Genomic DNA, 142,920 nt, shown 5'->3' with positions numbered 1-142,920 from the left:
ATCAAAGTTACCCAGCTTGGGCATTGAACAGAGAGCCCCACCCAGGAACCAAGACCCACTGGCCGCCTCCTTCCTCCACCCCTGCTGAACCCCACAGTTCTTTATCTAACCCATGGGGGCTGGAGCAAGCCACAGGCAGCGGCTGCTCATCCTTTCGTCTTCAGCCATAAAGAGACAACAGGATGGAAAAATAATTAAAAAATAAGACTGGAGGTTGCGGAGGGGGGTGCATTGGTAGGGGAGAGTGGGAGGCTGGGGAAGCGATTTCCAGAGAAGAGAGGGATGGAGGGTCGGAGTGGCTGGCGTTGAGATAACCAACAGATGCGATTCTTCAGATAAGCGTAGCAATTTAGATAAATCTCAGGCTTTGGAGCGGGTTGCCTGCGTCCCCTCTCCTCTGTCTGCCTTTTTTCAATTTTATCTCGGAGCCAAGGCAGGGGGAGGGGGAGGGCAGGGAACTCTGAGGGGTGAGGAGATGGGAGCTAGGGGGGCAGCGAGGGGGGCCAACTTCATCTTCGGGGACTTTGGCTTTTCTTTTTAATGTGTTTTTCCCAGAAGGTGGGAAATGCCAACACACACTCGGAGACCTAGAAGGCGGCCTATGTTTTTTAAAAAGCGGCGGACAAAAATCAAAATATTTGAAAATGTATTTCATGGTAATTATGTCATATTTCATGGGCTGGTGCCACTACTGAAAGAGAGGCTGAATGCCTTAATTTGTATAGAAATTGTAATCATTTGTTCATTTCAAGGTTAAAATTGCATTTTTTAATTTAAATTGTATCCTGCATGATAGTCTATTATCTAGTAAAATTGTCTCCATGTCTGAATGCCTTATATGCAGCTGCAATGCTTGTTACAAATCCACTTATATTCATAAAAGCAGGTGGACATCTCAGGAAATGGAAGCCGTTGTGTGTGCGTGAGTGTGGATGTGTGTGCGTGCGTGTGGATGCGTGTGGATGCCGTAGCGCCTCTCGCCCATCTCACTTCTGCCCCTTCCTGCCCCACCCCCCAACCTACGACTCTCATGTCAGCATTTCCAGATCTGCTTAACAAAGGATAATTAGTTGGAATAAATGAGGGAGCTACACAATGTGGAGGAACAAGCCCGGGACTGAGTCAGGGGGCCGGGCAGGGCTCTCTCTCCACCTAACTTTGCACCTCTGAGCAGGTTGCAGCCTTGATCCCCACTCTGGGCCTCAGTTTCCCCATCTGTAAAATCGGAAGCTTGACTTCCCCCGAGTGAAGTTTCTGTGCTCACATGGCAGCAGGCTGGTTAAGAGTCTGGTTGCCTTTGCCTGATTGTCTTTGTCACTAGCAAGCTGTGTGATCTGACACAAATTCTTTAACCTCTCTGAAACTCAGTTTCCTTATCTTTAAAATGGGGTAGAAACAAAATCTACTTCATCTGGTTGTTATCAACAAACGATGGCCGGTGGACCAAATCCGTCCATCACTTGTCTACACAGCCTGCCGGCTTAGAATGGCTTCTGCATTTTTTAATGGTTGAAAAATAAATCAAAAACAGAACAATATATTGTGACATAAGATTATATAGATTCAAATTTTTGTCTATAAATAAAGTTTTACTGAAACACGGACACGCTCCTGGGTTTATATATGGCTGCTGCCACCCTTTATCAGATTGAGTAGTTGAGACAAAGCCCACATGGCCTGCAAAGGCTAAAATATTTACTGTTGGACCTTTATAGGAAAAGTTTGCCAACCCTTGAAATAGCATAGGTAAAGTGCTCAGCCCAGTGTCTGGGATGTCAGAAGCATCAATTCTTGGTAGCAGTTACTACAGGGTGAGAGATTTAAGGAAGTTTGGGTGTCAGGAAGAAAATCAATCAGCCAGTATGTACACAATAGTTACCAACAGTTTACCATCTGACTTATAGACACAGAATTTCTCTTTGGGGCCAAAACCAGAACTGGGGCCTTGTTTTTTTTTTTTTTTTCTTTTTGCGGTATGCGGGCCTCTCACTGTCGTGGCCCCTCCCGTTGCGGAGCACAGGCTCCGGACGCGCAAGCCCAGCGGCCACGGCTCATGGGCCCAGCCGCTCCGCGGCATATGGGATCCCCCCAGACCGGGGCACGAACCCGTATCCCCCGCATCGGCAGGCGGACTCTCAACCACCGCGCCACCAGGGAGGCCCCTGGGGCCTTGTTTTTTCAGAGGAATTTTACCCAGAGTTACCAAAAAAAACCAAAAAAATTATATAGCATTTAAAATAAAAAACGGAAGTGTCAGAAGGGGCTCTGGACCAGAAGTTAGATGCTCTTTTCCATCCACCTACTCTGGGCCTTAATTTTCCATGTAACATGGATCCCTTCTAGCAAAGGTACAACTTCAAGTGCCCCATGCCATATGTAAAGGGTTAACATGTTCCTGGGCATATAGTAGCTGCCCAGATGGTTAATTTCTTGCTCTCCTTTCACTGGGACATATTCCTTGGTCATTGGAGGACCCTGTTTAGAAGCACCTACTCCCATCTTTTAACCCAGCTCCTTCCCTCCCTCCCTCCTTCCCTCCCACTTTCCCTTTTTTTTCCTCCCTCCTTCCCTTCCTTCTTTCCTTCCTTCCATCCTTCATCCAACAATTTCCAAGCATCTCTATGTCCCAGGCACTGTCTTGGAGGAGACTATATGTGGTTCCTCTTAATTCCAGGCTCCCTTTGGCAAAGGAGAAAGACACCTGCACTCAAACCCAAGCTGAGTGTCCTTTGGTGAGTGACTTTGTCTCTGAGCCTTGTTTCCCCAACCAGAAAATGGAACTAATAATTTCCCTCTCCCTCACAGGATTATGGGGGAGAATTCAAGGAGATGGTGTGTGTCAAAATGCCTTGTCAACTGTAAAGAGTCATGCAATTGCTATTTAAGGATTTCCCTTTTCTAGGACTCAGGTTGGGGATGACTTGCCCAAGGCCACACAGCTAAAAAGTAACCTAGATGGGTTTTTCATCAATGCTTCAGTTATGGACTGAACGTTTTTGTGTCCCCCCAAATTCATATGCTGGAGTCCTAACTCCCAATGTGAAGGTATTTGGAGATGGGGTCTTTGGATAATTAGGGTTCGATGAGGTCATGAGGGTGGGGCCCCATGATGGGATTAGTGCCCTTCTAAGTAGAGCAAGAGACCAGAGCTCCAAGTGCACAGGGGACAGGCTATGTCAACACACAGTGAGGAGGCAGCCGTCTGCAAGCCAGCAAGAGAGTCCTCACCAGAACCTGACCATGCTGGCACCCTGACCTCAGGCTCCCAACTTTCGGAACTGCGTGCAAGTAAATGTCTATTGCTAAAGCCCCAGTCTATAGTAATTTGTTATAACAGTCTGAGCAAACGAAGCCACCACCCAACACACTTCCTCCTTGGACATTAATTTATGAAGGGAAGAGAATGCCATCCTTCTGTTTGTAGCCTGGGGGAATTTCAGGTAGGAGAGAATTAGGGTTAGAGTTCCAGGGTCTCAGTTTCCCCATTGATTGTCAATATTGGCTGTGTGACAGAATCAACTGGGGAGCAAAACAAAAGAAAATCGTAATAATAGCAGCAGCAGCAGCAGTAATAATAATGATGCCTGAGCTTCATTCCCAGAGGTTCTGATTTAATGGGTCCAGGGGGCGCCTAGACATTGGTATGTTCTATCGCCCTGCCCCACTCACTCATCCCTCTGTGATCCATGCAGAATAGTTGTTGGGTGGAGGCCCTTCCCCAAGCAGCAGCCGTCTGAATATGTGATGATCCTCATACTCTCTCATTGGCCCAGGGGAAGTGAACAGGTGCTGGGGTGGTGGGACCTGTTCGCATGGCAAGTCCATCCATGCCTCATACACATCCGGAATTCTTGTAGGGCTCCCAGTGTGCCTCTCTCTCTGTGCCAACTCCTGATAGTCGGAGAATGTTGAAATGATTCCACCAGAGTGGATCCTGGGGCTGGAGGGCTGGGGCCTCAAGCCTGCCTGCCTGGCTGGCTGGGGAGCATCTGCATCGTTGAAGAGGGGCTAATAGTGGACTGATGGGCAGTGGCGAGGAGTTTGCAGATGGGGCGCATTCTTGGCAATCTTACAAGCATGTTTAAGCATTAATGATGGTATTTACCAATTACTGCTAGCCTAGAATCTTCTAGAGGCCTTGCTTACGTCATCTCACTGAGGACCTACTACGTGCCAGTGTGTTGCCTCATCCCCTCCCTCTCCTCTTGGCTTCCAGCACCATCCTCCCCTGCTTGTCCTCTTGTCCCCAGCTTCTCCTTCACTGATTCTTTCCCTGAATTCTTCTTCTTCTTTTTTTTTTTTTTTTTTTGAACTCTAAAGGCTGGAGTAACTGCAGCCCAGTCCTTGGCTCTCTTTTCTTTTCTTTTCTACCTCACTCACTCCCTAAGTGGTCTCAGTCAAACTTTAATACCAACCAAACTTCCAAAGTCACCCATGGAGCACCATCCTCTCCTCCAGATACAGGATTGTCAGGCGGTGTTTTCTCCACCTGGGAATTCTGGGCTCTAGCGTGGCTGAACAGGCCTGTTGAATCTCTACTCCCTAATTTATTAAAATAAAAACCAAACTCGTTGCCAGAGTCTACAAGGCCTCCCATTACCTGGCCCCAGCCCATTTCACCTGATCGGCGGACTGAACAAATGAATGAATGAACTTTTTGGGAAGGGCCTGGACTGAGATTTAAGACATGGACTCATGCTCTGGTTACTCTGGAACTTTGGACAACCACCCTTGTCCTCTTTGGGCCTTTACTTTTAATATTTGTTGGAATAAATTCTCCTATGGAGTAGGTATTGTTACATCCATTTTATAGATGGAAAAAATCATCTTGGAGGGGTTAAGTCCCATGTCAAGGTCACCCAGTGGTAACTGAGAGGGCTAGGATTTGAACACAGGTCCATCTGGTTCCAAAGCCCACGCACAATGTTCACCATGCTTCTGCTCTGATTGCACCTCCCATCACAGACCCCTCCCCTGGTCTCCAGGTTGGGACCAGAGACACATACAGCTGCTAATGGAACTTCTCCTCTCCCTCCCTTCCGGCTGGGAGCTGGGGCCCCTCATTCTGCATCATCCTCCATCCTCCAGGACCTGGCCACTCCCAGACCAGCTGCACAAGCGTGGAGAAGATACTTAATAAGCCACAGCGTACCGACTGAAAACGGACACGTAGCCCCATCCATCTGCCTTCTGGAAAGAACCAGATCAACTGTTACTCTGTCTGGTAAAGATGGAAAAATTCCATTAATTTAGTGAGTCTGGACACAGTGTGGAATGACTGAAGTCTCAGTCTCCCAGCCTCTGTGTGATGGAGTTAACCCCCTCCTGATCTCCTCTAATCCTGAATTTCTCAACTTTGGCACTATTGACATTTGGGTTAGATAATTCTTTGCTGCAGGGGCTGTTCTGTGCATTGTAGGAGGTTTAGCAGCCTCCCCGGTCTCCACTCACTAGATGCCAGTAGCAGGCCACTCATCCAACTGTGGCAACTAAAATGATCTCCAGGCTGCTAAACGCCTCCTGGGCAGACACAAATTGCCCCTGGTTGAGAATCACTAATCCTAAGCATAGCCTTATCTGTTCTATCTTACAGGATGATAACCATTATCCTAAATGGTTATTTTCCATGCATCAGGCTTCTAATGCTTAATAGCTCATGTTGAGCACCTACTAAGTGCTAGGCATAGACAAACTCAATCCTCACAGCAGCCCTTTGGAATGGGTATTATTATTATCCCATTTCACAGATGACGAGACAGGCACAGAGAAATTAGGTGAGTCATTTGACCTCTGTTCCTGCAGACCACCCGCTTCAGCTAGGCTGTCTGCTGGGCATGTGCCCATATTCATGTTCTCGTTCACGCCTTGCAACTTTGCAAGTCACGGTGTCATGATGCTCAGATTCCGAGGAAGAAACTGAAGCTCATGTGGTGTCCATGAGCTCACCAAGTGTCCCATAGCCATTGCGATGGACAGAGCCAGGTCTGAACCCAAACTTTATGGTAAAGCCCATTATCTTCCCACCTCTCCCGGCTGCCTTTTAGAGACTTGTAGATATATTTTCAGCTTGATGGGCCCTTAGATATCATTCACTTACTCAACAAATATTTATTGATGCCCATTCCATGCCAGGTCCTGTGGTTAAGAATGTGGGCTCTTCCTCATCTATTAGAGACACTTGTTGAAATATCTAAGGATAAGATGAGGTGGTATCTGGGATTTGCTCCAAAGTATGGATGTGAAGGGGAAGTGGGCGAGGGAACAGATGAAATGAGCTTGGTGGTGAGCTGGTAATTATTGAAGCCGGGTGATGGCTACATCTTTCCTCTTGTAGAATTTCCCATCATACAATGCGTTTAGAGGTGAGGATACTGATTCCTTGTCTGGGTTCAAATCCCAGCTTCACTACCTCTGGTATGATCTTGGGTAATTTTCTCTGCCTCTCTAGACCTCAGTTTCCTCATCTGCAAAGTGAAGGGATAATAATTTGTAGCTTGCAAGGTTGTTGTGAGGATTGAATGAGATAATACCGAGTATATGCGATAGTTCCTGAACAGAGCAAGGACCTGGCTGAGAGCAGGGCTCCTCGGGGGTCATAGCAGCTTGTCTTTCTTCACTGCAAGGACCTCAGTGTCTGCAAGGGGATGGGGAGACCCAGCTTCATCACAGAACTCCTCCTAGCAGTATCCTTGGTCCACCTCAAGTCCTGGTCAAGAGCGAAGCTCTACACCCTATGGTGGCCCTGGAGGGACTCTAACCCCAAGTTGCCCACAGAGCTAGGTGAGGACAAAACTCCTAATCCCCATGAAGGACTATGAGTCCATGCAAGTCCCCTCTTGGCCTCAGCTGTGACAAAGCCTCATCTGGAATTCCTAATGGCCAAACTGCCAGCAAGATCCTTGCAGAAGCCACAGTTGAAAGGCCGCTCCTGCCCATTCAGCCCTCTCCCCTCACTCCCTCTGTTCTCCTGGTGGGAGAGCCCCTTTCCTTCATCATCAGCTGTCTGTGCAGGTTGAATTATTTCGATGTTCTCAGCCTCTCAGGAGTTGGCACAGGGTGTTGGGAGCTCTCCAGGAATCCTGGCCGGTTACAGGGCATGGATGGACTGACTCCATGAGAACTGTTTCCCTATCAGTGCCCATCTACTTCCCCTGGGTTGATGGGAAAGGATGGGGATCATCTCATGCTCAGAAGGTTGCCGCCTGGGGAAGGGCCTCCACCCAACAAATATCCCACGGGTGACCCTACATCTCCCAGACTGCCTTACAGCAGTGAGTTGGAGCCATGCGGCCAATTCCAGGAGAGGAGACGATGGGTAGCTTCTGGGCTGAGGCAATTAAGAGCCAGTGTGCCTCAGTCCCACTTCCCTTCTCAGCTACAGTGACCTGGGGGCCCATGCATTCCAAATGGTGTAGGAACACGAAGGAGAAAACAAACCTTTATTGTGTAGGGCCACCAACCTATGAGGATTGTCTGCCTCTGCACAGAGCCATGTCTCTCCTGGCAGATATAACAGGGGTCGACTAAAGGATCAGCCCCACCTCCATTGTCTGGAGACTGCAGGTAAGCCACGTGGGCAGTCGGCCTCGGCTTCCCCAAAAAAACTCGGCACAGCAAGGCTTAGGTGAGCTTCCCTGGTTGGCAATAGCCTGTGTGCACAGGTATTGTCATACCTATTTTCCAGAAGGAAGTAACATGATCTGTGACTCCACAGGGCAAGAAGCTCTGTGTTTGGAGCCCTCCTGGATTCTGTCCGAGCATCTCTTTTCTAGGCTGTTTTTTTTTTTTTTTTTTTTTTTTTTTGCGGTATGCGGACCTCTCACTGTTGTGGCCTCTCCCGTTGTGGATCACAGGCTCCGGATGCGCAGGCCCAGCGGCCATGGCTCACGGGCCCAGCCGCTCCGCGGCACATGGGATCCTCCCAGACCGGGGCACGAACCCGTATCCCCTGCATCGGCAGGCGGACTCTCAACCACTGCGCCACCAGGGAGGCCCCTTCTAGGCTGTTTTTAATCTGCATCTTTGAGCTCTCCTAAACCCTAATCGTGGGTGGAACCACTTTCAATGAGTTCTGTGAGTCTTCCAGCAAATTATGGAACCTAAGCATGGTCTTGACCCCCAAAGTCTGAAAAGAGTGAGAGTCAAAAGCAAGGGTGACCTTGTGGACTTTACCCCTAACTTCACAGTGTCTGTTCTTCTGTCATGGAGGAACTATAGTTGGATGTGACACTGTGTGAATGGACTTGGTGTGCTCTGGAGATGGGATTCATGGGCCAACCTGTCCTCCTGGGACAAAATCACCAAGGTGGAAAATGGCCATGAGATCCCCCTAGGACAGCCTTGGGCTATCCAGCCGTGCTTGATGGCCTCACAGTTCCACTGCTGGGTGCTAGGCCAGGTCTGCAAGCGGGCTGGTGCTGCGATGTTCATTTAGCACTGTCTGTGGAGTTGTGGGGTGTGTGGAGCTGGAGCCCACCCGGGCGTGCACCCCTCAGGGGTTGGAGGGGTAACATCTGATGGAATGCTACATAGCACACAGAGCTGATGCTCCAGCACAATCACGTGGACGAAGTTCAGTGTCCCCTGAGGACGGAAGAAACAGAAGACAATCCACAGCACAAAGATATTTATGTAAATTCATAACGCACACAAAGCTATTTTTCAAAAATCTGTTTAAGGATGTACATTCAACATCGAGGGCGCTAATGGATGAAGAAAATGATAAAATAAGACAATGAAAAGTAACATCTGATTGGAGATTATAGAACAACTATAAACCATAGTTTATAAAATTACTCCTGCAACTTTGTGGCTTATTTGTCTTGGCCTCTTTGGGGGTCTTTGCATTGCACTGCCCTCTTTCTTTCTTTTTTTTTTTTTTTTGCGGTACGTGGGCCTCTCACTGTTCTGGCCTCTCCCGTTGCGGAGCACAGGCTCTGGACGCGCAGGCTCAGCGGCCATGGGTCACGGGCCCAGCCGCTCCGCGGCATGTGGGATCCTCCCAGACCGGGGCACGAACCCGCGTCCCCTGCATCAGCAGGCAGACTCTCAACCACTGTGCCACCAGGGAAACCCTGTCCCCCTTTCTTGACTTTCATTTCAAGCACGCATGGCAGCCAGCATGGATTTCAATGAAGTTCCTATGTCTTATGTTTCCTTGGTTTCCCACCTGCCTTCAGCACCCCATGAGCCTAGATACACTCTTGGGTAGACCTCAGGCCTCCTCCCAGAGAGTCAGGGGGTCTCAGTCCTGATTGCAACTCAGAATCACTTGGGACACTTCGAAAATTACCCACACCACCCCACCACAATGTTGATGTAATTGGCTGGGGTGGGGTCTGGTATTGGCCCTTTAAATGGCCTCCAGGTTGCATCCAGGGATGGGAACCACTCATCCCCGGGCTTCTCTCGGTCAGAGCCCCACTCACTGCCAGTGAAGTTTACTATGTGTCTCTTCCCAACTTCCCAACTGTTTCTGAACCACCTTGAACAGGACCTGCCATAGACCAGCCTCTCAAGAAGATGTTTCTTTGAGATGAACTGTTTTTAAGTTGTTCAAACAGATGGGACACATATGTCCTTATTCAGTTCAGCCTGGCAATGCAGTCATAATTTTTTTCAGCCACCCCAGATTCAGCTTCTAATTCCCACTTGGATCCTGGTCCTCTTTCTTACAGAGAAAGAAATGTCTTCTCTTTTGTTTTAAAAGTTTTAAACAGCTGGAATCCACTGCCTTGTCAGTCCAGTGCTTCACTGGGAGGCCATGGGTTTGAAGTGGTAAACCCAGTGGTTCAGGGCAGGCTCTGGGATCATTTGGGCCTGGGCTTCACTCTGCTCCACCACTCCCTAGGGGTGAGACCCAGAGCAGCACCCCAACCTCTCATCATAAAACGGGCTGCCTCAAGAATGAAGAGCGATAGTATATAAAGAATGCTTAGTGCAGTATCTAGCACATATGAATTTGTCATTAGCACAATCCATAAAAGTACTGAGTCACTATGTTGTACACCTGAAACTAATACAATATTTTATTTTTTATTTTTTATTTTTTGTGGTACGTGGGCCTCTCACTGTTGTGGCCTCTCCCGTTGCAGAGCACAGGCTCCGCGACGACACGCAGGCTCAGCGGCCATGGCTCATGGGCCCAGCTGCTCCACGGCATGTGGGATCTTCCCGGACCGGGGCACGAACCCGCGTCCCCTGCATCGGCAGGCGGACTCTCAACCACTGCGCCACCAGGGAAGCCCCTAATACAATATTTTAAATCAACTATACTTCAATTTAAAAAAAGCTATATAAGCCCCCAACCCCCCAAAAAGCATCATTAAAAAACCACTATTTTTAGCAGCTTTTTTGGTGATGTTAGGTACTTCCAAGCATTAAAACTGCCTGCAGAATTTGGGGTCCAAGAAGGCACAGAAGCCTGGGGTCCATGGGCAGAAAGTTTATGGACCAGTGGCCACAGGGACCCCATTCACCTGCAGGTGGAAAGCTCTAAAACCTTGTCTTTCTGGACATAGGACCAGGAAAAAATGTTCCTGTGAGCCACAGAGTATGAGAGAAATCTCTAATTTTTTTCTTATTGTTTTAAAAAACTATGCCCTGAGGCCAACCCTTGCAGAGGAGCTGCACCACCATGAGGGCAGTGGTGGCAAGTGGATGCCTAAGAGTAGGGAAAACCTACCCCTCTGGACAGAGAAACCAGGCAAAGGGACCTCATGTTGTGAAGAGTGCGGAAAAATCCTAGGGTTGTATTATTTTAAAATCTTTTGTGCTGTCTCCCTGAAGGTGGGTGAAGTCACATGCAACTCTGTGACATCATGGGAGGCTAAAACACTGAGAGAACCCTGTTTTTCTGGTTGGAAGGACCAGAAAAGGGGACCCCTGGGAGTCAGAATATATGGCAGAAATCTCCAAGAGGAGAGAAATGGGGACGGGGAAAACCTAATTCTGCATGTGAACTGACACAAGCACCTGTTTAGGCTGCGTGTGCATGGAACATAGATGAAAACACAAAACAACATGAAAACACAAAACAACAAGGACCTACTGTATAGCACAAGGAACTATATTCAATATCTTGTAATAACTTATAATGGAAAAGAATCTGAAAAAGAATATACCTATATCTAGATAGATAGATAGATACTTATAGATATATCTGAATCACTTTTCTGTACACCTGAAACTAACACAACTTGTAAATTAACAATACTTCAATTAAAAAATGGTTAAAATAACCTACAAAAAGGTATGCTTTTCAATTTGTTCAAATCTTATTCTGTCTTCCAGTAAGACTTCAGTTTTCTTCACATAACTTCTGTGGCTTTCTTTTAAAAGTTATTCCTAAATCATTTAATAATTTTTTCATTATTGTGAATGGAATATGTGTTCCTACTTCTGCTTTTAGGCAATCACTGCTTAGAATAAAGAAAATCTATTGTCTGTTGTATAGTTATCTTATATGTAGCCACCTTAGCAAATTTTTTTAAGTCTAGTTGATTTTTTATTAGACTCTTTGACTTTTTAGATTTTTCTATCAGCAGCCAAAATACAGTTTTATGTTCAATTTTCTCATCTTTATAGTAAGTCTTTTCTTAGTGCTTTCATTAGCATTTGCTTAATAATAAAACGATAGTTCTGACCTAAAAAAACCACAAAATATAGCAAAGACTTTGAAGACTGAGGATGATATAAATCACTATTCAAGATCCAGACCAACCCCTGAATGGCACGTGAATAGGGCAGACCCAAGCAACATAGCAAAGGCTTTGAGCACTGGAGTGAGATTGAAACCACCATTCATAGAAGACAAGACAGACATTGAGATCTGAATTTAAATGGGTTGATTGTCTGCTAAATTAAAACAGCAAAACAAACAAACAAACAAAAACCCCTATTCTCCAGAGGATTTTTAACAGGATCCAGAGACTCAGAATGTAATATTCAAAAAGTTCAAAATTACTTGACATATCAAGAATCAGAAAACTCTAAACCAGTTCTCAAGGGAAAAGACAAGAGATGCTAACTTCTAGATGACCCAGATATTGGAATTATTGAAGACTTTATATTTATTATCAAACCTCATGAGGTAAAGTAAACATTCTTGAAATAAAGGGAAAGGTACAATAGAAATTCTAAACAGAGAAATAGAAAATACAAAAAACAACCAAATGGAAATTTTATAAAATACAATATCAGAAAAAAATTTAAAAAGTCACTGAGTGAATTTAATAGCAGAATAAAGATAACAGAGAAAACAGTCATTGAAGTTGGGAACAGATCAATAGAAATTATCTAATCCAAAGAGCAGAGGAAAATATTTTAAAAAATTAACAGAGCCTCAAAGACCTGTGGGACTATAAGAAAAGTTCTAATATCTATCATTGGAATCCCTGAATGTGAGGAGTAAGAGATAATAGGAAAAATATGAAATAAAATATAATGGCTGAAAATTTCCCAAACTTAAGTGAAAAACATTCATTTACAGGTTCAAGAGGTTAGTGGGTCCCAAAGAGGATAAGCCCAAAGAAAACCATGCCCAAATACAACCTAATCAAACTTCTGCAAATAAAGATAAAGAAAAGTCATTAAAGCAGTCATAGAAAAACTACATGTTATGTAAAAGAGAACAGCATTTTAAGGAACTGTGAATGTTCCATCAGAAAGCATAGAGACCAGAAGACATTGAGACAACATCTTTACAGAAAGAAAATAACCATCAACCCAGGATTCTATATCTAGCAAAAATATCCTTCAGATGTGAAAATGAATTGAAGATATTAGATGAAGGAAAACTAAGAGAATTCTTAACCAGCAGATATGAGCTAAAAGAAAGACTAAAGGAAGTCCTGGCTGAAGGAAACTGATATAAGAGGGGAACTTGGAACTTCAGAAATAAAGGAAGAGCAGCAGACATGGTAGATATCTGGGTAAATATAACAGACCATTTTTTTCCTCTTAAGTTCTTTAAAATATATGCTTGTTTTATTTTTATTTTTTTATTTTTTTATTTTTTTTGCGGTACGCTGGCCCCTCACTGTTGTGGCCTCTCCCATTGTGGAGCACAGGCTCCGGACGCGCAGGCTCAGCGGCCATGGCTCACGGGCCTAGCCGCTCCGCGGCATGTGGGATCTTCCCGGACCGGGGCACGAACCCGTGTCCCCTGCATCGGCAGGCGGACTCTCAACCACTGCACCACCAGGGAAGCCCATATGCTTGTTTCAAAAAAGTATTACATTATTTGGGAAGGTTCAATGTATGTACTTGTAACACATACAACTATAATATCAAGGGTTGTAGGCGTCTATGTTTTATAAGAAGTTGTGAAATATTAATGCTAAGTAGACTGTGAAGAAGTTAGGTATGTATATTATAATCCCTAGACCATTCACTAAGAACAAATATAAAGAGATAGAGGGACTTCCCTGGTGGTCCAGTGGTTGGGACTCTGTGCTTCCAATGCTGGGGCGAGGGTTTGATCCTTGGTCAGGGAACTAGGATCCCACATGCTGCACAACACAGCCAAAATATTTTTTAAAAATAATAAAATAAAATGAACATTTTGAACAAACACTTCGATGTGTGGGGAAAGGCCATTTAAAAAAAAGAGAGAGAGCCAAAAAGCCAAGAGATAAACGAAAATGAAACACTAAAATATATTTTAAAAATCCAAAATAAGGCAGGAAGAAAAGAACAGAGAAATTAAAAATGAGGTTACAAGAGGAAAAATAATGAAATAGCAGACCTAAATCCAACTACATCAATCATTACATTAAATGCATTTCAGGAGTTTATTCTTGAGTTGTTATTTATTATATCACACTGTCCTATTTAGGAAGATACCAGGGAGAACCTTCCTTTAGCAAGTTTCTTAGTTCTCATTGACATTGGTGCTTGGGTAACTTACCAGGTTTCCCATGTTCCACTGGCTGTTAGGAAGCTACAGGAACCTCCCCACAATGTTAATAAGCACTCCTACAATAAAAGATTCTGTGGTCACATAAGTCTGTGAAACACAGGGCTAAAGAAATTAAATGCATTTCTTTATTCTGTCTCATTTAATCTTCGTAACTACCTTGGGAGTTGATATCATCATTATGCCAGTTTTATAAATGACAAGAAACCTGAGTCTTCAGAGAAGTTTAGACTACTTGCCCAAGATTAGCTGGTTGTGACATTAGGATGGGAACATAGGATGTCTGACTTCAGAGTCTGCCCTCTTAAAAATGTAGAAAAATTATGTATATGAAGTCCCTGGCACGTAGGAAATGCTTATCCTTATGGCATGGGTAGTTCAAGGGCTGGCCTCAAGCCTGACTTCACAAAAGGAGGAAGTTCTATAGGGTCAGACGGGTGTGACCCAGCCCAAAGAATCAAGGAATCCAGCCGTCCCTACCCCACCACTTACCTAAGTCCTTCTGCTTGGGGATGCTTGTGCCAACACCAGTCTTATCCAGAGCTGCTCCAGGTGGCCCACAAACCTCATACTGATCCCCTAATCCTCAGCCTAATTTCTCCTAGATCCTACTTTCCTCTCTTTGAGCTTTTCTTCAAGAGATACATTTGCAGGGCTGGGGAAGGGGGCTTCACAGACTTCAAATACATGGAGGTAACTGCTTATTGGTCACCTGTGTACCCATGGAAGTAGAGGAGGTAGAACCAAGCCGACAATTTTTTTTTTTTTTTTGCTAAATTTCTTGTATAATGGGTCCCAGTTCTTAACTCCCCTGTGATAGAATTCGACATCCATACCCTTTCTGTGCTTCAAGATGTGTGGAATGGACCTCCCCAGCCCTTGACTTTGGGCTTGCCCATGAAACTTGCCATGGCCAATGGGTTGTTAGTAGATCTGATAAGAAAGAAGCTTGAAGTGGGGCTTGAAACGGGACCCCCACACACACCAACAATGCCCTTAGAACTCTGGTGATCTGTAATCATGGCCCAGTATCTGCCTTCTTCATGGTCCTCTCAGAACAGTTATTGTCAGACTTAGAGGCTGAAGCCCAGCTGCCCATCTGTACTATTTTTCTATTGTTGCATAAAAAATTACTACAAACTTAATGGCTTAAGGCAACTCATTTATTATCTCATAGTTTCTGTAGGTGAGAAATTTGGGCACAGCATAGCTGGGTCCTCTGCTTAAGATCTCACCAGGCTGAAGTCAAGGTGTTGGCAGGGGCTGTGGTCTCATCTGAAGGCTTGATGGGAAAGAATCTGTTTTCAAGCCCATTCAGGGTGTTGGCAGAATTCAGTTCCTTGTGTAGGACTGAAGTCCCCACTTTCTTTTTGGCTGTCAGTCAAGGGTCACTCTCAGCTCCTAGAGGGTGACCTCATATCCTAGCAATGGCTCTCTCATGACATAGCATCTCATTTCTTTAAAGGCAGTAGGAAAACCTCATTCCAGTCTGCTGTGATGGAGTCTTATGTAATGTAGTGTAACCACATGAGTGACTATCCCATCACCTTTGCCAGATAACATAACCATGTCATGATAGTGACCATCTCATCATCTTCACAGATCCCACCCACGGAAGGGGACTATATAGGGCATGTACAACAAGGGGCAGGAGTCTTGGTGGAGAACAGAGAGGTATGCCTACCACACCATCCAAGCCAAAATTAGCCAGACCATGGTCAATCTACCCACAGGTGAAGGTGAGAATGAATGCTTGTTGTAAGCCACTGGATTTTGAGGCAGCTCATTATGCAGCATTATTGTGGCAATGGCTAGCTGATACAATTCTTTTCAAGGAGCATTGCCCTCCTAGTTCATATTTCCATTCTGGGGAGGCAGCTGGCTATGACGGGCAGGACACTGGACCAGAGAGGTCTGGGTTTGAATCTCTGCTCCTCCCCCTCCTGGTTGGGGGCTTTGAGACAGTTACTTCACTTCTGTGGATTCATTTCCTTACCTGAATAGTGGGACCCACAGTGCCTACCTTATCTGGATGTTGGGAGGGTTAACTAGAACAATAGATGAAGATCACCTGGCACAAAGTAGGCGCCATAAATGTTAGTGTCTTATCTCTCTAAAGCTCAGAGCCAACATGCCCCTATTTTCAGAGGATGAATATGATATGGATTCTGGGAGGGGCCGCTGCACTGCTGATACCTGTGCATTGCCTGGGTGTTGTCTCATCACCAGATGAGGGGCTAACCTGCAGGGCTCTTTGACCTTGAAAGGACTCTCCATTTGAGCCAGATTGTAGAAGGCAGCCCTCCCTGGTTTCTGTGGGATAGAGACCCTGGGCATCCACCCTCAGACAAGACCCCAGCTCTTTCTCTCCTGCACTTTAATTTTAAATTATTTTGAAATGTGGCACGGAAGCCTTCTTTTGGAGAGCTCAGTTTCTTCCACTAACAAACAGTGTGAGTTTGGGCAAGTGATCTAAACTTTTTGACACTTGGTTTCTTCCCCAAACATTAAGGGTGAGATCCCCACCTCACAAGGTTTTTATGCTGATGATATGACAAAAATTGTGTGCCTGGGCGCATCACAGAAGCTTCGTAGGCTGTGTACCCATTCCCACAGAGCAGAGACTGTCTATGTCTGTCCTTTTAGTGCTACTCCCTGCCCCTCCCTACTTCCAGGAGAAGAGCACAGAGCAGGTGCTTAAGGAGGTGTTTGCTTTCATTTTCTCATCTTTAGCCTCATTTGAACCTAGTGTAAACGCTCTGTGGCAGGTAGAGGTGGTGGTCCTGAGGGTTGCTTCCAATAGTTCCGCTTCCTACCTCCCAGGCACAGGGTGGACTATGCTTCCCTGCTCCCTTTCAAGTTCATGTGGCCATAGGACTTGCTTCATCAATGGAGGGTGAGCAGAAGTGTCCTGTGTCACTTGGGTGGAAGCTTTAGGAGGCAGAACATGATTCAATACCTCTCTCTTTCCTTCTGGCACCAGTGATAAGTAACACTCAAGATAATGCCCATTCTCTATCAGGCTGACTCATCAGAGTCTTGAACGTGAATATGAACAAGAAAAAAAGTAAACCTTTGGTATTTTAAGCCACCGAGATTTGGGGTCGTTGGTTACTGCCTTCCAACCTGATATAATGGGACAGACTTTATCTCTGTTCAAAGGATGATGGGAAGTGGCTTGCCTACAGTCACACAGAGGGCACCTGGGACCAAGGGCAGGGCTTTACCTGAGAAAGCACATTTGACTCATTCCAGGGGAGAGAGTGGAGGTGACTGGAGGCTTGAACACACTCTCGCTGGTGCCTCTGGGAAGTGACCCTCTGCTCCCTGCCACAGCTGTTTACATGATCAGAGTAAGTCAATGACAGCCTGGGGAGTGGACAGGACAGAGTTCTGGAAGCTGTATTCTTGGGAGGACTAGACATTCTAGACTTAACTTTGTAACAGACAGGATTATACTCAGAAGCCCCAGTCTCTGTTCTGTTTCCCTCCCCATCTCAGTGGCTCCATTTATCTCCTGTCTCAGGAGACTCTTTCCTTCACTAGTAAATTTTCTCGAGGAAAGGCAGTGAAACTCACGCACCATAAGGTGTGCCTGACAAATGAGACCAGGAACAGAGATGGCTATGGCTGTGGCGGTAGCTGACTGATACACTTATCTGATTAATATCCATTCTTCTCTTTTCTCTTAGGTACAGAAACCTGACTTTATTCTGGATAGTAGTGTGCCTGGGCAGAGGACTATGTTTCCCAGCTTTTCTTGGAGTTATAAACAAAGGCTGTTGAGTGGGATCCATAGGAAAGCTCCCTAAGAGGTGGTCAGAGAACTCTCTGGGGGTCCCCAAGGGCAGGTCTGTGTCTGGAGCAACTTGGCATCCTACACTCAGCACTCAGCACATTGTGTTGCTTCCCTAGCACCGGTGATGGACAGCTCCAAGCCACTCTCTGGGTTGCTTCAAGACCAGCCTTTGGCTCAGTTTATTGTCTTGGTAACCTGGAAGATCCTGAGATATCATCTAGCCTGCTTTGTAAAAAGTATACTGAAATAAGGGAAAAAAATTGTCTCAGGACCCACAGAGAGTCATGCAGAGGTCAGGATAGAACTTGACTAGTTCTTGACTCTCTCCCATCTCTTCCTGATTTACTGAATGACAATTGCTTGGTTGGGGTGGTAGGTAGGGAGACAGACCTGGGGTGAAACGTAGTTGGGAGCCCTGGTTCTGACATAAACTGCCTGGATTCCATAGGTGGCTGGTACAGAGCTCATCACACTGCAGGGATTCTATGTGGAGAAGGATGCTTGGCAGCCTTCCGATTGGTCTGAACTTGGGAAGAGAACTTGGCTGGATTGGATGGACTCAGGTCCTTCCTTCCCATCCACCTTACCGATGTTGCATGTACACTTCCTCCCCAAAACTCCTCCACCTCGCTGCTGCCCCATTCAGATTACCCACTGGAATGACACAGGTGCCCTGGTGTAGAGCCAGGGGAACACATGTGGAGTAGATGGTGCTGGTCCTGTCCAGAGGCCCTTTTACTGGGCCAACGCACCTGTCCTCTAACTGATGTGAATGTTGTTGCCAAGGGCTCACTTCCACACCTTTCTCTGGAGAACTGCCCTCAGCCCATAGGAGCCACTTTAACCAGAGGTGCTTAGCCACATGAGCCCTTTACCCACCATCCACATCCCCAGGGACAGCCAGCAGCCAATGAATGACTGACCTGTGCAACAACAGTCCCTTGGTCTTAAGGTGAGACTAACTCCATGCTGCGGTTCACACTCCAGCGCTCCCTGCAGTATCAGGTTGGGGCTAGACGCCAAGTAAGACCTCCTCTTTGCCAGCTCCTTCCCCTGCCCTATCTGGTTTCCTTTACTCCCTTATGGATTCCTCTTGAGGGCTTTCCCTCAATAATTCACCTGCCCAGAATCTCCACATCAGGCCCTGTTTCTAAGGCAACAGGTAAGCTTCTGAGCTCTCTCCCACCTTCTAAATTTTATATACTGGGACATGACCACAGAGGGTTCTAAGTTTAGTGGCAGGAAAATTTGTCCTGGTGAAGAGAACTGAGGTTTCCCCAGAGAGATGCTTGAGAATGGCATCCATTAATCAAATACTGATGAGGCTTTCGCTACGTGTCCAGCATCTGCTTAGCACTGGGGGACCTGGTGGGGCGCAAGAGAAATGCAGTTCTTACTCCTCCACACCCGCTAAACTAGGTCAAAGCTCTTGACCGCCCCCAGCTTCTTTTAAGGGCAGCCGCACCATGACGATCAATTGAGTACACGGAATCTTGGAGATGCTTTTAATTTCTCTTTAATGTATATGTAACAGTTACGCCTGAGTTACAGAGGAAGAGCTTACAAGCAGGTAGTTAAAGCGAATGCCAGTTTCTCTTTCTAGTCTACTACTTCATATAGCTGAATAAATTATGGTGCGATTATATTTAAACACACACGTTTGCGCCCACACACGTCCACGCAGACACACCACTCACACTCTCATGCACACACACTCACTCCCACATGGAGGAAAATGGCTGTGAGTCAAACACGGAAGCAACCAGTTACTAGGAAGAAGGAATGATCTAGAGTGCTATGCAGATAGTTCCCAGGTAGGGGATTGGCCTTGTTAGAGCTGGCAGAGAAAGCATTCGATACACAGGTGTCTCTGAGCATTTCAAGATGGCAGCTGAAGGACCCCCATTTGGCCTTGGTTCGGTGCCTCTGCAGGAGGGGAGAAGATCTGTCGACCTCAAAAAGCATCCAATAGTGAAGGGTGCATTCGGGAGCTTGAGGAGAGTATCAACCTGAGAGAGGCCCCAGAGTGTGTCTTTTTGGGGCCATCACGGAGTTTCCCAAGTCCCAGGATCCAAATCTCAGAATTCTTCACCCCTTCCATCTCAAACAGCATAGAATTTCGGTGGAGTGATCGAAGTCTGGGACCCACGATGTTCTCAAGCCATTGTCAGATTGGAAATCTGACCTTCTCGTTTTTCTTCTGGGCAAACCTCTCTCGATTCTTCTCTCCTTCTCTCATTCCTCTAGCTCTCTTCTCCTTCATGTTCCTCTGGCAAAAAAATGGCAAATGTAAATCAAGGAAAACGTAAAAGTATAAAAGCATAGCTTGGTTCTTACATATCACTTCTTTTTTTTTTTTCCAATAGCAAGAGAGAAATACCAAATGAAAAACAAAGCAATAAAAATGAAAGAACCCAAGAGAGCCCGGAATGTATAATTTGAAACACACGATATGCAGATATATCCCTACAGATGGTCCCTGGCGCTAGCACGACACGCACTGTGGGGGGTTTCATTCCTTTTTTAGTGTGTGTGTGTATATATATATATATATATATATATATATATATATATATATATATATATATATAAAGTCAACTTCCTATAAACGAACAGCACATCACCACATTTCCAACTAATGTACAATGAGTTCAGAAGAGGGGCCCCCATAGGTAGGACCAACAGCTACTTGTGATAAGTTGGGGGAAATATCTTTTATTTTGCTATGGAATCTATTTACAGGGATGGATGGGGATTGTTTCCGGGCTGGCCTAGCCACTGGGATTCCAGCCTTCTTCCTCAGCCTGTGGTCAACCCTCAAGAGTTTGAGGCCTTGTAACTCTCATCCAATATCATCTTTCTGGTGAAGTTGCAAGCTGCCACACAAGACTGAATTTTATAGACTGAGTTGGATAGACACATTAATGCACTGGGTTTTAGGAAAACCTGTCAGGGTCAGGGTCTCTTTCTGAGGAGCGTGGAGCCCCTGGGGGAATAAGACCCATTTTCTACCAAGATGGTGGCTTGGGAGAACTCCAGAGACGGTGGACGTAATGAGAAATCATTTGGTTTATTCCCATTTCGCCATGGGGGGCAGATACTTGTCATTGGTCCTAGCGCTGGAATGTCACTTCCTGGGGGTGGGGCCGGGTGGCTTTGATGTCACCTGCCTGAGATCCCTGCTCCGGGGTAACCTAAGGAGGCTCAAAGGATTTCGGAGACAGGCCTCCAGGGGGAAAGATTGACCATTTAAGGAATGTGGATGAAGATTGTGGTTGATCTTAAGGAAGAACCGCTTCCTGGCTGTGACAGCTACAAAAGCATGGACCGGGTCACCAAAACACAATACGCCCTTCCTTTTTGTCCAGAGCATGAAGAACCCAAAGTCTCCTGCCGTGGACGCTCCCACTGAAACCTTGGATGAACTTGATGGGCCACACATGTCTGGGTGTCCACGGCCACCAAAGAGTCTGTTCGTCCCCAATTAATAATAGGTTCCTCAAAACCAGAGATACAAGCCACCTTGGTCATGGTCCAGGACAGGCTTGATATTACTGAGTCTGAAGATGAGAAGCAGGTGAGCATTTGTCACAGAGGTGATGTCCATGCAGGAAAGTGTCCTAGTATCTTGCCAACCCAGCTCCCCAGTAGGGAGGAACTCAGGTTGATTCTCAAAGCAGCAGCCCTTTCCTCTGGGAGTGTCTTGTTGGCTGAGGGCAAGAGGAATGGGTTGAGCAAAGAGGTGGCCTCAGGTGCCCAGGTAGGGCCAAGCAATTTGGTCCGGTCTTCATGGATTCAGTGCTGTGTCTCCCACCTCAAGTGCCTTTGACCCAGCAACACTTGATACAGGTGATCTAAGTGTAGATTATAATGATGGCGATGGAGAAGATGAATATAATTTTGCTCAACAGGTGAAGATGGTGAAAAGTTCAAGGGAGGCCACAGCCAGGGGCTGGAACCATTCCCCAAAGGTCTCAACTTGTAAAGAGAGGGGAGCTTGGGAGAGCAACTGGAGTGGCCAAGGAAGGCAACTTTGCCCTCTTCTCCAGAACCTTTGGTGTCCCCCTCTGCCCAGGGGTGGTGGCTCAAAGATTGGCCACATCTCTGCACCCAGCTGTGCTGGAGCAGAAGACAGAGGCATCTTGGCTGAGAATGTGTCAACACTGAAAGATGCACCTCTGGGTGGGATAGGGACATGCCTCCCCCCAATGCCAAGGAGAATCTGTGGTCTTGTCTGTGGGGCAGCCAGTCCCTGATGATCCAAGAACCCTCCTCCAGAGCTCCAAGGGAAGCTCTCTGCACCCCCAGCAGCTTAAAGGGATTCCCGGACCGATGGAGGCCCAATTCCTAGAGGGTAGGGCATGCAGGGGATAGGCCTGGGTCTCTGAGGGAGGCTCTGTGAGAAATCGAAGCTCCATGGGCTGTGGACTTGGAGGCATAGAGCCGAAGCCTATGGCAACAAAGGTTTGCCGCCCACAAGCAGAGGGACCCCAGTTACAGAAACCCCTTCTGAGCCTGCCTGTTCACTTATGTGTCCTCAAGACTTGATCCCCTCCCCCTGCCATCTGATTCAGTGAATGAGAAAACTGGAGGTTCTGTGGGCTTTCCAGGCCCTAAGTGGGGTGGGCAAAGTTGGAACTGGGGCTTCCGTCTAAGAACCCAAAGCTGCTTCCGGATGCCTGGCTTGGGTCCTGGTACCCTGGGCTGGCCCACTGCCGACAAGCCCCACCCACATGGCCCCGCCCCCTGGCTAAGCCTGTTCCTGGTGGTCCCAGTCCCCCTGCCTGGGCTAGATTCCACCCTCCACCCAGCAGAGGTGTGTGGAGAGGGTCCTGAAGTCTTCAGAATTCCTGGGTGATTCCCTGGGAATGCCCCAGGGCTAGGGTCCTCCCTTCTGCTGAAGTCCCAGTGTTCAGAGCAGGAATGGCTGCGGTTCTGGCCCTGAGCCAGAGACCCACCCGGGAGGGCCGGCTCCCAGCGCTCCCAGCACTCCCAGCCAAGAGCGGCCCTGTGAGCTCCACCTCCTCCTCTGGCCAGGGGACCAACTGGAGTTGGGTCCAAAGGGCTCCAGGACGTCATCCCAGACACCATCTTCCTTTGGGTGCTCAAGGTACTCTATTCAGGGTGAGCTGTGATCTCTGTGTCTGAAATGGCACAGAGGCCACGACAGGATTTGGCTGGGGGAAGACTGCAGGCTGACCAGAGACCCTCCTGGGGGGACAGTGAGGGGGTGGACTCCAAGGGGGTCCCTCGAGGTCCCTAATCACAGGCAAATGGTGGATGGGCTGTTCGTCTCCAGAGCGCTGGCCATGAGTAGGGAATGGGCTCCTTTCCTGGCCTCCTGGGACCCCAGGGCGATGAAGGGACTGAGGCTGGGAGGCTCAGGGATCAGTAAGGGTTAGGCTGGGACTTGGGCTGGGGCAAGTCGCCCCAGGGGCCCTAGTAGGCCTGGCCAGTTTCCACAGGCAGGAGTCCCAGCACAGCCGAGTGCTCCCCGAGCTTCATGCGACGCTGTGTGGAGAGGCTCACGTTTTTGGCCAGGTAATCAACAGCAGCTGGAAAAAAAAAAAGATAAACTCCTAGAAATTGAGGTTCTTTTTGCCTATTATGCAATCTGCCCCACATCCATTCACCCATCCATCCATCCATCCATATATCCATCTATCCATCCATTTATTCATTCATTAAATTATCCATCCATTCTTCTGTCCATCTATCCATCTCTTCTTCCATCCATCCAATCATATATTTATCCATCTATGCATTGTCCATCCATTTATCCATTCATCAGTTTTTCCATCCACTCCTTGTCTATCCATCTGTTCATCCATACATCCACCCATCCACCCATCCAACCATCTATTTCTTCATGAAGCTCTTTCTCTCACTTCCTCTCCAATCATTCAGCACATATTTGCTTAACACATTATTTACCCAGCTCTTTCATGGATTCTGTAGGGAAGTACAGAGGGTATCACATTGTTTAGTGTCTCCACCTATCCCTGCTCTGAGGGACATCCAGTGAGTCCCATGGCATCCAGGTAGTAATGAGGGCAAGGTCCTTCTGCCTTTTTTGGACCCTAAGCCCAGCTCATGGATGAGGCAAAGCAAGACCTCGTACTCAAAAATCAGAGGAGATTTTGCCGGGGAGCTGAGGGGTCCACGCAGGAGGAGGAGCTAGGAGCCTGTAATGCAGGGAGTTGAGACCTTCAGCCTTGTCATTTCTGGTCACCCAGAGGAGAGGGATGAGAGCCTGAGGGTGTGTACTTGCGTGTGGTGAAGCATGGGAACAAGAATCTCCGGGATGTAGTAATGGGCACGAACAATACTTGTACATGTACGCGTGCACCGATGTGGGTGAGTGGTGTGCACCTGCATGTGTAAAAAACAGTGGGAACACCTGTGCATGTACAGGTAACTGCACAGGTGAGCTCTACCTAAGCCAGGTCCATGTGTCCGGGTGAGTGCGTGTGTGTGCAGGTATGCCTACGTGTGTTCTGTCTTGACTGTCCTAATTGTGCCTGCCTGGGGCTGCAGCAGAAATCATCCTTGACCAAATGACTTGACTGGCATGTGACCAAGGCCTCTTGAAAGGCACAGAGATGCCACTTCCCAAACCAGACTCTGTGGCTGTGGTCAATCCAACCCCCTGGACCCCTCGGATCCAGAGGCGAGAGGAAGATGGAGAGGGGACTACGGTAGGAATCACGAGGCCTGGCCCAACACCCTCTCTGTCACTTGCCCCCTGAGGGGCCCTGTAACACTCTACATGTCTCCCCAAAGTTGGGGGCTCCTGCCTAGGATGGGCGGGTAGAGCCAGGAGGTGATGGGCATGGCTGGAGGGCAACAGGGGAGGTGAGATGGGCTGTATCAATAACTGAGCTCCAGTGGGACTGCCCTGGCGGTCCAGTGGTTAAGACTCCACGCTTCCACTGCAGGGGGCTCAGGTTCAATCCCTGGCTGGGGAACTAAGACCCCGCATGCCACCCGGCATGGCCAAAAAAAAAAAAAAAAATTCTAAAAAATAATTGAGCTCCAGGAGGCTGTATTGCCTAGGGGCTCAAATGACCTACATGCAAACTCCGCTCCTGTCAACTCTCAGTGTGTGATTTGCGGCGTACCAACTCACCTTTCCAAGCCTCAGTTTCCTTGGAAGATAATAATAGCACCTAGGCTGAAGGGTAATTGGGATTAAATGAGATAATGTATATAAGGTGGTTAGCTAGCACTGTGCCTGGCACATAGTGAGTTGGATAGATGTGGGCTCCTGGGATTGGGGCTTAGTAAGCAGACATGCCCTTTGATGGTGGCTAGAAGGAAAGGAACAGTGAACGGGGCAATTCAGAGGCCCAGTTACCTCCTGCTCACGTGGCTTTGGGCAAATCACTTTGCCTCTCCAGCCCTGTTTCCTTGTCTGTAAAATGGGGAGAACAAATTCCAGCCTCCTCAAGGGCTGTTACGAGAATCAAATGAGATAATGGGCTTTAAGATGCCAGGCACCGAGGGCTCAGGGCATGGCCTCCTAGATTCCTAAAGGATGTGCAAGAGCCCTGGGGTCTCTCTGGAGTGTCAGGACCCTGTGCCCCTCAGCTTTCCAGGCTCTAAGGACTGAATTGGGCCCCTTGGGTGCTGCCCCTGAGGTCATTCAGCCTCCAGGCTCCCAGCAGGTAGGACAGAGTAGTGGTGGCCTGCCTTGGATCTGGCCCTTACTCTGGGTGAGGGTGGAAAAATCTCCCATCTCTGGCCTCAGGGGGACCCGGCAGCTGTGGCCACACCATCTCAGCTACTTGGAGCCAGTTTCATCTGGGCTCCAGGTCCTGCCCACGAGGAGGCCTCACTGTCAGGGTGATGATAGGAAGGGGAAGGGGGGAAGCTAACGTTTCCCCAGAGCTGGCTCTCTGCCAGTCCTGTTTTAAGCACTTTACGTGCATCATCTCATTTAAAATTCTCACAACAACTCTGTGAGGCTGGTATTATTATTATCAGCCCCATTTTGCATATGACAAAACTGAGGCCCTGCCCTGAGAGACTGCATAACTTGAAAGATCCCAGGGCTCCTAAATTATGGAATCATAATTCAAATGCAGGCAGTCTGATGCCAGCTGCTAATCAGCCCCCACCAACCCCACCCAGCAGCCTCCTACAGCATCACCCTGGCTCGTGTACAGCACTTCAGAGTGTACGGAGCACTCTATACCCCAGAGCCTGCAATGGCCCCATTTTCTACTTCAGGAAATGTAAGTGACTTGTCTAAGGGCACAGCTCTTCCTGCAGGTGGGGCAGAAAGGTCTGGCTTTGAATAACAGTGATGGATGGGAACCACTAGGTACTAGGCGGACAAAATCTCATCTGAGTCTTTCAACAGTCCCATGCTTTAGATACGGTTGTTCCCATTTTACAAACATGGAAACCAAGGCTCAGAAAGATGGTTGGCCCGGAGGCACGCGCACGGCACATGAGCTGGAGGAGCCTGAACGTGTCCTGCCTGTGCCTCTGGCCACTCTGTCTCTTCCTCTTTAGCCTCTCCCTGTCACCAGCCACGGCCCTGCGCACAGTAGGTGCTTGTTGGCAAGATGAGCAAGGAAACACCAAGCCAAAATTAACTACGACCCAGCCTACTTCGAGGGCACCCGTCTTCCCGCAGAGTCTGCCTCTCCCTGGGGTCAGGCCGGGGTCCGGCGAGGGGCAGGGCTGTGACATTTCTCATTATGGCCTCTGTCAATGGCCCTTCCTGTCCTTCTGTCTCTCTGCGTCTCCCCTCCTTTGCCTCGCGCCTGAGCCTGGGCTCTAAATGTCTCAAATTAGATTAATCGGGAGTTGGCAGCAGAGGTGGCAGTGATGCCAACCAGTAAACAAATCTCAGCCATCAGCGTCTCGTCAGCCCGCGGCCCCAGAGGAGGACCCTTCTAGACACAAATTCTTATTAGACTTGTCAGATCTATTAAAATTCTTTTCACACTTCTGCGTTCTATCAGCCCCATCATTAGTACGGCCCTGGCTTCTGGGAACACCAGGGCCGTATTAATCTGCCATGTGCCCTGTCCCTGCCCCCCTGCCCCCACCCCCTTTAGGGACGGGGAGAGACGGATGGATGGACGATGGCAGGGAGCAGGAAAGGAAGGTGTGAAGGTGTCCCTGGGAAGATGAGAGGCCCGGGAAGAGGAGGTGGACTTTGCTGCTTAAGAGTTTGGCCCACGTGACTCCAGGCACACCTGAAAGTGATGCTTTCCGTGGCTAAAGGTGTGGCCGTGTGCACGTCGATACGTACCACCGGGTGATCTCAGGCAGCCAATCTCTCTGGGATCCCATTTCCTCATCTGCCCAATGGGAATAATCCTGCACCCTGCACAGGGTGGCCGTCAGGATGGAATGCCAGACCCATAGTAGATGCTCAAGAAACCATCATTTCTCCTTTCTTTATACACATATATCTTGTATAGTTCTACCTTGAAGTTATGTATAGACACACATTAGTGAATACCCACAGAGAAATAAATCTCTGTCCATGCATAGGTGCATGTGAAGTTGTGCACATAAATCCACACCCAGGTGGGTCAAGGTGTGCATCATTACTCAGGATCTTATACAGGTTTGTGGTTTGGCCCAAAGAGAACTAGGTTTGATGTTAGATGACCTGGAGTCGTTCATTCACTTTCTGTGTGACCTTGGGGAAAGTTCCTAGTCTCTCTGAGCCATAGCTTTTGCATCTGTAACCTGAGGGCAAATAACCTGGGATTTTTGAGGATTACACGAAATGAGGAACATGCATTTCGCCCAGTGCCCAGTGGGCTAACCTCATGCATGGGACGGATGTGAGAAGATGACAGGTGGCCCTGGGCATACACAGCATGGATTGGAACATGAGGCTCTCGCACATGGGCTGTGGGAGCCCAGTCATAGGTGGGTTCGGCCACCCATGAACATGGGGCAGTGGTCAGTGGGAACACCGTGTGTCCCTGGGCTGTACCAGGATGTCAAAGGTGAGGGGGATGGTACCAGGGGAAAACATCAAGACGATGGAGTCTAACCCCTGGGCCCCCATTTCACAGATGGCAAAACTGAGGCTCAGAGAGGCAGGTGACTTGCCCACACCGTGGTGGTGGAGGGGCAGACTCTCCCTCAGGCCCCTCCCAGCCTGCCCCTGGAGCCTCTGTGGGGTGGGTGGAGGGGTATGGGGTCTGAGTTGGGAGGGCAGGAGAAGGTGGCCCAGGAGGCGCTCTGAGCTACCCTGGAGGAGCCAGGGGAGCAAGGGTGGAGCTAGAGGGGGAGTGAGTGGGAGGAGGGGGAGCCGGAGGGAGGAGGGATGAGGGAGGATGGGGGGGTGAGTGGGAGGGTGAGTGGGGACAGGGGAGGAAATCACTGGCCAGCTTTTCCCCAGCAAAGGGGAACAAAACTCCTTTCTCGCCTCCTGGGCCCTTTTCCTTTTGATCCCCCCTCCTTCGCGGCCCCCGTGCTGACTTTGGGGTTAATTTTATTTCCGAGTTGGGCAGGCGCCCCTGGAGTGGGGCACAGGGCTCCGGGTGTGACTAACGCCTGCCCCAGGCCAGGGCTGCCGCCGCCGCCGCCACTGGAGCTGCTCTAAACTCTTTATCAAGAGCATGTGTGTCCTGCTCCGTGCCCGGGAACACGGGCTGGGGCAGGGGGTCACCCTGGCCCCTCTGGAAACACTCCCGTGCACATGTAGGCACCCTGCTCTCAGATATACAGGCACACGTGTGTTCTATGACCCCATGCACACACATTCACACAGACACAGTTATACACACAGACAGCATCATGTGTTCACACCCAGATGCACAACTGGACACCAGTGCACACAGCCACACCTATGCACACACTCAAGCAGACCCACACCCGTATGTACACTCTGCACACACACATACTCCCCAATACACACACTTACACACTCCAGCGTATGTACATGCTGAACACACATGTACATACTGAACACACATGTAGGTACTGCCACACATATTCATATACTTACACACACTGCTACACACATGCACACATATTTGTTATACATTCCACATAGTGATGTAGGTCAAACACAGGCACCTACATAGACACTGAGCCACATGTACACACTTCAACACACGTGCATATGTGTTGTAGCCACATATACTCACATGACCAAATGTGTGCAGGAGTGTTCACATACAAACCCACATGCAACCACATGCACACGATATGCTCATTTATACTTACACACGTGTGTCATACACACATATATCCACATGTGCTATTCACGTATATACATATAAACATACTCACCTGTAGGCAAGATGTGTGCACTTACACGTGCATGCTGAAACACCCCCCCCCACACACACACACAAACTGTAAGGTATCCATGACATATGTATTCGCACTCGCCCAGATACATGTATGTGAACATGCACATATACAGGGAAGGGGCTGCGAACACGGCTGGGAGGCGGAGGCCGGCACAGCTGGCCCTCATTTAGCCATGGAGGCCAAGGCTGCGTGAGGAGGGGTGGGTGGGTGTGGGTTTAGGAAGCAGAGGTCAGCGGGGCCGGGTCAGGGCTACACTGAGGGCAGAGAAGCCCAGAGAAGCCCTGGGGCTGGAAGGTCACACCCTCTTGTCACATGCCCTTCTGATTGGTTTGACACCAGCAGGTGATGCCTTTGCCGGGGGCGGGGCAGCCTGTGACCTCGGCTCCCGGGCTGCCTTGACCGGCCCTGCTGCTGCCCCGTCCTTCCGTCCATCCCCATCCAGCTGGAGGCTGTGGCCCAGCCTGCCTTTTGCAGCCTTTGGTCTGAGGGTCTGCCGTCTCTGCCTCCAGGCCAGGTGCCAAGGGTGTGGCAGCTGGGATGGGCACCTGAGACCAGCTCACGGTTTGGGGAAACCAAGGCTGAGGATGGGGGCAGGGGAGAGAACTCAAAGATACTGCTTTGCCCTATAGCGGGGGTGGGGCGGGGAGAAAGGGGCAGGATCTCTCACTCCGCTTGTCTGACACGGCCGCCACCAGCACACGTGGCTCTCGGAGCACTTGAAACGTGCCTGGGGCAACCGGAGAACTGAATGTTACCTTTTGATTTCATTTCATCCAACTTAAATTTAAAAACTGAAATTCACTTTAATTTAGTGGTTGGGAAACTTTTCAGTATATTTGGAACAACTTGGGTGTGTAAATCTACCTCCTCAGTTGTAAATTTGATGCAACTTAAATGCAGATCAAGTATTTCCAATGAAAACAGCATCTGAATGAAAATAGGCTGGATTTCAAAGACAGTGTATGAAAAAAGGAATGTAAAAAAAACCTTATTACTAATTTTGTACGGATTACACATCAAAATGATCACCTCTTGGATATACTGGGTTACATAAAAAATGTTAGTAAAAATCATTCCACTTGTAAAATGTGGCTACTAGGGAATTTTAATGACACTGGTGTTTCGTATTATGTTCCTATGGGGCAGCGCGGCTCTAAGGCAGTAGTAGCGTCTCAGCATCATCTTAGGACAGCCGTTCCGCCTTCTTGGAGCTCAATTTCCTCACCTATGAAATGGGCACCAGCACCCCAACACCACCTTGCTGTTCTCTACAAATAAGCGGGAGGTCCTTGGAGGCGGGCAGGGCAGGGAGAGGGAGGGGGACGCCCAGGGCGCCAGGCACTCACTCTGGCCATACTGGCCGTACTGGTAGCCAGCCACGGGGTCCACGCTGTAGCCGGGGGTGCTGTAGGTGGGCGGGCAGTAGGACTGGGAGGTGGGCAGGCTGTCTCCCGGCTTGATGGAGTCAGCCCGCTGGCTGCAGCTGGCCGAGATGGAGGTGGCAGAGTCCAGGCCGCCGTGCAGCGGAGAGATGGAGAAGTCGGCCTGGGGCTGCGGTGGCACCGCACTGGGGTTGCTCAGAATGCTCATCACCTGCGGGGGAGAGACCGTCAGTGCTGGCGCCACGGCAGGCGTGGGGGGCTCGGAGGAAGGACCTGGCAGACGCACGTGTGAGCAGGGGAGATGCCAGGCTGGCCTTGGACAGGCCTTTGCTGGAGTTGCTCCCTTGAGGTCCCTGCAGCCTTGAGATCCTCCATTTACCTGGCTTGCTTGCCTTTGTGAGTAAGATGGTTAGCGGTTTCTCTGGTCAAGTCCTGGCCCATGGAGCCTCCTTCCACTGAGAGCTTTTGGGGGCAGGGCAGGCGTAGTTCCCCTCGCTATTCCTGGGCCTGGCTCTGAGGGGCACCTTATTTCTGTCTGCTGAATGAATGAATGCATACGTGCATAAACGAATGACTGACTGAATGAATGAACCAGCTAATTATGTCTCTCCCATCAGACTGGGATGCCGCCATCTTCCAACACAAAGGTTAAAGAAAGACTCTGGATCTGTCCAGCTTTACTCCCCCATCCTGCGCTAGGCCTACTATGCGCTTGACTTTGAGCTTCGGCCCCTACATGGCCAACGCTTTCAAATAGCACTGATTCTGGAAGCTCCCGGATGTGTGACCATCACCCCCTTCCTGCTTGGCCTGGTTTAGCAAACAGGAACTCACCATCAGGGCTGGCAACCCCAGCTGACAGGGTGAGGCTTGTCTCTAGAAACTCAGCTTAAAAACCTGGTGTCGGTTCATTGGTGTGTTCACTTATTCATTCAACAAACATGCATTGAGGATGACTATGGCTCTAGGCCTCAGGCCGGGCCCTGGGACTTCAGAGGACGAAGAGCCATGGTCCCCGACCTGGACCGGAGGAGTCTCTGGGTCTGGTCGGGGTGGCAATTAGCAACAGATCATCAGGATACAGAGTGATGAGGGGCATCGTAGAGGCAGCAGAGGGGGCTGTGGAAGCCCAGAGGAGAGCACCCAGGCATCCTGGTGACCCAGCTACTGGAGAGAGAGTGGGAAAGGCGGAGCAGGCAGCAGGTGCAGGCAGGGTGAGGTGCAGGTGGGGTGTCCTGGTCAATCCAGGAGAGATGAGGGGGAGGGGGATAGAGAGGCAGCCCTTGTGGACCTAACCTGCAGGGCCCGGGACCCTGATGACCTCCTGGTAATGCCACCCTTTATGGGGAGGGAGGGCCGGGATGGTCAGTCTTGCTGATAATCTGCTCAGCACGGAGCTGAAGGGCCACGCTGCAATCCATGCTGGGCACACGGTGTGCTCCCTGATGTCCCCCCCCACCCACCCCCCTGGGGAGAAAGCAGGCTTTGGGCATTGGAGCAATGATCTTTTTGCCAACTAGACACCTTGTGAAAATTTTCACCTTCCCATTTTTGACCCATCCCTGCCACAGGCATGAGGCATGGGCGGGGTGGAGGGCATGGATGTGGAATCCTCAGGCCAGGGGCAGACACTTAGCTCCTCCACTTACTGGCTGTGCAGCTGCCAGGGGTCCCTTAACCCCTGTGACCGCCCCCATCCTTAGAGTGTGGCCGGGAGGTTGAGACAGGCTCTGTGTGTGGAAAGTGCTCAGGTATCAGCAGCCCCAGATCCTCTAATCCTCCTCTTCCCCTTCTCCTTACCTTTCCCTCCTCTTAGCAACAGACTCGTGTGACTCTCCCGGTGCAGAGGCCTGCAGAGAGGTGTGGGGTGGAGCCATAAGGCCAATTTCTCGGATGGAGAAACTGAGGCCTGCGAAGGGCTGTGGTTTCCCCAGATCTCACAGCAGGTCTGCCAGGGAGCAGTCCAGGCCTGGCCCCACTCCCCTGATAATGGCAAGTCTGACTGTCCAAGATGGGTTTTAACCACGGTAGGGGCTCTCACTCCAGATGTTTGTTCCCTGGCAGCTGTTGGTGGGGGTGTGCAGTGGGGTCCCTCACCCCTGAGGGGCCTGGTTCCTCCGGAATGCCAAGAGCACAGCCTCCCCCTGACTCTTCCCACAATGTACCCAGAACGTTCCCCTCAGCCCTGGGGGTCACCCCTCCTCTGGCCTTTCTTTCTCCACCCTCTCCCAGAGCCAAAGTCAAGGGCACCAGGCCTGCTGGGGCTGGACTTTGTCTCCACTGCAGCTGGTGGGGTTTAGGTGGGACTTCATGGGGTGTCAACCCAGTGAGATGGCAAAGACACACGGGGGTGGGTCTGGGAGAAGGAGACACCTGGGCTAGTTTGGGTGTTTTTAGGGAGCTGAATTCTCCCAAACTCACTCTTTGTTGAACATACTTCTGAGGCCTCTCTCATGGCAGGGTCTACCCAGGGGTGCTGGGGTGCTGGTGAGAGGGACCCGGTGAAGGGGGTGGTGTGTGAGGACGTCTGACACCGCTGAGCTGGGTTTGTTGCTCTCTGACTGTTGAGATGGGGTCCTGGGTCTGAGGAATTTGCTGGTGTGTGTGTTTGGTGGGCCTGGCGGGGGCGGGGTGGGTGCGTGGGTGGGCACGGTACTCAGGAATCTCACACTGCCCTGGGGTTAGGAGACCCGATTTTTTTCCAGGTTGCCTGTCAGGTTCCCAATCTAGAACTCACCTTCCATCTAAATTAAGAAAATCACCATCATCTCATTCCCTACCCCGTATAAACACTAACCATGGTCTTCCTTTCAAGGAGGCCTGGGCCCGAGGGATAAACTTAGAGGCTCAGGGAAAACACACAGGCCCCCATGTCTCTTCCTTCAAAACAATTGTGGGGCTGGGGAGACTCTTGTGAGGGTTTGTCAGCTCTGGTGAGACCCCAGTTTAATCCTTATCTCCTGCACAGCACCCAGATGCCACGCCCAGGAAGGATGGGATGGAGGGGACAAAGCGGGCGTGGTTAGGGAGAGGAGATGGGTGCTTTGGGGGATGGGCTGGGAGCTGTGCATAGACCCAGTACTCATCCTGCAAGGCAGAGCCCCATAGACAATCGCCACCAAATCTGACGATATGGCTTGAATTATCCGTGGCTCCTCATACCTCCCAGATAAACAGGGCAAAGGCTTCTTGTGACTGGACCTCTACCTGCCTGTCCCAACTCCTCCCACCCATTCCTACCTTGCACTTTATGGCCCAGCTATCCCAAACCATATAGTGTTTCCTGAAGACATCCTTCATTCATTCACTTATTCATTGATCAAACGTTTCACAGACTGCTACTATGTGCCAGGCTAGAGATAGGGCTGGACTCTGATCTCTTTGAGGGCAGGATGGAACTGTGTTTCATCCATCATCGCAGCCTCAGTGCCTACATTGTACCTGCTACATACGATAAGCTCAGAAAATCCTATTGAATTCATGCATATTCACTTAGCAAATATTTATTGAGCACCTAGTATGTGCCAGACACTAAGCCAGGCACTGAGATACAGTAATGAACAGTAGCAGCTCCACGACCTCCTGGAGCTGCCAGTCGAGTGAAGGAGGCTGACAACAAATAAATGAACAAATAATATAATTTATGATACCGATAAAGGCTATGGAAGAAAAATAGAGTATGTGGAGTAGTCAGGCAAGACCTCCCCAGAGAGGTGAGATTCAGCAAGACCAAAAAGAACCAGCCAAGGGAAGACAGAGCAGAGAGTTTTCCAGGCAGAAGAGTCAGCAAGTGCAAAGGCCCTGAGGTTGGAACACGTCTAGCAGGTTTGAAACATAGCAAGAAGGTCAACGATAAGACTGAAGATCCTCGGAGCTGCAAGACTTCCTGGAATGCTTTGTCAGAAGGAGCTCATGTGGTGCCCAGTGGATTGGGGGGCTTGGACCCTGGGTCATTAACAGATAGCTCAGAATCAGCTCAGGCCCAGGGAGCTCTCTCTGTAATGGGATTTGTTCAATGGGATTTGCCCTGGAACACCAAATCAAATCCACATCTGGGATAGGTGTGAATGGGGGACGTGCAGCATCTGCCTGCTCTCTTCCAGAGTGCCTGGAGGCCTGGGGATCAAAGAGCTTCCCTTGCATCCAACCCCTGTCCCAGGGCATGACCACTTCCAAGCTGATGGGATTGGACCCATCTAAAGAGAGGTGGGAGAGGGGAGCACTGAATGACTTCTCCAGCAAATGGGCTATATTACCCCCATTCTGCAGATGGGGAAATCGAAGCACAGGAACGTGAAAAGGAGTGCCTGAGATCACACCGCCAGTAAGTGGCAGAGCTGGGATTTGAACCCGTGTCTCCTTGACCCCTAGCTGTGTTCCTTCCCCACAGCAAGCTGTGCTGGAGAGCACGAGAGAGAGAGGCCCTCGGCAACCCCACTGCACAGAGCCCCGCAGGCCTACGTGGCCCTCACCGGCCTGTGGCTGGCCCAAGGGCCCCCGGGAGTCCCTCTTTGCCCGCGGAAGCAGGAAGCGTTTGCCCAGAGTTAGGGGCCCAGCCGAGGTCTGGGGCCTGCAAACTTTTGAACTTGAGGAAGTCCTGGTCTGATGCGGTAATCCACCCCCCTCAAGTATGCTAAGGCCTCTTCCCCGGTGGGTTTTACTTTTTTCCCCGGTGACCTTGCTTTCACTAATGTATTACTTCTTGGTACGTTACCGTTACTAACTCAAAATCAATACCGACCTCCACATCTGTAAGGTTTTATCTGAAGGCAAATCTCTGGGCTGTCTGTCAGGCTGAGTGACAGCCATCCCTTCCTCTCCCCCTCTACCCGCCATGCCCCCCCACCCAAGCCCCTTCCTCTCCCTCTGCTCTAAATCAGTCCCAGCCTCCACCAGACTAAATCAATAAGGGGCCGGCCTCACCCCGCCACCTTCTGCCGCCGGAGGAGAGGCTTCTAGGTTTTGGGGGGTGGGGGCTGTGGGAGCCAAGCACCAGCCCCCCTTCCACATCCTCTGCTCACCGCCCCCTCCCCCGGGACGTGCCGGCGCTCCCCTACTTTAAAAGAAGGGGATGGGAAAAATGTAATTAATTCCCTCCGTTCCTGAGCTGGCCCCGAGGGCCTGGGACAGAGGAGGCTGAGCTGTGCGATCTGCACTCTCTGTGATAACCGAACGTGGCTTTGGGAGCAAGGCTGCAATTAGAAGGGGTGATCACCGTCATCGGGGCTCCATGGCCAGGTTCAGGGTGGGTGAGTGGGCCCATGGCAGGATGCAGAGGGGGGAGGGAGGGGCAGGGGCCGAGACTGGTGAGGTCAGGACGGTGGACCTGGAGATGAGACTGGGGTTAGAATGAGGCCAAGGACCACGGGACCAGCGACCAGGCAGCAGGTGGGGAGCCCCGCCTCTGCAATGCCAGAAGGGGACCCTGAGGCCTCAGAGGGACAGCGGTTTCACCAAAGACACTCGGCCAGTGAGTGCTCTGAGGGGCTTCCCTGCAGCACTGGGGGCCGGGATATCTGCATGAGCATCCATGCTCTGCTGCTGACTAGCTGTGACCCTGGGCAATTTCTTTAACCTTCTGGACCTCAGTTTTCTCATCTGTATAATGGGAATGAGAGTAATTGTAGCTACCTATAGGGTTATTGGAAGGATTAAATGAGTAAATGCTCATAGGATGCTTACGCAGTGCTGGGCATGTTATTTGTTCTCGGTAAATGTAAGCTCTCCCCCTCCCCTTCCTCTCCCCCCACCTTCCACCTGGATTAGATGGGACATGGCTTGAGACAAGGCAGACCCAGGGACCTCCTCCCTGTCAGGGACCCTGTCTTTTCTATCTCTTCTCCCCCGTGGGGCCTGGCACACAGTGGGTGCTTTCTGAAGGGAGCATCACTCTGCCTGCACTCTGGAAAGGGAGCAAGGCGTGTGTCATGTGGACACGTCATACCCCTCCGGGGGATGGTCTGGGGAGGCCCAGTTCATGGCTTGCCTTGGTCCCCAGGGCCCCTGAATGCGCTTATTGGTAGAGAGTGGCGAATCTATGAAGTCTCCAGCTGAGAACTAGCGAGGCCCAGAATTCACACCCCTGCACAACACACACACCGCACAGAGCAGCCCACACTGCACCTCCACAGGGACACACACCTGCATCCCAGAAGGTGAGACAACTCAAAACACCTCTTCTCCGGATCACCACATGGCTTTTCATCAAAACTCCAATAAACTGTCATGATAAACTTCACGCACGCCGACCTACCCTTCTTAAACTCATCAACGCGCTTTTGTGCACACACCTGCACGTAGGCACATCTAAATACACACATGAAAGCTGGGAGGCACCTTGGATATTGGCACATCTTCAGAGATGGGGAAACGGAGGCTCAAAAAGGGGCAATGGTTTGCACTCGGGCAGAGTTGTCCCCCCAAACTAGCAGCAGCGTAGCCAGTTCTGGGGCTCACGATGGCTACCCCTCCTGCCGGCAGGCTCCGGTTTGGCCCCAAAATGACCGGCTGGCTTGGCACACTAAGCGCTTTGATCTCCAAGCCTCAGGTCTGATTGCAACCCTGCCTGGTCCACCCGCTTACTAACTCATCCCCCTGACTTCCACAAGAGCTGAGAGGGGCATGTCTGGGGGGCAGCCTGTCCCCATTGTCAGGGAGAGAAGGTAAGGGCACAGCTTGCCAGGAATGGAACACAATTTCCGTCTGCATTACATGAAATATGTCTCTTTGGACCACAGACTGTCCCAGGCTGAGGATGAGCCGGGGAAGCCCAGCTCATGACTTGCCCTGGTCTCTCAGGGTCTGGGGTCCGAAGTCCATCTCTGTGTCCAGATAAACCCCATAAGGGCAGGCTAAGAGCTGGGGAGAAGGCACAGGGTGGCTCCCTAGGGTTTGTCTGCTCGGAGACTGCTTCTCCATGTTGGTTGCCCAGTTCAATCACCTGGAGAGTCTTTTAAAATGTTGATGCCAGGACCCCACCCCTTAGAGCTGCTGATTAGTTGGTCTGAGGGTCTGGGAATCGAGATTTTTTAAAGCTCATTCCTCCAGTGATTCTAGTATGCTGCCAACTATGAGAACCACTTCTCTCAGATCATCACTATTATTGCTACACACACAATATGACTACACCTCCATACCCATGTGGGTGAAATCACGGGCATGCACACAGAATACACACAGACACTCATACCGGGATAAGCACAGCATATACAGACAAGCCAACATGGACACACAAAGAATGAGACACGTGAACAACTGTCCGCCCCTACGCCATCCACACACTTCACAGATGCACACGGGCAAACAGACCTACACACGCCGCACACCGCAGACACACATCACACAAACGCACACCTGCCCATCCCGCCGCCTGTTCCCAGCTCCATGCTGGGATCAGTGCAAGCGAGAAATCACCCACCCAGATAGCCGCCCACCACTGCTGCTCCCCCTCTCTCGCGCTCAATTCTCCGCTAAGAGGATCTGGGCCCCCTCCCCTCTCCCTGCCTCCTGTGGACAGCGGTAATGGGCTTCGGGTGCTGACTTTGAGCATCCAAACAAGATTTCCCTCGGGCCTCCCTGTCGCTGCCTCCCACTTCGCCTTCCATCTTTCTGCTTGTGGCCCTTGCCTGCCACACCCTCCACCAGCCACATCTCACACAGCAGCCCCCCGCCAACCAGGAGAGCTGGTGCCCAAGCAAGCATCCCTCCCCTGCCCGACCCCAACCCCAGCCCCCTGAGTCCTGTTCCCCTCACGCTTGTCCCCACCCAGTCTTCCAGGAAGATCATTCTCTTGCATGAGCACAGCACCTTACAGTTTCCAAAGCCATCTCCCTTTAAGCCTCAGATGAAGCGCTGTTACCCCATTTCTCAGATGAAGAAACTGAGGCTTAGGAGGGGCTCACCCAGAATCACCTTGGGGATGAGTGGCAGCACTGGGGCAAGAACCCTTGACCCCTGACTTTTAGTCCAGTACTCTTGCCCTGCACTGGCTGTGGTCTTCACTTACCATATGTGGCTCTGGGTCATTCTTAACCCTGTGTATGTGTGTGTGTGTGTGTGTGTGTGTGTGTATTATACGGGAGCATATGGGGGATATTGCATGTGTGAGACTAGTGTGGGTGTGTACTCATGCAGGTGCACATGAAAGCATTGTGTGTATGTATATTTGAATTTTGTATGTGTGTTTGTGAGTCTGTGTGTGCCTGTGTGTCTTGTACGTGCACACATGTACACGAGAGTACGTGTGCAGGTGTGAGTTTTGTATGTGTGCTCCTGAGTTCGCGTGAGAGTATTGTGTGTGCATGTGTGTGAGTATCATTAGTGATTCTCATGTGTGAGTGTTGTTAATGGGTACAGCACGTATGTCTGGGCATATGTCCAGTCTGCCCCTCTAGCTGACCTCACCAAGGGCACACACTGGGGCCTGGGGACCTCAGAAGCTCAGAGGGCACTCGGGAACCAGCTGGTCACTGACTGTCATCTCTGGCCAGGAGGGCCCTCCCCACCCCCAGAGTCCACCAGCTTCTCTCCTCCCTCCACCTGGGAGTTCCACAGACCGGACCCGAAAAGACTCAGGAGTCAGGCTCTGTTTGATTGGAGAGGAAAGCAGGGAGGATAATTTCTGCAGAGGAAGGATTCAGCCAAGACTGTGGTAAGAACCTCCTGGTGTGTGAAAGGAGACACTCTGAGAGACGAAGCCAAAAAAGGGCATCACTGAGAGAAAACTTTCAGCCCTGCTGTGGTCCCCCTTTCTGCCCTGGGCACAGACTGACCTTGACCTTGGATTTGACCAAGAGCTGCTAGAGGCACATGTGCTGTCCCTGTGCCCATCACACAGTAGATGTCTAACAAATATTTATTGAGTGAGTGAATCCGTGAATGAATGAATTTACTTATCTTTTATCCCCAGCACAGGGCCTGGTACAGAGTTGGGTGGATGAAAATAAACGGAAGGTCCGTCCTCTCCCCTCAACTCAGTGGGTTTCAGAGCCCCCTCCTCACCCCAGGGGTCCTTGCCGGCTTAGCTAAAGGCTGTTTCGAAAATGGGGGGATGCACAGAATGACTTCCCACTCATTGTCCAAGAAGCTAAGATTCTCTCTCTCTCTCTCTCACACACACACACAAATTTCCAGTGTTTGGTCTACAAGATGTCAACCTCCAAATATGTGGAAACATCTAGAAGCACCTAGAAACACTGGTGGGGCGGGGGCTGACTTTGGCTTCTCCCTCCCTAGGCGGATCCTGGGTTGGCCCAAGTGTGAAGGGGTCTGTGCCAGGATGGGTCCAAGGGCTCCTGGTCCCTGGCGGGTGCTGGAGCTGATGGGGTGCGGTGGGATTCAGAGACCATTTCTGATGGCGTGATAATGGCGGATGGGGATTAGCGCAACTCCGCTCAGAGCGGCGGTGGGGTTGGAGAAGGAAGGGGCCGATCGCCGGGAAAGATATGACTATTTAAAGATAATGATTGCATAAATTTAATTAGCACACTTTCACGCGGCAAATGGCCGTTTTGTAATTAATGTATCTGGCCTTACTAAGCATGAAAGATCCCATCTCCTCCCCCTCCCCTCCAGCTCCCCCTCCTCTGCGGCCCTAATGAAAGACAGAGAGCAAGTGACAGAAACAGTTTGTCAGCGGCTCCAGGTGTCAGGGGCCTAATTGGCTGAGCTGAAGGGAGGAGGGGGAGCCGGGAGGGCTGAGAGGGGGAGGGGGGGCCTCCTTGACTTTGGCCGGGCCCAGGTTGGGAGAGGAGGAGGGGGACAGGGTGGCCTGGGCTCTCGGGCCCCCTGGCGTGGTGGGAGTGCTCCCCCTCGGTAATTACCAGAGACGAGGACGCAGATTGGCCATGGCAGGGAGTGAGTGGTGGCAGGGAGGCCTCGTTAGTACCTGGGCAGACAAGCTGGCACGTATCACAACGCGTTAGGGACTCACGGCCATGATGGCTCAGGCCCTGCTGGTCCTCTCCAAGGAGCAAAGTCCCTTAAGTGAAAAGAACGAGTGAACAAAGGAACAAACCTCAGTGTCCTCTTGTATGAAACAGCCCCTGGTTATCAAGAGGCTCACAAGGAAACCTGATCATAGCCTTCCATAATTAAGCACCTACTACGTGCCAAGCACCTACTATGGGCGGGCGGCACTGCCATTCACTCCTCACCACAGCTGTCAGAACAATGTGGATTTTCATCTGTCTAGAATTGGAATGCGTTTCACCATCCATAGCACCTTGCTACGGCTGTGGAAGCAATGACACTAGCTGTGTGCAAAGGTTTTGTTGAGGTCTTCTGAGAAGATCAAGGAAGGGCCAGCATCAAATCATCTCAGGTTCAGTGAAATATGGGTATTGGCTGTTCCATGTTACAGATCAGGAAACTGAGGCTCAGGGGAGCTAGAAAAACTCACCCAAGTCTGTACAGTCAGGAAGTGGTGGACTGGGGTTTGAACTCAGAAGGTGTAACTCCAAAGTCGATTCTCTTTCCAGCATCTATCTCCGGGATCCCACTGCAGGGCCAGCCCGGCACCTTTCCTACATGCATAGTACCACCCCCTGAAGGCTGCCTAAGGTGCTTGCCGGGCCCCAGAGGGAAGTCTCTTTGTTAGGTGGGTATAGCAGTCAATTGCAGTAACGGCCCCCAAAGTTAGAGCTGCCTGGTTTTCTTGTAGGGTGAGCTGGTAATGGGCTCGAGAGGGTCCCAGCCGCCATGCCTGACCCTTATGCCGTGGCCGCCTTGGTGGCTGTGTCCTCTCCCACCTCTCTGACAATGACCCTCCACCAGCTTCACCAGCTGCCCTCTGCCAGCCTCAGCCGCCAGCCCCTGCCCCAGCCAGCCCAGCCCCTGCCCGGTTTTCTTGGAGGAAGGCAGGGCAGGGAGGCCTTGAGCCAGCCTCGGCCGGGTGGAGCAGGGCCCAGCCAGCCCTTTCCCAGACCAAATTCAATTTCGAAGTTTAATGAGTTTGCGGAGGAGCCGGGTGAGCTCACTGACGCCACTCCTTGCCGGCTGGGTGGTTCCGGCCCGGCCACCGAGCGAGCAGCGGCCCGGGCTGGGAGAGCCCTGGGCTCCATCGAGAGTGGCGGGGGCACTGAGTGAGTGAAAAATGTCAGAGCAAATTGCTCTTGACAGCGTTAATATCTGCACCTCATAGCAATAATTACATGTAAATAAATAGCAAAATCACACTCAGCTGGAGGCAGCTTGGCGCAGACAGACGCTGCTAAGGACCAGCTGGGGACCTGGGATGCTCCGCTCCATCCTTTTCTTTCCTTCTTAGGGTCTCTGCTCCCCCCTCACCCTCAACCAGATTCTTGCTGCAGCACAGAGCAGGGACCTCCAGATCCCGGCCACCCGTAGTAGAAATGGAGGGGGAAAAGAAAACATGTGGGTCCCCCCTCCGTGTTCTCATCCAGCCTAGAGGAACAGCTGGACCAAGCATCCTCCCAGCCGCTTTCTCTCCTCTTCCCCTGAGCATATTATTCCGTCTCCGGGTCTCTATAGAGAGAGGCCTCTGAAATCCACATCTCTGCCCTGAGCTCTCTCCTGGGCAGCCCCCTGGCCTTGACCTCCATACATCTACCCTGATCCAATCCTCCTCCTGCACTCCCTGTATCTGTCTACTATTACATCAGCCTCTTGGTCACCCAAACTCCACACGTCCAGTCATCTTTGCCTCTCCCTCAGTCTCAACATCCATGATGTTGCACGGCGTCATGTACCAAGTCACAAGAGAACACGCCACAACTTCCTGGAGTGTCGACTTGCCCTGATGCTAATTAATTTTATTGTGATTGTCAACAAATATAGCTCCACAGGGGCAAAGCATGCAGAATGAGCCTGCATTTTAAAGCTAATACATAAAAATCTGTTACAACCCACCTCCAGGGCCTTGGGGGAACACACTTTGGACTTTGGAGAGAACTTTGAGAAGCCCAGTGTGCAACCAGAGTTGCCTCTTGCTGCCATGTTTGGAGGCTTCTGGGTTTGGTTTTGTTCTTTTGTCTGTAAAAGCAAGGACCACGTCTCATCCATGTCTGGGTTCACAATACTTAGCAAAAAGCCTTCGGAGGTATTTGAGGGAGGAAAGAAAAGAAACAGAAGGGAAGCAAAAGTCTAGGAGGAAGGGGCGCAGGGAAGACAAAGGCATCAGAAGGTAGGAGATAGGGAGGAAGCTGTCGCCCGGGGAGTTGACACTCTCCAAATGAGCCCAGGGATGACAGGTAGCTGGATTGAACTCGGGGTTCCACTCTCTCCTCCCCAGAGGGACCCTGTTCTCCGGGGACCCAGCCTCCCTCCCACATCCTGCTTGCCCCTGTAGGGAGTTCCCAAGAGTTAGGGCTCCCCTGCCTGGGGAAAAGGAGCTCAGAGGGCCGGCCCTCCAGCTACTTCACCGCCCTGCCTGCCTCGCCTGCACAGGGAAGGCAACGCAGGCTCCATTCTTTGCGAAACAAATATCTTCTCCGGAGCAGCCCCTGCATCCCACACCATCTTGTTTAGCTCACCGACTAATCCACTTATCGAGGATAAAGCGCCTGTGAATCCCCATTTGATAAAGGCAGCCACAAAATTAGCAGAAACGTGCCCACGGCTCCGATGTACCGAACAACAAGAGTCTGGGGACGGTCACGGAGAGATGCTGTCTTCTTTGCAGGCCCCAGGCTGGGAGAGATGCGGGAGGGGACAGCAGCTTTCTGCTGGTGCTGCGGGCTGGGAAGGCGACGCCCTGGGTTACTTGAGAAGGGGGTTGGGCAAGGTGGGGTAGGAACCAGAATGGAGTGCCCACCCCATCCTCTACCGCATGCACCCCAATGCAGCCGGTTTCCCAGCTCCCAATACAAGCCAACTCCATGACCCTGTGCCGACTGCACTTCCAAAGGTAACCATCTGTAACCCCAGCTAACAGGCTTCGGTGCTCGCTCCGTGCCAAGCAGGGTCCTAAGCATTTCCCGTGTTAACCTATTTTCTCCTCACAACGGCCCTGTGAAACAGGTACTGCCGTCATCCACATTTTATAGATGAAGACACTGAGGCCCAGAGAGGTCAAGTCATTTGCTCAAGATCACACAGCTGGTAACCACCCATCCCAACTGGAGAGTTATTATCTAAAGCTCTCCCATTCGACCATGACCAATTTGTACTCAACCTGCATCTCCAACGGTGGTCCCCAGCTCCGACAGAAGTCCCCAGGACCACCTGGCAGTACCCCCAACGACCCATGGTCCCCTCCCCTGCCACTATGTATAAGAGCCTTCAAATAGCTGAAGACTGTATGCCCCCTACATGGTTTGATGACTGTTTAATTCACCTCCCGGGGTCACTGTCAGAGCCAAAGTTGTTCTTCTATGCCCTATGTCCACCTTTAGTGCTTCGGTTATCAGGGCTGTAGGGTCCTCCCAGCAGGCTCCCAGAGGTCTCTCTGTTTTGTCCCAAGGGGTTTCGGGCCCTTTGCTGACACAGCCTCCTAACCATGGCTGTAGGATTATGAATATCACACAGATGAGAAAACAGGGACTTGGATGAAAACCCAGCTCATCTGAGTTTATCTGGCTCCTCTGAGGGTGGCTTTGAGGAAGGGTCAAGGAAGAGGGAAAAGCAGGAGGGGATTCTGGAAGGTTCGGTCCCTAGGCTGCCCACACACCCACCAGCTCTGGCTTGGGGAAGAGGGGCAGATCCCAGGCCTTGGGGGTGGGGACATTAATCACAGGGGAGCCCCTGTCAGGGTGGCATCTGGAACTAAAGGGAAACACTCATCAAAAGGCCAAGACTTTTCACCCTGGGCTCTGGGGGCTTGGAGACCAACCACTGCCACACCAGGAGGCCAGGGCTGGGAGGAGGGCATCTGGGGTTCAGGCCTGGGCTTGAGAAAAGGTCCCTGCCATGGACACCTGGACCGTAGGGGAGAGAAGGAGCATGGAGAGGAGCTGGGCTCTGGCAGGTTCCCATGTCCCACTGGTCCTTGGCAGGAACCCAAGGTAAAGTTCCTCCCCTCCCCAAGGCCACACAGCTAGGAGGAGGTGGGGCTGGCATTCAAACCTGAGTCTGACTGCAGAGCTGGGTATGTGTCTCCCTCAAGCCTGCTGCACCTCCCCTCCTCCAGCTTTGGGGTCCTCCCTCCTGTCTCGGCTCCCTGTCCCCCTCCCATTTCTGTGAGTTCATCTCCCTCCAACTGTGCCTCTGACTCTCCATCGCTGCCGTCACCCCGGCCTCTCCGTTTCTGCCTTTTGCTTCCTGTCCCAGTCCCTGTCTGCACACTCTCTCTGGGTTGCTCCGTCTCCTTTTCTTTCTCTGTCTTTCTCCCCATTTCTGGCTCTTGGCCTCTGGGTGTCTCTCTGTCTCTTCTCTCGTCCTGCCTCTTTCTCTCTGCCTCCACCGCTCCTCCATCCCTCCCTCTCCCTGACCATTCTGCATATCTGTCTGGACTGACCTCCCTTCTCTCCACCAGCGTCTCACACCCTGATTCTCTCTATGGGACTGTGGGTCTGTCTGTCCACTTTCATGCCCCTCTGCCCTCCACTCCTACATACCTCCAACAGGGCGCGCCTCCCAAATCAGCCCTGGAGCCTAGTGTGCCAGAATCGAGGCCACTCGGCCGGGAGGCCAGGCCAGCACCCTGGTCCAGCTGGTTGTCAGCCCAGCACTGGACTGCAGGCTGGAGGAACCCTCAGCTGACCTCCTTTGCTCCACTGCTTCTTCCTCTGAGGGCTTTCGGCGGCTTCCCTCCAAGGCCCCTTCCTTTCCCCTTCCTCTGCTGCCCAGGGTGGTCCACTCTGAGTCACTCAAGGAGCTTATGGGGCACCTGAGAGCTGGGACGGCATACCGAGGTCATTTTAGCCAGTGCTTCTCAAGCTTTCCTCAACATGGGAATCCCCTGGGAGCTTGTTCAAGTGCAGACCAGACCCGGAGAGGCAAGGGCTCTGTTCTGGCAGCCCGGGACAGAGGACAGAATTTAATCTCTGGCACTGGGCAGACCTGGGTTTTGGATTCCAACATTGTCCCTTGCTGCTGACCTTGAGCTTTGCCCCTCTGACAATTCCAGGCCCTCAGGGCTCAGTGAGGACCAAATAGCTAATGGGAGCAAAGGCACATCGTGGACTCCTCTGGTTCTGAACAAATCGGGGATTTGTTGTAATTATTACGAACACTAAAGGTGCTAGAGAAGTAACTCCATTTCTTTGGGAGCCAAAGCAGGGTGGGACCCCAGTTGGGACAGCCGCTTCCTCCAGAGGCCTAGAGAGGGAGATTGGAGTTGGCTGGGGTGGGAGTCAGCATCCAGGGGGCTCAGGGAAGGATGCCTGGGCAATTAGGAGTGGTGGGGGGCATCATCTGTGATAGGGAAGGGAAGGCAGCCCCTGGGGGAGGCTCAGGAACATCAGCCCCCAGGCATCATGTCTCAATTTCAGCCTGGACCATTCCCTTTGTGCAAGGGCTTGCCAGGGCTCTCGTGGGACCTTAATCTTCCGATGCCGCAGGTCACACCCCGGTCTGGCAAGAGGGTCTCCCGCATGCTGAGCCTCCATGCTCTCTGCTGGCCCCCAACAAATGAGCAGGATGGAGGGATAGGAGCCAGGCAGGGATGGGACTCCCTCTCCTTGCCTGGTGCTCCATCCTTGGAAAGGTTGCCCAGGGCTTGGTGTCGAAGCAGGGATTGCCCGTGCCACTTGGAGCAGAGGCAGAGATGACTGTAAATGCTGTCCACCGACCCTCTGGAGGGATCCAGCCATTGCCACACCCACCGTGCCCGCGGAAAAGCCTGGCTAATCCCTGAGTCTTTCTAGGCAGTGAGAAGTGTGGAGGGCTACCGCAGGTGTCTCTATTATAAAAGGAGGCAGTGAGTGAACTACTTCAAGGGAGCCTCCCAGCCCGGAGATTGCTGGAGAGGGGTCTCAGTTCAATTCAAACAGCCCTGCCCCTGAGTCACTTCCTAAAGAAAGGGGGTTGAGGGTCAAGGTGCTGATGCGATGTTGACAAGGTGAAGGCTCGCTAATCTGGTGCCTTGGATGTGCCAGACCTCACACCAGCGGCCTCGGATGGTGCCTTCTTTAAAATATAGATTCCCTCTCTCCCACAGCAGAGCTACTGTACTGACCTATCAGGGTGGAACCTGGGTATTTCGATTTTTAACAGGCCTTCCAGATCATTCTGATGCACAGCTTTGGGAACCACTGACTCTAACTGAATCCCCTACCATTCTAAGAACCCACTCTGCAATAGTCTTGACAAAACCAGATCCTGCCTGCACCCCCAGAGATGGGGATTCTGCCTCCCCATGACCTCTGGTCCCTGCTGTCACCCGGATCATGCTGGCCCTCTCTCTGTCCCAAACAGATAGCACCCTGGGGCTTTAGGCTGGGGTTGGAAAGGTTCCCTTTTGCTCTCTCTTTACATAATCTGACCTCTTGTCATCTCCTGAACCTCCAAGGTAGACCCCAGCTTGCCAAGCAAGGTGGTGGGAAAGCCAAGGTGGACCTCCAGCTGGTCAGTCCAGTCCAGCCTAGCCTGGCATCCCCGAGAAACATATTTCTCTTGTCAGGTGGGTGCGGGGGCCACAGATACTTCCCTACCTCCCCACACCCTCTTGTCTGGGGCATCCCCTCCTCTCTGGAGGCTTCTGGCGCCTGGTTTCCTTGCTTTCTTTTGCCAAACTAACTGGAAGGTCTTTGAAGGCAGGGACCTTGGGGCTGGGCATACGATGGATGCTGCGTCCAATGCCGGCCCACCGCTGTTTATCAGACCCCTACTATGAGCCAGGCTTTGTGCTGGGGCCACGCGCCCCCAGTAAAGCCTGGTTCTTGCTTTAGGGGGAGAGAGCAGTACCCAGAAAGTTAGAATTCAGAGGCCAAACTGCTACCCTGGGAAGGAGTGCGGCCACCCAGACTGGAGAACGGGAAGCTTCTCAGAGGAAGTGAAGAGGGTTTGGCTAAGGGATGAGAAGGGAGGGTGAGAACATCCCAGCAAGTGCATCCTTGGCTAAGAGGAGCGACTGAATAGAGGATGGGAATGAGGGAGGAAGCCCGCACTGGAGGCGCTACCAAGCAAGGAAGTGCCTGTCTGCGGAGCGCACTCGCTCCCCTGGCCCTCGGCCACCGGCCACCAGCCACCGTGCGCGCGTCCGGCCAGCGGAGGCAGAACCCGCAACCGCAAGCCCCGCGCGCCGGGCCCGGCGTTTGGGGCGGCGGCCAGGCTCGCTGCTGCTCCCCGATCTCAGGCCCGGGACGCAGGAATTAAGCAGGCCGCCGAGCCCGAGCGCGTCCTTATCTCGGGGAGACAGTTGTTGGGAATCACTCTGACTGAGTGGTTTTGTCTCCCCGCATTTTCCACTGTCAGGCGGCCTCGGGCCATGGATCAAAGGCGCGCGGCGGCGGCGGTGGAGGCGGCGGAGCGCGGGGAGGGGCAGCCGCGCGGATCCGGCCCGATCCCCCCACCTCGGCGCCCCCGCCCCGACCCGGGTCGGCCGGGCCCGGAACCGCGCCCAGTCCCTGCCTGGAGCCCACCATCAGCGGGCTGGAGAGGAGAGAAGGGGAGAAGAGGGAAGACAGAACGGGAGGGGGCGGGGAGGGGCTGGACAGGGAGAAAGAAGAGGTGTTTGCGGGAGAAGCCGGGAGACGAATGAGAGAGATTAGGGGGAAGAGAGTGGGGGAGGGGACTGGATTTGAGAGAAGGAAGGATGGAGCAAAAGAGGGTCGGATGCAGATGGGGCTAAAAGGGGAAAAGGAGCCGGAGAGCTGGGGATTGGGGGGAGGAAACGGGAAAAGGAGAGAACAAGGAAGCGGAAGAAAATCAGTGCAGAAAAGAAAGCAGCGGTTAATTTCCCATCAGCTGGGCCCAAGAGAAAGTTCTGGGCTGAGGGAGGGCACATGGAGAGGAGACTGGCTGGAGGAGGACGGGGGAGGGCGGTCTGGCCGCGCAGGGCTTGAGGTGGAGACTGTCCTCCCTCCAAAGAAAAGGAAAGGGAAGCAGAGAGTGGTGGTGACTGGCCGAATTACCCCACAGGAGCTGGGATGGCACTCAGGCCTGACCTTCCAAAGGTCGCTCGCGATGCCTGGGGTACACTAGCCCAAGTCTCGGATACTCCCAGAAGCCCCAGGAGGGGAGCATCCTCTGCCTGTTTCCTCCGCATCAGCCCCAACCCCACAGCAGAACTCCCAGGGGCAGCTCGAGAAATACCTGTCCCAAGCCCTTGAAGGTGTTGGAGAAATGTTCCCAGCTGGGGCGAGGGCCAGCAGAGAGAAGGGACTGGTGGGAGGGTCCGGAGAGAGGGGGGAGCCCTGGGGCTGAGGCTGGGGCAGGGCAGGAGGGTAGACAGGGAGGCAGGAAGGAGCAGGGGAACTCAAAGGTGCTGAGAAGAATTAGTTGGGGGCCTGGCCCTGCACCAGCTCACTGTGTGGCCTTGGGGGCCCCCATCTGCAAACAGCTACCCGGCATTGTGCCAGATGCCAACCTGCTCTGCAGCTATCAGCACGCTTACTCCTCAGACTGGTTCTGTGAGGTGGGAACTATTTATTAGCCCCACCTTACAGAGGGGGAAACTGAGGCAGAGAAGAACCTGTTTGGAAGCACCCAGCTAGGAAGTGACAGTCCTGGGGATTGGGCACAGGCCCAGGGATTCCAGAGCTGGTATCCTGATGCCTCTCCTCTCCTGCCTCTTAGGGCACTGGGAATAGCCGAGATCAAAGAGTTTGGGGCCCTCAAAGATCTCACCAGCGAGTGGAAACAGACCATTTTTGTGACATGTACTGGCTAAGAGCATGGTCACTGGGGCCAGGCAGTCTGAGTTCAAGTCCAGGCCCTGAGACTTATTAGTTCCTGACCTTGGACAAATTGTTTAAACTGCATGGTGCCACTGTCCACCACCTCATTTGTAAGACAGAAATAATTCCAGGCCCTCCCCTTCCAAAGGAGATGTTATGAAGATTAAATGGAATAGTCCATATAACGGGCTGAGCACAGCACCTGGCCTGTGGTGTAAGGGCTCAAAAAATTGAACCATTATTATTATTACTTAATATTTGTCTAGCAATACAGGTGCTTTTAATATACTGATAAAATGTGATAAATGCACAAGGAAAGCACAACTAACCCAGCATAAGGGGGCGCAGGAAGGCTTCCTGGAAGGGACCAGGTCTTTAAAAGTAAGTAAGAGTGAGTCTGAGATGATGACAGGATGGTGGAGGAGACCCAGGCCGAGGGAGCAGCAGGTGCCAAGGCTTGGAGGCAGGGGACAGTATGGCCCTCTGAGGACCCTCAAAGTCACCCCTGCCTCTCTTATCCGGGTACGTGCCTGGCCTCCCAGGTCCGGCTGCCCTGCCATCCCAGAGGCCTCCCTCCTGCTGGGGACCCCAGGGACGGGCCTCAGCAGTTCTGAGTCTGCCTGCTGTATTAAATGCTAATCTCTCTCATTTTCTTCCCCTCTATCTGCCGGGACTGTCTCGTTCAGAGCCCCCAGCCCCGTGCTAATCAGAAAGAAGGACAAATCCGCTATTTGCATTCTTTCCCACCAAGCCAGGCAGGTCTGGTTGGCTAAAGCCCCAGCCTGTTGGGAAGCTCACCAGGCCCAGGCTGGGGCCTCAGGAGGGTGGAGAGGAAGGCTGGCCCCCACCCAGAGACCTAGAGGCTGTGACTCACGTGCTCATACAAAGAACCCACGGGAATCATGGACTCTGATCAGGAAGGTTCCTGACTAGAAGTTGGCCTCTCACTTTCATTGCACCGATAGGGAAACTCAGGCCCAGAGTGGAGAGGCATCTACCAAGGTCGCACAGTGCGTTAGAAGCAAAGTTTGGAGGAAACTCAGATCACCTGACTTTCCAGCCAGTGACCAGGCCTGGCCTGGGCTGAGCCGTACCTCCAGTCCCAGAAAAGAATGGCTAATTCAATTTTTCCCTTTTCCATTATGGTTTATTACAGGATATAATGTAGTTCCCTGTGCTCTACAGTAGGACCGTGTTGTTTATCCATTCTATATATAATAGTTTGTATCTGCTAATCCCAAACTCCCAGTCCATCTCTCCTCCCTCTCCTCGCCCCTGATTTCTAATTAGGGCAGGGAGAAGCAAAGAGGGAAAAACTGTCACTTATGAAGCTCTTTCTCTATGCCAGGCATAGTTTTAGGTATTTCACATGAATAGTCTCATTTATTTCTCAAAATCTTACAGGGTGACCAGTATTGGCCCCATCTTCCAGATGAGGAAACTGAGGCTCAGAGAGCTCATGTAACTTGCCTGGGGTCACATAGCAAGTAAGTATAGAAGACCTGGGATCCAAAACCTGGTCTGTATGATCCTTTCACTCAGCCCAGGATGTATCTGAATTAGACACTGTTTTAGCATTTGCCATATTATTTGCTGCTGTCCAGTCTGCACCAACCTCTTACCCCTTCCCTTATTTTCCCCTGAGCAAATGCTACCTTGCCCTTTGAGACTCCTCCTCCAGGAAGCCTTCTTTGACAATGCCCTCCCTTTTCCCAACTCCTCTGCTCTTCCTATCCTGTCTGACCAGAAATCCCTCTGAACTGTCAATCACTGATTCTCTCATTGCTCTTTGGTGGTGAGCGGGGGTAGTACTGTCTCCCCTAAAACATACTTGGTAAGCGCAGAGACAGCCAGGTGTTATTTCTTTTTTGCACCTTTCTATACATTGTGTTAATAGCAGGGGCTAGACAAATGACTTTGAAGGCAATTGAACATACTAACATTCAAACTAACTGATCAGCTGCCTCAAAAATCTCTTGGGTACGGACCACAGCTGTGTGTAGTTGAGCCTACAATACTCCTGGGGGTTCACCAACACTTGCTGGAGGCCTACTATGGGCCAGACACTGAGTTCTGTGTGTCCCTAGAATGAATCACCATGCACAGAGTACCAGGCCTCGCCTGTGGTCCTACTGAAGACCTCGGTCCCTGACATCAAGTGGTGCGTGGAAACATCTAGGTCTCCTCTTTCCCACTTGTTTATACCAGGCCTTACTCTGCTCACGGGGAGGGGCAGAGGTCAGCTCCTGCCCACGTCTTCTCAAGGTATAGGGTCTTGATTGCTATAGATGTATCAGTAGTGGACAAAAAAGAGGCCCAGAGCATCCCTTGAGGGCAGCCCTCAATCCACAGCCCTTGTCCAGACTCAGGGAGATGAGCTCAAAATGCCGTCTTCCCAGAATCCCACTCAGTCCTCTAAGGAGAAAAAGCCAGGGTTGCCCTCAATGGTAAAAAGACCCCAAAGTTGGGGACTTCTCTCGTGGTCCAGTAGTTAAGACTTCTCCTTCCAATGCAGAGGGTGCAGGTTCGATCCTTGGTTGGGGAGCTAAGACCCCGCATGCCTTGGGGCCAAAAAACCAAAACATGAAAAGCAGAAGCAATACTGAAATAAATTCAATAAAGACTTTAAAAATGGTCCACATCAAAAAATCTTAAGAAAAAAAAAAGACCCCGAAGTCACCCAGAAGCCAGGCAATAAGCCAGGCCCCCCCATTCCTAGCAGGGCCTGCCCATAGGCATGACCCGCCTCCATCACCAGTATTCTGGAAAGTTCCTGATCCCGGTCTCGTCTTTCTGTCCACCACCCCCTCAGTCCCCTTCACCCAGGAAAAAGGGGTGAGAAAGGCAGAGACATAAACACGAGTCTGTTTTCACAGGAGACAAGGCTCTGCCCAGGCCTCTCCCTGTGGGCTGGAGCTGGGCCTCTGATTGATGTGAGCAGGTGGCTTTGTTTGGCCAGCCGCCAGGGGGGAAATAACTCAGCTTTTCCCACTGAGGTAGGTTAACCATGGACAAAGGAAGAGCTGGATATGAGAGCAGGGTCTTGGCAGGTCTGTCCGCCCAGGGGCTGGAAAGACTGAGGACGCCTGGGACCCCATGGCTGATTCTCTGAGTCTGTAGCTCATCCTCATCCTGGGGTGGGCCTGGCCGGGAGTTATGGGGAAGGGGCACTGGGTGTGTGTGGAGGCCTGATGAGGTAAGTGGACGCTCCTCACGGCCTCCAACTGGTACCCTGATCAGGGCTGTGACTCAGGCTGGCAGATGTGGCTGGTTGATGTGGGGGAGGTCTGGGAGCTGGGCCGTTACTGGTGCAGTGAAAGCCAGTCCGGGAGGGCAGATACTACAAAAGGGCATTTGGCTTCAAGTCCAAGAAACTCTGGCCGCAGGTTCTTGGTCCTTTCCACGAGCTGACCCCTGACCCCACAGCATCACCAGTGGTCACCATGAGCCATGGGTAGGTGGGTGAGGTGATGCAGTTAGCTTTCCCCTAATCCTGGGAAAAACCAGCGTCAGAGCCTGTCCTTCCAGCTGGAGCCGGTCACTCCTTCCATCCCAGCTCATCTTTCCCCGGGACCTGAGGGCGGAGGGAGGAAGGTGGCCTTTCCTGTGCTTTCTGCAGAGAGGGGTGCTACCTGCGCCCTGTCATCCTCTCTTCCCAAGACTGGAAAGCAACTCAGGCATCTTCCAGGTGGGAAGGAAAGGGGGAAAGAGATAGAAGACATGAGCTGGCAGTAAAACAGAGTTGGGAGGCCAGTGCACAGACGGGGGAGGGTGGGTGGAGAATTTCTTAGGCACCTACTATGTGCCAGGCACTGTACTCAAATCTCCCTTAGTCCTCACAGCACCCCCTGAGAGGTAGGGATTATCACTCCCTTTTGCAGATGAGGAAAAGGAAGCCCAGAGAGGTTAGGCAAGCTGCCCCGGGGCCACACAGCAACTTAGATAGTGGCAGAACCAGAACTCCAACTCAGGGCTGCTGTTGGCAGAGGCCAGGCGGTTTCTCTTGCCCCAGGCTTCCCAGGAGAGACTTCCCGGGAAAGGACGAGCCTGGAAGAGACCCTGAGAAGGCGAAGGGAAGGAAGCTGGAGGCAAAGGGGCCGCTGGGAAGGGAGGAAAAGGAAGGGCTGGGCGGGGCCCAGAGGCGCGCTCACTCGGCTAGGGTTAAAGCCTCATGTTCCTACAACCCGCTAAGCCGGAGAAATGAATTCTGATCCTTCCAAAACCCAACCTTGGAAAATGTGTGAGAGAAGGGTCTCCTTTCAGGGGAGCAGGAAATCCTCCACACCTCCTCCCGACGCCCCAGTAATGCCAGGATGTCCCCAATCTGCTTTGAGGAATGGAGAGATTAAGAATAATAAAAAAATTGCAATAAAATATGTGTGAAGGAGGGGGTAATTGTGGACAAACGCAGCATTCAAATTCATTTTTCAGCTCTTTTACACACCATTTCAATCTTATTTTCTGCTTGTTAATGAGATCTTGTTGCCTGGGCGAGGCAAAACCTTCCAATATCAGGACGTAATTGCACATAATTTTCTCTCCTACCAGTGATTTGCATCAGTTTTTAAAAAATTCTGGGCTATTTAACACCCCACGATCCCCCTCCCCGTCTTCTTGCCGACAAATCTCTTACGCCCTCCTCCTTTCCTGTCCCTGGTCCAGCAAGACTCATTTTAAATGCTTATTATAAACGCAGTGTCGCCACTAAAGGGAAAAAAAAAAAACACGCAGAGGAAGTGAGGGAAGAAAAAGGCAAAGGGAGTTTCCAGTGGCCGCCGCGTGAAGGGCCCTGGCTCAGTTCCCCAGCACGAGGGGTTTCTCGATCTTATCCCGCTGAGGGTGATGAGAAGGTGAGGTGCGTGGGTCAGGCACATCTGCCTCAGAATCGCATCGCCACCACTCACCTGCTCTGTGGCCTTCAGCAAGTTACCTAACCTCTCTGAGCCTGTCTTCCCAACTTCTGTGGGGCCAGAGTAACTTCACAGAAGCAAAGTGCTGACAGGGGATGTGGCATCCCATAGGTGATCAGCTGATGGGGTGTCTTTCCTTTCTGGACTGGCTCTCCTGGAGGCCTCAAAGGATGCCAGGAGGGCGGTGGTGGGACTCTACCATGGAGAGGCATTCTGGAGACCCCATTCATAAAGAATTGAAAAGCCCTGAGCTTTATTCCTACTGGTCTAGGGAGGAAGGGGAAGCTTGACTTTTAAAGGTGTAGACCATGAACCTGACCATGCCATTAACTGCCACTGTGGCCTCAGACCTCAGTTTCCCCATATGGACCACAGGACCAATCTTATGGGGCAGATACCAGAGAACAGCATAGTGGGCTCTGGAGCCAGACCATCTGAGTCCTAGCTTTGCCACTTTCCAGAACCTACCACGGGGCCTGGCATGTGGTAGGGCTTAATTAATATTTGTTAGATGGGCGGATGGATGGATGACCCTGGACAAATCCATTTCCTCACCTGTAAACCAAGGTCACAAGGTAACCGCCAAGACTGGCTGAGTGAAAGCTGGTATGACATTTAGCCCATTCATGGCTGGCCCACGGTAAGCGTTCATTCTACGTAAGCCGTCACTGTAACTATTATAAGAGGGAAAGGACAACGAGGCTTGGTGTACTGTGATCACGGCCGTGTGATTCACTTCACACTTAGAGAATATCTTTCATTAATTCCACAGGGAGGAAATTGTAAATATGTAAATCCCTTTACAGGTTCCTCCATGTTAAGCTCCAGAGCGGAACAAAGGGGACGATGCGCAAGGGACATCATGAAGAGGCAAGAGGAGGGGTGGTGGCAGGAGAGAAACGCCCCCTTCCCATGAAGCAGCGGCAGGAGTGGTGGGTGAGGTGTCTGGAGCCCTGGATGCGGGTCCCAGCTCAGCTGCTAACCTGACAGTGTGATCTGGGCAATTTTCTCCCCCTCTGGGCCTCAGTTTCCACTGCCAACTCTGATAGTCCGCATCTAAGAAAGCCTGGGGGAGAAGGCAGCTCCAGCTTCGGGCTGCCCCTGGGAACACATCTGCACAGGCCCCGTAGAAGACCCCAGCACAGGGCAGCCTGCCTGTGGCCTTCAGCTCAAATGACCCCGGAAACAGCAGAACCTTGCTCCTGATGCTTTGCTTGGGAGCTTTGACTGGTCAGTGCTGCAGCTATGAATGGCCTCCGTGGCCTGTCTCCCCCATCACACTGGGAACTCTTCAAGACAGGGCTGTGCTTCCACCAACAGACTGGGGCGTCTAAGGACAAGGAGTTTCCTGAGGACAGAGTCGTGTCCCTCCTCTCAGACTGAGAGCTCCTCAGGTTGGGGACTGTGTCTCCCCCATCAGACCGGGGAACCTCTAAGGACCTGAGTGTCCCCTTTCTATCTCTGCCCACTGCCCTTAAAATTGTGCCCTGCTCGTGATTCCTACACGTGGGCTGGTATGAACTGATCCACCTGCAGGAATCAGGTCACTCGAAGTGATGTCACAGAAGGGTCCTTTTGTCCTAAGCTGTCCTGAGCTGGTTTCTAAGAGTTGTTTCCAAGCAAAGCCAGGGCCGTCCATGTGCTCAGTCCCTAATCCTACCAGGCTGGGTTCTGGGGGTGGCCGAGGGCCTGGGCCCCGAGGGAACCAAGCCTCAAGGTCATCTAAGCCTCTCATATGACTCAGCTCTGCCTGTTGGCCCCTAACCTGAGTTAGGCCTCAGTGTTCTCATCCATGACATGGGCTGAAGGACCTTTCCCTTCCACCGAGCAGGAGGGACTGGCTTCCGAGATGATTTCTCCTCGCCGCCAGCCAGTCTCTCAAAAAGAGAGCATGTGTGGGCATTTCTGAGAGGCAGGAGGGCAGTGTGAGTGGGTAAAATCTCAGGTTCTGGAAACGAAGGGTGAACCCAGGCTTTGACGCTCAAGTAGATTAGTATATAGGAAACACTGAGAACAGCGTCAGAACGTCGCAGAGGCTCAGAAAGTTTAGCTGTCCTCATCCACGTTGTTATTAAACATGCTGCATGCCTTGCTGCTTTATTACGTTTATTGTCTGTCTGTCCTGTTACGCTGCCAGTTCCACTAGAGCGGGACCTTCATCCCTGTGTTCGCTGATTTATCCCAAGTGCCGAGAACAGTGCCTGGCTCATAGCCGGCACTCCATAACTCCATAACTATGTGTTGTATTAGAGCCAGAGGACAGGCCCAGAGCTGAGATGAGTAAGTGGCTTTTCTGTGAGATTCTGCTGGGCAGACTCTCCGTGGAGGCTCTGAGGCTTGGAAGCACCCACTTCCCAGGCTGGGTCTGAGGCCAGGACCCGGGTCAACCCGCGGGGAGGAGGCAGGTCCTCTCCAGGCAGCGGCAAGCCGGTCGGTGAGACAAGCAGGTGCTCAGCAGAGCCCCAGCTGGGTCCCCGACTGCATCCCCTCGGGCTTCTCTAAGAACAAGGGCCGAGGCTATCTGGGCGACCATGGACCTGCGATCCTGGATGAGGGAGGGGTATGCCGGCCCCACAGCCCAAGTGGGGCCCATCCTCCCCCTGTTGCCCAGGTGAGCTATGGAGAAACCCCTCCTGCTGGAAAGACAGACATGGTAATGGACCTCTCTTGGTGGAGAACCCGCACGACCCCCAAGACCACAGAGATTGCTGACCATGTGTAACTGGCCTGTCAGATGGGGGAGGGAGTACAGGGAAATGCCAGGGACTTCTGCATAAGACCCTAAACACCCCCTCGCTGGCCCCTTCCTTCAGGAAGTGTTTGTAGCCTAACCCAGAGGTTCACACACACAGAAGCACACACAGCCTGACCCTGCCCTCATGTCCGCCCTGCACGCAGCCCTCTCCCTGCCCTCCAGCAGCTGTTCACCTCCTGGTCCCCTCGGCCCCTGTCAGACCCTCCATCCGTCTTCACACCTTTGGTGGGAACCTCCCGATGGGTCTCCGAAGTTCACGCAACCCGTCACGCCCCGCACAGCCTCTCTGCCCTGAGGAATGGGGCGGAAGCCTTGAGGGTCTCTCAGAGGAGGGGTGAGGGTCCAGCTCAAGTGGGGAAAAGGTGGGGTTTGGTCTGGCTGCTCATGGTAGTGGGTCAGGCTCTCTTCCTTCTTCTGCTTCCCTCCCTGAGGTTCAATTCTGGGCTCAGACAGTGCGTGGAGCATCCTCTCTTTAATACCATAGCTGAACCATGCTCCAGAAGCCAGGGGCCCCTTAATTTGCTAGTTTCTCCTCTGTCTTGTGACAGAGGTGCTGCTCTGGGGATAAACCTCAGCCCACATGGAGATGGGCGTACACGGAAGAGCCGTGGTCAGGGAGACAGGTGCCCTGGACTCTCAGGCCTGGCCCAGCCGACGTGTCCTAGCCCTCCACCTGTAAAGTGAGCTGGAGGGCCCGCTTGATGTCAACACCCCTCTTCAGATTTCCCCCAATTTGTTTTGTACCATAAGGCCAGGCCTGGACCACATTCTCGAGTGTGGACACTGTGGGTCTCTGCAGCCATCCTTACCCAGCCAGCTCTGGATCCTGTCATGTCTCAACCTGGCTCTGGAAGGTTAGCTTGGCCAGTTAGTCCTCAGCACTAATGAGATGGAGGTGGTGGCCTTGAACTCCAGAGAGGCCAATTAGGTGCTACCGGAAAAACATTCTCATCTACAGGCTGCATCACCCTCACAATGTGGGGCCCACGAGGACTTGCTGCTTTACCCCTGCGAGCTCTGCCTTCAGCTGCTTGCATTCACCGGGCATTCAACTCTGCACTGGACCTGGCCTAAGTGCTTTACCTAGGTCATCTCATTCAATCCTCAGCAACCCTATGAGGTAGGGGCTAACATCATCCCATTTCACGGATGAGAAAACTGGGGTGTAGAGAGGGAAAGAGATCTTACCCATAAGTAAATGATGGAACTGAAATACAATTAGTCCTCAACGACACACATTAATTGAGGCAAATGGGAATGACCCCCAAACATGTAGAAATTTAACATTTGGGGGAATATTTTAGACCAACGGTAGCCAGTTTTTTCTATAAGGGCCAGATAGTAAATGTTTTAGGCTTTACAGGCCATGTGATCTCTTTTGAAACTATTCAACTCTGCTGTTGTAGCACAAAGGCAGCCGTAAATAAATACGTAATGAACGGACATGGCTGTGTTCCAATAAAACTTTACTTACAAAAACAGGTAGCTGGGTGGAAGTAGCCTGGGGGGATGTAGCTGACCTTCTCTTTGGTCCTTTTCTTTAGGTAACACATTTCTCATACTAACTATATTGTCCTGGCAATGACGGGGCGGGGGTGGGTGGGGGCGGTGGGGGCGGGTTGCGGGGGGGGTGTGAGAGAGCTAATGTTTATTTGGCCCCTATTCTGTGCCAGGCTCTGTGCTAAGTGCTTTGACCTGTTAGCACGTTGAATGCAGAGAACACCCCTCTTAGGAGGTTAGCAGCTCTCTGTTTAATTACTCTTTTGTTTAATGGGAGATAAACTAAGGCTCAAAGATGCTTACTAGCCTAACACCCTGAGCAGTGGAGCTGGGATTTAAACCCCCTCCAAGCCTCACCTTTTCTACCACGTTACAGCTGTTCAGAGAAGTTTGCATCCCATGTGTTCTCACCACAGACGTGACACAGGTGTCTCACAAACTGGGAGGCAAGGTAAAATGAGACTTGGATTCAATTCTTTCCCCCACGGATATCTGAGAGCCTGTTATAGCGACACAAATGAGCTCAGCAGTTCTTCCAATTTACTAGGATTTCGAGCATCACTGAGTCCTGTTCCCCAAACCCACCAATAACCACATCAGCCTCAGCCTTGTCTTTCTGGTTTCATCTAAAGATGGTCCCACCACTTCTAATAGCACCACCAGGCAATGAGTGACTTAACCAGCAACCAATCACATGTGAGTAAATCGAGTTCCAAGACCCAATGAGAGTAGAGTTCCCGGGCTAGAACCATCCCTCCCCTCCCCACCCATTGCCACAGTTCTCTCCACCAGTAGTACGTGGTCCCTCCTTTCACTCATTGGTCACTCCTAGTGACCAAGGTGGGAGATGGAGCCCAGGATGGAATCCAGGAAAGACTCCCGATTCTAGAACAAAGTCCCAGCCAGTCAGCATCCCATAGGAAATGGTGCAAGGCTTCCATCAACGCGCTGAAAATGCCTGACTTTTATGGACTGAACAGCCATGAGGGGGGTGATGGGCCCGTTTAATAAGCTCTGGGTGGTGAGAAATATGGAAACCTTTTCTCTGCATCTGCCCGCTGGGTCACCCAGGTCTGTGGCTTGAAGAAGATAAACCCAGGGTGAAGGGTCACAGAATAGTGACAAGTGAAGGTGGAAGGAGCATCCCCGCCTCCCACTTAAACTCTCTCAAGGTGTCCAACAGCCATTCCTCCCCAAGGGAGAGTCAGCCTGTGTCCCCCAGAGCCCTCGCTGGCTGGACTGGCGATCATCTGGTGATGGGACCTTGGGCAGGGGGCGGGGACACCTACCTGAGGAGACAGGCCATTGCTGACAGGGTTCATGTGGTTGGAGGGCGCTGCCGGATTCATGAAGCTCTCAGAGTAGCTGGTGAAGCTGTGGCGAGCTCCGTAAGCAGAGCTGGTGTCCGCGGCTGCAGCGGCCGCAGCCAGGCCCCCCTGGTGCATGGTGGACGGCGGGAGGGGCTGGGGCCGGTGCACGGTGCTGCCCCCATCTGTGGAGAGACCCAGGAGAGGGCCTGAGCAAGTGGCCTCACCCCAGAGGGCGAGGGAGGGCAAGTACTTCCTGTTTGGAAGGCAAGACCTGAGCCTCCTCCTTCTCCCAGCCTCCGTCCATCGGATGGAGAGGGGAGGGGACCACCTTCTCTTGCTACTTGGGATGGGACGACTGGCTTCTGGGCAGGACACTACGGACTGACAAGTCTTGACTGACAACCTCTAGGCACCTACTATGTGCTGGCCTTGTTCTCAGTGGTTGGCACATAGTAGGTGCTCAATAAACGTTATCTGGACTGAAAGTCAGATCTCCTTGAGGCCTGTGTCAATCTGACCAGGCCTGTCCCGATAGCACTTTGTGAGTGCCGACCACTCACCAGGTGCTTTTACAAATAGTGTCTAAGGGTATGAAGCAACAGTGATTCCCATTTTACAGATGAAGAAACTAAGGCTCAGTGGGCTCAGGGCCCTTGTGCAAGGTGACAAGGCTAGTGAGTTGGGGGGTCAGAGTTTGAACTGCTGTTCTGTTCCTAGCTGCTGGGCTGCTCTTCATCTCTGTCACAGCCCCTCCACGTAGCCTTCCGGCAGATGGGACCATCACCATTGGCAACAGTTCAATTTCTCATCCAAAATCACAGGGAGGCCTCTCCTCAGCTTCTAGAACTCTAGCCTGCCAGTCCTTTAAGAGGAGGCCACAGGGCTCCATGAGGCAGAAGTCAAGTAGCAGGATTCTTAATGTGTGCTGGGGGCGGAGGGTGGGAAGGGGAGGGCAGACTGGGGGCCGGGAGCCAGGGAGGGAGGGGAGTTACTCTTCTCTGCCCACCATCATCTCTTCTGCATTTTAATAAGACCCAGGAGATGCATGTGACTTTACAGTTTGAGAAGCTCTGTTCTAAACGTGTGCACGGAGGCGACCTTGTTTATCTTCACCTGGATGCAGAGCCAAGTAGTTCAAGGGCAGGACCCCATCTCTTTTGTCTTACTAGTCTGTCCACATGAAAGCAGACAAACAGCCATTAAAAAGAAACCAAATACCCTCTTATTGTTTCTTTGTTAAGGAAGGAAGGAGTGGGTGGGGGTGGAGGGGAATGAAAAGGTGTGGCTGAGATGCCAGGATGGGCCTGAGCACTCACCTTGGGAGATGGTGGTGGTGGGGTAGGTGGAGTCTGGCAGCTGGTAGGGGGGCAGCGTGGGCATGCCGGTGGGCGGGAAGCCTCCTGGCAGAAGGTGGTTGAATGCTGCCAGCTGGTTGGCTCCTGCCTGTTTACGCCAGCGGGCACGGCGGTTACTGAACCAGACCTGGGGGATGGAGAGCGGAGCATGGAGAGCGCTCAGCTTGGCTCCTGGCAGGGAGCTGAGGCACAGCTATACCCTCCATCCAGCCAGCATCCTCTTCCGTGGGAGGAGATCCCCACCGCCCTGCAACTCGGAACAGTTTGCAAAGTGATTTCACAGGTACAGTCCCATTCTGTCCTCCCGACCGCCCAGTGAGGAGGTCATTATCATGATCCCCATTTTACAGATGAGCAAACTGAGACCCAGAGAGAGTGGGGGACTTGTCCACGTGACAGGGTGGGTCGGGGAGGCACAGCCAGGTCTGAGTGATTCTCAGTCCAGTGCTCTTTCCCTGCAGCTGCTCCTGCCCCCAACGATGTATGACCACCCTTGTTCATACACATGCTCACTCCTCACCTTCTCCAGGAAGCCCCCAAGGAGGAGAGGCCACATATCTGGAACCCACCTGAATTGAGACCCACCTGCCACACTCAGATGTGAAAGCTAGTTCTTTGTCCGGAGCCTGAGGCCCTGCTTGGCTTTCGCTGCATGAGCCCCCTTGATTAGGAAAGCCCACCTTCCACAGACACAGGGATTGATTAAACACCAGTGGGAAGACAACCTAACATCTTTGAGTTTCCCTTTCCTCCAAGATCTGTGCTAGCTCTTCGTACGTCTGTCCATACATAGACCCATGAGGCCTGCCCTCCTAGTCCCATTTACAGAAGGGGAAACTGAGGCTCAAAGAGGTCAAATCACTTGCCCAAGGCCACACCACTAGTCTGTAATAGATGTGAGGTTCAAACTTCAATCAGTCTGACTTCCTAGAACCTTCTTGTCTGGATTTGCAGCAAATTCCCTGGGACAAGCCAGAGAAATATTAATATAAGAATGAGTGTGCAAAACAGGGCTGCTGTGAGAGAATGCTTCTCCACCTCTGGACTTTGCACATGATGTTCCCTCCAACCTAAACACTCTTCCAGGACTGGCTCCTTGGCCTGTGGGGCTCAGCAGAAATGCCTCCCCCCCTGCTCCTATGGGGAATCCCTGCCTCAAAAGTAAGTCCAGGCAGGTCCCCATCCCCTTCTATCAGGAGGCCTCCAGCTGTGAGCTGCCTCATACAAATAATTATTATCTTTATCTGTTTCTTTGTTTCCCCTTCAGGCCCTAAGCCTCACAGGCAGAGGCCAAGAATTACTGGCCCATGGCTCACAGCTCTATAGGAATACTTGTTGAATGAATGAATGAATGAACGAACAAACAAATGAACAGTGGAAGGCAGAGATGGCTCTGGTGTGCCTTTGCTGGTGCTTGGCCACAAGGCTCAGTGGGGAGTCCCCCCCTGGTGGGTGAAGACATGGATCCCCTGGCATGGATCACTTACTTAAGACACCCAAACCTCTGGACGATGTCTGCTGACCTGAGGGCAGTCTCAGCAGGGATGGAGGGGTGTTAATGGCCCCTGGTATCGGTTGTCCTTTCTCTCAGGGGAGAAACGGTGTTCAGCTTACCAAGCTGGCTGAACACAGCAGCTGGCTCTTACCCATGAAGGATTCACAGAAAAAGGAGACATGGCGGCCAAATCAAGATCAAAAACTGGCTCCCAAATAAAATGAAGGTCCTGGCTTTTCCCCACCTCCTCAAGGCAGCGAGGGCTTCCCCAGGGGCGTCCTGGGTGGGACGGATGCCTGCCAGTCCCACTGAGGCAGTGTTACCTGCTCCCTGCTTCAGAGGGAGGGTGTGGGGAACGGCTTTGTTTTAAATCAGCATTTCCCAAAGGGTGGGGCTCCTACACTCCCGAGGTGGAGAGACATCCCCAAAGGTGAGTGACACAGATGATAAATAACCCTGAACCACTCCCATCTCTTCTGGGCCTGGGGCGTGTGGAAGAGAAAGTCTCAGCTTGGCACTCAGCCTCCTTCGTGCCTTCCTAACACTTGCCAATCTCCCTGTTTAAAGCACAGAGAGGACGCCCTGGCAGGTGATGTTTTCCAGCAGAACTTTCCCATGTTGTCTTGTTTTCCCTTGTGTGAGTGTTTCCAGTTGCCTTCCTTTTTATGATGAGAGTGATATGCATGTTTATTTTAAAATACACTGATTTTATTTTTAAAAGTAAATGACAATACAGATAATATGCAAATGTGGCCAAAATCCTGAAGATGGTCAGAGAAAGACTTAAGTTTGGGACACCGTGCTCTAGTTTTGCTGCATGCAGCTGTTTCTTCGGCATGGGTCATCTGTTCCTCAAACAAAGAGGACTCAACCAAGTTGGAAGCGTTCTCCCCCTTTCCCTTCCTTTCCCTCCTCCTTCCCATCTCAAACTGTTCCTGGGACTCCACTCTGTGTCAAGCAGGACAGTGAGGATAGAAGGTGAGCAGGACACAGTCCCAGCCCTCAAGCTGCCCTTGGCCTGGGCACACGACAGATAAGTCAAAGGACAGCTGCTCTCTGGTGCAGTCAGCTCAGATGAGGTGGCATGCAAGGTGCTATAAGGAGGTCTGAGGAGGGGTTTCCAACTCCTCTCAGCATCCAGGAGGACTTCCTGGAGGAGAGGACACGTCTTTCACTTTTTTTTCCTCTCCTCGCTTCTTCCTCACTGTCCTGTCTCCCCAGGGCTGCCTCCACCACAGCAGACATCTCCATCCTCACAAAGTGTGACATGATGGTTAAGAGCAGGGACTCTGGAGCTCAACTGCCTGGCTTTGAACCCTGCCTCTGACTCCTAGCTAAGACGGGCAAATCCCGTTATTCCTCTGGGCCTCACTTTCTTTGTTGCTAATAACCACCTACCTTCTTGGTGGTTCTGGACCTCAAAGGAGTTAACACAGGCAAAGCGTTTACTTAGAACAGCATCTACAACTCTTATTCTGCTGGAAAGCATCCAATGGCTGAGCTGGAAAGGCTCTTAGACAGTAATGTACTGCAAGCTTCCTATTTACGTATGGGGAAATGGAGGCTCCAAGAGGGACAGTGGTGGCCCCAGTGTCCCACCCAGAATCCCTGCTCAGGGTTGAGTTCTTTAAAAGTAGAGGCTGCATTTTATCATTTACTTTTGGTCCTTCCCTCAACACCTAGCCCTGGTAGCAGGACACTGTAGGAAGCATCAGTTTACCGAGTTGAACATTTCACCTGGCCCTTCTTTCAATGTAGCACCGAGGAAAAGAACACGATGGACAGACTTGGGCTTGGGTCCCAGGACAGTCACTTATTACGTGTGTCTTTAGGAAGTTGCTTCTCTTAGTGAAATCTCAGGTTTCTCACCTACGAAATGGAGAGACTAATCGTCCCCACCTCCTAGGATTACAGTGAGAATGATGAAGATAACGCATGTAGGGCGCTGAGCATTGTGCCTGGCACCTAGAAATGCATCATAAATGTCACCTAGTGTAATGAAAAGATCTGGCGTAAGTTATTACTTAGCCAGTCCCTCTAGTGCCTCCAAAATGGAATTCTGTTCAGAATGCGCCCAGCCCACCCCCAAGCAAATAGCAGGGTTCTGATCTGGGGCCATATGTAAAGAGTTGCACACAGCCCTGGTCTCTTGGTGCTGGTCATCTGAAGGATGAGATGTTTTCATAGGCAGTTGTGGGAGACACCTGGGGTGGCCTCGGGACCTGTCAGACCTGCAGCCTCTGTTTCTAGAAGAAACACACAGGCTCAGGGATCTTGGAGCTCAGGACTAAATAGATTTGTTTACCTGCAAGGAAGATGTACGCAAAGGTTGGCTTTGGGACCCCAGTTGTTTAGAAATGAAGATTCTTCCAGGGAAAGGAGTCATTGTTCCCTAGGCATGCGTCCTCCCGCCTCACGCCCCTTTCCTACCCTTCATGGTGGTTGGGCTTTCTGCGGGCTGAGATGGGGCGTCTCCACCAGCCATCGGGGGTACCATATAACACCATATAATGCCCTGCAGGCTTCACAAGGAGGCTCCCGACCCTCTGCTGGGGAGCAGGGCTGGAAGGGAGGCAGAGGGGGTGACACACTTGACTGATAGAACCCCGCCTGACATATATTTACCTGCTTCCTTGCTTATTTGGACATCAGCCCCATGACAGCAGGGATTTCTTGTCTGCTGAGTCCCCTGTGCTTAGAACAGTGTCTGGCACATAGTAGGTACCCAATATGACTGCCAGATGAATGAACCTGGAGTTTCAAGGGTGGCCAGAATTGAAACCACTAAGAATAGGTGGAGTTTAATAATAATGGCCCCTACTCAGGGCACTTCTGTGTGCCAAGCACTTCCTGACTCTGTGTCTGTGTGTTTATGTGCAATCATTTAATCCTCAGGACAAAGGGGACCCTATTTTTGTCATCTCCATTTTGCAGATGAGGGAACTGAGGACCGAGGGAGTAAGTGATAGAGCTGGAATTCACACATGGGCGTCTGGCTCCGAGACCACTCTGACCCACTCCAGTATCCCGTCTCCCGGCACCATTGAAATGTGATGGCATAGGACTGCAAAATCCCCGAATCATAGACTCTTAGAATCAGACGCCAAGACCTTAAAAGTATACAGCCCTAAAATCAAAGCAGTGCTTAGAGGGCTTCAAGGTCCCTGCCCCCTTGTCCACAGCAGGAACCCTCTCCCCAGGGTCTCCGATCCACTGGACATTGCACTTTTCCGTGCACACTTCCGGTTACAGGGATCTCATCACCTCACAAGACGGCTCTGATCGTCAATAAGTTAGGATCCTAGAACTTTAAGGAGCCTTAGTGCTCATTTAGTTTGATCCCTTTATTTATAGATGGGAGACTAAGTCTCAGGAAAGGAAGCTGACCTGTTGAAGGTGACACAGCTGAGCAGAGGCAGAAACTGATGGGAACCTGGTCTGTGGCTCCCGATCTTGTGTTTTAGTCCCTGCAGACCTTTATATGGGATTTAGGACATTGTCCTATCGGCCCTGGTCTCCCCCCAACTCCGAGGGGCCTCTCAGAGCAGCCGTGTCCTCCAAGCCTTCTCTTCTCTGGGACAAATATTCTGTTATCCCTGTCTTGATTTTTGGGTCCGCCTTTGTTCATTTTTAAAAAACTCAACATGTATTGATCCCTCCTCTGCTGGGATCAGGCCAAGTTCTCAGGCTAAGTGTTGTGGGGAGACCCCGCCCCGCCCTGGAGGAGCTCAGAGCCTGAGGGGGGAGACCCCGCCCCGCCCTGGGGGAGCTCAGAGCCTGATAGAGTAGTCAGCACGCGGAGGACGGCGGCCTTGGTCCCCTCACCGTGAGTTTGCCTGGGCTCTGGCTGCCCACCCTGTTCCCAGGCCCCCCTCCATCCTTGGACCTTGAGTGACACCTGTTTCTGAGTCCCCTGGGCCAATAAAAGCACTGCCCTGACAGCCAGGAAATTTTACAAGGAGCGGTCAGGCTTCCAGGTGGTGGGAAGCAGCCGTGGCCACCAGACGTGGGAATGAGAAAGCACCCAGGAATGTGCCCAGAACAGCTGCAGGAGGATCAGAGGCGGGGGAGGGAGGCTGGGGGCTGGGGGGCAGGCTCGGGTATCACCCCGGAGAGGAGGGGAAGGAATGAGCTGAGCTGGCTGCTGCCGCCTGCCCCCTTCCCCTCAGGATCTCCCTCAGTGGCAGCCAAGGGTCCCCCACTCCAAGATGGGGGTGGGGAGGGCAGAGAGAGGTACGCTGGTCCCCGGATTGCTTAAATGCCAGTTTGCTTCTAGAACTTTATTGCTTTTCAAATCCCAGGCTCTGAGTCCATTTCTTCCTTCTGGATGGCTAGAACCTGGGCTTGGCATCCATCAGGCTTGAGTTCCAGGCCCAGCTCAGCCTCTGCTGAGCTCTGTATCCCCCCCATGTCGCTTCTCTGAGCCTCAGTTTCTGTGCCTGCGGCTTGGGGAGTGGCCATCCCGACCTGAGAAGGCGGGCTGCGCTTCCACCAGGTCACGTGGGAGTAGCCCCCAGCACTGCAGCTGGCATAAGGTAGGTGCCCAACAAAGGCTGGTCCCCCCTTGGATAAGATAGAAGCGCCCCCAGTGAGCAGTTGGGGGCGGGACCTCTGTAGACCCGCCTCCCCCATTCACGGAGAAGCCAGGCCAAGAACGGGCTCCCCCAGGAGCTGTTCATCAGACCCCTCTCTTCCTCCTCTGCAACCTCCCCGACCCACCCAGCCTGAGCCCGTCCCAGCCGGGCCCCTAGAGACTCTGACTTAGAGAACTGTAGACCTCGTGGAATCTGAGAGCTCAGCTTGGGGAGCGGAGGCAAGTCCCCCCACCCCACTGCAGGCCTTGAACCCCAGACAGACTCTGCTCTTTCTATGCCCTCCTTTCCCCCGGCCCATTGATTAGGAGCCACGCACTTTGAGGGTGTGGAGGGCGTGTTCTAGGTCTGCCCACCCTCCCCCGCATGCTTCTAACTCACCAGGAACATGCTCCCAGTCACTTGCATGCTTCCCATAACAGGAAACTCATTACCCATCTTAGGAAGCTACGTCTGTTCTGGAATTTTTGTCCTGAGTACTTCCTCCCCTCCTCAGAGATTTGGAGAGTTTTCTACTCCCTGAGCTCCCTCTCTTGTGGCTGAACCAATGTCCTTCCTCCCTCCCTCCCTCACCCTTTTCTCCTTCCCTTTCTGTCTCTCCCTCCATCCCTCCTTCCCCCCTTCCCCCCACCCCCACGAAGTTCTTGTCAGCAGGAGGATGAAGGCAATCCAAGTCCTCACCGCAGCTCCTGGCTTCCCTGGGACTGCCTAGGGATTAGTTAATCAGTCAACATTCGCTGCCCATTTACTCTGTACCAAGTGCCAGGGCAACACTTGCCTACACGGTTCCTGGATCACTTGCTGCAGAACCTCCATCCCCACTCTGGGGGGTGCCCACTAAACCCTCTGACCCTGGCCACTCCCACCTTCCCAATCCTGGTCTCTGGATGATGCCCACAGCACAAAGCCCCAGGCGCCCCCTCACCTGCACTCGTGCCTCCGTCAGCTTGGTCCTCTGCGCCAGCTCCTCCCGGGTGTAGATGTCCGGGTAGTGAGTCCTCTCGAAGGCCTTTTCCAGCTCCTCCAGCTGCTCGGCTGTGAACGTGGTCCGACTGCGGCGCTGCTTACGTTTCAGAGGGAGGTCGGGTTCTGACTCCACGTCCGAGCCCTCATCCAGACGGTTGCCTACAGCCAGGTGAGAGGGAGGAAGAGGGTGGGGGCCCAGTGAGATGGAGGGGTGCTTTGTGCACACCTTCAGGCCACCACGGCACTGAGGCTCAGACCCCTCCTGAGCACAGGAAGGATGCTCCCCCTGGCACTATTTATCAGCGTGAAGGCTGGGAAGCAACCTCTCTGCCCAACCTTAGGGGATTGGTTAAATACCTTATGGCCCAGCCATTCCTTTAAAAAAAATAACCCCTGTAGTTGGGCATTTAGGTTATTTCTACTGACACGGAAGGATGTCCATGACATAGCACTCGGGATGGTTTCATGATGAAACACACTTGTCAAAATTCTTAGAACTATATTCTCCAAAAGGGGGAGAATTTTACTGAATATTCACTGCACCTCAATAAACCTGACTTTAAGAAGAAGGCAATGTACAACCAGTGTGTGGAGATCAATCCCACTTTTGGAAAAAGCATGCATAATACATTATGGAACACTACACTCAAAAGACTAACAAATGTTAACCTTCAGGGTGACAAAATTTTTGTTTTCTTTTTAAAACTTATTTATAGGGGGCTTTCCTGGTGGCGCAGTTGTTGAGAGTCCGCCTGCTGATACAGGGGACACGGGTTCGTGCCCCGGTCCGGGAAGATCCCACATGCCGCGGAGCAGCTGGGCCCGCTGAGCCTGCGCGTCCGGAGCCTGTGCTCCGCAACGGGAGAGGCCACAACAGTGAGAGGCCCACGTACCGCAAAAAAACAACAACAAAAACCACTTATTTATAGTTTAGTATTTCTTAAATGATGATCATTTAAACAATGCCACTATTGCATTTTTGGAAAATATTGCAAAAACTAACGAAAGGAAGAAGCAGGAAGAAAGGAAAGGATGCAGGAAGGGAGCAGATGCTTGTGCCCAGGGCTGGCAGTCAGGAAGCTTAGATTCCAGGCTTGGTTCTCTCCCAAATGCCCTGAACTGTGACCCTAGGAAGGCTACCTTCCCTCCTTGGGTCTCAGTTTCCCCATTTACAGTATGAAGCGTTTGGACTATGTGACTTCTACACCCAGGCCCTTCCTCGGATGTTCCAGGATCACTGAGTGATATTACAGGCTGGAGGAGACCTCACCTGATGACCTTGGCCATAGCCATGACTCCACCACATCATCCCCATTAATTTCCACCCTGGAGCCTAGGGGTAGGTGAAGGCCTTTGCTTCCTGTGCAGACAGAGCCCAGCAGCCTGGCCCTGGACGGGCTGTCAGGACAGGAATTTACTTCTTTTTTTTTTTTTTTTTTTTTTTTTTTGCGGTATGCGGGCCTCTCACTGTTGTGGCCTCCCCCGTTGCGGAGCACAGGCTCCGGACGCGCAGGCCCAGCGGCCATGGCTCACGGGCCCAGCTGCTCCGCGGCATATGGGATCCTCCCAGACCGGGGCACGAACCCGTATCCCCTGCATCGGCAGGCGGACTCTCAACCACTGCGCCACCAGGGAGGCCCAGGAATTTACTTCTGTTCCAGGTCCAGGTGATGGAGGCTGCAAGAAGGGCTTGATCAAGCTCCTCCGCAGTCGGGGCTGAAGACTCCCTGGGGGCCGAACTGACTCTCCACCCCCGTCAAGCTTGGGCCTCCTGCCCACCCCTGATCCAGCAGAAGGAATGCTAGCAAAGAGCTCCCTAGCCAGGGATCTGAAGCTGCACCCTCAGGAGCGTGGAGGAGGGGGCTGGTGAGAAGAGGAAACCAAGGAAGGGAAAAGAGAAAGCAGGCGGAGATGGTCTTCCTCCTCCCCACTCCTGCTTTCTCCCTTTTCTTGTTTCATTTCTCCCTCCCCTCCCTTTCCATCTCCATCTTTGGTATTTCTGGAAGTACATCTAGGTTTTGTCATTCATTCTTTCCCCAGAGCATTGACAGTGCACCTGCTATGTGTCATGCGCAGACTACGTAATCTGTGTTCTGGAAGCTCAACTGAGTCAAGCTGGAAGAGCCTCAGAGATCATGTGCTCACACTACAGATGGGAGAAACTGAGTCACAGGGAAGGAACATGACACACCCAAAGTCCCTCAGCAACTGTCCACACCCACACGCAGACCCTGCTCTCCTGTCCCCCACCCTGTTCTTACCCAGTGGCTTCAAATGTTGGTTATACAGATAGGTCTAGGCTCCTCCCACAAGGGACAGCTGTCCCCCCATCCCTGAAAAAAACAAAACACCTAATGCAACCTCTTAGATGTCAAGTGGAGGTGAAGGGAAAGGCATTCCAGGCAGGGGAAGAGTATGTGCAAAGGCCTGGCGTGTCAAAGGGCATGATGCGTGATGCCATCATGGGGCTGCATCCCCATGATGCTGCATCCCCCAGAGGCAATGCCCCTCTGCCCCAGATCCCCTTTCCCCCATCCTGCTGACACGGCCATTGGGAGGCCATCCCTGCTTTTCACTGGCCGCTGATTGTGACGCCACACAACAAGGGAACCAATGGCAAGGAGACCTGCCTTCATCGCTGCCTGCCTCACCCCTAAAGGCAGAGACCTGCGGTCCCAGCCACCCCCCTGCCCTTTCCCAGCTGCCCAGCTCCCTGTCACTAAGAGGAGGCCAGAACAGTCACAGCTGGCATGCTGGGGTGCTTTCCCCAGCACGTCTGGGGCTCAGAGCCAAATACAGCTAATCCCAAGGATTCACTTCCTGAAACTCACTGCATAACTTCGATTTTCTGACGACGACAAGGAGAGAGCCCTTGGGGCCTCAGAAGGAGAAAGCTGAGATTGGCAGGCAGGAAGGGAGGCCAGCCTGTAGATGGGGAATGGGACACCGGGCTCTGTCCCCCAGTGGGGACCCTTGGGCTCGGACAGGAGCTGAGATGGGGAGCAGGGCTGCTGGGGGCAAAACCTATGGGCAGAGATCATACTCAGAGCTGTGAGGTCAGATTGGGGAGGAGATGGAGAGCCCCAGCCTGATGGAGAAGGCACAGCCCTGTCCTGGGAGAGACCCCAGCCTGATTAAGTCTCAGTTCAGTTTAGAGCAGCGCCGTCCAATAGAACTTTCTGTGATGATGGAAATGTTCTAGGTCTGTGCGGTTCAATACGGTAGTATCAGCCACGTGTAGACCGAGCACTTGAAATGTGTCTAGTGCAACTGAAGATCCGAGTTTTTTATTTTATTTCATTTTCCTTCAAATTTACTTAGCCGCACGGGGCTGGTGGCTACCCCACAGGACAGTGTGTCTTTAGCACCGCTGGTCTCGCTTTTTAGCAAGGAGAGGACAGGCCTCAAGATCTTTCTGCACGCACTAGTCTCCAGGTAGAATTTAATGACATTGTTTGTTTTTAGGATATTTGTTTTTATGGCTCCCATCCGTTTATAGGACGTGACAGGCATATTTCATTTACAAGAGAATTCGTTTCCTTGAATTCAGTTTTTAAAGATACTTCTGCACCAAGTAAAATATTAAGGAAATAATAGAATAGGCTGTAGGACTGTAACCAAAATCATAAGTGCAGTTAGCAAATGACTGACTGGAGAAAAGTTCTAGGTGCTTCTGTTACCAGACCTTGCCCAGCCTCAGTGCCCACTCAGGCCCCACGTGCATCGGATGCTCTTGCCACTCAAAGTACTTCTGGCTTTCTAGGTGCTTCATGGAATTCTGTGTTTACTTCTTCCTCATCTCCCTGTCCGTCCTGCCCCTTACTGAGCACAGATCTGGGATCTCCTCAAGCCCAGAGAGACACCCAGATGGAAACCCAGACTAGAAAAGGCAGAGCAGGGCCCACAAGTCTCTGTTGATTGCAAAGATCTGGAATGATCCACTAGGATGATGGTGGTTGCCATAACAACCTTCTGGATGCTGAGTGGGGACAGCAGGGCCGTGTCCCAGTAGCTGGGAGATCCAGAGAGATCTCAAGAGAGCTGGACTACAGTCTGTGACTTCAGGCCCCTGGAAAAGATCTCCCGCCTCCATCCTGGCCCATCCCAGGGGAAGAGACCCCCTATACTAGGTTGGAGCCATTCTTTGGTGTGCCATCCTCATGGCAGGTCTATGAAGCTGGCACTATTGGTTCTTTTACAAATAGGGAAACAAAGCACAGAAAGGTTCAGTAACTTGAGAGCGGCCACACAGCCAGTAAGCCCATGCTCATTCCTGGAGAGGGATGGGGCGGGAGGACAGGTGGAGAGGGAGTTTCGGGAGCCCCCTGGGGCGGCTCTGGTCTCGTCAAGAGTCCTTTCCTCGGAGGCCTGACACCTGGATTCTGAGCTCTGTCTCCACCCTTGCTGTGTGGCTTTGGACAAGTTGCATCCTCTCTCTGGACCTCCACTGTCTCGGAGGTAAAAATGAGGATAATGATACATCCCTGCATGCCTCACTGGACTGCTCTGAGGACAGAATGAAATGAAGACTATGGGAGTAATCTGGAACATGTAAAGGGCACATGAGGGTGATTATTATTATTGATGAGAATAATGATGAGAATAACAGAAAAAAGGAGCATCAGCGCACTCCTACTCATCCAGCAGAACCCAGATGGTGGGTGTCCTCCCCCAGGAAGACTTCCGGGCCCATACAGGCCAGGCTGGTTTCACTGCTCATCCTTGGAGCTCTCAAAGCTCATCAGGAGACATCAAACTTGCCTGTTGATGGGTCTCTTGGTCCCACTGGACTGGCAGAAGGGACACAAAGAGCCCTGATGCCACCCCATCACCTTCACTTTGGTTTCCCCTGTGCTGCCTCTCCCCCTCCCCACCCCTGGGAACCCTTTAGCCTCCGAGTTAAATTAATAGGATTAGGTGGACTTGGCCACAGAGAGGCCCTGCTGTCTGGGGCTGAGTCCTCCATGCATTGGAAGCTGGTTGCCTCTTGGTGAAGCCTGGGCAGCTGGCACAGGGTGGGGGACACATAGGGAGGGGGACATGGGCTCACATCCATTAAACAGAGGCTGGATTTGGGGTGACCAGTGGGGGAGCAGCCTCCTGGCCATCTGCAGCCCCTGCCTTCCTGCTCTGAAGCAGCTCTGGATAGAAAGGTCCCAGTGGGGTTGGGACAGAGCCTGGAGCTGGTCTGGATAGCCCCAAGAGAGGAATATGATGAGGGACCCTCTCTCTGGGTTCCCAGATCCTGTCTTGCTTAGGGATGTGAGGAGTCCACTACAGAGCAAGGAAGAAACAGCTCCTCCCTCGGGGCCCTCCCGATCTTACGGGGGAAGAACAGCCTCTGGCTTAGGAAGCTTCCAATCTGATGGAGGAGGCCTCACCCCTGTGATAGGAATTCCCCAGTCTGATGGAGGAAACACTACTTCCAGATGAACTGGGGCCAGGACAGGCATAAACGAGGAAGACAGCTCTGTGATTTGAGAGCAGCCTGAGGATAGAATAAGGGATGAGAGGGTGACAAGAGCAGTCTGGCTTGTCAAAGCTTCAGGGTGGACAGGAGCAGGTCTGCTCAGGTCAGAGTCCAGCTCAGGCCAGGTTGATGGAAGTGGAGAGAAAATCGCTGGGGGGCAACTCTCCTGTTCTCTACCCCAGCCTCTGCCCCCTCCTTTGAAGTGTGCTGAATTTCACAGCCACTGACATGGGGGGCCTCAGTTACACCAGCGAGGCCCCACCATCACTGGCCCTGCCCACATGCCCAGACTCACCCCACCACTACCTGTCCAGCTCTCAGTGTCCTAAATGACCCAGCTGGGCTGTCTCACACCTCCCTGCCTTTGAACTCCAGCCTCCTCTGCTCGGAAGGCCTCACCCTTTCATCGGTGCACTCCTGTTCACCCTGCAGAACCCAGCTGGTGGGTGCCCTGGGTCCATCCAGGCCAGGCTGGTTTCACTTCTCATCCTCGGAGCTCTCAGAGCTCATCGGGAGACATCAAACTGGCCTGTTTCTGGTCTCTTGGTCCCACTGGACAGGGAGATCCTTGAGTCCAGCAGAGACTATGCCTGGCACACAGCAGGGGCATAATAAAGCCTCCTTAAATGAATAGAGCTTGGCAGAATGCTCAGAAAGTTCCTTTCAAACTCTGACACGCTGCAGTAGTCACGACCCTATACTTGTGCATGCACTCTACAGTTTACAGGCCCTTTCATAGTTCCAACGCTAATCTCTCCCAATGGAGGGTCAAGCAGGCAGGATTAGCCCCATTTTACAGATGGTCGGTGAAGTCTCAGGCCAGTGAGGCTGGGAAGAAAACCCAGGACTTGGGACTCCCAGCCCAGTGAAAGCCAACTTTGCTATAATTCCCAGGTGATGGAGAATTCCATTTCTGATCATGAAAACCCAGGTGGCTTCTTCTCCATCCCACCCTCCCAAACTTTCACTGTTCTCCCTTTTGCCAAAGAAAAGCATGGAAATGAGATGGTCACAATTTCTGGACCTACCCACCTCTCCGAAAGGCTGGAGGGAGCTGAGCCATCTCCAAACCAAGTCCTTGGCATCGAAGATCCGTGGAAGCCAGCAGTGGCCCTGAGGTTTGGGGTCCTTATCTCAGCCCCCCAACTCAGGGACGCCCTCCCACCCCGCTCCTGAGCTCCCCCGTCCCCGCAGCCTCCCAGCCCAGCCTTTATTACAGTTTAACATAGGCCAGCTCACAGCCGCAGCAGAGAAATGAATCACATAATAGTTGATATGCGTTTTAATCAAGTAATTCGGGCACAGCCGAGAGCCAGCGAGTGTGGGCTGGGTGTCCCTGAATACCAAGCAGGCCTGGGCGCAGGTCTTGGAAAATGGAAAAGTCATTTACAGCTCAGCTGGGGGCCCAGCGAGCAGGGGCTGTGGCGGGCGCCCTCCCAGCCCCTCCACAGGAACTGCTCAGCTGTAACCAGCGTGGTGTTCCTGCAGCTCAGTAGGGCCAGCGGGAGCTGGACCAGACAGCACCCAAGGCCTGGTGAAGGGGGTGGATGGAGAGGAGGGAATCAGACTCCTAGTTACACCTCCCTGGAAGCGACCCCTCCCACTCACCTTCTCTGCCCAAACTACTCTGGGGTACCCTTCTCAGCACCAGCACCCAGGCATCCAGGTCACAGACCTTAGGAGTCCTTAATAACCCCTTTGCTTTCCCATCACGCCTCACAGGCAGTCAGCCCAGCACCAGAAGCGGGTGATTCAGCATCCTGGTTAACTGAGAACCCACCCCGCCACTCCACCCTTGGCCTTGCCCCAGAACCTGTCCATCTCTCCCTGGACTCCAGCAGTTGTCTCCAGCCCCAGCAATCGTGGGCCTTTGCACAGGCTGTACCCTCCGCCTGGAACACCCTTCCCATTCCCTTCTTGGCCTGCAGTTTGCTGCTGGCTGGAGCAGGGCATTGAAAAGCATTGCTGGGACTTCCCTGGCGGTCCAGTGGTTAAGACTCTGTGCTTCCACTGCAGCGGGCGCGGTCCGATCCTGGTCCTGGAACTAAGATCCTGCAAGCCAAGCGGCGCGACAAAAAAAAAAAAAAAAAAAAAAAAAAAACCACCATAGGCTCCCGACACAGTTTGCCTGGATTCTGACGTGTAAAATATGGATAATGATAGGAATCCCCTCCCCCCCAAGAACCACTTTCCTTGCTTTGCAGTTTTTCCATGGCACATAGCACAGTCAGATATGCTAAATATTCCATTTTACTGCCCGTCCCCAACCCCCTCCCCGCATCATCCTGGCCCTCACTAGAGTGCAAGCTCCAAGCAGCTGGGCGTTTTTGTCTCTTTTGTTCACTGCTGAATCTCCAGTGCTTGGCATAAAGTGGACACCCAAATATTTGTTGAATAACGGAAGGGATGAGTAAATGAGGGAGTATATTAAGGCCAGGAAAGAGTGCCAGGGACAAGCGAGTGCTCAGCAAGTGTGAGCTTCCATCAAGGCTCGTCATTTTCCCACTCAGTTTGGGACCATTCCTCCAGGAAGCCTTCTGGAGGACGGCACCCTCTCCATCTGGGTCTGGGGTGCCCACCTCTGTGCCCTCACGGCTGGGGCTCAGCCAAACTGTCCCCGTGGATTCATTTCAGTCCTGCTCTCTAAGAGGCCTCCCGAGGGGTGGGGAGGCATTGGTGAGGTAGGGGTCCAAATAGGTTCCGTCTGGCTCCAAATCCTATGCTATTTCTCAGCGACTGACGGAGACCCAACTTCACTCTGCCAACTCCAGGAGAGGGAAGGGAGGAGAGTGTCTTTAGGACGCCTGGGTGGAACTCTCACTTTGTTCATAACCTAAACGTGAGAAAACTTTTCCTTCTCCCGGAAGTCCCCATCAAACCCCAGCAGGCTGCCTTTTTTTTTTTTTAAACTCTGAACCTTTGGTAGCTGATTTGCATTACAAAATACGAGGCCCACATGGGGTATTCTCTGATTGTGGCTTCTATGCTCACAGTATGGTCCTGTCCTCAGGCACTAGAGGGCACTCTTTATACACTCCTGCCAGGAAGGGGACTATCTAGGAAGAAGGAAGTAGTACTGTTTGAAATGGTACTGTGTAGTTGCATCTCCAGAATTCAGAGCCATGTTTTCTCATGATGGATCCAGAGCTCTGTCTGCACCAAACTGTGAACCAAGCCCAAGTCACGTGTGGGAGAGAAGAGTGGGTTGGTAGAGAGCTGGAACTGTCTGAGCCAGCACTCGGTCAGGGAAGACTTCCTGGGGACAGAGAGTTCAAAACTAATGTTCGCCTGCTTAGGGCACGAGGTTGAAGCTGAAGAGTGGTGATGAGTGCTGGGTAGACAGCAGAGCCCGCTCTGTCGGCTCCTGAAAGGGGGCTTGCCAGCAGGGCTCCGCCTCACAGAGCGTGGCCGAGCCTGTCACCGGCAGACCCTGGGAAGAGGCGAGCAGAACAGAAGCTGTGGGATCCGAGCACCTGAGCTTGAATTCTGGCTCTGCCCCCTGCGGCTAGAGACGCTGAATGTGTGATTGAACTCCAAGCCTCGTTCTCATCCTTTCTAAAATGGGGGCAGTGATGGGAGTCAAGGGGGAAAGGAAGAGAGAAAACTATGTCCGGAGGCTGAGCTCCAAGAATGGGGGTGATGGGCACCCCCCAGCCCTGGCTGAGCAGACCCCGTCTCTCTTCTCATTCAGGCAGAAGCCTGGCAGGCGGGGAGCCAGCGCTCTGGGCTCCGTCCCCGACCTGCTGTGTGACCCTGAACGTGTCACTTGTCCTCATGGCATCTCCATTTCCCCATCCACCCACGGGAAGTAAGAACTGCCATCCGCCTGCCCCTCTGGGTGTTGGTGTGGCTGCACAGATGGAAACCTCGAGACATCACCAAGGGGCGCCTCTGATGCAGGGATCACAGCCTGCTGCCCTACTCACTGAGGAAAGTTACTTCGCTCCTCTGGGCCACAATTTCCTCATCTGTAAAAGGAGGAAAATCACATAGTGCTGACCTCACAGAGTCGTCATACATGAAAATTAAATGAACTACTGCAAGACAAGGCTTACAACACTACCATGTATACAGTAAGTGCTCAACATATGTTAGTTGTTATTATTATTGCTATTACGATTAATGCCCGAATACAATGAGAACTTCATCTACCTCCGGAGCACATTTGCCTGGCACAAAACACAAGGCAAGGCATGCAGGTATGCACGCATGCGTGAACAAATGAATGAATACCCCTTTGTCATTCCTTCCTTATTCTCCTAGGGTGGAGGCTTTGCACAAACCCAGCCACACCCACAGACCCCGCATCCCATCCCCAGGGGGAGCCATCCCAGGAGCAAGTGGTGCCCATGGAGAGGAGAGGTGCAAGGGTCTCAAGTAAGCCATCCAGCTGGGGCACCAATGCTGGCAGGCACAAAGGGGCCAAGGCAGGAACTCAGAAAGCTGGGCTGGGAGAGGCCTGGGGTGAGGCCTCCAAATCAGTGAAGGAGAAATGGCAGCAGCTGGGGCCCCAGTGGCCAGACGAAGCCGCCCTGCGTGGCGGCAAGGAAGAGGCAGGCTGGCCACCCGTCAGAGGCCCACAAAGCCCCTGTGAAAGGACCACACGCCTGGGAAGTCAAGCCTGCCCAGACCCTCCTTCCTCCACCTCCCGACCTCCACTCCCCCTCCTCAAAGCTGGAGCCTGGAAGGCTGCAGCCACTGGAAAGTCGTCACAGAAGGTGGGATGGAAAATGGTTTCAGGACCCCGGCTCCATCCATCAACCCTCCTGCCTCCAGGCTCAGCTCTGAGGAAGGGCTTAAACCTGGGGCTCACTGAACCCCGAAGACTGGGCTCTGTGACCACACAAAGTCTCCTACAGCACGACCGGGCGGGAAGGCCACAGGAGAATAAACAGAAAAAGAGCTGCTGATGTGTTTTGAGCTATGTGCCTTTCCCGTGGTAAGTCACGTGGTCCCATGATAACTCTAAAAGGTGAGTGTTACTATGAGTCCCACGTTACAGATGAGGAAACTGAGGCTCAGAGGGACTAACTTAGTGGCAGACTGACAATTAAACTGGGCAGCTTGCCCCTGAGTCCCTGTCTTCACCATCAAGGTGACCCCTGTGAGCCTGGCATTCAGGGTCCTCCCTGCCCGGCCCCAAATGTGCCTCCTCCCCTGAAGGTCACTGCCAGGCCTTTGTACCCCGTGGTGGCCTGGGATGGTGCCCTCACACTACTCCTACTGTCTCTCATTTCCCCCATCCTTCAAGTCTGGACTTGAAGTCCACCTAGTCCAGGAAGCCCTCCATGACTGCCACACCCTGAGCGCTCTCCTGGAATCCCTGTGGCATTTGCCCCCCATGCCACCCTCTCAGCACATGGCCTCGACTCCTGCTGGGCGCTGACAATTAAGTTTGTGGGGTTTTTTGTTTGTTTGTTTTTAGTTTTTCGCCACACCTCACGGCATGCGGGATCTTAGTTCCCCGACCAGGGATCGAACCCGTGCCCCCTGAATTGGAAGCGTGTAGTCTTAACCACTGGACCACCAGGGAAGTCCCGATGTTTTAAGGCTTGTGTTCTGTTTACCTTATCATCCAGTTCGCAAAAGGTTTATTTGAACTTCTCGAGGATGGGAACTAGGTCTCCCCCATCAAGTTGGGGACACTCCAGAGTAGAGGCTTCACCTTCACAATAAGACTGGCAGCTTCTTAAAGTTGGAAACTATATTTCTTCTGTTATAACTGGGCATTACCCCAGGGTGGGGTGACTGGGCATAGCTCTGAGTTCCTTTCATTCTAGAATGTTCTTAATAACAATCTCCATGGGAACTGCAGCTGTCAGTTAAACGAAGAAACCATGGACCTTGCCCTCCCAAACACAACAAGGAGAAATGACTCAAGCTTCCTCCAAGTCATAGGTTCTCTCTCGGGACTCTGGGCTGATTCCTTTTCCCTCGGGAGCCATTTCTAGCGATCCAACTTCCATCCAGCCCCACCTCCATCTTTCTTTTTTTTTTTTTGCGGTACGCGGGCCTCCCACTGCTGTGGCCTCTCCCGTTGCGGAGCACAGGCTCTGGACGCGCAGGCTCAGCGGCCATGGGTCACGGGCCCAGCTGCTCCGCGGCATGTGGCATCTTCCCGCACTGGGGCACGAACCCGTGTCCCCTGCATCAGCAGGCGGACTCTCAACCACTGCGCCACCAGGGAAGCCCTCCATCTTTCTTTAAATGGGCCTCCCAGAAAGCTCTGAAACCTAACATCACATTGCATATCAAGGTGCACCTACTGGGTGCCCCACAGACCCACACGGACAAAAGCCATAGCAGTTACTGTCCACCACGGAAACAAGCGGATTTCTCAGAACCCTACCGCCTTTGAAGAGAACCACTCATACAGGTGGGCAGTGCTGTGAGCATGGGTTTGAAAGTGAAGCAGGATCACTGGAAAAACAAGTCAGACCTTTAACATCGCTTAATGGAGGCCAGCCTTCCTCCTTAAAACAGAAAGCTTTACCTGGGAAGCCCACCTAACAGAACAGACTTCCCCTCTGTAGACCAACACCAAAGCCTTCAACTTGAGTTACTTCTCCACCTATTGCTGCCACCGGGAACTCCAGATTAAAATACAGATAGTCACTGCAGACGTGACACCCCCAGGCCTGCTACAGGCAGCTGGCACCCCAGCCAGAGGAGGGGACTATTACCTTGCCCAGAGGAGGGTCTCCAGGGAGCCTGTGGGCTGCTTGGAAAGACTAGGGGATTCCAGACTGGAACCCTGAAGTTTGCTCCTGACTTTGTCTCCAACTTGCTGTGTGACTTTGGCAAGTCTAAACCCCTCTCTGGGCCCCCTTTTCCCCATCCCTGAAAACCAGAAGTCCTCCTGGGTCTCTAAGAATGACCCTGAGAAGGGGGCTGGGCTGTATCTGATTTATTCATTACTTCACACTCCAGAACCCAGTATAGTCACTGGCATACATAGGGCTTTGGATAAATGTCTATTGCTGGATGAAAGAATGATGATGGATGGGGCTAGTGAGGAGCTCCAGAAGGGACTGGGATTCTAAGCTGGGAGTGCAGTGTGGGCTACAAGACACCCCAAGATCATCTGATTCCTGTGGGGGTGAAGAAGGATGGATTTCATGACCCTCGTTTTCTGCCCAGGGCCAACCTTGCTTGCCAGTAGTCCCCAACCCTTCTTCCTCTCTTGGCGGAAGGCGGTGGGGGAAGGCTTTTCCCCTCCCCGCCCCTCCCCCTCCCCTCCCCGCCCCTCCCCCCTCCCCTCACCTCTCCCCAGCCTGTCGTGGGCCCCTTGTGTCTATGGCTGGTCGCTGGGCAGCCCGGCCTTTCATGGTGCATTCTCCTGCTGCCCGCTCCCCACCCTCGCTCCCCAGCAAGCCCATCCTGTCGTGCCCCCATCAATCTATGGCAACCCAGCCTCTCCAGCTGGCCTGGCTGGGCTGTTCCCAGGCAGAGCAGGTCCACAGTGGAAGGTGGTGGAAAAATGTGGACAAATTTCTGATTTGCAACACTCTGGGAAAGAGTTTATTGCCATTGTTTGAGGACGAATGTATAAATAAAGCAAGGCGAAGATTGCAGGGGGAGGCTGATGAAAGGCAGAAAACGAGAAATTTTATGGCCATAAGGAGCGTACTCTAATGGTGATTTTTGAGGCACTGGACCATGGTAGTTACTTAGCCAAATGATCGCTGTGAAGCTGGGCAAGGCGGCTTATTTCTTAATTACTGTTACATATTATGTCAGGCGGACGCCCCAGCCCTGGAGAACTTGGTCTTGAAGCAGACACCAGCACGGAGCCAGGTCCCAGTGCTGGGATGCCGGTGGGTCCACGGCAGGCCATCGCCTGCACCCATCAAGGGCAGGGGGTTCCCAGGGCCCGATGACCTCTCCTCCTGTCCAGGCTCCTGCCCCCAGGTATGAATTCATCCACTCAACACATAGGTGTAGGTTCTGAGCCAGCTGTGGGTGATAGAGCAGAGGATGAAATGGACAAGATGTCCAGTTTGAAAAGATATTCGCAAAAGGCAGCTAGGGGCTCATCTGGGGACAGAAGGGGGAAGGAGGCAGGCTGTGTGACCGGAAGGGGGTGGAGAGAGAAGAGGGACGCTCTGGTGTGCTGTGTCACCTGGGCCAGGTACACTGCCTCTGTGAACCTCTGTTTCTTCACCTGTGAAAAGAGGGGCAGGACTAAATTCTCTCCTTTTGGCTCTAACGTAGTATGGTTCTGAAATTCTAAGATGCTGTGATTCTGTTGCTGTTGGAGTTGGTGAGGTTGCTTTTTCAAAGGTGATCAGCACTTGTCCTGTTAAATACTTTCATCTTCTTTGGTTTGTTTCTGTCACATGATGCAGTAATAGAAGCGGGGTGTGTGTTACAGTTTATTTAGGGTCTGCTAGGTGCCAGGAACTCAACACGCATTGTGTCCTTTCATGAAATCCTCACAAGCATCTCTTAGGGTCAGTGCTCTTTGGTAAACGCTCAGAAAGGTGTGGAGACCTGTCGGATGCTAAGTGGCAAAGCCTTCCTTCAGCCGAGGTGGGTTCCAGGCCAAAGCCAGCGAATGCATTTTAAGTCAATCAAGCTGCCTCCCCAGCATCTCCTACAGGAGTGGTTCTTAGGGCATCAGAATCCCTGGGAGGGCTTGTGGAAACACAGATTGCTGGGCCCCACCCCCCGCCGGGGGTGAGTTTCTGATTCAGTAGGTGGAGCCTAAGAAGTTGGATTTCCAACAAGTACCCCAGCGATACTGCCTCTGCTGCTGGGGGCCACACTTTGAGAACCACTGTTCCATAGAAATTCAAAGACAAGTAGCAACAGCTAACAAACAAAAACCACGCTGCTCCAGGGAAAGGGAAAAGCATACAACTTTTCTTGCTATTATCAGAAAGGAGGTAGAGGGGCTGAGAGTGCCAAGCCCACAGCCCTTCACCGCACCGAAACCCTAGAGCTTTTTCACAATGATGGGGGAGAAAACACTCACCCAGGCGGACCCAGCGGGGGGCCAGTTTGGCAGGTGAACTTTCTTCTCTGCGGTCCTTGCTCCTGCAGCTTGCCATGGTGGCTGGGTCATCAGACTCAGGACAGACCACCTGGGTGTCTGGAACCCTGACCAGGGCCCAGCCTGTCCCTGCCCTGCCCCAGTCTCTGGACCCACCTCTTTCCACTCCTATCTACCCTGGCTTCTGTCCTAAGCCCTCTTCCTCCTCCCATCATCTTTCCCTCCACGATCAGCAATCAGATGTGCACTGGTATTAACAGGGAAAACAGCTGCCACAGCATCAAAACAGTGACTTCAAAAGGCTGAAGTCAGGGACCACGCCTGACACATGCCTCCTCCCTGACCCATCTCCCAGCCTCCCAGCTTGAGTTATTTGAAGAGGTGATGTTTCCGCTCCAGAAGAACGAGGACCTTTATCTGTTCTGTTTACTGCTTTATTCCCACTGCCCAGAAGAGGGCCTGGCCCACGGGAAGAGCTCAACACAGATTTGCTGAATGAATGAATGAATGAGTGAATAAATGCACATTTATGGAATGAATGCACTGCCCCCCGCCCCCGTATGCTGAGATCTCGGCAATAACTTGCAACGTTCCGACAGATGCTGACGGAGGTTTGCTCTTCAGGCCAACGTGCTTATTGGCAAGTAGAATCATCCTGCACAATGATCTCATTAGAAATGTATTTATGCATTGCCAGACACCTGGCACCACGCTGAAAGCCCCAGCTAGCCAGCTGAACAGTTCCAAGAGGTCTGGAGGATTGACGCTCTGTAAACCAACACATGGGTACTCCACTGAATCCCCTCATCCACATCCAGATGTTTGGTCCACTCAGAGGCAGCCCAAATGCTAATGCAGTGTCTGAATGATGGTGGCAAAACAGCCTCCGCTGCCGCGGAACCCCTCAGGCACCCTGGACTGCGAGCACCTCCCTGCAAAGCATCAGACGTCTTTGCAAGTGGGCTGTTGGAGGAGCCCGTTTTTAAAGGAGTTAAAATCCAATTTGATCCTGCTGCTTACGCCTTTTCTAGTTTGATAAAAAATTTTTTTTGATCAATAAAAATAAAATCTGTCACTCGCACCCTGGGGCAATGATTGCTCTGGGCCCAGTTTGCTGAATCTTGATAGAATAAATAATGTTATTTTCCCCAAACGTGGCCAGCTATAGGTTAGTTACGTTAAACCAGCAGGGAGGGGGTGGAATCTGAAAACACAGTGGTTCTCAGAGGGCAAAATCATGCTTCGAGATGGTGAGGGACTGGGCTTCCGAGTTCTGGGGAACAAGTGGGGATAAAACTCCACGGGGATAAAACAGTGATAATAGGTGTTTGTGATGCTCTTACTGGTGCCAGGTGCTATGCCCGGCACGCATAACTGGCCTCATCCCACAACACTCAGAGCTGGCAGGCACTGAGATTGAACTGGTTCTAAGAATGAGGCTCAGAGGAGGGGCAATGACTTATCCAAGGTCACACGGCTCTATGTGGCTGTATCAGGACTTGAGCCCAGGTCCATCAGGAGTCTGAACCCATGGTCAGACCCCGTTGCCCCCCCCATCTGCCTTTCACTAAGTGAGGGCAGTGACAAGGCCTTAGAAACTATAGAACATTCACAGTCCAATGCCCCTTTCTCTACACTCCTTTGCTTTCTTCCCCTCTCCTTGCAGTGGCATACTGTGCTTGCTCCAAATCACCCTGATAGGGTTGCTGAAAAGACCAGTGCCCTCTGGCATGGGGTGGCATTAGTGGGAAGGGATGCAGCCCTCGATAGGTGGATGAACATCATGGGAAGGTCTGGATCCTGTGCATTGTGAAATACACGTGGAAGGACCCACATCTACTGTTAGCCATGGTCCCACTGGCTGTGTGCACGTGTGCTTACAATTCATGGGACTTTTACTTTCTGTTATATATTTCTGAACAAAAGAGTTGATCTTACACTAAAAGAATCTGAAGTATCCTGCAAGAGGTCGAGGGAGGAGGTGAAGGAGTGGGGGATGGCTTGGCGACCTCAGAGGCTGAGCTAGACGTGTGATACCGGGAGTCTAGGGGACCTGGAGGCTAGATTCAGAGGGTCCGTGGTGAAAGAGAGGGAGATAGTGGAGTGAGATTCTGAAAGTCAAGGGGATGATCCAGGTGCCTGGAGATTCGGAAGGTGTCAGTGACGGAGGCGTGGAGACGGGTAAGGCAGTGGATGAGGAAGGACAGAAATATACAAAGCCAGAGGGCCCAGTGTGGGTCCAGCTCAGATCATACATTCCCTCATTTCATCCTGACAACTACAGTAATAATGAATTTTATCATTCCCTTTTTTTTTTTTAACCGCACCATGCAGCATGCGGGATCCCTGTTCGCTGACCAGGGATCGAACCCGTGACCTCTGCAGTGGAAACGCAGAGTCTTAACCACTGGACCACCAGGGAAGCCCTTTCATTCCCATTTTTAAATGAAGGAACAGATGATCATATCAAGCCTCTAACTCAGAGACACACGTCAGAGCCAGGATGCAAGATTCGAATCCAAGCAAGCCGAGCCTCCCGTGATGCTGGGAAGGGAAATGCATCCCCCAAACCCCAACTTTTACCCTCGCAGCCCTCCTCCCACACAGCCCATGGGGCCTCCCAGACCCAGCCTCCAGCTTTCATTCCCCCCACAGGCTGGGCCGCCTGCCCTCTAATTAGATTCCCCTGGAAATAAGAGTGCATTGTACCGTTCTGCTGAAGGCAAACTGATTTTACAATTTCTTTTCTTTCCTCCTCTTTAATAACTCACAATGTCTCAAGGAGGTTTTACTTAGGGCCTGCACACTGGAAAATTATTCTGTCTCTCGTGCACTCGTTCTTCTCTTGAGGAAAATTGAAAACTGGATTCTCCTCCATCACCGGCCCCCTCTCTTGGCCTATCTTGTGCCCAGAATATGCTAGTCCATTCCCAAATCCCTCCTTGGCCCTTCTCTACCTCGAAAGCAAGGCCCCCTGCCTTCCTGCCCCACAGCTTGGAAAGGCTGGCAGCCCCAGTGATTTTGGGAACAGTGAAAAGTCTTTCAAAAGTTGAGCGAGCAGGCAGGCGGGCAGGCAGGGGGAGGGGCGGGGCGGGGGGAGCAAAGCTGTTCGCTCCACTTTGAGATACTTTTGCCTCCAGAGAACTGGACCGGCTCCAGCACTTTTGAGGTGGGAGTTGGGTGAGGGCAGGGCCTTTATTGGTCCCATCGGGTTCCCGTTAAGTGTCAGAGAGTAAATTATAAACAAATGGGTCCCATTTCCATTTCTGAAAGCATCCCTGGCTCTGCCTTCGCCCTCCACATTTAAGGGTACATCCCTTTAAGTGGAGCCTGATGGGACCAGGAGCCAGGTGGATGGTGTCACACAGGCTTGGGCGGTCATCTGTACAGTCTGCAGCCCACACGGGCTGCTGAGCACCCACTCTTCAGTCACTGGAGCCAGACCAGCAATGACGTGTGACGGACGGACAGACCGACGCATTGACGGACGCCCGCGGGGGACTGTAGATCTGGGCTCTGAGTGGACAGGTTTCATAAATTAGGATTTGAGAGCTCTGGCCCAAGGGGAAGCAAGAGGGCGGAGTCGGGGAGCTGGCTGCAGAAAGAGGCCCGGGCTGGGGCTGCGCTGAGGGCGCAGCTGGCGTGACCACGGACCCACGTGGGCTAAGAGGGTGGTGGAGCACAGCGGGTCCCCGGGGCCTGGGTACTCAGGACATGTGGGACGGAGTGTCTCTGGCACCCTGAGCAGGGCTACACCCCCTATGTCCCCCCACTTCCCAGCTCCTACCGCCCCTGCTCCCATTATGGGGCTTGGAAATGGGAGAAAGACTCAGCTGCGCCCGTACACATAACTCATTTTACAATAACTGGGACCATGTGCCAGGCACCGAGGTCCAGGCACTTATTATCTCATTTAATCCTGGCAATATCCCCACCAGGTAGGCACTGTTATTCGCACTTTACAGAGGAGGACTCTGGAATGCAGAGAAACCATTCCCAGCGGTCATTCCCGCTCCCAGGAAGCGCTTTCCATGCGCCAGGCGCTGTTCAAAGCCTTTCTGCGGATTACTGAACTCACCTAACTATGGCAACATGTTGCAATGATTATTATTCCATTTACAGGTGAAGAAACCAAGGCTCAGCGAGGCAGAATGTGAGCTGATCTCAGGTCTGGTGCAGGCACCGACCTCCCTGTTTGGGAAGGGGAGGCTTCCCCAGATGAACTTGGTCTCTAAATGTTTGAAACCTTTTTGTTTCAAGAGAGTCCATTGGTTCAAGCTAGGAGCAACCTGAGAGATCACTGAGTCCCAACTCATTGGGACTCAACTTACAGTTGAAAAAACTGAGACCAGAGACGGGGTGTGACTTGCCTGAGGTCACACAGCAAGTCAGTAGGAGAGCCGGGACTGGTGTCAGGCCCCCCTCTAGTCTCAGAGACCCGCAGACACTCTCCGGGGATGCCAGCAACGGGAGGAGGGGTGGTCGACAGCAGGCCTCCTGGACAGGGCTCTGGAGAGACTGCTGCCAGTATGGCCATTGTTTTAGTTAAGTCCTGGGGCCACTGACTCGGGATGCCGGCTCTGCGTTCTAACGGTGCCCTGAATTCCTCCTGGCCCTCCCCTGCAAACCTGGAAGCAATGCCATCGGCTGCCACCCCCAGTCTGAGGGTGCTTGCTCCAGGACTGAGAGGAGGGAAGGAAAGAAAGGAGAGTGAGGCCAAGTGCCAGGAACCGAGTGGTGTCAGCCAGGCTGGGGATGAGAGCATCATTCTTTTGTTCCCCAGGTGGAACTAGAGGCTGCCAGCAAGATATGGCTTTGGAGACTGAGAACTGGGAGTCTGAATCCTGGGTGAGCTCGGGCTGGTACTTAGCCTCTCTGAGCCCCAGCATATAAGAGGCAGGTGGGTGCTCAGGTAAAGTAAGTGTCTGAGGATGGGAAGGTAAAGGAGAGACCCACTGTCCGTCACCCCCATCCCTCCCAAGGGCCCCCAAGGAAAACAGACACAGGCGCTTGCTACATCCTCATGGGCCCTGACATGTTGCAGGAAGAAACTTGAGGAAGACAGGCCTGGCTGGGGAAGGGACTCGGCTACAGCTGAGTCACTGCTTGCCGAAGGTTACCTAAGATGTGTCCAAACGAGAACCAGCCAGGGTCCTCCTCCTCCAGGGCCTCCAGACATACCCGCCTGTCCAAAACCAGGACAAAGGCAACCCTCCCCCTGGGAAAAGACGTGCCAACCCAGGAATCATCCAGGTCCAGAAAAAAAGCTTATGTAAATGCATGCAAAATACCTGGCACTGAGTGTGTGCTCCATGATTGGGAGCCATTATTATCTTAACAAGCATTTAATGAGCACCTACTAGGTACCACGTGCTTTCTCACACGCTCTCCCTTCTAAGCTGCCTTCTGGCCTAAGAGGGTTCTGACGGTGTCTGGTTTTTGCAGGTGAGGAGGTTGAACCTGGGAGGGTGTGGCTCAGGCGTCCACGTGGCTGGAATGCCCACAGCTCTGATTCTGGGCCAGGGGTTTTCAACCTGGGCCGCTCATAAGAATCCCCTGGGGAGCTTTTAAAAATACTGCCCCCCTTCTGATGTAATGGTCTGGGGTGCAACTTGGGCACTGAGAGTTTTTAAAGCTCCCCCATTGACTCTCCAGTGCAGCTAAGGCTCCTGGGCTTTGCTCCAGAATGTCCCATCTCCTATTTAGCTCTTGAGGTGGCATGGTTAAGAGATGGATGGTTAAGAGATTTCAGAGGAAAGGGGAGAATCAGGACCATGTGTCCCATTGACCTTGGCTGGGGGAAGAGAAGAGCAAAGATTGGACCCTTCCCAAGCCCTGGTGCTGGCTGGGCTGGCTCAGGGGTCCCAGCTGAAGGTGACAGGTGGGCAGGAGCTCCTGGGCTGGGCTGGGGAGGTCATTCGTACCATCCCCCTGCCTCTACCATATCCTCAGAGTAAATCCCACCCCTGTCCCCCAGCTAATCTTCCTCCTTACCCCCAGGACCTCATGACTTGTAGAGACTGATGAGTGTGCATTTCCCTAAATCTAACCTCAGTCCCTCCAGTCGCATCCTCCAGAATTTATCTCCTGGAACCTGTCCTCCTTGCGCTCCGTTATTGTGTGAGGATCTAGGCTTCTTGGGAGAAGGACTTCCCTTTATTGGGCTGCTGCAAAGTCAAGGGTGTGTGTAGTCCCAAGCATCCTTCCTTCCCCTGCAAGTCTCTGAAGGATGTAGATGAAGTCCAGCCACAGAACAAACTTCTCCCTAGCCCTTCCCTTTCTGTAGGACTTTACACTTGACCAAGAACCTCAGACTGGGTATTATTATTCTCCTCCATGTTACAGACGGGAAACAGGCACAGGGAGGTAAAGCAGCTTGCCTGACAGCACACGCATCTAGCTCTGATCTGCAGCAGGAGGGAATAAAGTCAGACCAAAGGAAGAACTGCCCAACCTTAGTAGTCCCAAGCCCTAGAACCAGCTGTTAGGGGGGAAGCTGTAGGATGTCTCGGGGGCTTTTCTGGATGACCCCAAAACACCCCTGGCCCCTGAGCCTACCACTGGAGCCAGGCTCCCAGGTACTCCCACCACCAAGCAGTCTGAATTTTCCCCCAGGTGAGTCGGAGGGGAAATTCAATCCTGTTTCTTTTTCTCTGAACTTGCCAAAAGCTTGTTTGCTCTGAGAGGCCCGTGAGGCCTTGGCTTCCTCGGTTTCAAATAATTGACTTTCAAAGCCTGTCTTCAGGTGGAACGCTGCCATGCACCACCTGGGCAAAGGGCTGAACTCCGAGGACTTTGCCAGGGAATGAATGGGGAGGTATCCGAGCTCCGAGATTGGCTGGATGCCTCCCAGAGTCGTCTCAGGGCCCCACCAACCCCTTCCTCCACCCCAAAGCCTTGCCCACAGTCACCGGCTGCCATGGAGTTGACTCAGATTGGGAGCCAAGATGGGCAGGCAGGCTGCAAGCCCCGGCGCACCCTGGGGCATCTTACTAGGCAGCTATTAGAGGGAATGCGGCACTTGCAGGGGTGTTCACCTGTGCCCTTAGCCCTTCTGGGGCTGGACACCCAGCATCTTTTCTGGAGGGCGCATGAGGCTCCCCACAGGCTAGCATGCTCAGGGTCCCCCTGGACTGAAATCAGGCCACTGTGTGGGGAACGGCTGGGGACAGGCCTGAGGTTTGGAGCTGCAGATTAAATGATTATTTTGAAACAGAATGAGTCAAATTAGCAGCCTCTGGATAAAGGAGGTGCAGGAAACTTCACCAGTTCTGCGGCGTTCCCCTCCCCAACCCCGAGCCTGCGAATGCCCGCATCTGTCTAGCTCCAGGCACAAAAAACCTGGTCCCTTGGCTTTCTGTGTTGGCTGGAGACCTGGGAAGGGCACGTACCACAGGTGTGCTGTCAAGGCCACTGGGGCCGAGAGCTGGGCCAATCTCAACCCCTCTCAGTCTGTCCTGGAAGTAAAAATAATCAGCAGCCACGTTTATCAAGAGGTGTGTCGAGGCTCTCTGCTGAGCTGTGTGTATGCATCACATCATGTAAACCACTCAGCCATGATCTGTAATGAAACTCCACAGTGAGGGAAGTAAGGTTCAGAGAGATGAGGTCGTTTCCCCAAGGACACACAGCACAGGACAGTCAGGATTGGAATTCGAGGTCTAGCTGACTCTGGAGCCTGGGAGCTTAGCCACCACCTTACAATGCCATGTTTAGAATCACTGGAAGTAAAGGATGGTATCTCAGGCTGGGCCTCATCAGGAAGCTGGCATGGTTCCTGGGGAAGGTAATGCATTGTCCTGTTTCCCCACAGGATTTGGGGTTCACCTGTCATACGTCTAGGGGAACAGTATGTGTCTAGGGGAGCAGGTCCTAGAATAGTGAGCTCCTGGCCTCCCCTCCTCTGGGCCTTACCTTTCTCATCTGTAAAATGGGGGCAGAGAGCTAGATGATCCCAAAGCTCCAAGCCCCCCCAGCCCTGGACTGACACTCCATCACTTACTGTGTGGTTCTGAGCTACTGAGGTCACCCTTTGGGCCTCAATTTCCCCACAGGTAAAACAGGGTGACAAGGCTGCTCCATAGAGGGTTGTAAAGATCACAGCCTTGGAAGAGCTTTGTAAACTGTAAAGTAATGGCCAAAGGAGAGGGCTGTGATAACTTCGTAAATGGACTCCCACCATGGCTGCCTCACCCTCAGCCCTGGGAGCAGCTCCTCTCCCCCACCCTCCCCCAAACAGGCTTTGACTTCCCTTTTCCAGGTCACTAGCTCCCCATTTGTTATGCCTCCTGCCCTCCTCTGGGTCTGGAATACTCTCAGCAGTTGGGAAGGAAAAACCCAGATGTGCTATAGGCTGTGTGGGGGCCAGGAGAGAGGTCACCACTGCCTCAGAGGAATGAGATCATCTTTCCAGGAAGATGGAATAGGTCCCGGTGCTGCCACTAATTAGCTGTATGACCTTGGGCAAGTCACTTAAAGTTTCTGGGGCCTTTGCCCCTCCATCTGTGAAAGTGAGAGGGTCAGACTAGATGCTTCCAGAGCTGATATATGAGATGGATCTGATGCAGGAGAAGCTTCTTTCAGCTCCAAATCGCAATCTTAGTGCAAAGACCTGGGGGAGCTGTGAGTGTCACCATCCTAGATGGGAAAGGGAATTGTGGCCCCAGGATCCCACGTTCTTAATACCAATGGATGAGATGTGGGTTGACATCTTTTTTTCTCTCTGCTCTCTTAATAAGAGGGAGAAGGGAAGGCTGTGGTATTAGTGAGCCAGCTTGGATGGGCTGGTACCAGCCGGCCTTAACTTCAAGGCCATGTTAAAGTCTCATAACAGTTCCTGGCCTGTCAGGTGAATGTCAGCACTCCTTATCTTTCGCCATGGGGCCAGGCAATTCTTATCTGGAGTCTGTCCTCAGAACTCCGCAGTTGTGTTTTAGGATGGGACCAACTCCTCCGCACACCCCAGAATATTCCAGAGGACTTAGAATCAGAAAACCCAAATTCAAATTCCAGCTCAGCTACATTCTAGCAAGGGACTTGAAGGAACATTCTACTTCTCTGGTCCTCAGTCTTAACCATCTGTAAAATAGGGGCAGCAATGGCTCCTGGAGTTAACAGGTGAGAATGACAGGCACAGGGCCAAAAGCACATCAGCTCTCACTTGTCAGATCAACAGTGACAAAACAGCTGACAAAGCCCATGGCTCGTGAGGCATCACAGAGGAAGCAGCTTCTTGTACCAGTCTCCAGAAAATGATGTTTGACATTTTCTTGACACCCAAACTGTTTAAGCCTAGAACAGTGCATATTGCCCACTTCGTCAAAATAAATATATGTATGGGTGTGCACATTCCCCTGCAGAGAAATATCTAGAAGATCTGACTCCCAAATTATTCACAGTATTTAACTCTGTAGGATAGAAAGAAAGAAAGAGGAGACAACTTTCTTTACTTTCTATATTCTTTTCGGGTGTTTGACTTTTGTATTCACATGAAGCATGTTGATTCTTTTATAATAAAGAACTAATAGGATGTTAGAAACAGCTTTCTTTTGTCTAATTCTAAGCAGAAGTCTGACCTGCAGCTGTAGCCTCTCTTACAGGGCAAGAGAATAAGTGAATGAATGAATGAACTAAAGAAAGAACAAAGAAGCCACTACAAACTCCACGACTTCATAAAGATTACCGAATTTTTTCACGTCACTGAGTATCACTTAGCGCATCCTGCAAGGGTGCTGGGGCAGGGTCATCATCTTTAGGATTGTTTTGAGGACAAGATCACTGAAGCTCAGAGAGAATGAATGACTTGGCCAGGGCCCCGGTCACACGATTCAGAAGTGCTTACTTCAGGCTCTGGGAAGCCAAGGCTCCTGCCCCCCACGCCCAACTCAGTGTCCTCCCCAGCCTGCCAGCAGCTCATGGAAGAGAGGCTGCCCCCCTGGCCCTTGGGTGCCCACCCTGTCCCTGGCAAAGCACCCACCCCTGTTGTCCAGCCCCAGAGCAGCCTCTGAGGACACCGGTGCAGGCCGAGACCAGGCTGTGCTCAACCAGGGACCAAAAAATAAATAACACCACTCTCTGGGCTCCGGGAGGCTGGCTTCTACTCCCTCCCTGGAAACGTCCTTTGATTTCAAAACAGGCTGGAGTGTAAAACCAATAAAGCTTCCTGTGCCCATAAACAAACAGGCAGCTGCTTAACCCCCGCCTCCCGGAGCCCTCCGCCTACCCCCTGCCACTGGAAGGCGCGGGCAGAGGGCAGGGCTGAGCGCCATTGTCCTGGGTAATTAATTGCGGTAATAAGGAGCTGCACTGAGCTTCAAAGGCTGGCCCGGCCACGGGAGAGGAGTCCTGGCTCCTGTGTACAGCTGGAAGGCAGCTTGGGCTCCAGGCCCACCTCTGCACCTGCACCTTGAGGACCCACTGTGTGCAGGCTTGGCACCAGGCACTTGGCTTTTTCCAACACTGTACTTTGGGTGTCATTCACCCTATTTTACAGATGAGAAGACTGAGGCTCAGAAAGTTTTGGAAAGATGCACAGGAAATGTGAAAAAATAAAAACAAATTCATTTCCACCTCTTTTTTTCTTATTCTACCGTTTTTTAAAATTAACTTTTATTGGGAGTATAGTTGCTTTACAACGTTGCATTAGTGTTTGCTGTACAGCAAAGTGAATCAGTTACATGTATACATATATCCCCTCTTTTTAAGACTTCCTTCCCATTTAGGTCACCACAGATCACTGAGTAGGGTTTGCTGTGCTAAACAGTAGGTTCTCATTAGTTATCTATTTTATCATGGTACTGTATATATGTCAATCCCAATCTCCCACTTTGTTCCTCTGCCCTTCCCCCCTTGGTAACCATAAGTTTGTTCTCTACATCTGTGGCTCTATTTCTGCTTTGCCCATAAGTTCATTTCCACCTCATGAAACTCAAAGCCTGAATCTCTCACGGCCCCTGTGCCCCACCCAAGCACCTCTCACACTAAATGTAGGGGGGGGCATATCTGTATGTCTGTCTGTCCCCCACGCCAAACAAGGGGCCCCTGAGGGCACGGATGTTCCCATGTTGTTCCCTGCTTCAGCCCAGCGCCTGGCATTTAGTTAGAGCTCAACAAAGACTAACTGATGGACTGACAACCGAGTGTCAACTACTTCAATCCTCAGTCATCCCCCACCCCCATTCTGTGCTCTTGCTTTATCACATTTTTCTTTTCATCTTTCCCTTCTAGCACTCTTGAGCCCCCATTGTGCTCCAGGCTCATGCAAGCTCCTTTCACCCGCATTATTTCACCAAATCCTTACAAAAACCCTATGAGGACAATATTTTTAGCTCCATTTTACAGGTGAGAAAACTGAGGGTCAGAGAGAAGAAATACCTTCTCATTTGGGGAGTCGGCTGCCCATTGCTTCTTCCCTAACTCTCTCCACCTCCCGATTATCCTCCCACCCCTCCACCCTCACCTCTCCATCCCCACACACCCCCTCCTCAGCCACGTGCTCACAGCCTGGGTCCCGCCCCACCTCTGAGCTCCCTTCTGTTTTTTCATTCAGGATTCCTGAGCCCAAGGAGCCGTGCTTGTTTATAGCCCTGCCTGCCCTGTTGCCTGGGTCCCAGCCCAGGTCAGCTCTCTGGGGCTAGTAGGGACTTTTGAACGTGCTAAATACAGGTTACAGGGGTCAGGGGGTCATGGCCCTTCCTTGGTGGAAGTTTGACTTGAACCATCCATGAAATAGTGACTCTTATCTTGGGGGGCGGGGAAGGGAGGAGAGGCAGATTTCTTAAATATGATGATACTTCAACTGCTTCCCCACCCCACCCCCACTATGCTTCACTCAACCCCACCCGCTTTGGTCTCTGGATAGATTCGGCATCTGGATTTCCCGTTTTCTTCCCTCTAATTCTGTCCTTAAGCCAGACAAAAATAAGGGGTCTGGGGGGACGAGCAGAGCAGAAGTGAAGGAAGGAGTTAACATTCGTTGGAGGCCCGCTTTGTTCTGAGCAGACTGGGATTTGAGGGGTTCTCACCTCCCTTTCACAGGCCGGGTGATGACTCGGCTGAAACCACCCAGGTGGTTTCAGCTAAGGGCCAAATCACCAAATGGGAGTCAGGCCCACCCTGGGGGCCCCTCCCCGGGAAGAGGCTCCCCCCAAGGCTCTAGCCCCAAGCTCCACTTCCACGCACCTAAGACCCCCCTCAGCCACCCAGCACAAGGGCTCATGCCCAAGAAGCACACTCGAGATACAGCCTCACGAGCACACAGCTCTCCATGCTTTTCCAAGTCCCTCTGCGGTCCCTCTTCTCTTCCCACCCAGCCCTTTCTCAAAGCTGGGATGAGGCTGAGATAACCCTACTTGATGGTGACATATCTGAGCCTCAAGGCCAAAGAGACTTGTCCCCTGCACCCCAGGAAGTAGGGTGAGCGACCATCCCAATTTGCCTAGGACTGAGGGCTTCCTGGGAATATGGGACTCTCAGTGCTAAAACCAGGACAGTCCCAGGCAAACCAGGGCAGTCTGTCGCCCCACCAGGGAGGGAAGGCCCGATGCAGAGGCCAGGCTCCTAGCTCCCAGGCAACAGTGTTTTCCTTCCACCTGCTACTTGCCTAAGCCCCCTTCCCTTCTCCTGTCTATCCCTTTCTCCAGGGAAAAACCATCAGGGAGGATGACTGCAAACACCCTCACTGGCATTGCTACAAGGGAAGCTGTTCAGAAGGTAAAGGCAAATAATCCAGGTCCAATTCTCTAGCCTATGGTCATAAGGGATGCTCCCTTTTCAGGCCTCTCAGTACCCAAATTAAGACAGGTGTGGGATGGAGAGGGAGGGAGGAGGAGAAGGGGAGGGGGAGGAGAGGGAGGGGCGGGCCTCACCCTCAGCAGAGGCCTGGTTGCCCCTTTCCCCTCCAACTGCTCACGTGTCTCAGGAAAGTTCCAGATTTAGGAAGCATGTATTGAGCACTTACTCTGTCTACAGCATTGTACCGACCAGAGGGGATCAAAACAGAATAACACAGTTAACCAGTCCTTGTCGTCCAAGAAAGCTCTAATCTGGCACAGGAGACAGAAGCAGGGAACGAAACCCACTAGGACAGTGACTCTGCGGGACACACACACATACACATGCACACACACATACGCACAAAGGCACACACACTATTGCACACATGTACCCGCATATATACACACATGCACACACAGCCGGACCCATACACAAACACATACACACATACACACTCCCCATCCTAGTTAGAGGGAACCTGGAATTTTTCCCTTACAGTGGCTTATCTGAGTGATAATCAGGAAAGGATTCTCCCGAGGCCACTTCCAGCCCAGCAACCCCGCCAGGTCTTCTCCCACAGCCCTGTGTCCTGGGGCTCCGGCCTCTTCCAGACAACTGCCCTCTCAAAACACACTGATTCTCTCTGAGCTGAGCCATAGCCTCCTGTTCACAAGCCCGCTGCCGTCTCACTGGGACTAAGATTTGCTTTGGGCTTCAACACCTGTCCTGAGTGCAGCCCCTGAAAAACAGGGCACGGCCTCAAGCATCAGTCAGGCCTGGAGCTCATCCCAGCTGGATTCTTCCTTCTCTCTTGCCTCACTTTCCCGTCCGCAACTTGGGGGAAATAATACCATCATCGACGTTAAAGCTCACCTGAGTGATGACACACATCCGTCCCCCCTCCAGCCACCGGGGCATAGTAAGTGCTCAATAAAAGTGGTTAGGATGATGGGGACAGACGGGAAGAGACCCCAGTCTCTCGCTCTTCTCCAGAAACACCCACCCTGGGGTCCCTCGAAGACTCCAGCAGGCTGTGCTGGGCAACATATGGCTGGGGGGAGGGGCTGGAAGGTTGGGGGAGGAGGGGCAGGTGGGGGCAGGGAAGAGGAGGAGGAAGGGTGTACTTAGGAAAAAAGAAAAACCCACACAAAACCGACAGAATTCCAGCCGATTATTTCTCCTGCTGCAGATGTACATTAATGCAGGAGAAGCGGGGACGGAGCTCTGGGCCGGGGAAAGAGAAACAGTTCCTTTTAACAAGCCGTTGTCTGGCTTGATCTTGTCATTCTAAAGAGGGCCATTGAGGGGTATTCATGCATCGGCCCTGGGGGGACAAAAGGGCCCAGTATATATACTGACTGCTCAGTTGCCCGCGGGCCTTGGAGCCTTTGTCTAACCTTCTCTTAATAAACTTTTGGGAAGAGTTCATCAATCCGCTTCAATAGCTGATGTTCTCATTTTCAGAGAAAGAAGAAAAATAGCAGAAGGCTGGCGTGGCTTTTTTTTTTTTTTTTTTTTTAAGGAGGCATTCTCAATAAGAAGGGGAATGGGCAAGAGAGAGAAAAGGAGAAAGCCCGCAGACACCCCACTTTAAAGGGGAAAAGAACACATCACAACTACAGCCACAAATCCTAGATGGGAGCCCAGACAAAACCGCTATTCATGGGGCCCCAGGTCTGCCTCCATCTGAGTGTCTCCGGAGCGCTGGCCCTGGGTCCCCTTGGTGGAGGCAAGAAAGGCTGAGTTTGTTGCTGGTAGGGCATCGGGGTGAGAGAAGAAATTTCTTATAAGGAAAGTGTGGCTTAGAAGGGACAGCGGGTAGGAGCCTTCCGTCCGGTTTCTGTGTTAGATCTGGGGTCACTTGGTTTCCTTCCCATCAGGCAGTTTTTAAAAACTGGAGGTGGTGTTTTTTCAGTCAAGGGGGTGGCGGGGCAAGGTAGGTGGGCAGCTTTTTCTCCTCTAAGCAGTTTTTCCTCCTGCGGTTTTCAATCCCCAGCCCCAGCCCCCTGAAAAGCTCTGCTTTAGGTTGTAGGAAGTACCCCCCATGCTCCTCTCCAAAGGAGTAAGACCTAGAAATCCCCCCCCACCATTCCACGCTGCATGGTGAGGTGGGGGGAGTGGGTTGAATTGGGGGTGGGCAAGAAAGAAAGGATATTCCTAATATTCCTACTGTGCCAGTCACTGTACTAGGTTTTTTTTTTTTTTTTTTTTTTTTAGCGTTACCCGGGCCTCTCACTGCTGTGGCCTCTCCCGTTGCGGAGCACAGGCTCTGGACGTGCAGGCTCAGCGGCCATGGCTCATGGGCTCAGCCGCTCCGCGGCATGTGGGATCTTCCCGGACCGGGGCACGAACCCGCGTCCCCTGCATCGGCAGGCGGACTCTCAACCACTGCGCCACCAGGGAAGCCCACTGTACTAGTTTTGACTCTGTATGTGTTAACTCAGTTCTCACCACTATCCTATTTTCTAACACACATTTTTTTCCTCACTTTTTCTCATTTTACTTGGGGAAACCAAGGCTCAGGCTGATCCCTGATCCCGAGTCCCATAACAGGAAGTTGAGGTCCAAACTCAAGCCTTATCAAATCCATGTTTTCAAGTTCTAAACTAAGCTGCCTCTTACATTTTAAGGTATTATTAATAGTCGTAATAGCCACAGAAGTCGTGCTTTTAAAATGTGCCGGACATTGTCATGAGACTTTATGGACACTGTTTTCCCAAGAGCCCAGTGATATGGGTCCTATTATGATAATACCCATAATACAGATGAGGTGACTGAGGCACAGAGGAGAAGGAACTGTCAGACAGCCAGATGGGCAAAGGCAGATTCGAACTCAAGTCTGTTCTGACCCTGGGGCTCTGCCTCGCTCCCTATGCTGCTCTGCTTTTGATGAAAGGCAAACGCAGGAGGAGGGAAGCAGATGAACAAACGAATCTGACTTCCACCCCAAGAAGCCTGGAAGTGGGTCTCCCAGGTCCTGGTTCAGCTTTACAGTGCAGGCTCCCAGACACACACACACACACACACACACACACACACACACACGTACACACAAATCCTCCAAGTCTCCCCAGTGGCTCTAGTTCAATGTTTTACAGGCCTAATGAGTGTTGACAAGTTTAATGAGTTTGTTTTAAAGAGGGGAGGGGGGACCTGGTCAAACTGAGATTTCCGAGTCAAATGAATTAGTGGAGGCCGCCAGACTTCAGCTGACAGGCCTGGAAACCCTCCCGCCGACTGCAGCCTTGAGCCATGGACCCCGGCCCCCTCAATGGGAGCAGGGCCCCAAGCCAGACACTGGGGGCTCCGGGGGCCTCGGAGCGGTCCACGGGCGCCTGGGTCCCAGTCAAAGCCCATGTCTTCATCCCGCAGCCCCCCTTCCTGCCAGCCCACCCCGGTGGGCCCCCCTTCTGCTGGACTCTCCTCCCGCACTCACTGCGTCCCCAACGAGAAATGTGATTCAAACCCAGTTTGGCACTTGTTTGCATATTGATTGCGTGGTAATTAAGTGGCTTCATCTGAGGAGGGGACGCACCACCTGCATTTCTAAGCTTCCCAGTCATGGGCTGGGACAGGGCGAAGCCCTTGTGTCTGACCGTGCAAACCGGAATCCAGGGAGACCGGCTTCTGGCTGCTAGAGGGACTTTCGTCGTCCTTTAAAATAGTATTGTTTCATTTTTTGTGGTGTGGAGATGAATTGGGACAGAGCCTGCACAAACCTGACCAGCTGCAGATGAAAGAGCAGAGTTAAAATTAAATCATAATTATGCCAAAAAGAAAGGAATACATATGTGCTTCTGATGTCACTGTGTCATGATAGTCACGTGCAAAGCAAGATTAGTTCTCCCTTTGATTGGCCCCTCCTGAGCCACGGGGGGCGCTGACCTGAGTCCTGGACCCAAAGCCAGAGAGGCCGGGATCCAAACTCCTTCTGCCTCTTTTTCTAGATCTGATCTTGGGCAAGTGACTTTACCTCTCTGACCCTCAGTTCCCTCATCCGTAAAATGGGTTTAATAAAGCCTGTGATGTTCTCAGCATTGTGGGCCTAAAGGGGGCTATTGCCCCCAGCACACAGTGAGTCCTCCACCATCCCAAGTTTGTTTTCCAGAGCTGCATCCCAGCTAGAAATGACCATGATCTGTTCATCTTGAATTATCACAGCCTTGCAAATTAGTACAGGCTAACTTCCAGCCTATCCAATGTTTTGGTTTTTTTTCCCCTCCACTAGCCCCAGTAGCCCCTGAAATTCTCAGGGGTCATCTGTCCCCCTCATTGCTCGCCAAGAAGAAGTGGGTGAGCGGAGATTCAGAAAGGAGAAAGGCTTTGCATCCCTGTGCCTTAGTTTTGCTTTATTATACTGTGTTTTGTCGTCCGTTAAAGAGAACAGAGTTGGAGCTGACACATCCCAGGCTGGGTCTCAGCGTCCAGCTGGGATTCCAGACCCACCCCGCCCCGCCCTCATCCAGCTCTCTCTCTCTCTCCCTCTCTCCCACATGTGATTATTTATTGGATATTTCCCTCTGGGAGGGGATGCCCCTCCCCTTCTTTAACTGTCCCCTAATCTCTGGTCTAAGGTGGTGAACTTGTGAGAAGTGTTCTCTCCAGTGAGAATTTCTTTACAGACTGTTTTCCCTTTCCAGCTGGGAGCATGGCGCTGGGCCGGGTGGGGGGGTGGGAGGAGGGGAGCGGGGAGAGGAGGGAGGGGAGGGGGGATGGGTCAGTCCACGTCAAGTGGGCAGACGCTGTGAACCGCCTCTCTGGACAGCGGCTGTGGTGCCTCTCTGGTGAGTTCTTCACTTCCTAGGTCTTGCCATTGTTCAGTGCTACAGCCAGCTGCGGGCGTTAATCTTTGGCGTATTTGCAGTCCCAGGAAAGAAAGGCCCTGCGTGCAACAGGGCTGGGCTGGGGGCCCAGGGAATGGGCAGAGGCTGAGACGCCGGAGTGAGGAGGGGGACACGCATGTGACTGCACACACATCCATCCGCCAGGCCCCGGGACAGAAGGCAGCATCTACGCTCGCTGGCATGTGAACCTTTACGTTGTCGCTTAAACCCTTCCCGGGGAGCAGGGGAAAGAGTCTGGAACTCAAGGCGGCCCTGGTTTTCCTGCCTGGCTCAGCCACTTACTAGCTAGGCGATTTCAGGCAGGTGACTTGGGCTCCCTAAGCCTCGGTTGCTGTCTGTAAAATGGGGGCAAGTGCATTTAGACCACAGAGAAATGCACTGACCTGCGCCCGCACACGGTGGAAATGGTGTAGCCCCAGGAGTACATAAACACCCAGGACCATCCACCTCACAGTGTCAACAGGCGCACACCCATATCTACACAACCACACAGCCCTGAACACGTTCGCACTCGGTCCTTACACTTCGTATCATCACAAGGACATACCCACACATACCAATAACCCAAGACAAAGCCCCCCACCCAATCTAACCAGGACCCACTCTGCCTCTGCCCTGACTCCCAAATTACGATCCATCAGCAACCATGTAAACACAGTACACTGTACACAGTACACAGTGTACACAGTACAAAATACACGCAAGAAAAAAACACTCCCTTAACAGCAATCCCAACATCTACCTTCCAACACACTCCCAAGGCCACTGGGGATTTCTCAGTTCATAATCCCAAATGCAAATCAGAAATGTGGGCATGGTACCCCATTAAAAAAAATCATCAAGCCCTCTTCTTGCTGAATCTTCTGTTAATGACAAGCCCTTTGCTCTAGAGACAGGGGAAGCCACTCCCCAGGGACACAGGACCCTGTGAGTCAGTGGAGGGCATTCCAAAGTCAGATGCCTGCCAAAAGTTGGTGCATCATGGCAGGAAGAGTTTGTGGTGCCCGGATTCTATTTCTGTCTCTGCCATTTGCTGGCTGTGTGACTCTAGGGAATTGAGCAAACCTCTCTGAGCTCTGCTTTCAACTGCAAAATTGGGATAACAAATACCCATGGGGCAGGGCTGGGGGTTAGGTGAGATGAGACACCTGACACAGTGTCAAGAGGTGGACGGGCTGAGAGCACAGGCATCCAATCTTCCAATGAGACATCTCTGCCTGTTTGTGCCCAAAGAGCTGAGCACCTCCTCGTGCCTCAATTTCTGTATCTATAAATGGGCATCTTAATAATCCCTCTTTCAAGGTGCTCTTGGGAGGATTTCATGCATTCGTTCCTGTAAAGGGCTTAACCCAATAACTGACCCACAGTCAGCTCTCAGTGGGCTATTCTCCTAAGTAGATACTCAATAAATGGCTGCCTCTTTCCTGCCATCCAAGTCTCAGGTCAAATATCACCTCCTCCAGGCAGGCCTCCCTGATAACCCACCTACCATCACTTCCCTGGTCAGCCACTTTCTATTAGCACTCTGCTTTATCTTCTTCAAACCCTTGTCCACCTTCTGAAAGTATTTCCTTACTTGAGGACATGCTCATTGCCTCCCTTCCCCCAGGTGCCAGCCCCGGGAAACCAGGGCCTTGTGCGTTCCCTGCTGTTCTCCCAGCCCATGGAACAATGTCTGGCACATAGTGGGTGCTCAGTACATCACTGTGGGAATAAAGTGGTAGTCCCAGCTCCACTCTCCTGGGGCACTGGTGGTGGGGGAGGGGAAGGAGGATGGTGGAGGTTGCAGGTGGAGGGACCCTCCTTCTCCTCCCCGCCCCCCCTAGGGAATGTGATTCCAGGCTGCTGGCCCAGCCTTTCTGCTGCCTGCTGCCAAGGGGCTGGTGAGCCTTGATGGGTTTACCTGGGTGTTAATCCCCCAACAATCCCCCCTGGCCTGACCTGAGAGCCAGCCTCCATTCTTGTCCTGGGTCTAATTAAGTGCCTGAAATGCCACTTCCCCCTTTCAAGCCAGGCTGCTTTTCTCTGAGGTGAGTCAGGTAAAGCTCAGCCTGCTGCTTTGAAGCCGAGGAGGCCGGAAGCCCAGGCAGGTGCATGAAGGGGAGGGGGAGGCACGGAGGGGCCTGGGGGGAGGGGGGACTTCTGCCTGCCCCATCTCAGAGAGGACAGACACCTGCAAATCTCCTAACTCGGATGCTTAACCTTTTGAGGACCCTGAGCCCTAAGAGACCCAGAAAAACTAAGGATTCCTCCCTAGGGAAATGCATACATACACATACACATACCCACGACTGAGAATGCAATTCTGGGGCTTCATGGTCACCCCTGAAGCCTCTATAGTGCCTGGGTTAAGCTGACATGACGCCACTTTCCTTTAAATATATATCTGTATCTAGATGGATGGAGAGATGGATACTGATATAATCTAGATATATATATGAGACAGCTATACCCCCAATCTCAACAAGATTCTCTGGGGAAGGAGAGGATTCTTAGTTTTTATTTTATATATTTTTTCTGATTTGAAATTTTACAAGTATATATTACGTTTATATCTTTCAAATTCATATGAAAAAATATATGCATATATATTTTAGAGCCCCTGATAAAACAATGTGTGTTTGGCTTGGGAAACTCTCGGCAAACTTTATGGATCCCCTATCGCACACAAATTACTTTCAGGTCTTTTATCTCATTTTAGTTACATTCTCCCTATGTGCCAGCCATCTTTTTTGTGTTTTAACTCCTTCACTCCTTCTGTAATTTTTAGTGTCCATTGGATGGATGGGAAAACTAAAGCTCAAAGATGTGAAGTAACTTGCTCAGGGGACACAGCAGGGAGGCAGCACCTGGGTCTCACTGATTCCGTGTCCAGTGTTCCTTTTGTGGCTCAGCAGCAGCTGCCTTTGGATGTAAGGGCTGAGGGCCCAGAGGTGAGATGAAAGTGCATGTCTGAAGGCCATCCCTATGGCGTGGGCAGGAGTTGGGGACAGCAGGACAGGCAGGGGGCTCTCCCTGTCAGCCCCATGGTTCCTGGCATGGTGCCCTGGCAGATTACACCCTCAATAGGGGCAGGTGACACTAATAAAAGGTGAGGGACCCAGAGACTTTGGAAGATGTTCCATTCATGGTGCCTGGTCTAACAGTGTGGAGATTGGGTCCCTGTTCTGACTCTGTTCTCGATTTGCTGTGCAATAAGGAACAAGTCTCTTCCCTTCTCTGGGCCTCAATTTCTCCATCTATAAACAGGGTGTTGCACTAGACCAGTGGCTCTCAGGTGGGGTGGCCATCAGAGTGACCTGGGCAGCTTACCCAAAAGCCACTTCCCTCAGATGTCCCAAATCGAGAAAGTGCCCAGGTGCGTAGGCTTGGCAAAAACTCCTGGGTGACTCTGGGGCACAGCCTTCTGCCCTCCTGGCTCAAGGGTCTTTCCATGTCCCCCACCCTGCATTGAATCCTCCTTCCAGGACCAAGCCAAGATGATGCTGCAACCCAGCCACACCACCAGTACCCCAATCAAGCACAGAGAGGGTAACTGCCTCCCCCTGGCCCAGCAGCAAGTTGCTCAGGGACTCAAGAGGTAAACCCCACTGTCTGGAGACCAGCCCAGCTCTGCCTGTTCTCCCAGAGAGACCTCCCAGCCAGGAGAGAAAGTTCTCTAATCAGGGGAATGGAAGAGGAGGGGAACCATTTGTCACCAGATAAGCAATATCAGCTTATCTCTGAAGACCAATAACCACAGCCCCGGGGCTCTAATTCCAGGCATAAACAGAGCTTGTCCCTCCTCCCCTCCAGAGTAGCTCAGGACAGTAGCCTCAGCTCCTCCCTAAGACAAAGCCCTGTCTCACCAGAGTTTCCTCTATCAATGGGAAACAACGCTGCTTTTGACTTCTTCCCCTCCAACACAGTCATGCCCAGAGCATCAGAGCCTGAAGGATCCTCATGGGCCGCATCACCCCTGAAGCTCTTGTTTGGAACCCCAAGGCTCCATGGAACACAGTTTGAAAACCACTAGGCTGATTGCATCTTGCTGTTGTTCAGACAACAGAGCAAAGACCAGAGAAATTGTGTCCAGAGTTACACAGCAGTTAAGTGTTGAAGCCAGGGCCTCTTCATGGGAGGATCTGAATTCTAACCCTAGTCAAGATACTGTGGTTACTTTTCCTTGGGGCTTTCTTTATTTTCTCTTGCTGCTAAAAGGACTCTTCTCAGGAAGATGAATAGATCCTCAGAGGACCAAATCTTCAGCATTTGTCAAGTCTCAAGATCCCAGTGGGTGCTCATGGGTGGCAGTGGGGGGTACTGACTTAAGCTATAGTTGCCCTGGGGCCTGAGGATCTAGGGTTCCTGAAGGATGGGAGGGTGCTGGGGGCTGCATTGTTCAGCAAGAAGCACAGCTGGATCTGTGCCCTTCGGGCTTCTTAGGGTAAAGGCATCAGGGTCCTGCAGACCCTATTAGGGAAGAACGCCCCCCTCCCTTCTTCCTTAGGCTAATTTCTCTGTGCCTCAGTTTTCCCCTCTGAAATGGAACTTGAAAGCGTGCATCATATTACACACAAAGAATGACGTACTGTAGAGATGGGAAAGGGTTGTATTCGCCCTCACCCCGAGCCTTCGAATTCCGAGAAACAAGACTTCCACCAGCTTATTTTTCTCCTTTACCAGTGCAACTGCCAGCAGACCGGGATTACTTCTCCCTCCTTTGGGCTCACTCAGGCCACGCCCTCTGGACCTCAGCTTTTCAATCTGTGAAATGACCCGATGACCTCTAAGGTTTATACAACTCTGTCTTACCCTTTGGGATCTCAGCATAGAGAGGAATCCCAAGGTCCCTTTAGTTGACCTAGTCAGCCATAGGCTCAGTACACCTGGGCATCAGGTGGAAAAATCTGGAAACAGCTGCTTCTCTCCCTTCCTCTCCATCTCAGGCTGGGGCCGCCTGCCCTCTTCTAAAATCTCTCCACTCATCCTCTGCTCTCCATCCCCTCTGCATCTCTCTCTCTCTCTCATTAACCTTCTAACTGGTCTCTCCACACCTTCCAGTACATTCTCTGCTCAGTCCATCGCTTCCCTGCCTTGGCTTCCCACTGCCCTTGGAATAAGTCCTAACTCCTTCACTCAGCCTTGAGGAGTCCACAGCTGAGGCTCTGGTGGTATCATACCCAGAACAGCTCACAGAAAGAAGGGTTTCATAAATACTTCTGAGATGAACGGATGAACAGCCTTTGAAGCGTTTCCAAGTCATTTGGGTCAGGGCCTGGACCTAGCCTATTTGGGAATGGGGAAGCTATGACTGGGGACGGGATGTGTTTGGGGGCCTGTGTCACATACCCCCGCACCTGCCTCCTTTACACCCGGAGGATGCTTCCACCGTGTCCTCAATCAGCACATGGTGCCCACCTTCCCAACCTGCCTGCCAAAGCTGCCCAGCCTTTATCTGGGAGTGAGGGTGGGGCAGAACTCATTAGGTGAGCAAAGTCCCTCCACACACCTAGCAAGTCTGTTGGGCTCTGTTTCTGCCTTCTTCCCTTGGCCTCTGTTGAATGAGGAGTAGCTGCCCACAGGGCCCGCTGATTTCCTTTCGTTAAGGAAGAACACTATTCACTGGCATGGGCTGAGCACCTGCCCTCACCCCCTGCTGCCCCACCCCAGTCCAGACATGGTGTCACTTATAAATTTCCATCCCCTATTATTTCTGAAGCCATAGTAGTGTGGGTTCTAGATTGAAAGAGGCCTCGGAGAAGAGGAGGTGGAAGGGATTGCGGAGGAATATTTATTCAGTCTCCCAATCGGTCCTGTGTTTTATGTAATTAGATTGCTGACCCTTCCCAATGCACTGTGAAGTTGTCACCCATGGGACAGTTTTGCAGATGGGAACACTGAGGCTCTCAGGGGACCTCATTCAAAGTTACCCCGATCTTTCGGGCTCCAGGACTTCCCCTTCTCCTTCATTCTTCCCCCTCCCCAGCTCCCACTCAGGTGCCTCCTCTAGAGCATCTCACAGGGGTGGCCTCTGCCCACCAGACCTCACTGATCACAGGCCCGCAGGTGGACGCAGCCGGGGGTGACTCTTGGAGGCCTCTGGACCCGACTCCGCGGGTTCAGGAGGAGGAAAGCAAGGTCTGAGAGCCAGAGGCGCGTGCCCTAGCCACGCAGCACTTTGCGACAGACACCTTTCTCGCTTCCTCCACCAGCCCCTCCCAAGAAAGCCAGCGACTCCAGGCTCTTTTTCGACACTCCCATCTCCGGGGGCCGCCGGGGGCAGCTGACCCAGTAGAGGTTCAGCAGCCCACCGGGGTCTGGCTTCCCCTGGCCCGGGCCTCGGTTTTGTTGTGGGGTTTTGTGCATCCTGTTTTGTTCGGTCTCCCCGCCCCTTCCCGCGCGGGACCAGCCCCCACCCCACCCCCTCCCCGTCCCTGTCCCCTCCCCCTCCCCCTCCCGGGCTCCCAGCGTGCCCGCTCTTGACTTCATCCACTAAGTCAATAGCCCGGGCGCGGGCGGCCGCTCCCCCCGCTCCCCCGCCCCGCGCCGCCCCCCGGTTTTCTTCTCGGGATAATGGGGGCTCTTTGTGGCCTAATCAGCCTCCTGAGGGGCCGGGAGGCCGGGAGCGCTTCCCCCGCGGCCGTCGGTGAAAATGAAAGCGGGATTAGGCCGGGGCCTCGGCCCACACCATAGTAAAGCGCCACCAGGCATTCGCCCCTTCAAAGCCCCTTTCGGGGGTTTGGTTACTTTATTTCTAAAGTTGTTTGTATTTCTAAAGTGGCCATTGAGGCGCGAGCGGGGACAGTGCCGGGAGGGCGTTGAGAGGAGGGGGCGGCCCCGGCGGAGGAGAAACTCTCGGAGCCTCCCTCTCTCCGTCTTCGGACCCGCTGGCCAGTTTCCAAAGAGCCTCTCCAGGCCCTGATTTCCTCCCGCCCTGGGAGGTGCGGAGAGGCTCTTATCCCCACTAATCAGATCGGGAAACTGAGGCTCCGGCACTGATGCAAGGCTCCACACTAGAAGATGGGCTCCCGGGATTCAAACCCACCACGCAGCCAGAAGGGGAAAGGGGGTTTTGTTTTTGTTTTTTGGGTTTTTTAAGGGGGAGACGCCAAGGGGCATTGATCGCGTTAATCGCCCACGGCGCACAGCTCTGAGCGCACCAGCTAAACCTCTTGTTGTCGCCTGCCTGTACAGGCCGTCGAAAGGAACGTCCAACCCGAACACGATTCGACCCCCTGAGGGAGGGAAGTTTAGCCCCACTTATTAAAGAAAGTCCCAGAGCCTCTTTTCTTAGGGTTCACTCTCAACACCTCCAGTAAATCCCAGAAATGCCGGCGCAATCATTCAGAATCTTCTCCCTCCGCCAAAGATGGGAGGGAGAGAGAAGAGATTTTGAATTTTGGCATTTGCAGGCAGCTGGAGAGGAAGGGGTACAGAGGGGGTGGGTGGGGGGCAACAAGCAGCAGCAGAAGAGGGTTTCTCCTAGCTGCGCCCCTTCTCCCACACGCGTACATTGGAATTTCTTTTTTTCTGTCGTACTTTTTAACCCTCCGAAGGGTGGACCCGAGCTCAAAATGTCCAGACGTGGAGGTAAACTGTAAAGATGAGGATCGCAAGGGCGGAGCGGGGCGGGGCAGGGGTGGGACTTAATGCAAATTCGCGGGTCAGGTTCTGGTCCTGCGGCTGGACCAGCGTTGTCAGTTGTATCCGTGGTTACAACTCCGGGTTACAAGAGAGCTCCGGGGGATAGAGGCGCTTCTGCAGCCTTTCACTGGGAACGGAACAGTTCCAGAAGGTTCCTTAAGACGCCCCCTGACCCCTCCCAACCCCAAAGTTGTCGCTCTACAGAGAAACTCGAGCTTCAGTCTGATGCTCTTGTCTACACAGCCCAGATAAATTCGGTGCGGACTTCCTGGACAAGTTTCCAGGGAACAGGAAGGTTTGATCCCATCTCCACGCAAAAGTATAAACAACACACCAGGCAAACACACGTCCACCCCACAAAACCTCGGCGGAATGTTGCCTTCTCTTCACCTTCCTCAGTCACCTAGAGACCCGCGGTCTGAAGTCGAACCCGAAGCCATAACATCCTCTTCACCTGTCACCCCGCGCGACCGTGGAGAGGGGCCCGAGGAAAGGTGGCCGCCCACTCGTCTGGGGCTCTGTCGGGTCTGGGTCCCACGGAAAGGACCCCAGAAAAGTTCAGGGGGCGGTTTTCCAAGCTACTTCTCGTGCGGACGCCCCACCCCCTTTTCTGTCCGATCCCGGGGCCTCTTTGATCTTTGGTCAGACAAAGAGCGCAGCGAAGGCCAGAGGCTCCGGAGCCCCGCGGCCGGGCTGCTCCTCCCTCCTCCCCTCGCTGGAACCCGCGGCGCTTCGAGGCCCTGGTTGACGCCTGAGATTCCCGGGATCAGGTTGGAGGCTGCCTGCCAAACTCAGCAAGGGCCCCCAAACACATCCTGCTGTTGTGCTCACCCGGAGAGTTACCCAAACACACACACTCGGACACTTCATTTTCCCCTTCCCCAACATTCACAAACACCCAGACACACACAGGTAGCCTAGCAAGGAGGCAGGCGCACAGGGAGGCATAATGGGTCGACACTCACACAAACACATGCACTGAAGCACAGTCTGTTTATTTTCTGTCTCCACCACCTGGCTCAGAACTCCATGAAGGCAGGGACCTTCTTGATGTCTCAGGTATTCCTGGGCACTTAACACAATGCCCGGTACATAGTAGGTGCTCAACAATATTTTTACAGAATGAATGAAGAAATTGACCCCCTGAGAAAATGTCTTTCTTTTTTTCTTCTTCTTTTTTCCCCTATTCTTTTCTCTCTCCATCTCTTTCTTTCAGACATACAAAAGGGGAGCACAGCATTTGTGCTTATCTCTGCATATAACAACCTCATAAAGGACCCCTCCGACAACCAAATGGGGATGGGAGGGTGGGATCCACTGCCTCTGTTTTGGAAAGAAGAAGGAAGCAGCAAGGGCCAGACAGAGGTCAGGCTCTCAGCCTCACCTCTTCCCCCAGCCCACCCCACCCCACCCACCCACCATCCATCTCCCCCTCCTGGGCTCGGGTTCCTGCTCCTGGACTCAGGCGCTCCCTCAAGGATACCAGAGTAACCAGAAAACATGTGTGTGTGAAGTTCTTAATGGGGTGTGGCCTCTAGAAGCCCACACACCCCTTTGTACGGCTGTAAAATTCCTCCTGTATGAACCTCTGTGCATAGCCAATTTCTTAGGTTTTACCCCATTCTCAAAGGGGTTCAAAGGATAAGAATCTTTGTCTTAGTGCAATTCTCTGGTTTTTCATGGAAGGAAACTGAGACCCAGAGGGGCTAAGAGAGTTGTTCAAGATTGCATTGTTAGTGAGTTGGGGGCAGGACGGATGGTATATTTCCTGGGCCCAGCGCAGTGCACTGTGCCCCTCCCGGATTCGTCCTGTTGGGCTCAGCTGGAGATTGGGGGAGCAGGCCATCAGAGGCAGGGATGGAACACTTGGCCAGGAACTGGATCCAGAGCAGCGTGAAGCCGTCAGCTCCTGCAGCGTTGTAACCTCACTCTTACCCTCCGGTCTGCAGCGTTCCGAAGCTGGGGAGTGGGGATGGTGGCCTGCGCGCCACCCCTTCCCCAAACTGGGAACTTAGAAGGGGCGGCTGCTAAAAACCGGAAGGCGGTGAGCCTCACTCTCCCGGCAGCGAAACCCGGACTGGGGTATTTATTTAGCGGCGCTCTGAATAAGGGTTATCCGCCCCTCTCGCCGCTAGTCCCGACGGGGCCAGGCTCACAGGCCGGCCCCTTTCCAGCACCCCGGTCGGAGCGCGGACCCCGGGCCCCCGCCTCGAGGTCGGCCTCCCGCCCGTCCCGCCGGCCCGACTGGCTCTTCTCTAATTAAGCGGCGGAATCGCAGCGAGCCGCCCGGCCGCGCTGTAATATGATGAACTGCCTTTGTGACGGTGTCACCGAAAGCGCTTCTGATAAGGGGAAGCAGCGGAGGATCAAAAGGACGACAGCGGCTCGCCCGCCTCCCGCCGCCGCCCGGCTCTGGGCGCTCGCCCTCTCCGCCCGCGCTCTCCCGCGGGCCGTCTCTAGGTCCCGAGGTCTCTCCTGATCTCCCCGTCCCAGGCCAGCCTTTCGGTGCCTCTGCGTCTCTTTGTCTTTCTTCCGGCTGCTCTGCGCCTCCCTCGGCCCCGGCGCGTTTCTCAGCGTCCTCAGACGCTCTAGGCAAGGTTCTCCCGTCCCACACTGGGTCTTTCTCTGAATTTTCTCGTGCACGCGCGCTCTCTCTCCTGAAGCTCTCCTTTCTGACTCTCTCTCGTCCCTCCGCTGTGGCTCTGGGTCTCCCAGGCCTCTGCCCATCCCTGCCTTGCCCTCGACTCGGGCTCGGGCCCAGCACACCTCCAGAGCCCGGGCAACCGAATCTTGGAAAGGTTCACGAGCTGACCCGCAGTCTCAGAAAGTCGAACCAATTCATTCTCAGCAGGCCCGCAGGGCTCCCCGGCCCTGGCAACCCGCGCTCATTCAGCTGCCAAATAGAGGGCTGGGCACGAGGGCCCAAGGCGCCCTGGCCTGCCCTCGGGGCCTCTTTGGAGCGAGACTTGGGGTGCACACAACTTCCCCTCATCCCTCTAGAGGCTGCTGCGGCTCGCGATGCTTTTCCTCTCCCCCGGGGCTGAAGTTCCAAGTGCAGCCCACCCCTCTTTGGCATCCCCTTCCCTATACCCCTTCCTTTGGCCCTCACCTCCCCTTTGCCCTCGACCCCTTCTCTTCCTTCTTCAGGCCCCTCCCCTTTGCTTGCTCCTAGCTCCCCCTGCGCTCTCTCCAGACTCCCTCCCTGCCTCGCCTCTCCCTTCCCCCCACTTTGTTTGAAGTTCTGGAGAGATCTATCTACTAATGGGGAAGTTTCCCCCTTAGGTCACCGTTCTGCCTTGATTCGATTTGGGAAGGCAAGTTCCCTCCCTCCCCCGCCCGACCCCAGCCGGGGCCAATCGCTCCAGAGCAGGTCAGAAAGCGCTGACCCCATTTCCACCTTTCCTCTTTCAGCCAGAGTTGGGGGGAAGGGGGAAAGGAAAAGAAAGGCCAACGACAGCAAAAACTGGGGGGTGTGTGTCCCAACTTTCCAGTTCCTCTCATTCCCATCCCCAACTGGGTTTCCTAATTACCTTATTAGTCTGGAGTGGGAGAGGGAGATGAGCTATTTTTCTGGAATTTCTGGAATGTGCCCCCCCTTAGTCATGGCCTTCAAGGCCCCAAAGCCCCTGGAGAACCTCCCCTTTGGGGTGTCTCTTCTGTGTTCTTCTTGGTAGCAGGAAGGCTCCCCCTCACCTGGCACTGTCTATTATGTGGTGTGAGTTCTATCTGGCGTTAGACTATGCGCTTCCAGGACAGAGCCAGGGGTCTTGGACACTTCATGTTTATATCCTTAGGTGCCCATTAGGAATGAAGCCTCATCAACTTTGCTGATGATGGTAAATAGAAACTCCAAAGAAGCAACTTAGAAGGAAATCTCATTTGCTCAGTCCTCTTTCCCTATATTAAAAAATATGTTTGTATAGATTATTTATATAAAATGTAGTGTGTGACAACTATCATTTTCAGAAAGACATTCTTTAAAAAAAAAAGCCCCAATAATCACCATACAGCTTTAAGGATACTGTTATATGTGCTTTTAAATCCTTCCATGTAAATTCCACTGAAAAATTTGGAAAGCTGTGACAGGGGAGGGGGCCGCGGGGGTAGGAGGGGGGAGGTTAATCCGGGTTTAATGCTGCGATGCCGTCTTAGGACCAGGGTTAGCCTGATTGCGTTATCTCTTCCCAACATTTGAGACGCCCATATTTCACCCAGCCAAATAGCTCGGAGAGCAGCGCAGATGGCTGCCGTGGTCGCGCCTCAGGAAAATGTGTTATTAATATCTAAATAACTTCCCAATACTGTCTGGTAAATCTCCCCTCCACCATTCCAAATGATGAATTCGTTTGAAGTCTTCCCCCAGCCTCATCTTTTCAATGTCCCTCTCTCTTCTCTCTTCTTAGCCAGGCTTATTTCAAACTGGTAAATATCTAATTCCTTTAACGGCTGTGCCGTGCACACGAGTCTTTTAGACGCCTGGAAACAGCCGGTGTGTGGCAGTGCGTGCCCGGAGGTGAACAGAAAACCCGCATGCCCTCGCAGCGGGGGACCCCACCCTGTTTCGAAATGCGTTTGGGAGACTGGGGTTGCGCGGGAACCTCAATCTGGGAGCTGAGCCCTTCCTTTGCGCGCCCCGGACACTCTCTCCTGGTCCCCCGCGGAGTCCCAAAGGCATCCCCCCTCCCTAACGCGCAGCTCTTCCGCGGCTCCGGTCTCCGAGACCCCGCCCGCAGCCCTCCGAAGGCGTCCCTCGCTCTCTGGGGCGGATAATTACCCTCCGCTCGCCTGTTCTCCCTTGTTTAAAGTTTGTTTTCTAAATGTCTTCTATTAGATTATGTTCGTTCATTCCCCCTCCAACCTTATCTCCTTCTGTCTCTTCTCTCCTTGCCCGTCACACTCGATTTAGGCACGAGTTTATCTGGCAAACAGTTTGCCGACTTTGTTTATTTACCGCGGGTTCTGGGGCTGCGAGCGCGCGCGCGCCAGTGTTCGCCTTTGTAATAGTTATCTCATTGTTGTTCTTCGTTAGTCCCAGCTCCCTCCACCCTCTCTCTCTTCTTCGGTTGGAGGGATGGAGGAAAGAAAGGGGGAGTCTTGTCAGCCCAGTGTGGGTTCGCCCCCTCGCCCGGAGCCCCCTCCCCCGGGATATCTGCCTCAGACCCCCGCACCCCTCCTCTCCGCTCACCCCATCCCCCCACCACCCCGGCGCGGCGGAGCCCTCACCCCCTCCCTCTCCCCCTCTGGTCTCACTGAATATCCACCGCCGAGCTCTGCCTAAAGCCGGGGAATTGCCTGACACCCTCCCATCTTCCTCCGAGCCCCCATTATGCGAAGCTGATCCCACTCTGAACAGCCTCAAATCCCGCCTGGACTCTGTTTGATTAGATTGCCAACCCGGGGTAATCCTTTGATTTGGTGGAGTGTCAATTACCTTTCTGTAAACACACATTTACAGAGGAGGGAACTTGTTGGTATAAATCAATGCAGATTGTTTCTTGATAAATGGACTATCTTCGACCCCTCCCTCGCTCCCTCTTCCAAGGCCCCTCTCCCTGGAGCCCCCTCCCCTCCCCTCTCCCGTTCTCGCCCAGCCAGTAAACAATGCCCCTTCCAGGTGTGAAGCCGAAAAAACGGTGTGGGCTGAGGGGAACCGTGCCCCCCTTCCCCTATTCATTCGCTCCCCCGGAGCCTAATTAAATTTGGCAGGTCCTTGTACACACAATCAAAACAGCTTCCTCCAGTGTAGCAAACGACCGAAAACCGCATTAGCAGCTATCGCAGCTCTGCCAAATTAAATTGTTTCCCACCTCCTTTTACAAGTGTCTAAAACCGACACTTCGGGCTCTCCCCTCCTTTCCGATCCTTCTCCATCATTCCTCACTCCACACCTGTAAGTTTGCTGCTTTAAAAACAAATTAAGGAAAAATGCAAAGAAATACAAATCTGCCTTTCACGCACGCACACCCTTGGCCTCCACCTCAGATGGTCTTTCAGAGCGGGAAGTCAGCATATTCCCGGATGGACTTTGACGTCGCCACTCCACCCCTCCCGAAAATGCACACTCTTCTTTTTAATCTTGTGAATTTCCACCTTATTTCATATTCATTGTGACCGGGCTGGGCTTCTACCCTAGACACCAACTTGGTCTGATCTGGTCAGTTTCAGCCTAAACTTGAGCCTTGTCAGATGCAAGAGGCATTGGTGCTCTTACTCTTTATTACTGTTGTTGCTGCTTTTCTAAATTATTGCTTATTTCTTCACACTCACTCCCTCAGCTCCCACGGAGGAATGGCTCGACTCTTTGCAAACCCCTATCAAATTTCCCACAAGAGTCTCCCTGGACTCAGGTTGGGAAGATCTTTTTCTTTCCCCATCCCTCCTCAAATCCTTTACCAGTCGAGTCCCTGCCTGTCTCTCCCCTGATCCTCGGAGAAGGGGTGAGGAGGAGAGAGTCCAAGTGGATGAGGGCAAGGAACCTTTCCAGGTGTGCAGAGCATGGCCGGAGCCCCTATCCAAAGCGGTCTGAGAATTCTCACAACCAACAATCCTAATAACTCAGTCTTAACAAGGATAAGAGCAAAAAAAAAAAAAAATATGAACAGCCTCATGAATATCAGCCCAAGGGGAGCAGGAGTGAGCTGTTCAGAGATGAAAGTGCACAGAAATAAAAGCTCAATTTAATCTGCTTTAAAACCCTTCAACTTAACGTTTGTGCTTCAAACTCTGAGAGTGAGGACTGATTGCGGATAAATAGTTTCTTACCATGCCTGGAAGCTATTACACCCCTCTCCAACACAGTTTCCTATTCAGCAGTCCCAGTTTTCATTACCAGCTCTAATAAGTCTTAACATTATTAAATGCCAAGCGGACGATAGGAAAAAACGGACTCAGGGAGGGATCTCTCTTTAGCGCTTAAAGAGGAGAGCTCTTAAACCCCTTCTTCGTCGGCTCCCCGCCTTGAGAGAGGCAACCCCCGGAGAAGGCATTTGTCAAGAGCAAGAAGCCAAAACAAAGTTTGTGGGTGTGCACCCCTCCCCCTGCTCTGCCCAAGGGTATCTCTGCCTCTCCCCATCTGGCCCACTCGGGTGGAGGTCTTTTCACCTTTAACTTGGCCATGAAACTGACATCCAGGGCCTGGGAGAGAGATGAGCGTTTCCAACTGGGTGGTTCACCGGGATGCCAGCCACTGGCCAAGGTACTCAAATCCGGAGCTGATATCATTTGTCCACAGATGGAAAGGCAGCCCTCTCTCATCCCCCCTGTCATACTGCCCATCACACCCATCTACAATCATACTACATATCCACACAGAATCCACGGCTCCGATCCAAAGGCCCGTGGGCAAACCACCACACCGAGAGACATGCGCTTACACCGCCATCCAGCTCCCAATCACAGGGCCCAACATGCCCACTGTCACTCAAAAACCACGGGGCTTTCTGGACATCAGACCCACCGCTTTCATTTCATTTCTGCAACTCCTCTCCAGACTCAGCGCCAGTACTTTCAGCCTTCCCATCTGGAACCTCCAGACTCCTCCTTAAACCCTTGGAGACTTGGAAATTCCTGGTTCTACTGCAGGGAAAACCTCTATCCAGCGAAGTTGCCTTTCTGCTGGTTTTATAAGCCCAAATCAGCACCGGAAACTCCTGGACTCCTTTGAGCCAAAGGGATTTCCAAACCGAACTTGCTACCCTTTTCCTTTCCTTTACTTCCCTTCCTATCCCTTCCCTTCCCTTTCCTTCTTCCTCAGAAAAAATGTATCTATTGTGCTTCCTTACAGACTGAATTGGAAGCACATTGGGGTATCCCTGCCACACACACACACACACACACACACACATACACACACAGTCTCTCCAAATAAAACCAAACTTCCTTCGCTTCTCCTGGGGTACCTCTCAGAAGCTGTGTCTGCTGCGCTGTATTTCGCAGGGAAAGATTATTCAAGTTCTCTCCCCACCCCAAGAAAAAGTTCAACTAAGTCCCTTTCCAATCTGAACTGAAATAAGGAGGGGGTCTCCCCCCCCACACACACCCCACCAGGGATCCCCGGGCTCTAGGCTGCCTCTGCCGAGCCAGGGGCTTACTTGGAAGCCCCAGGCCGCCTCCCGCTGCAGCCCCGAGGCCCTCCGGCAGGCCCGCACAGCGGGGTGCCAGGCACAGCTTGTTCACTTTCTTCCCTGCCCTTTTGTCCCCGGTGGGACTGGGCTCCACTTGGGGCCCTGAATGTCAATAGCCCGCTTCTTCCCCAGCTCCAGACTGCTCCCACACTGGGCTGCACGTACCCCCCCCCCCACCATCCTTCCCCCTCAGACCAGGCCTGTGAGGGCTGGGCCTCGCTGGGAGTTGTCTTTGGAAGCGGGCTTTGTCTGTGAAGTTCATCTTCAAGGTTGGGAGAGACTACTGAAAGCTGGAGGGAGACCTAGGCTAGGAGTTCCAGGGAGGCGAGGAGAGGAGAACCCCCTGGAAGGAAACTCAAATGAAACTGTGCTCTTTTACAAGTTTCGGGGTTCAGAACACTCCCCCACTTTTTCCAAATCCACCATTTTTTTTTTTGCAGGTTATAGTGGCCACTGCCTTTCTTGTCTGCGTGCTGCCTGCCTGCGTGTGTGTTTGGAGGCTTAGCTTCTTTTCCCGTCCGTCTACGTGACTTTGGGTCTTCCGTTTTTCTTTCTTTACCCGCGTCCCCCCTTGAAGCACACTTACCAAGTCTCAAAGAGACCTGCGAGGGGAGTGGTAATGAGGAAGGACCTTCCCTTCTCTTGAAACTTACTCCGTCAATAAACAAAAGCACAATCCCCTTTCCTGGGCGCGCAGGCGCCTGAAAGATAAATGCCTTCCCTAGTTCATCTCCAGAAAAAGCGGGGCTCAGACTCCAGACCCGTTCCGCAACCACGCTAACAGCGGGGAGAGGGCGTGTGGAGCCTGAATCTCTCTCCCGCACTGGGATCCTCCGACCCTGGGCATCTGAGAACTCGGCCTCAACTCCTGGCCCCGCCTGCGCGTGCCCAAGAGGAAAGCACCTCAAAAGTGCACCCTTCTGCCCCCTCCCCCGCTACCTCCGCGCCGTCTCGGTTCAGCCCTGGCGTCACAAGACGGAGAATTAAGGCGGCGGCCCACGCGGCCCTCGCTAATTTTTATTGATTGCAGCGGTCAGTCAACTGTCAGGCGGGGTTTCAAGGGACCGTTTAGAGAGCGTGTGCGGGTCTGCTTAACAAATTCATTTAGGGAGCCGCGGGGCCGGTTCCTCTCTCCTCGCCCCCCGCCCCCTTGCCCAAGTTCCCTATAAATAATAGATCGACACCGACACCGGGACTAGCAGCCCAAACGCCAGCCCCGGAGGACACGCGGCCCGGAGTCTTCAGCGGGGTGCGCAGTCCGCGGCGCCCGGAGCCCTAACCCGCCGCCGGGTTCCCCGGGGACGCAGAGGCCGTCAGGACCCCGCTCCGCCGCGCAACTGAGTCGCGGGCTCCGCACCCAACCCGGCCTGGGGGCGCACCGAGGGGGCGCTCTCCGCACACACCGAGAGGCTCCCGGCTGCTCCGGGGGCTGCGAGTCCTCCCGCTAAAGATCTGTCCGCCAGTCCGGGTGGCGGCGGCGCCACCACTGGCCCGCACCCTGGTGAGCGGGGAGACGCGGGCTCGGGCGTCGTCGGCCCCGGGACGGCTCCCTACCTTTGTCGCCCAAGATGCCGTCGATGCTGTGCTTGGCTTTCTTCTCGCCGTCGTCCTCCTTCTTGTCCGCTTCGTCTTCCTCCTCCTTCTTCCCGAACTTGATTCTGAGCACGCGGCTAATCGAACTCACTAAACCTCAGAAATTCAAAGGCAAAAGAGCGAGTATAAGTCGTTGGGGCCGCGGAGCGGGGCCGCCTGGGGCCCTGGGAGAAGTAGCGGAGCCCATTTCCCCCCTAAATACACTCAGGAGGACTCACACCCACTCCCCGCCCCGCCGTTGGACATTTACACCTACTGGGAGGCACAAGTACAGTCACTCACGTAGAGACTCACACCTGGGGCACTCACACGGTGGCAAGGCGGTGGCAGAGGAACCCACCTAGTGAATTCCTATCACATCCTTGCACACACTTGTGTTTTCCACTGGCACGTACCCTAGATGCACTCACACCCACACCCACCTCCCCAGGACCTCCCTGGAGGCCCTCCAGCCCCCGATGCTGTAGTCCCCACACTCAGGTGTGCATCCCAGCCCTGCACACTTGAATGCTCAGGTACACACACAGACACCTGGGGCCACTTTCTCCCACACAGGCAGCAAGATTCAGGGCCTCCACATTTGGGACCCACTGGTGGTTGGTGGCAGCAACAGAATAGAAATGGTGACTTGGAGAAAGAGATCCAGGGAGATCACAATCTACCTTCCTAGGATGGACTCATGTCTCTAGGCCACTTCTCTGAGAAGGCGCCAAGGGAGCTTCCCTTACCACCCAACTTTATAGGATAACTTTTTCCCCATTTCCCTCCCCCTTCTCTCCCTCCCTCCCACCCTTCCTTCCTTTCCTTCCATCCTTTCTTCCTCCTCTCTCCCTCTCTCCCTCCCTCCCTTACTTCCTCTCTCCCGTCCTTCTCCCTTTCTTTCTTCCTTCTCCTCCTCTCTCCCTCTTTCCTAACTTCTTTTCTTTCCTTCTTCCCTCTCCCCATCTTCCTTTCAGTTCTGATTCCCTCCTATGCCCTCACCCTCTTTGCGTTCTGGTTCTTTTCCTTCTCACTTTTCTCTGAGTTCCCTGTCATCCAGCATCTCCCCTCCTCTCCCACCTCCAGCCCCACACGACCTGAGCCCTGGCCAGACTCTGGGCAAGTTCTGCTGGCTCAGCTGCCTTCTCACCTGAGGGCACGGTGCTGCGGTCACAGTGCCCATCCTTCAGCAGCCGGTCTCGGATCTCCCAGCTGAACATGCCTGGGTTTTCCCTCTTGTATTCCTCTATCTTTTTCTCCACATCCGGAGTCGCCACCTGCTTCAGAGGTGGAGGTGGGAGAGTAGGAGTGGAAAGATGGGGTAGGGGGAGGGAGATACTTTTAATATCAACCTCCCAAGAGCCCCAGGCCAGGCTGGTGGCTCTGGTCACCATGTCTCCATTCTGAGATTGGCTTTACCCTTTCAAGAAACCTGTTACTGGCTCCCAGGAAGGCGGCCGGGATTGGGGGATGTGGAATAGGGTAGTGATAGGTAATAAAATAGAAACCTAATTAGGACTGGGGTCCCCCCTCATTATTCCAGGCAAGACTGGGGAAAGATTCCCCCTGGTCTGGGATGGTGACAGGGGGTCTGGGAAGATGTAGGGACAGCACAGGAATGACTCATTGGCCTCAGGCAATCTGGACATCAGTTATCCCCATCCCTGAGAAATTCAAATAACGGAGGATGTCTCGGGGTGGAGACCCTCTTCCACTGTCCTTCGCGTAGGAAGCATATAGACTCCCTCCCCGGTGCTACTGGATGACACGGTAGAGAGAGGGGCTACAGCCAGGATACCCCAACCACGGGAAGGCTGGCTGCCAGCTCTGCAGCAAAGACACTCACTCTGGGTTTGCTGCCGCCAATGGCCCCAGGCCGGATGGACCCGGTCTCCTGGTAGCGGCAGAGAATCTTGGAGACGCAGCCATGGGAGACACGCAGCTGGCGGGAGATGACACAGGGCCGGATGCCATGGTGGGCCATCTCTACTATCTTGTGGCGGATGTGGTTAGGAAGGGGTCGCCCGTTGATGAAGACCCCACCAAGCTGATTGACCCGGCCTTGGCCAAGTGGGGTGGACACTGGAGAAGGAAGGGGGAGATGAGGAAAAAGAGAGGCACAGGGTGAGGATGGGAAAGAGACACTGAGTTCACAGCCCTTTTGACTCCAGTTTTGTTTGAGCTCCAAGACCCCTGAAAGCAGATCTCAGTTCCCCACATTTGAAGCTGTGGTAGTTCGGAGGTCAGGAAAAAAACTGTCACGAAGCCAAGGGAAGGTCTGGCAGAGATGGAGAGAGGGGTCAGGGTTGGCTGCAAGAGTCCCTATAGATGCTGTGTGTCTCCAGTCCTGCCACACTATGGGGAAGGCGGACACACCTGGGGGATCTGATGCCTCTGAGAAGGAGAGGGAGAGAGACAGAGGTGAAAGGGCAGAGCCTAGAGACTGGCGGAGCCTGGGGACTCTGGGACCAATGGTCCTCTGGACCCACAGCTTGGACGGCAGGTCCACTTGCCTTTTATAGAGGCCGATAATGGGTGAGATGTGGCCCATCTGGTCAGTTCCATGCTCTAAGTGGTCAAGTCTGATCCATTTTATTGGGGCCCAGAAGGGGTTGGTTGATTACTAGTAGTTACAGCCCTGGCTTGGGCAGCAGAATTGTCCTACCCATAACTGAACAGCCAAGGCACAGCAGAGGGACCAGCAACAGAATGCCGTTGGCTGCTGCTTCTGGGGGCACCTGGCTATCCCTTGAGAGACTCTCCCTCCTTCCAACCCCTCTCAGAGCTCGAATTTCGTTTTGGGATGATTTGGGGACATGCCCCATCGTCGGCAAGCTTCTAATCAAATACTCATTTGGCCTCAAAAACCCATGAACTGTCTCTGCAGGTTCAGAGAGGCTGGTGCACAGATGGGCCAGAGTCCCTGGGTGTGGGTGACTTTGGGAACGAGGAAGACAGACGCGCCTGATGTGTGCTAGGGAGGGGAGAACGCCTGGGAAGCTTTAATGCAAAGTCCATACAATTTCCTCCCAGAAGGTTGGAGGACACCCGGTGCACTAATCCGGCCTCGATCCCCCCAATTTGGGGACTCGGCGGCTGCGGAGATCTGGCAGATTAGAACGATTTCACAGCCGCCCGAGTGGAGGGAGCTGACAGTATAATTGGAAGGGAGGAGGCGAGAAGAAGCTCCGTTGCTGAGCTGTTCCTACCGCCTCCTCTCTGGCTCTGCCGGTCCCCACACCCCTCTTCGTAAAACTAGGTGTCTGAAGCCACCCTCGGATTTAATCAGAAATCGTGCGTCGCCAAGTCAGAGTCACTCGGTCTCCGTGGCGGGATATGCCATTAGCGCTGGAGAGCTCTCCAGCGCACAACTTTATATTCAAGAGCCTCTTTAGCGACCGGCACTCGGCTCTCCTCAGTATTCTCCGTCATGTTGGGCAAATATTGTCCTAATCCGCTGCGCGTCCTCGGCCGCCTGTTTTACTTGCATTCGCTACAGGAGAGTGCTACGGCAAATCCCCGGGCTTGTGCGCTCTCCCGCCTGCGTGGTTGCTCGCGCGCACTTGATCACGGAGCCACTCTCCTCGCCTCTGTCTAATTCAGGGACCCGCGCCGTCTAGCTGCTGGAGGGACGCCCCCTCCCCAGATCTCAGGCTGCCTGTCCATCCGTACCCTCCTTGCCTTCTCTCTCCTTCTTCACGTACAAGGGGCTCATATAATTATAAGAAGAGTAATTAAAAAATAAAAGTCGCACCTCTCTCTAACCACTTCTGACATCCCGGGCTACCTACCCCCAGAAGCCAAGTGATCCCTCAGTTGACAGGTTGAAGGCCTTCTATTAGTTTAAAAAGAAAACAAAACAAAAACGCAGGAAAGGTGCGCTCCCAGCCCTTGCTGGAGCCCGGAGCCGGTTCACCCCGGATGCCGGATATTTAGGGAGGTCACATTACAAAACGGACACTTTTCCCTTGTCTGGACAATTCCCTGCCCTCTCGCCGTCTTGAGGTCTCCCCCGAGAGATTTCCAGAGTTCGGAAGCCCGAGTGGAAACTTTTGGGGGAAAATCGTTACTATTTATTGTTTCAAGTTAGTTTGTTTCCAGACCCAAAAGCAGAGTCCTAGTTTAGGCATAAAATATCACACATTGTTGGTATTTCGAAATAGAAGGGGCTGGAAGACCATCCCAGAGGTGAAAAGAACAATTCAAAACAAGAGTCGAAAGCACGTAGCTGGCGAACGCAGAGAGTCGAGAAAGTATTAGGTGGAAAAGTATCTAAAAATAGTGGACAGAGTTGAAACTCACTAGGACTTGAAATTGACTAGGAGTCGAAATCTACTCGGAGTTCAGCCCCGCGGGTAAAGGCCAGAGTCCTGGACCCGTGAAGCTGAGGCCTCCGGTGGGTGAAACCCACGCGTAAACGGACAAGTGTCGGTCCCAGAAACTTCCTGGGTCCGGCGCCCGGACTTGGATCCAGAAGGGAAGGGGACTCCCCTGCTGCCGCTGGCGCCGCCACCACCCCGTGAAGATCGCCACCTCTCTAAGGACCTCGAGGTCCTGGCGGAGGAGGGAAGCGAGGCAAGTCCAGACGCTCTTACCTTCCAGAGGAAATCCCGTGCGGGGATAGTTCTGCCCGGGAGCCGGCCGCATCATCCTCGGTACAGTGCCGGGAAGGGCCGCCATTCTTGCGCACGCCGGGGACGAATCCAGAGTCGGCGAAAATCGCTTCCCGTCCGCTCCCTTTACCCCTGCTGCGATCTCTTTCTTTCCTTCTTTTTTTTTTTTTTTTTAAACCTCTTCCCCCTCCCCTCCGCAAACACTCCCTACCCCCATCCCCCCACCCCCGGCTGCGGTCGCTCGCGTCCAGAAGCTAGGGAGGGGGGTGAGGTAGGGGCGGAGGTTGGGGGGGTGGGAGGGGGAGGGAAGGTGGCGACAACGAAGTTCAAACAAACAAACACACCAACCCCAAGGCCTCCTCTGCCCGCTCCGCTGGGCCAGAAGTTGTACGGGCGGATGCGCCGGGCAGGAGCCGGAGACGAGGCCGCTCTGCGGAGCGGGGCTGGGGGGGACGCGGCCGGAGTCAGGGCCCCCAGCCTCGGACTGGCGAGCGACGCGCTCTCGCGCTCCGGGCCAAAGTTTCTGAGCCGAGAGGCTGCGGAGTGGATTTCTTTTTCGTATTTATTTATATATTTATTCCCTCGCTCTCGCTCCCCTCCCTCCCTGTCCTCTCCCACTCCTCTCCACGCCTTCTTTCGCAGACCACACTCGCTACTCCCTTAAACACCAGCTTTCACACCCCCGCCCCCCAGAAGACTTGGGGAGGGAAGAAGGTGCCTCTCGGGTTTCTGGGCTTGAGGGGAGGCGATAAGGGGTGACGAGGTTGGGAGGAGAAGAGGGAAAGCGAGGGGGCGAGCGATCCGCCGGGTAAGTTGTGCAAAAGTGCTCACTGGAGTACGAGGAGGAGGAGGGGAGGCAGCGAATGAGATCTGATAGGTTCGGACTTTTCTTTTATTCATGAGGAGGGAAGGGGGCCAGGGCGGAAGGCAGCCGAGGACCAATAACGAAAAGAAATCTTCAACGAATATTTTTTTCCTCTTTTCTGATCCCCGGCTCACCTCGCTTTTGGGGGAGAATTTGAACTGCCGGTTAAAACAGAGGGAGCAACGGCGGGGCTTGGGGGCTGGAGGAGGGAGGGAGGGAGGGAGGGGGCCAACTCAGTCCCAGTGTCTTCCTTTGACGAATGGGCCGGGTCCGCGGAGTCCCCATCCCCCGGTCGCCCACGGCCCCGCTCTGCCGTCCGGCTGCATGGGAATGCCCGCCTCCCGCTGGTGGCTCCCTTGGATTCTCGCGTCTTCTCGAGCCTCCCAGAATCAGAGTCCGCTGTGTTTCACGTCTTCACCCTCATCTCACTCACAACACTCTGAAATTTCCGCCGGTGGGGCCCACCGGGCATCGGCCTAGGTGGCTTCATGGGAGGGGTTTATGACTTTCTCTGGGAAATAGCCTCTGAGCCCCGGTGTCCCATTCTTGCCTGGCCCCCTGCAGTCTGAGAAGCCCAGAATGATGGCCGGGCCTAGTGCTTAGAAGGAGGATCGCGGAGTGTTAGGGACCCATTTCTTTATTTCCTCCCCTCCCCCATCCCCAGCGGGGATTAAACCCGTGGTCCTCTTCAGGCCCCCAGCCCACATCCAGAGCCCCTCTCCATCAGGTAGTCCAGTGCCCTGAGGCGGAACAGCAAGTGGGTGCCCAGGATCTGGGGGTCCAGAGGGGTGGGAAGTTGGGGGGACGGGGCGGTCAGGATTTGGTACCACCCTGAGCTCCCCAGTTCGGAGCTCCTCCAGTGTTGGATTGCGGGGGAGGGGGCCCCAGTTAATCGGTGGGGAGTGGGAGTGGGGTGATGGGAGGTCCTGCAGTTCTCCGCTCTCCCCCTCGCTCTCCCCGTGCCAGAGTGACCAGACGTCCCTGCCTGGGGATACCGAGTCCTGGGGGCGAAACGCCCTCCCAGCGGGGCAGGACGCCATGACTGCAGGTCTTTTGTCTCCCCCGGGAAAGAGTGTCTCCGGCCCAGCGCTGGAGGCAAAAATACAATAAAATAAACCCAGCCCTCAAACTCGCCCCCAACCCCACAGCCTGCCCCCTGCCCGCCCTCTCCCGGTGCTGGGGTCAGCCTCTTCTTGGCCTGGGAGCGTTCCTCAGGCTGGCCCCCGCGTGCCCCTCTCCCCTCCCATTTTCCTCACCTGTGACCTTTGCCCCTCTCAGCATGTGACAAACTCCCTCCTCTCCCCTCTATCCCAGTACCAGGGGCTTCTCCGGCTGGGGGTGGGGATGGAGGGGTGGGGGAGGCCTTCTGGAAATGGGGGCCTGCTGAAGAGCTGTTAAACTCACGCCCCCAGTGGCCCCAGAATTGAGGTGGGGGGAGGCCCAGTCGCTTTAGAATTGGAAAGGAAGACATCCGAGTGCCTTTCCCAAACCAGGGTGCCAGGCTACCTGAGTTACAGGGACCCTACAAGGTTTTATGGGACACTTTCCTTTTTGGAGGTGCTACCCCACTGTATCCACCGGCCCCAAGAGAGATTGGAAGATGATATTTAAGCTCTAATGTGTATGTCAGGGGAAGATGAGTCAGCCTTGGGTCCCTTTTACATCTCATCTTGCTGGAGGGTCCGGCCTGTCTTGACCTCCAGAGGTGGCTATATATATACACAGATACACACACACAAACCTAAGTATGTAATATACACACATATATATACACACATCTATACTGTTCATTCATTCATCCATCAGTAATTTCTGTTTTGGCGGGTAAGAATTTAAGGCACCTCTTCTCTGTATCTGTGGGTGGAATGGGCCAGTGTGTTTGTGTGTGAATATAGGTTTATGCCCACGTCTGTCTGTATCCAGGTGAAGGTGGGTTGTGTGTGTAGGTCTGCTGTCGGCTTGTATGCCAGTCTGAGTAAGTGTGTGCTTCTAAGTGACGGTCTGTGTCTGCATTTAGATTTTGGAGTCTCTTCCTTGTTGCCTTAGCAAAGCTCTATGCGCCCATCAAGAAGGTGTGAGCTGTGATTTGGTCCGTGCCCCGGGGTGAGAGAAGCCCTCTGGGGCCCGCCGGAAGCGGCCGCTGAAGACTCAGTCCCTCCTGGAGGACTTGGCCGCTGGCGCGGCCTCGTCTGCGGAGCCCAATGGGGCTAGCGCAAAGCCGGACCCCTCGGTTCAGGGCCACCACCGATCGGCTGCTGCTGGGGACACTGGAACCCCAGGCGACCCGCGCGGGGGCCACCTAACCGTTGGCCTGGTCCCCGCCCTCCGCTGCTGCAGAAGACTCAAAGCGGCGGGTCCAGTCGCGAGGGAGACACCCCCCAGCAGGCTCCCCTAAACCCCGCGCTGGCAGCACTAACCCTGAGTTTCCGCTGCTGGGGGATTCCGTGGCCTCCTGCTGGGCAGGCAGAGGGGGAGGGAAAGGGGGGTGTCTGTCGGAATGAGCTTGGCCGTTCTCGCCTGTTGGAGACCAATTTCACAAATGATTTTTGCAACAATTAAGAAGTGTGGCGGAGTGAAATGGCGATTTCACATCCAGCAGGGGAAAGGGGGGTTCACCTGGGAGCTGGGGCGGCTGCAGCTGGAGGGGGGATCTTTCCCCCTCGTCTCAGTTCCCTTCGCTAACCCCCTTGCCCCATTTCACTCCCCATAGGACGTTAATCAACTCCTAAGACCTCCAATCTTTGCTGTAAGCGCGATGGTGTGTGTTGGGATGGACGTGGCTGGGAAAGTTTTCCCTTCAGCCCCTCACCCCAATCTGTCTCCCTGTTTCTTTCCCCCTTTCTCTCCTTCTCTCTCCCTTTCTCCGTCTGTCTGTCTGTCTGTCACACACACTTTTCTGTCCCTCTCTGTCCCCCTACGGTCAGTTTCATGGGCTCCCCCACTGTCTCATTTCCTCCTTGCCTTTCTGACGTCTCCCCGGAGGTTTCCTCTCCTTCCTCTCCTTCGCTGCCCATTTTGTCCACCGCCTCCTCCATGGTTTCCTGAAGTATGTATGGGCCTCCCTTGCTCTCCGTGCTGTAACTCAGACCTGAATCCCTGGGGAGCCCTTTGGTCAGATGGGGCTGGACAAAGACCTTTGGAAAGGGACCCTCCTGTATTTGGCATCTACCTCAAACTCCTGAAAGGAGATGGTCCAGGCCCAGCCCAGTCTGATTCCAGCACACACACATCCCACACCCCACCACCACCCACTCCTTGCAGAAATCAGTCCGTCCTAGTGCTCTAAAGGCTCGAACCACGGCCCCTACCTCCACCTGTCCCTGTTTGGTCTGAGATCTCCCCCCACCTCTTTTTTAAGGGCCACAGCAATGCTAAAAATAGGAATTCCTTCCCCAAGTTTCCAAATGGAACCCTCCAACCCCAATTAAAATGGGAGAGAAAGACATAGGCCCAAGGGTCGGGGCAAGACCCCAGGTTGACTTCAGCTGGGGAAGTGGGCCTTTCTCTGGCTGTAAAGTGACGGGAAGTGCGAGACCAGTAAGGGCCACCACTGGGGCTCCTTTTCCAGGCTCCCAGGTGGCCAGTGGTCCCTTCCCCCTGCCCAAGGGAGAGAACACTCCTTCTTTCAGATCCCTGTGCTATGAGCACTTTTTGAAAGCGATTACCCAATAAATCTTCCTTTAAAGAGTGATAAATCCACCTTGAAAACCAGCGGTTTTGATTTCGGCGGGGCCTTTTGCATTTTCAGAGGCTGCGGCCAAAGACATCGACAAATGGAATTATTCAATCTTCAAATGTTTGATAATGAGAGAGGTGGGGGTGGGGAGAGAAATGGGATATCCGTGAACAAAGGCCCCTCTGGAGGCTCCCTCCAGGCGCTCCAGGTTCCGGAAGCCAGAATTCCTCAGGGCTGCATTGGAAGAGGCACCCTTGAGAAAGAACACCTTCCCCTCCCCACTCCCCAGCATCTTTTATTATTTTTTCCTCTTAAGAAGTAGCACTAATTCTCAGAGTGACCTTGAAATATTTGCCCAAACCCAAATAGGAAGAAATGGAAAACTGGGATGTGTCCCTGCTTGACATTTTAATTTTCCCCAGAAAAATAGAATCGTATGCATTGGATTCCAGTTCCCAAAGTAAATAAAAACAATAATCATAATCAGGCTTCTCCCAGGCCCACTGTCCATCGGGATCTCAGGCAGCCTCGTCCCCACCTTCTTCTTCCTGGCTCTCCATCCTCCCTTTCCCCCTCCCTTTCCTTCTCCTCCCTCCCCACCTATTCCTTTTCCTCCCTCTCTTCCTCCTTCCCCTCCCCCCACTTCTTCTTTCTCCTCCTTCTCAGGCTGGTCCTGAGAACCTCTTACCTCCTGAAATTCTGGGAGGTAAGACAGGCTGAAGCCTAGAGGTGCCAAGATGCCTCTGTCACTCACCTGTATGTGGCCGACTGCTAGGGCCTCCCCCTCATCCCCAGCCTTCCCCCGGCTTCTCTTCTGCTTCTCTGGACTTCCCTCTCTTGCTAACTGCTTTTCCACTGGCTTTCAGAAATGCAGTCGAGGCCATCTTTACAGTGTGTTCCCCAATATCTGTGAAAACCTTCCATCTGCCCATTAACCCCTCTTTCCTTTCCATTTCTGACCTGGGCAAAGGGCCTCCCCAGGGAGAGGAGAATGCCCCTCCAATCTGGCCCCAGTGGCCTAAGGGGAATGGAGTGGGATGGAGGTGACTGTGTATCGGAGTGTGTATGTGGGAACATGTGAGGCTGAGAGCATGTGGGTACCCATATAAGAGTGTATGAGAGCAAATGACTGTGTACATGGGCATGGGTGCGTGTTATGTGTGTGAGGCGCACACGCAGATCTGAGGAGATGGATGTGTGTGTGCAACAGAAATCTCTGTTTGCTGGATCCATTGAGGAGCCTGGGGAGGGAAATCTCCTAAGCTCCCAGCTGCCTGAACAAAAGACCAAGTGTCAGATCGCACTGGGCTGCCTTCTCCGGCCCCTTTAGATCATTTCTCCAAGTTCAATTGCACTGGGTCCAGTGTTAATGGGTTGTAGACTGCGCCCTCAGACAATTACCTTATCACAGCTGAGCATCTATGGAACTGGCAAAGCATTTTCATTAAACAAATCAAAAAGGGGTGGCGGCTCCCAGCTCCGGCTGGCCCGGAGCTCGTGGCTGTGCACACATTCCAGGGAAGCCCACAAGCCCAGGCGAACTTTCCCTCCAGGCCCCCAGGCTTCTGGGGGGTAGAGTGGGACTGGAATGAGGATGAAAAGATCAAACACTGCCGGATTCCCACCTCAGATGGGCTTGCTTCTAAGGGGAAGCTGATGGAATTGGGTTCCTTTGGTCCCTAGGGCTCCTCTGTCCTCCTCTCCTTGGGAAGCCCCCTCCTCCATCATGGCCTACTCAGTGAGGAGGGGGCTTTCTTCTCCTGGATGCAGGAGCACTTGTTCTGTGTATTCACTGCTGCCACCTAATTTCCCTAGTAGATGTTCAATAAATATTCATTGGATGAATGGATGAATGAATGAAAGAATGAATGATTCTAGCTCAAGCAGGATATTCGGACTTGGGAAAAGGCTGGGAGACCTAGGCCTGAATCTTATGAGGCCAGTGATTTGTAGGGATATTGAACATTTGGCGTGCCTTCTGTGTGCTAAGACTTTCTCAGTCTCTTGGAGCATGAGGAGGGTGAATAGCCATATATGCATAGAGAAAGATGCTTAAATGGAACTCAAAACATGCCAATCTGTACCATCTTGAGTAGCAGTGGCGAGCTGGGTGCAAACACCTAGGCTAATGTTTGGTCTGCAGTCGGCACTCAGTGCATGCTGGCTCCCTTGCTTCCTGATTCCTCTATATAGTTGGCCACTGGGTTCCTTTTGTATTTATCTCTGTAGTTCTGGGGCTGAGCTAGAACACAGAGCGTACTCGAGAAAGGGCTAAGTTGAATGATCACATTACTCTTTGACCTTGGGCACCAATGTTAATAACTAGTGTTTTTGAATGGCAACCCTGCACCAGGCATTCAGGTAAGCCCGTTTAATCTCAAAGCCACTCGGGGTGGTGGATATCAGCATCTCTGTTTTACAGAGTGGGAAACTGAGATTCAGGGACGTCCAAGGTCAAAGTGAGACTGGTCCAAGGTCAAAGAGCTATCAGGTGGTAGGGAAGGGATTTTAACTTAGGCCTCCTTGACTCTAAAGCCTGCCCTATTTCCTGCTCCCGTTTCATCTCTTGCTGCCTCTGTTTCCCCTTTTTGTAAACCGGGTAATCACCATCACTGAACACAGAGACTGGTACATGGCAGGTGCTCAGAAGGTGCTGCTGAATGAATGAATGAAGCTGAAACATCCTAACGACCATAAGATATTATATCTTGCATGGGAGTCCATGCGGGTGGGTTGGGTTGGGGGACGGGGATGGCAGGACCAGAGCATGCCAGAGCTGGGAGGGAGCCTTTGAGATGATCTTGTCCAGGGATGCAGGTTCAGGAGCCGAGCCCCCTCCTGGGGGCTCTGGGGAAGTCAGAAGGTGCCTAGCCTGAGGGAGGAGGTGGCCAGTCTGGGGGCTGCTCTGGAGCCCCGGCAGGTGCCAGGTCTTCATTGGAATGTATAGATGGAAAGGAGAGAGCACTTCATATTTGTCTAGGTGAATTAAAAGCACAATCCCCATTTCCCAGAGGGAGCAGTTGGTTCATATTTATACATTTAGTCTTACAGGTGTAAAATAGGTTTCCTTTATGCTTATATAATAATTTTTCATTTGAATTTCAAGGCTTTATTCCCTTCTTTGGATTCAAGTCTTCCACCTGAACCCGATTCTCTCCATAACCATTAATTCCTTCATCATAAAAATGAATTCCATCTAATTCTCTATAGCGGCAGTTAGAGCAGATCAAAAAGTGCCTTTGCAAAGGGGCTCCCCCCGCTTCCACCATGTAGTTTTCAGCTCGCCTGTTCACCCCACCTCCCTACCAATGCTGAGTTTCAGAAACCAGAGCTTGGAGCAGAAAAACTTATTTCTCTCACTCAGGAAGTAAGTGTGTGTGTGTATGTGTGTGTGTGTGCACGTGCATGCACACACGTGCCCACACGCGTGCATAGGTGTGCTGTAGAAAATGCTTCTCAATTTCAGAAAGGCAACAACAGCAATAATAATAATGATGACTTATGATGAACCAGACACCTGCCAGGCACTTTATAAACATACTATTGAATGCTCCTACACACTCATGAAGTAGGTTTAGTATCCTCATATTACAGAGGAGGAGATGAAAGTCCAGAAATGTGAAATAAGTTGCCCAGGGTCACACTGCTAGAAGGTGGCAGGGTTTAAAACTTTTTTTTTTAATTATTAGGTATTTCACACAGACATTAAATAGAATTGACACCTACAGACACGGTTGGTATCCTCATGCTCTCCTCCGCTCCATCATTCTCTTTCTTTTCCCCTAGAAGAAACTACAGTCACAAATTTGATGTGTATCATTTCTGTACATGCTGAAGGAGGCTGAATAACAGCCCCCAGAGGTATCAGGTCCTAATCCCTGGAACCTGTCAACGTTACCTTAAAGTCAAAAAGGATTTTTGCAGATGGGACTAAGTTAAGAATCTTGAGATGGGGAAGTTATCCTGGATTAGCTGGGAGGGTCCTAAATATTATCCCAAGTACCCTTATAAGAGAGGAGAAAAAAGAGATTTGACACAGACAGAGGACACAGCGCTATGACTGTGGAGGCAGAGATAGGAGTGAAGTGGCCATAAGCCAAGGAATACTGGCAGCCACCAGAAACTGAAGGAAGTAAGGGATAGATTTGGCTTTGTGACTCCTTGGTTTTAGCCCAGTGATAGTGTGACCCCCAGAACTGTGAAAGAATAAGTTCCTATTGTTTTAAGCCACCAAGTTTGTAGTAATTTTTACTGCAGTCACAGGAAAGTAATATACATGCTTTTATAATTTTACTATCTTTTTACATTGAAATATGTGGGTTTTACAGTTTATGTAATGGTATACTGTAGGTTTCACCCTGAAACTTGCTTTTCTTGCCCCACATAATGTTTCTGAGATTTATCCTTATTGACACAAGTAGTGTCGGTTTAAAGGCAGAGAAGAATCTAATCTGCAGGGCAGGCACAGTTGGATCTTGAAGGGCCTCATTTTTGCCTCTGTTGGACGCTCTGCTGGGTAGAAGCTGAGGTGCCTCTGGCTGCCACGTCTGGAAGGGCAGGGCCACACTTGCCCCCCCATACCCCCAGGTATGGGGACTCAGATGAACACGGATTTGCCATGTGTCGGGAAGGCTGGGCTCATTGGAGGAGGGGGAAGGTGTGGGGACCTGGTTTCAAGTGAACTCAGGGATTCCATGTCTCTGAGACCTCAGAAGAGTCAAGGTTCCCAGCCATGAAGAGAAACACGCTCAAAAGGAAAACTCAAATGGAGATGAGAATGTGTGTGCACATGTGCATGGTGTGTGCGTGTGTGTATGGTATATGCATGAGTACGTGTGCATGTGCGTGCGTTAGTTCTGTTCCCTAAAGTTACAGACCCAGTTTGCCTCTCCCCCCAGGACCTGGAAAACAGTGATTATTTGTTGAATGAATGATTGAGTGTGATTATGAGGGTGAGAAGGGGGTTGGTGATCTGTCCTGTAAATATAAGTATCCGGCTATATATGATGGAGTCAAGTTGATACAAGTTGATATAAATTGTAAGGTTGTGAGTGAATGAGTGATTCTGTGGAATTCGTCTAGCATTTACACCTTTGTCGAAAACTATCACAGTTTATGGAGTTTTCATGTCCATGTTTTAAAAACTTGATTCTCACCTCAATATGGTGTGGTATAGAGGCAGGCTATTATGCTCCCCAGATAAAGGAAAGCTGAAGATGAGGGGGTGAATCAACTTTCCTGGTGTCATAGAGCAATCAGGTGGCAAACTGGGGGTTAAATCCAGGTAGGTCCAGTGAGTGGGGCTCTGCAAGAGGACACAGGCTTTAAATCCTGATGAGATCTATTTTAATCTTGGTCTCAGTCCTCAGGAACTGGGTTTCCTGGGGCAAGTGACTTAACCTCTCTGAACTTCCATTTCCTCATTTTAAAAACAGGCACAGAAACACTTAGCTTGTAGGGATTGCTGGAGAGAGAAGGCACGTACAGCGAATGGCACTCAATAGGGCTCAGCAAGGGCAGCTCTCATTGCTTTCCTCAACTGGATAGTATTTTTCCTCTTGCAGTCCTGGGCTATAACCTACATTCCACCAAAAGTTATCAGGGAAATTTAGAAATGCAAGCTGCCAAACCAGTTGGCTGGCATCAACTGCTATCACCAGGGGGCCTGAGTTTTCCTTTTTGGGGGTCATTGGAGCGTGATGACCTGTGACCTGTGCAGCCAGCAGGGGTAGGAGCCCAGCAGATTTGGGGTCATCTCGGACTTCTGGAGAGACCTGAGAGACCACTTTCCAATCTGGGGTTTTTCATTATGTAGGGGGCAGTTAGTCCAAGGGACAGCCCCAGGCTACAAATTTAAATGGGCCCTAGGCTGATGGAACTGGGCAGGAAAGATGCTGATGGGGGAGGAAGCTATGGCTACCCTGACTGGTTACCAAATGGACCTGAGGAGAATGAAGTAACACACAAGGTGGAAAAACCCACCAAAAATAGAATTGAGAAGCAAATGACAAACTGGAGAAAATACTTTCAACATCTCTGCTGCAAAGGGTTAATGTCTTTGCTATATAAAGAGCTCTTGCAAATCAATAAGAATGATGAACAACACCTGGTCAATGAACATGGACAGGCAATTTATTGAAGACATATGTGAGGGCTAAAAGCATATAAAAAATTGTCGGTCTTACCAGATACCTAAGAAAAGAAATTAATGAGTTACCATGCTCATCCATCACAGTGGCAGTTGTGAGGGGGAAAATGATACTATCCAGGGTTGCTGAGGGTTCTGGAAGCTGGGACTCCAATATACTGTTTGTGGCAGAGTACGCTGGTATCAGCTTTCTGAAGGGCAACTTGGAAAGTGTGTTTCAGAAGCTCTGGAAATGTTGAGAACCATCCTTGGGCCATCACTTTGTACTTCTAGGAATTTATCATGCATACGGGCAAAGGTATAAGCATGTTCATCACATTTTTTTTTACGGTAGGGAAAACAGGAAAAAACTTTAATAAGAGGATATTGCCAATATGTTATGAAACTTCCACATAGTGGAGTACTCTGGAACCATGACAAAGACACGTAGTAAAAGAAGTAACGTGGGTAATGTTTCTTTCACTCCACGCTAGCAACCATTCTAAATGCTTAGCTCATTTCGTTCTTACAACTGTTTGAGATAAATACTAACATTATCCTCCCAGTTGGGGAAGAATAGGAGGAACTGAGGGGTTAACTTTTCCTTGGTCTCTTACCTAGTCAATGACAGACCTCAGTGTGAATTCAGGTAGTCTAGATCCAAGGTCTGTCGTTTTTGTTTTTTTTTTTTCAGCCGCGCTCAGTGGCTTGCTGGGATCTTAGTTCTCTGCCCGACCAGAGATCAAACCCAGGCCCCAACAGTGAAAATGCTGAGTCCTAACCACTGGACTGTCAGGGAATTCCCCCAAGGTCTGTCTTCTTAACTGAACTATACTACCTCTCAGAATTTTTAATGACTTGGCAAAATGTTCATGAAACATTGAGTGAAAAAAAAGCAGCGTCCAAAACAGCATGATCCTACTTTAAAAAACAAACAAACAAACAAAAAACAACAAAAAACCCCAAAAACTTATGTGTAGAAAAATAACCCCAGGACTTCCCTGGTGGCACAGTGGTTAAGAATCCTCCTGCCAATGCAGGGGGACATGGGTCTGAGCCCTGGTCTGGGAAGATCCCACATGCTGCAGAGCAACTAAGCCCGTACGCCACAACTACTGAGCCTGCGCTCTAGAGCCCTCGAGCCACAACTACTGAGCCCAGGTGCCACAACTACTGAAGCCCGCGCACCTAGAGCCCGTGCTCTGCAACAAGAGAAGCCACCGCACTGAGAAGCCCGTGCACCGCAACGAAGAGTAGCCCCTGCCCGCCGCAGCTAGGGAAAGCCCACACACAGCAACGAAGACCCAGCACAGCCAAAAATAAATTAAATAAAATAAATAAATTTTAATAAAGAAAAATAACCCCAGAATAATGTTAATAATGTTGACCAAAATGATGAGTAAGTACAACTAAGGGGGGAGATTACGGGTGATATTTTTCTTTTTTTGGCCTCCAGGGATTTTCTAAATATTCTATAATGAGGATAATAACTTTAAAGAATAAGGACATCCACGTGAAAGTTATTACAAATGAAAAGAAACAGACTTGGGGCCCATGTTGGTACCTCAGCACCTAATTACCCCCCAAACCAGTATCAAGGCAAAGAAATGGGATTCATGGGTCATTCTTGATGTTCTCCTAGACCCTTGTCCCTTCCTTTCCACTTAGGGAGTGGGGAAGCACTGTCATAGTTTACGTGTGATTTACCTCCACCCGACAACCAAGACAGCATCCAGAAACACACCTTTACCCTACACCTATGATATGCCAGCCCCAGGGCTGGCACTCCTGCAGTTTATGGCAGAGCTCAGGTACCAATACCGCTGCTTGACTTGGAGTCTTATGCCGGACCACTGTGTTATTCACCTCCCAGATGAATAAAGTAGTTTTTTTTCAGTCTTTTGTCTGGACCATTCCAATGGCTTCAATGGCAGAGAACACTGATTCTCAAAGTGTGGTTCCCTGGACAAGCAGCATCAGATCATCGGGGACCTTGTTAGAAATGCAACTTCTCAGGACCCACGCCAGACCTTCTCGATCAGAAACTCTGGGTGGGTGGAGGGGGGGCAGTGATCTGTGTTTTAACAAGGCTTCCAGATGATTCTGATTTATGTAAAGGGTGAGGGTCACTAAATCAGAGGGATCATGGTGCTGGGTTAGAGTATTTGACGGCGTGAGAGGCATTTCTCATTTTTTTCAGATGCCCCCAAAGTGACTGGCTCTGCTAAACTCGTTTTTGAAATCCGGAAGACAGGCTCTGGGAAATGCGTTAGCCTCCCCTCCCCTCCCCTCCCTTAGAACGCTGCTGACAGCTGATTAATGGGGAATGCCCTCCAAAGATTTCTTTACATATATTAGGTTAGGAAAATCTTTGAAAACTTTTTGTGGCAACTGTGCCTGCGAAGATTCCCTCCATTGGCTTTCCTCGGGGATGGAGCAGTGTATTCATCTCCTTGCAATTTAGACAATGACCTTGATTCTTGTACCTCTCTGGGCAGTGCTGGACTGGGAGCCATGGGACCTGGGACCCACTTGGGCTCCAGCACAGATTCACTAGATGACCTTGGGCAAGTCACTTCCCCTCTGGGCCTCAGTGTGCTCCTCTGTTTAATTATAGGGTTTGAGGGTCCCTAAGCCTGCATCTGTGATTTGGAACCTGAACATTTCCTTTTGTTCTGAATTTCCAGAGCTGGGTTTGATTGAGAAGGTTCCCAGAGCTGTGTTTCATATATTGATTCATTTTAGGGAAGAAACTCACAGAATTGTAAAGAGAGAATGTGTGTGGGTACACACTTGTGCGTGTCTGTGCCCTAAAGACTGATGTGGGCTGAAATCCATAGAAGATGCAGACGGATACAGATAAAAGAAGTGGACTTCAGTTGTCTTTATTCCCTGAAAGATATGTTAACCAAAAAGTGTTGACTGATCCTGGGTTGGTTGCTGTGAGTTGTGAAATATGGACCATTCAGCCTCCACGTATTTGTGTTTTTTAGTTTTTTTCTTGTAGTTGATTTCTATATCTCATAGCATTGTGGTTGGAAAAGATGCTTGATATGAATTATGGGCTATTCAAATGTGTTCACTGGAAAGTCAAACATTTCTTCAAGTGCTCATGGACACCGAAGCTTTTACACTAAAGCTAGGAATCTGCATGAAAGCAGAGCGTCCTTGGAATGAACTGGGAGTCCTTTAAAAACCCTCCAGAGGCAAATTCTTTATTTTTCCTTCAACTGAAAAGTAAGTCCTAGAGGGTAGGGGTAGGAGAGGGCAGTGGAGGGATGCTACTGAACCAAGCCTCCCACTTCGTGTGCCAAGTTGTGATCCCCCAAACTTGGGGTGCGAGTGGGGGGCTGAGCCAGTTGCCTCCAGCTGCACATCTGATTTATCCCAAGTATTATCAGTTTCTGTGCGTGCCATGATGTGTGAAAAGTTGGGAAGCGAACACCTACACTTTGTCGGTGGGCCGTGTGCTCGGGCTGCAAGATAAAGAGCATCTTAACCTTGTCTTCTTCAGCTAGGTGATGTCCGCTGACCTACAGCGGGGTCACAGTGTCCACCAGTCCATGCCTGGCTAGTGCTCCCTGCCCCTCCCACCTCTGCTGAGTGATGGGAGACCCAGGGTACCAACGGCTTTAGGCCCAGGGCACTGCTGCCCACCTGTAAGCCAGAGCCTTGGATCAAGATTTCCGGTGGCCTTATTGGCTGAACCAACCCAGGGCAGTCAGTTTAGAACCCATTACCCCCAGTCCTATATAGATCCCAGCTGTAAGTCCCAAGCCATAGAGCTAATAATCTTAATCTTCTGCACATCCAACCCTCTTGGGCTCAGATCCCCTGACTCTCCAGCTATGTGATACTGGGTGACTGTCTGTGCCTTCATCTCTTCATCTGTAAAATGGGGATGATAATGCCACTGATGAAAGGTTAAATGAGGTGATATGTGAAAAGCATTTAGCACAGTGGCTGACACTTAGTAGCTGCCCAATCAATGTTTATTATTATTAAAGATCTGTCACAAATGTTTACTGAAACAGATGTGACATTTATCACCAAGCTGCAGCATAGCCAGAGGGACAATGTAGACACAAAACTGAGAAACAATTCAAAGGGGCTTTGGCCCTGGGTCCAGGGATCTGGGTTCAAATCCCGACTCTGCCATCTTCCAGCTGTGCGGCTTTGGGCAGGTGTTTCTTGTCAGTAGAGGTGCACCTGACTCAGAGGGTTGTCCAGATAGGTGACTAAGTAGACCAGAGTGGCCTGAATGCAGGATTAAAAGTCACAGGCAAGACTGGAGTTCTGAGGACTTGCTCATTTGAGTCTTACTGGAACAACTACATTTGCCCCTCTTCAGCATCCATAGGGGATTGGTTCCAGGAGCCCTTATGGGTACAAAAATCACGGATGCTTGAGTCCCTTATGTAAAATGGCACAGCACAACAGAGTACAGCCCACCCTCTGTATCTGTGGGTCCATATCCGTGGGCTCGGCATCCGTGGCGACAGAGGGCAGACTGTATTTCTTTTTAACAGTGGTGTTTCAAATGACTTGCCCAAGGACACCCAACCAGTTAAGCGGCTGAAGCAAGAATGGAAAGCATTAGATAGAAGGCGGCATGGGGTGGTGTGGGGTGGAGGAGAACCACCTACACTCAGATTGAAAAGGTTGGTCCTGATTCTCTCTGAGAAAGAATTCCATCACGGGTGGAACCATGTTCTCCCGGAGGGAGGCTATGTGTCCCCCAAAACTCCATTGCCCTCTAGGACTGGGTTTGTCTGCTGCTCTCTGCTGAGGCAGCATCTTTGGGAGGTGGCCAGGAGCAGCCTGCAGCCAAACGGCTTCTCTGCCTGTGATCTGGATTTCCCCCGCTGCGGCTGCCATGACAGGCATAGAGCAAAGTGTTTACTCCATTTGCAAGCTGGAAGCCATTTCAAAGGGAAGGCTGGTCCTTGATATTCCCTGAAAATATTTGAAAACAATGTTTTTGGATTATAAAAGCAACACTTGCTCTTTGCAAAGTACGTAGAATGAAATAAAGACTGCCTACCACGAAATCATTCTCTGCATTTTCTTGTTTTCATGTATTTGCTTCTAATATTTTCCCTGTACCTACATTTGCAATCCTACTATGGGTTCAAGTGCTATTTTACTCAAATCTATAAGAACATATATCTTCATGTTCTCAGTTGTTTTATTCTTCTTTGTGTTAATCCAGACAGCACATTTAATAGCTGCATCATATTCCCATCGTACGGATAGAGTGCAGTGTCATTAGCTATCCCAGATGAGACTTCGGTGGCTGCTTTCCCCTTCCCCCAGGATAAATAATGCTGTGATGAGCCCCCTGGCACACCTGTTATATAAAACCCTCCTCTCTTGGCCCCAGGGAACAGTGAGGCCCCATGGGCTCCCCTTGCATCATTTTCCCATCGCTTGGAGTGGGACCAAAACTCACTCTGGCTTCAAATGCCTGAGGCCAAATCCTTCAAAGAAAGGACTTTCCCTCTTCTATTAATTGGGCAATTTGGAAACCTGGGCTTGAGTAAAAATATTATTTTTCCTTAGTCATTCTCAAATTGCTTATTCACCAAGTTAAAGCAGCCAGTCAAAGCGAGGGAAAAGAAAACAAAACCCCAAACTTCGAACCAGCTGTGCCGTGTTGTGTAGACAAAATAACCCTTTGACAGACCGATCGCATCACCTTTTTGACCTGTTGATTCCCCACAACGTCAACGAGACTTCAGCTGTTCCAGTGGTTTGAGCTGTTGTTTTTTTCTTCTTTCTCCTTCTCCTTTCCCCCTCGTCCTCCTCCTTTTTTGATTGGTTTGTTGTGCAAACAGTATTCCAAGATGGAGAGATGGAAGAAAAAGAAAGAAAAAGATGTTCACATACACTCCTGGCCCAGAGGAGTCAGACTGGCTTTTCTCTCCCTCCCTCTCTCCCTTCTTTCCTTCCTTCCTCTCTCTTCCTTTCCTTTTCTTCTCCTCCCTCCCTCCCTCCCTTCCTTCCTTTTTTTTTTTTTTTTTTTTTTTTGCGGTACGCGGGCCTCTCACTGCTGTGGCCTCTCCCGTTGCGGAGCACAGGCTCCAGACGCACAGGCTCAGCGGCCATGGCTCACGGGCCCAGCCGCTCCGCGGCATGTGGGATCCTCCTGGACCGGGGCACGAACCCGTGTCCCCTGCATCGGCAGGCGGACTCTCAACCACTGCGCCACCAGGGGAGCCCTCTTTCTTCCTTTCTTTCTTTTCTTTCTTTCTTTCTTGCTTTCTTGCTTGCTTTCTTTCTCTCTCTGTCTTTCATTCTTTCTTTACATTTAAAACAATTGTGGGAAAACACACACACACGTATATAAAACGCACCTTGTTTTAACCATTTTAAACTGTACTATATGGTGGCATTTTAGTACATTCACAATGCTGCGTAACCATTACCACTATGTAGTTCTGGAACATTCTCACCCCTCCAAAAGGAAACCACATACCCATTAGTAGTCACTCCCCATTCCTCCCCTGACCCCAGCCCTTAGCAACCACTAATTTACTTTCCATCTCTGTAGATTTGCCTATTGTGAATATTTCCTATCAATGGAACCATAAAATACGGGTCCTTTAGTGTTTGGCCTCCCCTGCTCAGCGTAACTCTTTCCTGCTTCGTCTGTGTTGTGGCAGGAATCGGCTCCTCATTCCTTTTTATGGCTGAATAATATTCTATTGTGCGCGTATACCTATATCTGCGGTTTTGAGGCTGGTATTCCCATCAGGCAGCCTGGTGGCTCGGACGGGAGTGCAGGGAGCACTGTGAAGACAGGGCTGGCTGAACATGGGCTGACAACATCAGATGTGCTAATCATCTGGGTCCCTGAGGTATGTTGGGTTTCTTCTTCTTAAAAAAGGAAATAATGTAATAATGTCATTTTTTTAAAAAAGGGTTGCTGTGAAAATTAATTGGTTAAGTCAGATAATGCATTAAGAGTTATTACTATTCCCTAAGAAAATCAACACGATTTAGTCTCCAACAACTCACCTAATGCAGGTGTAAGTCTCAGCTTCATCATTTACTCATAAAGTCACCTGGCTGAGCCTGTTTCCTCACCTGCTTGCTTCACACAGCTATTGAGAGAGTGAAATGTTATAAATGAAACTGCCAACCATAAACAACTTTAAAAATCACTTAAAAAACAAATAGAGCTTAGTTTTGGTTTGGTTTATACACCCTCTTTTCCCTAGAACAATAAAACACAATTAAATGAGACAAAAATCTTGTAGGCCTATTGAAGGAAGGATAAAAGAAGATTGAAGATGGGAGTAGAGGAAGGAGTTGAATCCGAAACCTAGGCTGAGAGAAGCTATGGCAATTGAGAACTTTGCTCTGAGCTTCCCAGTGGGCAAGGCAAAAAGGGAAAGCAAGTGGTTTAATCAATCTGATGCAGGGTCTCTCAGCCTAGTTACCGGTGATCTATTGGGCTGGATGACTCTTTGTTGTGGAGGGCTGTCCTGTGTCCTGTGAGACGTTTAGCAGCATCCCTAGCCTCTGTCCACTAGATGCCAGAAGCATCTCCCAGCTCCTTCCCTGCTCAGTTGTCATGATTAGCAATGTCTCCAGACGATGGCAAATGTCCTCTGAGGGTGAAAACTGCCCTGGTTGAGAACTGATGATCTAGTGAAAGGAAACCATCCTTGATGTGGGGTCTTCTATTTTTTTATTTTTGAAATATTTATTTATTTATTTATTTATTTATTTATTTATTTATTGCTGTACGCGGGCCTCTCACTGTTGTGGCCTCTCCCGTTTCAGAGCACAGGCTCCGGACGCGCAGGCTCAGCGGCCATGGCTCACGGGCCCAGTCTCTCCGCGGCATGTGGGATCTTCCCAGACCAGGGCACGAACCCGTGTCCCCTGCATCGGCAGGCGGACTCTCAACCACTGTGCCACCAGGGAAGCCCAATGTGGGGTCTTCCGATAAAGCACTGGACAATGTGACCAGCAAGGTCTTCAGGATTAGATCTCAAAGTCCACACGTTTTTCAGCCTGTGCTGTTTCCAGCCCACGAAGACATCAGACCCGGCTCTGGTGACTTCTGTCATTGATGTTAATCCTCTCTGGGTGACACTATCTGTTCGTCTCATCCCAGGACCGTTTCCTTGGTTAAGCATGTTTGCCAGGTGCTGGGTTAAGCACCTCATGTGCCCCTCACAGGCTTTATCTCATGGACTCTTTAGACCATGTCTTGGCATGTTATTTCCATCTCCATTTTATGGATGTGGAGACTGAGCTTTAGAGAGGTAAAGTGGCTCACCAAATGCTATCCTCTAAGTGGCAGAGGGACTTTTGAACCAGGGTAACCTGGTTCCTGTACTTTTAGCTACTAGAGCAATGGGGGGGGGGGGTTAATTTTGTCCCCCAAAGGACCTTCAGCAATACCTGAAAACAATTGTGGTTGTCACAGTTCTGGGGGTAGGAGGGGGAAGCTACTGGCATTTAGTGGGTAGAGGCCAGATATGCTACTCAGTGTCCTACAGTGCACAGGACAGGCTCCCACAATATAACATTACCTGCCCAACAGGTCAGTGGTGCTGAAGTTGAGAAGCCCTGCCCCAGATGCTGGTGATGCAGTGGGAGGAGAGGTGAGCCTGGTGGGACGGGGGCGGGGGGGGGTTCTGGAGGAGGAGAGAAGATGGGGAGCATGATAATAGGGTCCGTGGGCAGGTGGGGCCTCCACTAACTGCATTTGGTGGCCTTCTCCACACCCTCCCCACCTCCTAGAATAAAGACCCAGACCTGGATTTCCCCAACTTTCAGCTGACGTTTGCAATAGTACTACCCAGCACAGGAAATTCTCGGAAGTCTTAAGAGTCTAGACACATTTCTTTCTTTGTTTTTAATTGATGAGGAAAAGTTGGAAGATAAATGGATAATCCTAGACCCGCAGAACCATCCAAGGTGGTTACACCGAGAGCCATGAGAGGAGGATTTGGAGTCAGGCAGGACAGAGGTCTGGGTACTGTCACTGCCTGCCTGATGACAAGGCTTGCTCCGCCTCCCGGGGCCGCGGCACTTGCTACTTCTGCTCCTGCTCCCTCATCTGCACAATGAAGATAATAATACCCAGCCCACAGTATTCTTGGGAGAATTCAATGAGATAATATATGTGACAGAACGGCGCCAGCCACCCTTCAGCTCTCACCATGTGGTAGTTCTTATGGCTGTTGTTATTATTACTATTTAATTATTATGATCAGAATCAGGAATATCTCTAGAGTTGATCTAATCCAACCGCTTGGTTGCCAGATGGGGAAAAGCGAGGCCCAGTGAGGCAGGGACCCACTCGACATCACCCAGCGAACAGATGGATATGCTGGGCCCTTGCTCCCAGCCCAGTGCTCGCTCTGGGGCCCATCCTGTCCAGAGTAGGAATTTCCACCTGAAGTTGGAGCGGGGGTGTGTAAGTAGTGTCTCCAGCCTTGCCTTCCCTGAACCAATTTGTAATTAATGGCTTGTGGCCATGTTTCTCCCTGCGGCAGACCTGTCAAACCTGTATGGGAAGCTGCTGTGGGCAGGGCAGCTGGCTGGGCGGCCAGCCTCTCTGTTCTGGCCCCTTTGTCCCTTTGCTTCTGCAGGAAGCGGAGGATGGGCCACTTCCCCATCCTGCCTCCGCCCCCCAGCCCTTTCCTGCTGGCCAGTAATCCACGCTTGTCTGGGCTGTAATTTGTGGCTGGTGCTGAGGCCATTCTGGGGTGTGGGGCTCTGCTGGGGGCGTGGGGAGACCCCGAGGGGCAGGGGCTCCTTGCCGCCATCTGAAGAATTTGGGATGGCGATGCTGGGGGTTGGACAGTGGCCCAGAGGAATGAGGACAGCAGTGGGTGCCAGGTCCAGCCAGGGCCGCCTCCCATGCTCCCCAAGGTCCCATGGGTGATGCCACCGCAGCCGGAGGTCCGGGAGCTGGGGTGTCTCTGCCGGAGCTGCTGACTTTGGCAAAAAAGGAATCTTCCTACTTGATACACTCTCCTTCCAGATAGACGGGGGTTGGAAGTCGGCTGTGGAAAGGGAAGACAATCTCGTTACTAATGTACCATAAAGTACAATAAATATTCTGCTGACGGACTCCAAACCCAGGAAACAATTCTGAAACTCTAAAAAAAAATAATAATAATAAAGAAAAAGAACCCAAACCTTCCTGAAGCCTTTCTCTTTTGGGAAAATTTTATGAAGATGGGAAGTGAA

At 52.1% G+C, this 142,920-nt stretch overlaps 1 protein-coding gene across 2 annotated transcripts; it reads right to left on the bottom strand.

Moving 5' to 3' along the window:
* Positions 1–23,156: 23,156 nt before the first annotated feature.
* On the bottom strand, positions 23,157–122,101 carry PAX7 (paired box 7; the record flags this gene model as incomplete). Of its 2 annotated transcripts, none has more annotated exons than XM_082614445.1 (9): positions 23,157–23,272; positions 30,362–30,608; positions 59,589–59,791; positions 60,926–61,091; positions 67,977–68,176; positions 117,404–117,538; positions 118,572–118,701; positions 119,268–119,503; positions 122,017–122,101. In XM_082614445.1, 9 exons carry the CDS (start codon positions 122,099–122,101, stop codon positions 23,157–23,159), a joined length of 1,518 nt encoding a protein of 505 aa, XP_082470571.1. The 2 variants fall into 2 exon arrangements, with proteins under 2 accessions (XP_082470571.1, XP_082470572.1); XM_082614446.1 differs by having other exon boundaries at positions 117,404–117,532.
* Between the last annotated feature and the right edge of the window lie 20,819 nt (positions 122,102–142,920).

The sequence above is a fragment of the Mesoplodon mirus genome (genome assembly GCF_964341445.2).
Source record: "Mesoplodon mirus genome assembly, chromosome: 3".
Taxonomy (NCBI): Eukaryota; Metazoa; Chordata; class Mammalia; order Artiodactyla; family Ziphiidae; genus Mesoplodon; species Mesoplodon mirus.
The sequence above is the reverse complement of the archived record's forward strand: the minus strand, read 5'-3'. Positions and strand labels throughout refer to the sequence as shown.